Genomic DNA, 144,179 nt, shown 5'->3' with positions numbered 1-144,179 from the left:
TCCTAACATATGATGGGCAATTTAAACTCAGTGAAGAAGCTTTCGACACCACGTTTGGAAACAATGTTCCAGTGGAGCACCCAATGTATCATGTAGTGACAAATAACTTGCAGTCAGCAACACATTGGGAACCCGTATCTAAGCATATCTGTGAGTGTCAGTCAACAGTGTTTAGAGGAAAGAAGGCAGTGTATCGATGTATGGAGCTTGAAAGTTGTTCCTGCGTGACTGCCTCATTTGCATATTTATCTGATCGTGGTAACAAGTTTATCACTATTGTAACCCTAGCGATTATATAATGAATACAGTTACCAGGAAAGTTCCGTTTGGTTGACTTCCTCTTGCATTGACGTTTCGCCTTCACTTCAAACCCAACATGGCGGCCTCCTGTGGGTTGTGTTGTGCATTACTGGGTGTAGCTTGCTGTGTTTGTCTTGTTCTGAGTGAGTATGTTCAACGATGTAATTGTTTTTGCAGATGATCAATATACCTCGATATACATATCAGACAACAACCCCACTGCAAGTTGCCATCAATAATTTCAATCGTATATGCCATAAACAGGGATTGTTAGTGGCGTGTGATGCCATATCGTAAATATCACATATTTGGAATAATATAATATCCTCAAAGTCTGTAGCGGGCATGATACATATTTGATTTTCCTCGAATAGGATATTTACGATACGGAAACACACGAAAGTAATACACTCCTTATCATAGAGTGCCATTCCACAGGCTACCCTAACGCCCAAGCCGTTATATGAACACTATAACACATTCTAATGGGACCGTTGAGGTACAGAGTAATTTGACAAACAATACCATACAGACATCTGTGATATAGACACCATCGTGATTCTGGGAAGACTAGCTCCTCAGTAACACACGCTTCTACGACTATTGAGGATCGGGTCGTGATGTATGACACCACATGTTTGCCTGTGCCAGACTCGATTATTTACAACCGCCGTGATGTAATTGTGCTAATTTTACTCGAAATATAAAGTAAATAGTTTGGGAATTAGGGATATAATATTCAATTGATATTCTTCAATGTGCACTTTGGCAGGATTGTGAAGGATAGTTCAATGTTGGGATCTGGCTCTCGCGTGTCAAAAGTGTGTTAACGATTCTTGAAACACAATTCCATTTCAATTCATGGTAGGATACATAAAGTATTTATTTTCAGAGCTCTTCACTTAAAAATACTTCTGATATAAAAATCTGCAGGCCAAAAGAAATTTTACCACTAAAAAATAAAATATGCAAAAATGAAAAAAAAACAAACACAAGTGCAAACTAAATCAGTGCAATACCCATCGTCCAAACACAACAATGCTCCATGCAGAAATTGATACACGTCCACGGCACGCTGCAATACACGTGCAATAAGGGTAGATGAATGATATGGAAGGCATGTCAGACACTCACACTGATGAACAAAACACCACAGACATGACACGACAGACACCCGAACAACGCGAGCGTGCCCTGAGTATGATAATATGGTTAGTCGACAGACAGTGGCCAGGCGACTTAGGGATCAAGGCATTTGTGCTTGGAGACCTTAAAAAGCGCAATATCGTTGTCAGAATTTGAGAGGGGGCCCGGACTGTCCTTCGTTGTCATTTGCCTCGTGACTGTCATTCGGCTTCAGCCAAATCTCCTTGCGATGTGGTCACGCGTGACTCCTTAAAGCACCAACGTCTTGTTCACCCTGTGTTGTAGCGGTAATAGCAGCATGTTATTTGTCACCCTCCAGCAGTTTGGGTGTGAATGAACAGTATATCATTTCTTTTATATCCATATCTTTCTGGCGTACTTCATGTGCAGCAACAGTTTCACTTCAAACTTAAGTTCTGGCTACTGCAGCACAATATTGAAAACGAAACTTTACTTGTTTGAAAAATACACTAAAATATTGGTGTCACAGGAACTTTTGTTGTTGAGTATACATGCTATGAAGTACCTAAGCTAATAGAGGTACCAATGATCACACCCTACAAACTAGCAAAAGATGCTTGTTGTGAGAGGCGACTGACAGGATCGAGTGGTCGTTTCATTGATCGATGTTCATAATGTCAATCCCGGGATTGTCTGGTCCAGGCTCGATTATTTACAGACCGCCTGCATATAGCTGGAAAATTACTGATTAAAGCGTTAATACAAACATATAAACTGCATTGTGAGTTGACAGTAACATTTGTACAAAACATTTTATCCTCAAGAGTATCACAGTTCAACACTGCCTGACATGAATGTGTTGTTCTTCTCCTTGTATGACAACATTTCATTTTTACAATTATTCTTCAAAAACAGTATTATTATTGCTACATGAAATAATACGGCAAATGAGTCTTTGGAACTGACAAAGAATTTCATAATATGGCATAACTGAACATTGAAACATATCCAAATAAGCAGATAAGTTTTAATAGCAAGTATGATGAAATGAGACGTGTGAAAATATATCTTGTGAAAATAGTTGGCGCGAAGGAGGTGGACACGATACTTCAAAAACACATATCTCTGAATCCTCTTATAACATGTTAAATGATATCGTTGTAATCGATCCCTGCCTTTTTGAAGCCTTCTCTTCTTGACGTTTATTTTCTCACCAGGTACCTGCCCCCCAGGACAGTTCGGAGACTCCTGTAGCTATTCCTGTCACTGTGAAGGAGGGGCCGTGTGTAACTCCGCCACAGGAGAATGTCCTGGGGCCTGTGCACTACAGTGGAGGGGTGGGAGGAACGGCATTTGCCAAAGAGGCAAGTAATCGTATTTCGTTCCCTTTATGTCAAGCAATATTCCTGCAGTTTCAGTCCTTGGTGTCTACATATCACAACTTTTGATTTAAAATCGAGCATGCGCTTTTAACCAAGATTTCAAAGATCGTAATACGACTCTTGCTCAGAAGTTGTTTTATAAACGTTACAACATTCAAGCCTCGGTAAAGCGTTCAAAGAACTTTTATGGTAGACATGTAGAGAACATATCGAAATATGACGCATCAGTGACAAAAATCATGTCCGATGCAATTCCCTATTTTGATTTGTCCTGTGTTTTTTCAGGTGAAAAATATACTTGCTCTTGCATGTGTTTGTGACGATGCCACCGGTGGGGCACGATGTCCTCACCTTTTTGCGAACACCTGGTATCATTACTATTCGATAGTAATATTTATGAACACATGCTCGCGATATAGCCGGAATCGTACAATCGACTGTTCTTGGCAGAGATTTCATATGTAAAATGAAAAGGGTTGTGTCACTTTTATTTGCTGGACTTTGTTGATTTCCCCATCGCAAGGGATAAAGACATCTTTATCACTATGAATGTGCTTTTAATTGTTAGTATTTATAGGAATTTGCAGATACATGTTTATTAAAGTATTTATGCAAACATATATATACTGAACGGACTTTTGTTATTCAAAATTATATATTGTCAAAATGATGTCAGCTGTGATATAATACTCCATGACATACACTGCCTTGTGAGTAGACATCAACATAAATCAGTGACTGAAACATCCGTAGAACGATGTGGCTGGCGTTACTGTGGAAGTGGTATCACAACTGAAAGTCAAATTATCAAAACTGTATCTAGCCACCGTCTGCATCAATCAGAGCTCTGCATCGGCATCACATTGGCGTCACCAATGCCTGGATTTCTTTTTGTGGAATGTTATTCCATTCTGCAAGCAAGGCAGTTTCAAGTTCTGACGTCTGGTTAGACTGGGCGGTGTGACTTGTGGTATTGTCATGCTGAAACGTCATGTTGGTGTTGGCGTTGAGGTAAGGGACAACATGCTTAGCAAGAATCTCGTCCCTGTAGCGCATCGCATTCAGATTTCTACGAATAGGAACAAGAGCTGTGCGATGACCGTGTGCAATTCCAGCCCAAACCATTACAGATCCTGCTCCTCCAAAACGATCTCTCTCAAGAACACCAGGGTCGGCATATCGCTCATTCCTCCGTCTGTACACCCGATGTCGATCGTCACCTCTAGAGAGTGAAAAACAGGATTCGTCACTACAGAGGACTACCTGCCATTCACGTCGAGTACAACGCAGACGTGTACGAGCCCACTCTCAACGTTGACGTCGATGACGTTGATGTAAGAACTTGCCCAACGTATGGCCTCCTGGCTCTCAGGCCATATTATCGCAGCCGATTGTGAACATTTTGAGCACTGATTCTGTTGTTATGAGTTCCTTGAGTGATCTGCGCAGTGACAGTTGCTGGGAGAAAACGATTGCGTAAATGTAACGTCACAATATAGCGGTCTTGAGCTGGTGTTGTTACAGGTGGACGTCCATTTCTCGGGCGATCATTGGTTACTCCAGTTGCATTGTAACGCTCCCTCAGACGTTGCACTGACCTCACATACTCACCACCTTGTAATGCAACGTCTGCAGTACACATGCCTGCGTGCAACATTCCGATGGCTCTGTCACATTATTGGGGATTCTTAGCATTTGTTTTAAAGGCAATCGTGGGAAAAAGAATGTGTTTACGGTGTTTTCTCGCATCTTCTAACAATTGCCGTCAATGACAACCAGTCAGCCTAACATTCATGCATACGACATGTTTCTTGTGCGATGCACGTGCGTTTTGCATGTTTTTAGGATTTGAACGTTTGATAATGTTCAGTTTACTGTGCGGGTTTGATATCCGAACGCGCTTGTTTTATCTATCAACTAAGTTATTGCAGACAAATTTAAGAAATATAGTTGAGTTATTTTAAAAATCAGACGTTTCGTTTTCGGTCCAGTATATAATTAGTAGATTGGAGTTATTAACATTAACATTTTCAGTGGATGTAACCTCAAAAAGTGTGGTCGAAGTAGCGTAAATACTTGTGACCCGGCAGGAAACATCAATCAAAGTAATTCTTATTTTCGCCATAGTTTAAATCGTAGTATATTTTTTTATTATAAATTCATAAAAGGCAAACTAGTGGAGCAAATCATATGCATGGTGATGCAGATAGTATGAATGAATCACTGAAAATAACCCCAGGTCGTCGTGAAAAGCTCATAAAAGCAACATGCTCTTGCCAGTCCATTCTTGGACCGAGTTTCCTGTAAAGACTTATGATCGGACCTGTAAATTAATAATTATTTTACTTATGACATAGACGAATCTAGGAATATTCATTTCTTGAGTTAGTGGGTGTATTGACTTCTAATGAATAAGTAGATAGAAGGGAGCGACGTAGTTAATTCACAGCCTAGGTAATAACCAGTGTTAATATGTGTATTGCAGTAATGTGTATTGCTTTTTAAGCTTGGAGATAATATTTAATTTGTTCATATTTTACGTTCTTGTGTTATTCCAAATTCATATGTTTAGAATTTGGATTCGAACACGATACAATGTATCCAAATCATGTAATCCCAATCGTAGAAATGGGTCAGACATGAATGCATCTGAAAATCTGAATCCATAGTAAGACCACACGAAACACGTATCGTCCACCAACGTCTTCCATTGGCCAGCTTGCTCTATTGCCATCTCGTCAATCGAACATCAAACCCTCCAGCAAATAGACGTGGCATCGTACATGCGTTCAGGTGAGAGTAAAGCCGAATACCGAATGGCGTAATCTGACGTCTAACCAACTCCGCAAGACGACGTATTCTGGCGTGTCTTTACGTACGCAGATTTGACTGATTATTTCAATTCCATCCAGTTCAGAGTGGCTTTACTCCAAACCACAGTGTGTTTACAGTGACTGCAGTCTGACAACATACCCCTATGCCCTTGTTGTCATCTTGGGCCCTATATCTTCTCCACCATTACAACTCTATCACTACTGTCTGTGTTCATATTTCCTCATTACAAACGCTACATTTGGAAAATCGTCTTGGACTCTGTCAATGCATTTGTCTGTAGTTTGGTATTTTGTCTGTTGCGACTCAGTGTACACAAAAACAAATGTGTGGTAACTGACATAAAGTCGAGTGTTTACTGGTTATATTCTATCATCCTAAAAACCTCTTACACTCGAATAAGTGCGTTTCAAGATAAAATGAAAGTGTTTAAATCATTAAGCCAGTGTTTGAACTTGATAATTGGTGCAGTTTGGACAGGTGTTTGGAGACTTCAAAATGGCTGAATGTAAGAATCTTCCTTAGGTTGGACTGTACGATAGCTGCCTAATTTCAACAAAGAGCATTTAGGGTTTTAATATTTCCCATATTTTCTTCCCATACAAGTAATAAGTGTTGAAGATACGTTCTACGAGTAATGTAACCTATCTGTATCCATGGGAGTCTAAGTTACGTTACGCAACCCATACTACGGAATAATAACTGTTCACAAGCGATGAGTGAGTGAGTGTGTTTGGTTTTACGCTTCTTTTAGCAATATCCCAGAAATGTTATGGGGCTTCACACATTGTACGAATGTAGGGAATCGAACACGGAATTTCGGCGTGACGAGCAAAAGCTTTAGTCACTAGACTTCCACATCGACCTTGTTCACAAGTGAGTGAGAGAGTTGGGTTTAACGCCGCTTTTAACAGTATTCCAGTTATATCACGGCGTGTCAGCTTAATGTGGGAGGAAAGCCCGAAGTGATGCAGGTCTCTGCCGTTTACCACTCCGGTGAAACACACGAGCACGGGTATGGTGCTGACAAACCTAGAAACATAATCGGGACAAGTAGGTTTGCTATCATATCAAGTTCCACCGTAACAGTGAGTGAGTGAGTGAGTGAGTGGGGTTTTACGCCTCTATTAGCAATATTCCAGTTATATCACGGCGGGGGACACCAGAAATGGGCTTCACATCCACCGTAACAGCGATAATACAATACCCACCTAAATTATATGCAGACTAAGGGCATCAATTATGGAAGAATCAAAGTATCACGTATTAAGACTAATAGACAGGTATATTAATAGATAGTATTTAACATAAGTATGACTTTGTTGCTATTGCATTTTATATATATTTCAATTTGACAAATATTTTCTTGAAATATTATGTGAAAACGAAAACAATGAACTGACATGAGTCTTTGACACAATGTTGAAAGGATTGTATCTAATCTACACAGCAAAAAAAGTGTAGGTTTCCGTCTTCCGGAAACCTTCCGGAAACCTTCCGGATACCTTCCCATTTTGGATCCGGCCCGGGTACCTTCCGGAAACCTTCCGGAAACCTTCCAAAAAAAATGTCAAAATTTGGGGGGTGCATTTTGTTCACTTAAGTGTGAAACACATAAAAAAATTAACTTGAAAATACCAAGCAATTTGAAGGTTGTTGAAGGCATCTGGAAGGTTTCCGGAAGGTTTCCGGAAGGTATCCGGATGCAAATTTTCTTCATGACTTGCTTCTGGTAAATAATGTTAGCCTGTGCATTACAGATACCTGTTGTAATATTCTGTGTTATTTTAATGGTAAATATCCTCCTAAAACATTTTTGGAGAAGAAAATTGTTCAATTTCATATTTTGTCCTTTTCGGATGTTAATGGTATTTAATGAACAAACATCAGTTCTTGTATAATGATATCCTTAAATTTCATGTCCAAACTTCCAGTTTGTACTGAGAAAAAGAAAAAGTCATTGACAATGTGCTCACTTGGGCCTTTGGTCCTAGTGAGATGATAATAAGACTATTTGTAACGGTACATGTACTTGTTATATTCAAAATACTAACTTCATTGAAATTTGCCTCACCCTAGTTTTATGGTACTACAGTAAGCTCTTCCTCAGTTACTGTGAATTATTTTATTAAAAGGGATTGACAGTTAATTTGACACTGGAGTTGTAACCACTGCACATATATGTGTATTCAAATAATATAACAACGATGTGCTTAATACTTCACAAATATCTCCAGAAATAGGCATTTTAGTTATAATTGCAGAAATACTTTATGAATGACCCCTTCACTGTTGCCTTGATCTTACACTTCAACCCCTCATGAATTATCACTTTTGAGTGTGAATTTGACCTTCAATATCAGTGATAAATATTTCAAAAACATTTCAAAGAGCTATCCAGCACATAAACCAAATATGCAGTCCTTTGGTAGAATTCAACATATCATTGACCAAAATATGGAAGTAATGTAACCAGTATATGTATAAGAGTTACTAAGACTTCTGTGGAAAAGGCAATTTAAGGGAAAATGTAGTATATATAGATCACACACGACCTTTTTCCAACTTCGACCCCTGCCCAAAGGAAGAGTTAGACCACAAACAAACTTTTTGTCTGGTTGTGACTTTAACCTTTGACATAACAGATCAATGTGTCATCAGACGTTTTCAGAGCAAAGGAAACATGTGTTATTTATCTTGAGATGCCCAAGCAATGCATGGTTTCATAAGATAAGTGTGGCTATTAAACTGAGGCAAAATCATGAAACATTCCCATTTACACAGCTGGCAAATGAAACATAAGCAACAATCAAATTATCAATTTCTTTTATTCATATGCCTATAGTATATCGCACATGTGTCCACATGATGGTTCCTGATGCAGAATGCAATTTCATCCTATTCTTCAATACTCATAACAGAGTGTGATAACTGTTCGCTTGACAGTACCTACGGATTATGTTCACCAGTTCAGATAACTTACTTTCCCTCAATCCTCCTTTTCTTTCTATATTGCCATGGATGAACAGGAACCAGGATGAGGGGATACCAGTTAGACTCTATCTCTGCTGCATTGTGTTAGTAGAATTGTGAACTTTCCATTTGGTGTTTGGGTCCACATTTAAAGACAATAAGTCCCATTTATCATTCCTTTCAAGTGTTTACAAGAATTTCCTGAATGTCCTGGAAGAATTCCACTCCAGCTTGGCATTGGTTGGTCTTCTCACATTAGCCAGACCAGCCTTTGTGTGTCCCAGTACCATTTGGCATACAATTTCTCGGTCGGCCTCCATTGAAATAACAGGACCCTCATCATCGCTGTCTGCAAATCACCTCTGATATCTGAAGGGGTGCAGCCTCTGTTTAGGACTCCCTTGTCTGGTCCTTCCAGACTGTCAACCTGGAGTACTCATCCAGGGATCTCAAGCAGGACTTCAGTTTCTGCAGCATTATGTAAAAAGATTTTAGCAATCAAAAATAATTGTTGCCACATGTACTTACAGATAGAAGGCAGCAAAATCACTTGAGTTGTCATATGTGAGTCTTGTTATATGCTAAACATTTAAGATAATCACATCTCAAATCTCAACCAGACAAACCAGTGACTAATGTTATGAACTCGGTCCAGACAAACCGATGATAACTATTATGGACAATATCCCACATCACTGTGGTATGATTACATGTGATCAATGAGCCTACTCAATCACAACCTTATCTATTAATTAGGCTTGGAATGCTGGGAATCTTTTTAAGAGATGTCATTTAGTGATTGTTTCAACTCATCAACATGGAAAAATATATATTCACAATCCTTGTCATATAGCCAAACTTTTGCTTGATGCAGTGTTAAATAAATGATTTGGCTTTAACACTGCTTTGAACAGTATTCCAGATATATCACCGCATGTTAGTTTGATGTGGGAAGAAAGTCTTAAGTGATGCAGGTCTTTGATGAATCCCACGAGTATGTGTATAATGCTGACAAACCTAGCAACATAATCGGGGAGAACCACTGACTGACTGAGTATGGTTTTACGCCGCTTTTAGCAATATTCCAGCAATATCACGGCGGGGGACACCAGAAATGGGCTTCACACATTGTACCCATGTCGGGAATCGAACCCGGGTCTTCGGCGTGACGAGCGAACGCTTTAACCCGGGGAGAACCAGGATTTGAACCCATGACTATAGGTTTCTGCTAAGCCCAAGAGATGCAACTCTGCACAGAAAATTGTAGTGCCTTAGATAATAGGACATCCGTGCCTACAGCAATAAGGAACAAACTGAAGACATATTTGCAAAATAACCATATGAACCAAACAGAATAATTTCAAAATATTTACCACTCACTGTTGCTCTTCTATGGTCTTTCTTTGCATTGATGCTGCACGGATGACTGTCTCTTTTATTCATCCGGACATTCTACAAACATAAGTAGCATTCACATCACAGAAATGTCCAAACTGTACATGTTGTACATTTGATTCAAATGAAAAGACCCCGGGTGTGATTCCAACTTAGAACTACCCTAATCATAATAATTCATGTCAAACATTAAGAGATGACATTTATCCCCATATTTAACAAATGTTAAAACAATATTTTGACAACAAAGTCAGGGTCATTCAACACATACATTACATAGGAAATAACTTGTTCGACAATGCAGAGAGATCCTCACCGAGGTGAATATCATTCCATGAATTATTGCCACATTTTCTTGAAATGCAGATTAATGCAATGCAGTATTTACTTTTATTTCTAGGCTATTTGTTTGGCTTTTCCATGGCACTGTTTTGACAGAGATCTAACCTTGATATGACACTTTGTTCAGAAATGATATAAATAAGAGAATACTTTATTATTCCAGAGAAAATTTGGGTTACATTGTAAAAGCACAGAGAAACAAGTATAAGATTCATGATTTAAGTTAAATACACTCGACCCGTGAAGATTCCGGGGTAGACTAGGTCTTCAGCAACCCGTGCTTGCCGTAAAAGGCCATTATGCTTGTCGTAAAAGGCGACTAACGGGATTGGGTGGTCAGACTCTCTGACTTGGTTGATGCATGTCATTGATCTAAATTCCGTGGCTCGATGCTCATGATATGAATCACTGGGTTTTCTGGTCCAGACTCGATTATTTACAGACCATCGTCATATAGCTGAGTGCGGCGTTAAACAACAAACCAACCTAAATACACTCATACATACACACACAAACACAACATCCAAACACCAGGGTTAGAAATTGGCACTAGTCATTTTGACATTTTAAAGGTTTTGCTATATGCTATCATTTTAGGACTAGTGGACTGAAAGTGTTAGTTTCTACCGCTGCAAACACTAATCAACTAATGAATTGAGTGGTCAGACTAGGTTGTCATCATACTCTGAGGGCATGGATCTTGGCTGAAAATAACAATCACTAGATTGCCTGGTCCATGTTCAATTATTTACAGGCTGCCATCACAGAGCTGGACTATTGTGAGTGTGATGTTTCACATTACATTGAAATATACCATGATGAATACATGTAGTTTGTATTTATCACAAACAAAAATACTCACTCAATACTTGGTATCCTCCCTGAGGATGTCTGTGAACCTGAACCAGAAACCCTGAACATGCTGAAACAGAAAACAACTAACTTGTCTTTATCCTTTCAATGTTTCAGTGTGAATTTGTTAAAGATTGATAAGCTGTCATTATTCATTGTAATCCATATCTCACTTTCAGGTGGTTCAGGTGGCAACACATGATTGGAATTGAATGCCACGTTTTGTTTGACATGCACTTTGCCAGATTTATACCCTTGGTAACTAACCCTCATCATCAAATCCCAGCGTTATGTTGAGAATAAGGACACGACCCTTAAAAGTCCTGCACCTGTAGCTCTTATGCAATCCCAAATAGAAATACCATGTCACAACAAACACTTGATCATAATAACAAAGGGTTTCCGAAAACAACAAAACTAAAAGGCCCTTGACGTTTACAGTAGTAACATGGAGATCAGGAAAATATCTAAATCAATCCATTTCATAAGATCTTTGTATAGAAATCATGGAACATTATGTCTCGAAGCCCTGCTACGTACCTGGCATCTGCAAGCTGCTCTTCCTTCCTTCGGCTGTCAATCGAGTTTTCGAAATACTTGACGTCCTCGTTGTGGATGGCTCAGGTGGATTTCGACCGGGATTTCCGAGTTAGAGGTGATTGAGAACAATGTATCGATACACGAGGTAAGCATATCGCAATCAAGCATCACGGTGTACATCGATTACACGAGGTTTGAGTGTTTGTTTACATTTGTGTTCCAAAATGGCGCCCTCGGCCATACAGGGAATTATGGGTAGACTTGCTTGTCCCGGAATAACACGAGTTGGTCACGAATGACGAGCGGTCATTTCTGCAGCAGTTACGGAAAGAGACGAGGTTGGCCGATTACAGTTCATACAGGCCATATTGGGAGCCGCGGGGATTTCGACAGTGTGTATTAGGAAGTATACCTATGTGGTGTATGGAATATGCGTTTGCCTACCATGCCAGGCAGTGTGACAAGGGATATCCCAGCGGATGTAATATTCCTACAGCAGAAATGTTTCACAACCTCGATTGCAGGGAGCTGAAGATGTGACATATTCAGACAGAGACCATAATACATAGACTGTTATATGGTCTCTGATTCAGGTAAGGAATATGTTAATAATATTGATCACGTATTAAAGTTCTTTATCTTCTGTAAGCCACTTATTCTGTTTTACATATGTTAGTAAATGTGTGATTTAATTTTTGTAGGATAAGCAATCTACCTAACTTATGTTAATCCTTGCTAATGTATATGATGTAGAAATATGTTTGCTTATTTATATTCCTTTATCTAGATACTCTATAGTGACTCATTTTTTTAGTTCATACCGTACCGACTAAACTTACTTTTGCAGGTGTGAATAATCAAGAACAAATTAAATGACAGGAGTTTTGCAACAGTGAACATTGTGAAGTGGAAGATAAGACATTTGAAAGGTATGGATATTTTCACTTGAACTTGTTGAAGAATACCGTGATGACAAGTTTATTATGTTGGGAATTTTGGCGGTGGGGTAGCCTAGTGGTTGAAGTGCTGAAGACCAAGGTTCGATTCTTGTCATGGGTACAATGTGTGAAGTCTATGTCAGGTGTCCCTTGCCGTCGTATTGCTAAAAACAGCATAAAACCATACCCACTCATTTGGGGATTCCGGGTTGGAATTGGTCCCCATCAACCTATGCTAGTTGTAAGAGAGGGTTATACTATAAAGGGAAATAGTACCTCGCCTACTATTGCCTGGTGAAAACAGCACCTTGTTATTTTTTTTACCTTGGGTCTGAATATGCCCGAATACATGAAATTAAACTTGCATGGTCACTTGTAAACACAAATAACTGAGAAATGTTCAAAAAGGTTTACATTAAAAAATAGCATCTACTTGCCGACTCTGATTTGGAGATGCAACTAAACTTATTGTGAAAATATAATATGCTTTGATTTCTTTGAAGTAAAATAAATGCAATTAAACTTGCAAACACAAATAATTGTTAAATGTTAGTCACCTAATAATAGTTTACATTAGAAATTAGCCTCTGCTCAAATTTACTCATGATTCTGATTGGGAGGTGCAACTAAACTTATCATTGAAAGATCACATGCTTTGAAGTTTTAAGTAGCTTTACTCAGATTAGCTCAATGTCAAGCTGAACCTGAGTCTGGCGAAAATGTCAAGAAACTGGACAACAGGTATACTATATATGTCATATTTATTTTAGTAAGTAGGAAATAAATAGTTATTTTATAGAAATTTCATTTATATATATTTCGGCCAGGAATCAACATGTCTCTCCAGATAACAGACAACAATTAGTAGCCCTTTTTGCCAAATCAAGGTGCTGTTTTCGTTGGAGAAATCAGTGACATTTTGCTGAGGTGCCGTTTTAGCCTCACCCATAAGAGATAACCTAATAGATCAGGTGATAGGCTCGGTGACCTGGTTCATGGCATCTGACAGTGACCATCTAACAGTGTGGATTGATGTTCACAATATCAATCACTGGATTGTCTAGAATTTTGGGCCTACCTTTAGAATACAGTACCTAACTTTTCAAACAGGTCACAGTACCCTGTGATGTAATTCGTAGTATTCTGTTGCCTGACACACTGGCAAAACAATGCCTTGTGATGTCAGGGGTCATTGGATGTGCATATATATGCTCTTTTCAGTGGTCTATCGTCTCCACACACTATGTTGTTGCATGAGTTTAAATTATTTGTTTACTAAATATTGTTTTAAACATTTATATGTGAACTGGATGGGTAAACAAGCAAAAACTTATTTGAATACCGCTCCAGAATTAGAATACAATATGATATGACAAAAGTAAAGTCAAGGAATACAATTATATACATGTTCTTATTATAGAAACTACGTTGTCGGCGCTGTCAGGTCGCATTTTTAGTAGTAATAGTGTACTGCAATATACGGCAAGGAATAGTATTATAAATTTAAGATGCTATGTACAATCACAAAACCTATTGGATAGCTGAATGTAGTCTTCTACTGATTTAAGAATTTCTAAGTTTATTTTTGACGTCCTTTCAGGATTACCTAATAGAATTGAATTTAGATCATATCCCTTAACATAATAGTACATATTCTGTCTTAAATCATTGTAATTTGGACATATGAGAAAGAAGTGAAGTGCATCTTCAGTGTGATGGCCACAGCTACATGCAGGATTATCTTATAAATATTGCCTGCGGATGCACATTTTATAACAAGTGCTTGTTTATTTTCTATATACTTTTATTTCATTTTTTACTTATTACAGTGGTTAAAATGATTATAAATATAAATTGAAACTAATAATGTGCAATAAGCGGGTTATAGCTGAAATGACACCTTAGCAAAACAGCACTGACTGGCGAAATACTCGCCAAAGCGAAAACGGCGATTATTACTTGACGAAAATGACACCTTATTTTTTTTTTACCTTGGTAAAATGAATGAAATTAAACTAGGATTGATAACTTGCAAAGACCAATAATTGTGAAATGTTAAAACAAGTTTACAATAGAAATTAGCCTCTACTCCAACTTATCCTATACCCGACTCAATTTATTGTGATAACATGCTTTGAAGTGAAATATATGGAATTAAACACACGTCGTCTCATACAAACACAAATGCATGTAGTTGTTAAACGTTGAAACAAGTTTACCTTCGAAATTAGTCCCCTACTCCAATTTACTCACCGACTCTGATTGGCAGACACAGCTCACTTGTTGTGAATGTATTTTTCACTTTAAAGTTTAAAGTACTCAATGTCAAGCTGAAACTGTATTTAAGAATCCTAACATGGTGCAATTTTTCACAATGGCCTTTTGATGTGTCATTTGAACATGTTGAAAGGTTTTACAAGGGATATTTGTAACCCAATACTTTCCGTTACGGGCGACAATGCTCGTCTAAAGAGTTGACTAACGCCATCAGGTGGCGATCAGACTCGGTGACTTGGTTGATGCATGTCATTGATTCCAATTGTGTGGGTCGATACTCATGATGTCAATCACTGGACTGTCTGGTCCAGACTCGATTATTTACATATAGCCGGAATATTGCTTGAGTGCGGCATAAAACAGAAAACCAAATCATAAGTGTGGGATGAATGATTTGAAATTAGCAAGTTTAATGTGACCTTCAATCACTACAACCTGATCTGAGTCTTGAAAAGATATGACTTTGATTCATTGAAAATTTGCATCATGATAGTTTCAACTGTAGATACAGTTAATCTGTTTGTTGTACAGTTTCTGTATATCAATATATATGTTGTTCAAATAAGCTTTGCCTCTTCACCAACCCTATTCCTCTTTTGGAATAAATAGTGTCTAATAATTGAAACACCATCACCATCATCCCAGTGAACACAACAAAGAAATGCACATCAAAAACGTCATTATTATTATTTCTGATCTCTGATAAATTAGAAAAAAACTGTTATCCAGCAAGATACATTTCCTTGGTCCCAAGAAGCATGTTACATAGTAAACTGACTCGATAAGCTGTATAGCAGTTGTAAAGGCACAACTGACTAAGCCGTCACTACTCAATTAAGTAATTAACAGACAATTGCAAGTACAAATACCCACCCGACACTAATTTGCCCTGTTAATCCCTAGTCCACAATGAGTTGACATTGAGTTCATTTTGCTAATTAGCTGTTTTTAGAGTAGCAAGGTAATAAACATCAAAGGTGGGGCAGGCTTTGATCATGTGTTCTGTAGAAGAGATGGTGTCACTTGTTTTATGTTTATTTAGGATTAGCTACATCCCTTGATGCTACCAAGGCAGCCCTTGAGATTATCAGACAGTTTGGCTAGACACAAACTGATGTCTCCCTTGTAGCACACTATGTGTCAGACACAGACATTGACCACTCTGTGCAGATGCATATCAATGCATAAAGAACATTAGGTAGATGATTCAACAATGCCACACAAGTCAAAGTTGGGTTTCACTGTATTTAGAAACAGACGATGGATCCAAAACTTTATAACAGAAATTATGATTAATTTAAACTTTGCCAGGCCAATATTTTGGCAGATTTGCATGTTATTGTTAATCTTCATTTAGTTAATTTTCAAAAAAGATAGGATGAATGATAAAATATGATAATGAGTCATGAATATTTGAATTCAGATCAGAACAAACAGGGAGGGTCACCCCAAAATGTGAGAGTCTCTAGGGGAGACTTTTGACAAAATGGACAATAAAATATAAAGTGCTTTGCATTTTCTTTCAGGGAGGGTTGTGTCAAAAATGAATGAGAACATACCGGTAATACATGACCGGCCCCTTTAATGTAATATACATAGTTTTTAGTTGATGGTTCAGGTTGTACTTTTCAGTTGAATTTCTTATCACTGTCTATGATGGACTACCAATTAACGGTAGATATTTAATATCCATAATAACTTAGATAAATGCTTCTACAGTCTCATCCTAATTTGTCAAAATTTGAATTTCAATATAGCTTCCATTAATGAATTAATGAATTTGGTGAGAATATCTATTGTCTGAATTCCTAATATACTTTCTTTTGTATTTGGTGTGCAAGGGTAGCCTAGTGGGTGAAACAGTCTCTGAAACCCGGGTTCAATTCACCACATGGGTACAATGTGTGAAGCCCATAGCTGGAATATTGCTAACAAGCTGCATGAAACTATACCAACTCACTCGCTCATTATGTTGTATTTTGAGATCACTTACATGACATGTGTTTTGATAATTATGAATAGTTGCATTTATGTATTTATGTATAAGAACCTATGTAACTTAGTTTTGCATAGTCTTGTTTACCCTTCGTTACATTTTGATGTAATGCAAACATTCAAGCAAAATTCAGGTGAACCTTGTGGTATTGTTTTAGAAGACCGGATACATTTTTGTATTTTCTGAACACTTTTCTGTTTGCATTGGCTTATTTACATGTTCAAAGATTGGTTAAATATCAGTTGCAAGATAAATTGTCAATACCTCACTGTTTGAGAAAACAACTTTAAACATTTGTAAATATGTGTGTGTTTCATAACTTTTGACTAACAAGTTTCTAAAGATGTTATGAAATGTTTCAGGTACCTGGATTTCACAATCTGACACCAGCTACGTTTAAGAAGATCTTGCTCACACAATTCAGACAAGGGACTCGCCGGAAGATGAACAGTACTCCTGACAACAAGCAACAGATTCACCTCAGAAAGTGATGATTCTGAATGAATAATGCCACATCAGCGTGACTGTAGGTGGTTTTATTATGACACTAATGAAGTCTGAATGAATTTATGCCAAAGCACTGTGACTATGTCCAGGTTGTGTACACCGATGCTGACCATACAAATCTGAATGACTTTTGTGGTTTACTGCAGAAACATAATTGACTTTAGATATTCTTCTTCAATAAAATTCTTCTGAGATTTGACTAATTTGTTTATTTAGAAAATGGCATTGAAGCGTCTGTTCTGTAAGGCCTTGCAAACACCACTGGTTACTTTATGCTAGTTCCTCTTCTTGCTTGATCAAATTTCAATTTGTGATATGTACCAATGAAATGCCATATAATCAATAAATAAGATTTTTTTCCAAAAACATGATTTGTTTTGCTTCATTAGCATAAAGATATATAATACTGATCAGCCATAACATAGGTGCTGAACAAATATGAAATGTACTAATGCCCTGAATGTTTTCCTACTATAAATACTTAAGAAAAGTTGTAGTTCCACCTTAGTAGACAAATGACATTGATATTTTTTCTGTACTTTATTTAGGTGTTTTCTATGGATGCCATTAGTCTTATGCACCAATTTGGGACAATTGTATTCTGTTTTATATTCCCATGAAACTACACTGTCCCAAACTAATCTGTTAATCTCACCAGGGCCAAATGCCAAAGCACATAGCCAATGACTTTCCATTTTTTTCTGAGTGAGAATGCTGTTTTGCCACTTTTAGCAATATTGCAACAATATCATGGTGGCGGACACCAGCAATAAGCTTCACACATTGGACCCATGTCGCAAAACAACTTGTGAACAATGCATGCCCACATATCTCAGTTTGAGGAGGATATTTACCATTAAAATAACACAGAATATTACAACAGGTACCTGTAACTTTTTCTTTTTCTCAGTACAAACTGGAAGTCTGGACATGAAATTTAAGGATATCATTATACAAGAACTGATGTTTGTTCATTAAATACCATTAACATCCGAAAAGGACAAAATATGAAATTGAACAATTTTCTTCTCCAAAAATGTTTTAGGAGGATATTTACCATTAAAATAACACAGAATATTACAACAGGTATCTGTAATGCACAGGCTAACATTATTTACCAGAAGCAAGTCATGAAGAAAATTTGCATCCGGATACCTTCCGGAAACCTTCCGGAAACCTTCCGGAAACCTTCCAGATGCCTTCAACAACCTTCAAATTGCTTGGTATTTTCAAGTTAATTTTTTTATGTGTTTCACACTTAAGTGAACAAAATGCACCCCCCAAATTTTGACATTTTTTTTGGAAGGTTTCCGGAAGGTTTCCGGAAGGTATCCGGGCCGGATCCAAAATGGGAAGGTATCCGGAAGGTTTCCGGAAGACGGAAACCTACACTTTTTTTGCTGTGCTACCAGCACATCTCTTAATTCACGTGCTCGACTGAGTTTGAGTAACATATATCAACATGTCCTTCCTACAGAGAACGTGGCCTTCAACGAGACAGCCACCTCTACATCTGGAACACATGGTGACAGCTGGACTCCAGACAAGGCTGTGGACGGCAACAGGACCCAGGTCATGGAGTCCGGCTCCTGCTTCCACTCTGCTGCCAACTCCTCGAGTATGTGGAGGGTGGACCTGGGACGGCAGTACAGGATACATCATGTTACAGTCTACCACAGGGATCATCGTATGTTGCATGTTTATGTTAGATTTGAATCTGCTGATGTATTTTTATACATCAAATAGATCAGTGTCTATATTCTTAGTCAAAGTGATATCCTTATATTATTCTTTTATTCATTGACCTGACATGTTTTTATTACTTCTTGGAACTGTTTAATTAACTTAAGCTCTCAAGCTTTGATGTGGTAGATCCTCTATACCAAGAAGTGACAAAACTGTGTCAAACCCAACCTCGTACTTGAATATTTATGAACTTTATAACAAAATCTCAAATGTCCCATTTCGAGTTTCACATTGGTTGTTATCTGTCACTCGTCAATACCTTATTTTGAAACATATACCGCAGTGGGGCTCGAACTTTGGGTATGACGTGGCGGCGTGTGTCAGTTGACCGGGCTACACTGACACAACATTGTGTGAATTCAACTAGTTTCTCTGTGAACCAAGGTACTTACGGAGACTGGTCAAACGGTTCTAAGCCTAACAAACAAAACCTACTATTGTGAAAGTATTTTTTATTTGATTTTTCAACATAATCTTCCTGCTTTTGAATACACTGTATCGATAGTGAAGCTTTTCAATTCCTGTCAGGAAGAAGTTTTCTGAAGCCAACCAGAAAAACCCATTCACGGCAGCTTTGAGGTCATTGTTGTCGTCATAGCGCTTTCCACGAAGGTGTTGTTGCAGTTAAGGAAACAGGTGAAAATTACTTGGTGCAAGGTCTGGCGGGTTTTGAGGACGAGGAAGCTCTTCGAGCCCACATTGTCGCACAGCAGCCTTTGCAAGTAGAGGGGTGTGAGAGTGAGTGAGTGAGTTAAAATTTAACGTCACATCGGCAGTATTTCAGCCATATCGTCACGAGAAGTACATTAATAATACATATATTTAGACTAAATAAAAACCTGTCAACGATGGACAGTACAGTATCTAGAATATCACATATTTGATTTAGAACTAGTTGAGAATATTTAAAAGCAGAAAGTATCAGTTTACAACACAATATAAAAATGGGATTGAGATCGTCAGTCACTGAAGGGTGATCACCATAATAGGGACCATGGGGACTTAAAGTACCTGTGCTTTCTTGGACCCCGGTAGGATGTATATCACCCTACAGTCACTGGCAATAGTTTACCAGTTAAGCCTAAGATTAAAATGACGAAAATGCTACGTTTAAAAGTCTGGCATGCATAAAAATACTTCGAATGATTTGGGACTTACATACCCTGTTAGGGGGACAATAATTTTACGCTACTTCAACCCCCCTCGAGGGTACAGCCACTCACAATCTAAGTTGATAATTAGCACTACCAATTAATAAAATAATACATTAAGTACATCAAATTTTATGGACAAGTTCGATTTCTTTTAAAAAGCATAATATTAAATGAGAATTACATCATTAAATAGGTCCCTAACTATTTTAACACTGAAATATTTATCCCTTGTGATGGAAAAACCAATACAGTCAAGCTGGACATGTTTGAGCATGATTCTTTCATCACAAGGGATACAAAACGGAGGATCTTCACCTTTTAATAAGAACTCACTTGTGTATCTGCTGTGGCCAATACGACATCATCACATCATGACCTCTTCAAATCTGGATTGACAGCCCGAGTAGGTGTAACCGATATTTGGTTTAATTTCATGTAATTTATTTATACCTATTTGGGTGTCCTACTTCTTTTTCTTATATCACGGATGTAAGATCTAATAACGCGTTTATAATCACTGTATGGGATAAAAAGTGGTATCAGAGATTTGCTGAGTGCTGCTTTTGCAGCAGCATCGGCCATTGTGTTACCAATGATACCAACATGGCTTGGTAACCAACAAAAGACGATGTCATATTGGCCATATGTTTCGTTTGGTTGTCGATATATTTTAGTGCTGTTAAAATAGCAGGCTTCTGCTGTGACAATAGAGTGAGTGAGTGAGTAAAATTTAAAGTCACATCGGCAATATCTCAGCCATATCGTGACTTTCAAAGGTTATATATAATGAATACATGTAAACTATAAAAACCTGTCAACAACGGACAGTTAAATAACTAGACTTATCACAGATTATGATTTAAAACTAGCATGGAACCATAAAAATACATCACTAGACAGGACAATACCTTATATAAAACAGCTATAGATCGCCAGCAACTGAAGGTAGATCCCCATACTAGGGTCCATGGGGACTTTCAGTACTTTAGCTTCCTCCATGAACCCCAGCAGGATTTACATCATCCCTTCAGGAGTTGGCGATTATTGTCAATTTAGCCAAATTAAAAGAACACATATTCTGCGATTAAAACCGTGGCAGTAATAAATAAACTGTGAATGGACTTACGTACTATCTCCGGAGGACAATATATTTGTGCTACGTCAACCCCCTTCGAGGTACAGTCACTAACAATCTTAGTTATCCAATTTATTCTACCAATTTTAAAAGATCATTTATTAGTTACAAAACACAAGGGATACAGAATGGAGGATCCTCACCTTTCAATATATATCCATTTGTATATCTGATATGGCCAATACGACATCGTCGTATTATGACCTCTTCAAATCTGGACTAACAACCCAAGTAGGTTTAGCCAATAGTTGGTTTTATCTCATGTAATTTATATATACCTACTTGGGTGTCCCACTTCTTTTGCATCAGATCTCGGATGTAACATCTAATTACAGGTTTGATATCACTCTATGGGATAAGAAGTGGTGTCACAGATTTGTTTAGTGCTGCTTTTGCAGCAGCATCGGCCATTGTGACCCCAGTGATTTCAACATGGCTGGCTAACCAACAGAAAACGATGTTGTATTTGCCAGTAGCAAGATCATTAAACAATTCAATAATTTCTATTAAAAGTGGATGTGTGGAAGACATGTTTTTAATAGCCTGAAGGCAAGAAAGAGAGTCTGAAAAAATGATAATCTCTATATGTTTAGATTGGTTGTCGATATATTTTAGTCCTGTTAAAATAGCATTTGCTTCTGCTGTGAAAATAGAACAGTTATCTGGTAACAGGGATGAGATAGTCCTGGATCCAATGATGGTTGCGCTAGCAACAGCATCACCATCCTTGGATCCATCTGTAAATATAGATCTGTAAGTGTCATACGTGCTTCGTAATTCATTATATTGCTGTTGATAAATTGTTGATTTGTGTCGGATTTCTTGAGTTTAGTTAATGTTAGGTCCGCCTCTGGCTTCACTAACTGTCATAGTGGTGAAGTGAAAAGCCGAGTGGGGGCTATGTTTTCAAGATTGATTTGAGCAGCAGAAACATCTGATTGTATTTTTATTCCAAGTGGTTCTTTTATTATAGAGATTTTTGTAAAGAGGATTAAAAACACAGTCATATGCTGGTTTGGATTTAGTAGAACGTAATTTAGAGTTCTCCCACAACAGGGCTTGATCTTCACTCACCAGCAGTGGTTGATTTTGTTTCACCCAATCTGATTGGCTGGCTGAGAGTGGAGAGTTGTGTCATCGCGTTTTGATTGTCTGTCTAAAAATAATTGACGGCACTATTTTCGGATCGGGGATACCCGAGGTCGTCTAGTACAGGAAAACCCAAGCTGGCAAAACATTACCGTAGTGACAATGTTTCCATTGCCGAAAGTTGGTGACCGAGAGAAAATTTGTGGGGGAAGAAGGGGTGTGATATGTGGAGATATATCAGAGAATTTCGGCCTCCCAATGTACCAGATTCAGTTGCAGAATGAGGTAACCGAAGCGAGATACCGCATCGATATTACGGGACCAGGTGAGCAACTCCGGTACATTCTTTACTGGGCGTTTTCAAGGCAAATAACAAAGCTAATGAAACAGTTAATTAATTCATGTAAAAATACTGATGAAATAGTGAAACAAACCATATTGTTTGGTATCTTTAAAAAAAATAACTATCAACCACATAAGAAATGTCACGTTAGAACGAAGTTTTGATCTAGAGCCGATCGATCAAAAACATATTTCATAGTTATATTAAAATAATTGAGACTTATATTTCATATATTAAGAAAATAAACACTCAGATAATTTGGATCTAAAGCGAATTTTTTAATGAAGGAACCGATCGATCTTTGCCGGACGGACCGTACATCTAACGACCAAGCTGTTTTGCAACCACAGCTGTTGTTTCCCCTTTCAAAAGGAGGAGTTCATCCAGATCAATATAATTAATGTATATTGGCCTATAATTATTTGGTATTTTTTAAACATGAAGACTTCAATTATTTAAACATACTTTCTCAGGACAATTAAGAAACTCATTATGTAAAAAAACCAATACCCCGTTTAAACTTGAATGTATTAAGTCATACCTAAATGTAAATAAACTCCGGAAAGTAATATATGTATTTATATTTTTTCTTAACTATTTTGATTTATTGTAGGGAACAGACAAAATGATGAAGACAAAGATGGTGGGCACCAATCAACCTTATTAGGTATTTTTTTCAAAAAAAATAAAAATCAATAATGATGAACATTTATGCATCTTAAAATATATTTTGTATTTTAGATAGGATGAAATAATCTCAAAATTAATTTCATATTATTAGTTATAGGTAGAAACTCAATATCACAGTTAATTATTTTCAGAATTAACAGACAATACATAGAGGATTCATCACGAGTGTTTTTTAATATGGGAAATATCAACCGAGTCTTAGTTAATCGGTATTTGCCGAGCCTTTGGCGAGTCAAATACCGATTAAACTGACGTCCAAAAGAAACTTTACCAGAGTTTGAAATCACTCTTGCTCAAAAACAACAAAACATACATGCATGAAGTAAAGTGTATTGAGAAGATCAATATATCAACATCATCAACACTGAAAATGACAATCATACCGCAACCGAGAATGACGTAAGAGCCCCCCAAAGTTGGGTGTGGTACAAAACTCGAGCTTTCAGAATCATGGACAGGAGGCAGAGTACATAAACAATCGCTCACGTTCAATAACAAGTCATTAGTAGCGTGTGTGACCACCAACTGCCTCAATACACGCAAAAACTCTTCGACGCACAGAAAAAGTCAGTCGTTTGATGAGGTCACATGGGATTTGACGCCATTCTTCTTGGAGGGCCAAGATCAGTTCTTGCCGGTTGGCTGGAGAGTGTGGTCGTTGTCGAACACGACGATCCATCAAGTCCCAGAGGTGTTCTATGGGGGACATGTCGGGTGAGCGTGCAGGCCACGGCAGGACGTTGAAGTTGTTAGCTGCGAGGAAGTTAGTGACAATTCTGGCTGTATGGGCTCTAGCGTTGTCATGCTGATAAATGACACCACTTGGCTGCTGTTGGAGAAATGGTAGGACAACTGGACGAAGAATGTTATCCATGTAACGCTGAGCTGTCAAGTTTCCGTCAACGATGACCAGCGGTGTCCTCTCCTGCCCACAGATCCCTCCCAACACCATGACACTCCCTCCACCATATGGTACGACCTCCTGCACGCAACACGCCGCCGTTCGTTCACCCCTTCGGCGGTAAACACGTTGTCTTCCATCAGCCCTAAACATACAGAATCGACTTTCGTCAGTGAAGACTACCCTCTGCCAGTCACGTCGTTGCCAACGTCGTACAGTCCGGGCCCATCTCAATCGCAGACGATGTTGCGCTGTCAATAGCTATCCTCTGTATGGTCTAAAAGCCGTGATTCCATGAGCCCTGAGTCTCCTGGCCACTGTCTGTCGACTAACCCTGTGACCTAAGGCATTTGTCGCCGATGACGTCACTGTCAGGAAGCGATTTCGGAGGTGCAAGGTACGCTAGTACCGGTCATCATGGGGCGTGGTCACTTGGTCTGATAGTTCTTGGCTTGTCAGCGGTCGGCCCTGTCTGTCTGTAACATTGCATCAAGTTTGTAACCGCAACACGGGAGCAACCGAAGGTTTCGTGCGATATGGACGTGGGTGGCTCCCATCTGTACCATACCCAAGGCTCGTTCACGTTGTTCGACTGTGAGTCGTGGCATTTCTTTTGTGTATTTTTATCACTACGGATGTCTGACTTGCCGTTGCAATCGTTTTATACCCTTATCCGCACGTGCATTTGCAGTTGTCCGTGGTGCACGTGTCTTTCACTTTTTCGCAAACATGTAACAAACGATTAACATTTTCTGCATACACTATTGTTGTATTCAAGTTATGTGTTTTAGGTAGACTTCGTCGAAAAATTTTTTATACTTTGTCTGAAATTTATATTTTCAGTTTGTAAAGTTTCTTTTGGACGTCAGTTTATTTTTATTTATTATTCTCCCATTACAAGGATTACAGTGGTTTATTTTTTTCACATAATCTAATTGGCTGCCTGGGAGTGGAAAGCTGTGTCGCTGTTTTAATCAGAGACCTTAAAGTATTCTAATGTGTAAATTTTCAGAACATGGTAAGTAAAGAAAAACTCGAATTGATGGGTGATGAACAAATGACCAACAAGAGGTCCTCTTATAACATTTTACCATAAACCTCATTTCTTTACATTAGCAATGTCTAATTTTAGTTTTAATACTCTTTACCAAAAAAATCACATATGAACAGGTCACTAAAATACATATTTATAATTATGTCTTGTTTTCATGAAGATAAAAAGAAGAAAATGTTAATTTTAAATTACCTATTATCAGTAAGTCTTAACTTCTAATCTGATAAAATAACAAAAGAATAAAGTTTGGAGGTAACTGTTGCAGTAAAATAACAATGTAAAATTACAAGGGTATTAAAATGCAAATATTTGTAGAACTACTGAAATGATAATTTATTGTTTACATATATCCTATGTATTTATGTTTCACACACAATCAATTATTTTGCTTGTCAGATTGACATTGTTTCTTGTCATTCACAAATATTGGGAAATTTGATGACTCATTTAGTAACATTTTTGGTGTCATGATGTTAAATATTATGTTCAAAAGAAAAATTGTCCACTGAATAAGTTTTTTTTATATATATAATACAAACACATGTGCTCACCATGTTCAGGAACAAAACAAAAACCAAAAAAAGATGACAGGAAATAATCATCATTTTACATATTAAATTATTCACTGTAAAATTAGTTTTAAAGAGGAAAATTCGTCCAAAATATTACAATCCATTGATGGATTTGAGAAGATGTAATCAGCTGAGTTGGTGTTTATAGAATCTTGCCTGATCAATCCTCCTGACAGTTCCTTTCACAATATATAAGACAATATTTAATTTCCTCTTAATTGGTTTTATAACATTTGTTTCTAGCGAACAAATAAACGAATAACGTATATACATACACTAAAAAGGTGGGCCTATTTAGTGTTGCGCATTGAGAATGATAGTCACGGGGAGACGAATGCAAATAAAGTTATTGGCCGAGTAATACAAAACCATTAACAAATATCAAATCACATTACTCATTCTCAAAACGTTACTCCCATCAGCTTTTAAAAAAACGTAACATGAATGCTAACAAATGGCTTGCCTGTCACGGAAAACTCGTGAGAGTTGTCTTCGCTAGATCCTTTTTACCTGTTTATGATGCAGTTGTCTTACGGAGCATATTCGAAAACGAGGCTGGGGGGGAATCCCGAGTGGTTACTCAACACGGGAAATCTTCAACTACGAGCTCGACTTTTTATGGCGTATTGTTATGGGAGAAAAAGGATTAACGATTAGAACAAGGCTTTGCCGAGTTCTAATTGTGGCAGATTAATCACGAGTGTGTAGATTTTTCGGTAACAACCGAACACAGTGGCTAATCCTCTATATATACTGCAAAGATAATTTGATGCGGCGTTGTTGAAAGGATGGCTCATCACATATAAACTGTGAATAGGTGAAGTTCGGAAGGCTCCAAGACAAAGCCTCAGGCCTTCATGATGAACGGTATCTAATAATGTATCTAAATCTACAAGCCCTACCGTAGATGATGCAGACGTTATCAAGTTTAGAACGGATAAGAACTCTGTATAGTTGGAGGTGGGTTTTCTGATCCCCTCCCCACTTAGAATTAGAGACAACTTTTAACAAATCTAGGGCCTTCAGACATTTGTTCTTTAAGTATGTAATGTGGGGCAGAAAGGTCAAATGATGAGCAAACAAATTTGGCTCCTTGTACAACTTAAATAGGAGTTTTATCTAATATTAGTTCTCGGTCTTTGTGATTTTTATATTTTCTACCATAATGAATGGAGTTTCTTTTAGATTTTGAGAACTTAAATCCATTTATGAATTTTATTTAAAGAAAGCTGCAGTTGCCTTTCAATAGTATCAATGCTTTTGCCACGACAAGAAATGTTAAAATCATCCACAAACAGTGATCTATCAATAGAATCATTTAAATCTTAAGATAACCTGTTTATCTTAATACTAAACAAAGTGACAGACAAGATACTGCCTTTTGGGACACCCTGATACTGATTATAATGATCAGGCAGGGTAAAAACCCACGTGGACTTGAAATTGCCTGTCAGAAAAAAACAACTCGGATATGAATTGAGGCAAACGGCCTCGCAATCCAAAATCATGTAAATCTTTCAAAATACCTTGTTTCATTGAAGTGTCATATGCTTTTTCGAGATCCAAAAAGATAGACACTGCATGCTGTTTATTTATTATTGCATTTTTAACAAATGATTCTAAGCGAACCAAATGATCTATGGTACTTCTGTTTTTCCGGAAGCTGTTTCAGGAGTTGATAATGAATGTTATCAGCTCCTGTAGCAGTGTCATGAGCTTCTTCAAGGGCTTATGGAGTTCATGAATAGGGAAAAGTTCCTTATCTTCCCCGTTATCTGATTTTAAATTAATAGTTTTCTTTTCTTGCTGTTTTTCATTGTTTTGGAATTAAGGGTCATAGTTAGTTGAGGAAGAATGTTAAGCCAAAGTTTCAACGAGTTTGTTTGCAACATCAGATGTTTCAGTTTGTAGTACATCCCCATTTTGGAGATGGCGGATGCTGGATTTTATTTAATTTTCTGAATCGTGTTCCAAACTTTAGACATGGGCGTACGTGAATTGACTTTTGAGACATAAGTTTGCCATGACTGGCGCTTATTTTGCTCAACAATTATGTCATGCTTTAGCTATTAAAATTATAAATTTATTCAAATTAGGTACCATAGGATGGCAACGGAAATAGTTTTCGGCCTTTTCCTGTGCCTTACTTGCCTGCTTGCAGTCATTGTTTAACCATGGTTTACGGATGTGTGGATTTGCAGCGAACTTCGGAATACATTAATCAGAAATTTTGTGAAATTCATAAGAGAAGATTTGGATAGGATCAGGAGCGTTGATAAACAAATCAGGAGTTAATTTGTTGGAGGACAGTAATTCAAACAAAGGCCAGTTTGCTTTCGTAAAGTTCCATGGTGATGATGGCGAAACATCAGAAGGGGTAACCGTTTTCAGAATGGTTGGAAAGTGGTCACTTCCACAGAGGTCATCGTAAACTGACCACTCAAATTCATTCAACAGATCAGAGTCTGTAATGTACAAATCAAGGGAAGAGTATGTATTGGGATGTAAATATGTGTGGGAGTTATCATTAAAGACATAAAGCATTGTTGGAAATAAAATATTCCTGACTCTTCCCCTTAGTGCTGGTATAATCACTACCCCATAGTGGATTATGCCCATTCAAATCACCCATTATGATACAGGGCTTAGGAAGCTGGTCATATAGCGCTTGAAGAACATTTTGCTGAACAGATGAGTGAGTGAGTGAGTGAGTTTGATTTTACGCCGCTTTTTGCAATATTCCAGCAATATCACGGCGGGGAGTGAGTGAGTGAGTGAGTAAGGTGGGTTTAACGCCACTTTTTACATTATTCCAGTTATATCACGGCGTGTCAGCTTAATGTGGGAGAAAAGCCCGAAGTGATGCAGAGCTCAGACGTTTACTACTTCGGTGAAACCCATGAGCACGGGTATGGTGGCAACAGCAAGGGTAGTAGTGAGAGGTACAGGACTGTGGATGATACCTTGCCTCACTTACACTGAAGAACCTCCCGTGGCCTTAACCCATAGAGGTGAAAAGAAGTGATAGGAATTACACTGTCTGGAGTAGGTTTCTTGAAGACATAAAGCTGATGGTTTAAAATCTTGTAATTAGAGTTGGAGATCATTATAATTATGTATGTCAGAGTCCTCTGCAATTCTATTGAATGAGTTGACCTGAGCAGCTCATGGCTGCTCCACTGGGGATCTTGAGCGGGAGGGACGTCCAGTCCCATGGACTGGCTGTGTGGGAGTGACGTCCATCTCCAGAGGCTCAAACGGATTATAAACCTCAACAGAAGTTGTAACAGGAGAAGGTACCTCTATGTGTTGGAGTGTTCTGGCTTTTCTCCTCATTTGCTTGTTAGCTGATTTCGATAAATGGGCTTCGCCTTGAAATGTTTCTTTTTCGTTTATAGGGTCTGGTTCTGGCTCTGAGTGATGAATTTGATCAGAAGGTGGTGATTGAATGTTTTCAGTTTGGGTGGCAGATGTTGATATCGTTGGAAAACTTTGAGATGCCTCAATGGTGTCATCAATGGTAATTTGGTCATCCTTCAACCACGAGATAGAAGTCTAGCATTGTATGGAGACTGTAGTTACTTTGGTACATGGAACTGGATAAGAAGAGATGGCAGCTGAATAGCTTTTAGAAGAAGGTGTTTGTTGAGGAATTACTAACTTTTTAGCTTCAGTGTATGAAATGTTATTAGTATGCTTGAGTTTCAATATTTTGGTTTCAAGACCAAAAGCAGGACATACTTATGATGAGGACAAGTGCTCCCCGTTGCAGTTGGCACACCGGATCTCTTTTGTACAGTCTGAACTCTCATGAGTTTCACTGCAACGGGAGCACCTTGCCTTGTCAGTGCATGTTTTGGCACCATGACCAAATTTTTGACACTTGTAGCATCGGAGTGGAGTTGGAACACTGACCTCAACTCCGATGTTAAAGTAACCTGACTTTATGGACTTTGGAAGGGTTGTGAGAGCCAAAGTGAAAAGGTAGGTTTGGGTATTGATAAATAAATCTTCTGCTTTTCTGGTAAACCGCTTTACTGCGGTGACACCTTGAGGTTTTAATTCAGTTGCAATCTATTCTTCTGTCATGTCTGACAGACGGCGAGCTCGATCTCTAACGATGCTGCTACTAGAGTTCAGTGTCTTGAGTTTTAAAGGACTATTATCTATAGTTAAAATGACTAAGAATCTTGGCCAAGATTCTTTCATTATTGGAGATAAATCCTCATCAGATGACGAAGAAAGGTGCCTTCCTTTATTAGCTTTCGATGAACCAGTGGGTGTGTTGTTAGCCATGATATGAGAGTATCATTATACCCCCGTTTACGAAGTAAATTGGGGGTATATCGCGTTCCGTTCGTCAGTCCTTCCGTCCTTCCGTCCGTCCTTCCGTCCGAGCTTTTGTACGGCCCATAACTTTTTAACCATGCACCCTAGCTTCACCAAACTTGCTACACACATTTACCACAATGAGTACTTGTGCCTTTTTCTAGTTTGAAGATTATGTTTTTTTTAATTTTTGCCGTTTCCATGGAAACATTAAGGAACTTAAACTTTTTGGGTGGGTGTTTTGTACGGCCTATATCTTTTTAAATATGCACCCTAGCTTCACCAAACTCTATACACACATTAACCACAATGAGTACTTGTGCCTTTTGCTAGTTTGAAGATTCTGAATATTTTTGCCGTTTCCATGGAATCATTGTGAAACATTAATTTTGGGTAGAGTTTTTGTAGGATCCATGTTTACAATATAATGTATCCTAGCTTCAGCAAACTTGCTACATTAACCACTATGATTGTTTTTTTTAATCTTTTATAAGATTCTGAAAGTTTTCTCTTTTGCTGTTTTCATGGAAACATGATGGAATTTAGAAATTTTGATGACTGGTTTTGTATAGCTAATATATTTTCCAAAATTGTTTCCACACATGTAGATCATCATCAGTATCTGTGCTTTGTGTTAGTTTGAATTTATGAATTCTTTATCATATCTGTTAAGGCTAGATGCAAATTATTAATTTATTGATTTTCTTATATGATATTGTTCCATTTTTTATGTGTTTTATATCAACAATTTTTGGTCCTTTTGATAATTCTTCTTATGTAACTCACTTAAACTCAATCTTCGTTTTTAAAACATTGAGGTTTAAATCAGTTAGAAATATGTAATATTTCATTAATTAACAAACTATTTACTATTTGTTGTTGACCAGCGGGGATAACGGGGTATGTGAGCTTTGCTCACTTCTTTCTTGTTCAGGGGGCACGGGTGGCCTAGTCGTCTAAGGCGCCGCGATTCGCTGTGCAGAGTTGCGTTCCTTGGGCACGCCAGAAACCTATGATTGTGGGTTCGAATCCCGGTTCGCCCCGATTATGTTTCTAGGTTTGTCAGCACCATACCCATGCTCGTGTGTTTCACCGAAGTGGTAAATGTCTGAGACCTGCATCACTTCGGGCTTTCCACCCACATTAAGCTGACACGCCGTGATATAACTGGAATACTGTTAAAAGCGGCGTTAAACCCAACTCACTCACTCACTCACTTTCTTGTTCAGCAGTCCTGCTCCCCACCCACCATCGAGCGTCAAGAAGGACGATGTTGCAGTAGAAGAAGCCAGTCTGCAGCATCAGGGTTGCAGGAATGTTATACTCCAGAAATAAAGACGTGAATAGCTGATGTTAACAAAGAGGAATGTCAGGCTGTTTCGGCACATGGCATTTTCCTATAAAAACACAGAATTCAGCGGTCCGTACAACCAGATTGGCCCACGAGCCACCGCCTTCTGGCATAGGACTCTAGGCAAAATTGAAATTTACATTGTCAAGGTTTTCATATATCCTGATCAGAAATAGTTTGATATATTTCGTTATTATTGCATTCAAGTAATTCATGCACAGGGCATTGCGTGACCAGCTGACTGATAGAATTGGGTCAATTCTACCACCCGTCTAGGTGAAGTAAGGGTCTAAGTGGTGTGTTTGGCAAAAGGAACACCTGTTCCTGGCTCCAGTGCCCTCAACCACCAGAATCCCGTCCTCCACCGATACAGGGGCGCAACCCACGGCAAACGGGTTGCCCAATTTGTCGCCTTTTACAACCAGCAAAGGGGTGCTGAGGACACATTCTTGTATATCGTCCCTGGGTCCCCACGGGGAGAGGGGTGTGAGAAGAGGCATTGCCATGAAATGATATAACTCCAGCAATCATCATTCCTCGCCGATTTTCTTTGATAGAATATCTCAGTCGATGAAGCAAATCAACATTATAGGCACTGGTAATTGTCCTTTGATTTTCGAAGTATTCAACAAGGACCACACCCTTTGCATCCAAGAAAAGAGCGGCCATAACTTTCTTCGCTGAACTCGGAGACGTCGAATGGTGTCATTCCATGGATTGACGTTTCGACTCGGGATCGTAGTGGTAGAGCCATATTTCATCCCCCGTTACTAATCTCTATTTGAATTTGACGAAATCCTCGTCAATTAGCTCTATATTTTCTCTTGCAGCGTCAGTTCTTTTTTTCCTTAAGATCGAAATTTAGAAACTTTGGCACCAAACAATTAGATATTCATCTGTAAATGTTCATGAATAATAGTTTCAATGGATCCATGGCAACACTGGTAATACATCTATCTGACAGTATATCTTTTTTTCTCTTTGATTAAATCTTCATTGATGGAAGTTGAGGGACGTCCAGACCTCAGGTCGTCATCAAGACTTGTTCTCCCACCCTTAAACAAAGCTGCCAACACTTGTGACATGAGGTCATGAATTATTTAGGGAGTACTTTTCTCTAAAATAAAAACCTTGATGACTGCTCGGTACTCGTTCTGTTCAATGTCTGTGTCCAGTTGGACCACTCTCACGTTCAGCTGGCTGTCACTAGTTTTCACACGGCCTCAACAGACTAAATACACTTAATGTAATACTCACACAATGTAGTATATTTACTAGTTCACCAGCCCTCGTCATTATTAATGGTTTTGGCTGACATTTTACCTTACAGTGTATTAACTATAAAACTGTATACGTTGAAGGTATTTTGAGAGACTTTTAGACAACAAAATATCGTTATTATACTTAGCCAGTTTGTACGCTTTTCAATGAGATCTGAGGTAAATGTTATTTTGGCATCAATGTTCATTCATACAGTCAGTTAACAAATCGTTACTTTTATTTGGAGACATGTGTAACATTGCTTTACACTTGTAGAGAAAATCATTGTAAAAAGTGAGGTCACGCATTTCATTCATTTCATGTTGTTTATCAAATTTGAAAGAGGCAGTTGATTGCCTTGCTGAGGCGTAATCCCGAGTTCCCCTTATCGCGGACACCTGGAGTCATCACTGATTTTCATATAATTTGCACCGTGACTTTTACGCTCAGTGGAATCTGTTTCGGCGGATAATGGAGACTGGGTCTTCCCTAGCGTGGACGTTTTACACTTACCTGGCCACTGTCAGTTGTAGTTATTGCTCATTTTATTATTCATGTGTTTATGTTATAATAAGACTGAATACATTATGAGGATAGTCTACACTTCTGTTTTTTATGGTATTAACTTCGTAAATGAATACGTCAACTGATCGTTTCTCCACATACAAATTGCGATATTTCCCCGTTTAGAAATTAAACTGTCAATTTCGAAAGGCTCTTTCACAACTAATCTCTGAAAAGAACCAGAAGTAGTAAAATGAGGTGTGTTTTGTGGTACAAATGGGAATAATACCTGTTTTGGTGATAATTTGTCTAAGTCAGTGACCTTCATATCGATAATTGAACTCTAGGTATAGTGTGTCAACATAGCAATACCGGCAAATATCACAATACTTACATCTCTTTGGTAATTATTTACCAACATTACATACTGTCTTTATCATCAAGCTTGATGACGTATACACGGTTGTGAAATAGATAACAAGGGTAAGGGCAGAAGTGAAATAAATCAAACGATTATTATAACAGGCGTGATCGGTTAATGCAGAGCAGTCAGCTTCAGAGAAATGCCACTTCTGAGCTGTTTCCTTTAGTTCAGCTATTGCGAAAAGTTCAAGGTTGGTAAATCCAGGGCCGAAATGGAACAAGTCATATCATGTCATAAAACAAACATTAAGAAGGAAAAGATTCTTTTCATCAAAATGGGTCTTAAAAGCTTAACCCCCAGCATCCAACCTAACAGCTCCCCACAATGGACATTAACTATTACAATCAGAGAAATAAAGTCATCATGGGAAGTACGATCATTTTTGAAGACATTAAAAATCGAGACTGATCTTTTAACCTTTAAATGAATAGTAACCACATTCGCTTCTAATTCAGATTGTGGCAGAATATTGACTGGTGCCATATGTTCCTGTGTTTTCTTCAGGGGAACAATTGACATGCCTTCGTATGTGTGTGTGCCGGTTGCCACCGGTTGGGCAGGTTACGATCACCTTTTCGCGAACATTTGGTATCATCACTATTTAATAGTGATTCACAAACAGATGCTCATGATATAGTCGATTCAAACAATCGACTCTTCTTACGGCAGAGATTTCTTATGAATATGGAAAGAGTTTTGTTGCTTTTATTGTCAAGCAACTAAATGCTGTCCCTCCTCCTGCGTGGTCAGATATTGCTTTTGGTTTTGATGAGCCAGTTCAGTTCAAGTCAACCACTGTTATCATTAGGACCGGTATTGATGATGATGACGATAGTTCAACAACCCTTTGTCAACAGATGACACGGCGTCCTTTGGCGAGAGTATTGACTAAGGTTAGTACTGAAATGACCAGTGTTAACCGGATGTCCAGGGATGATGTTAGTGTAACAGCAAAAACAGTTTAGGCTGGCAAAAACTTATGCAAGTCACAGAACTTGATGAACATAATATCGGAACCTCACAACCACACTCACAAATTAGATCCCGCGGAGTTATCAGTGGTATTGGTCTCGATGCTGAGATGAGTGAAGTTGAGGAAGAAGTATAATATAAATTGTCAATGCAAGAGAATAATCAGCCTAGATTCCATTTGTCATAAATTTGGAAATCATATGTGTGGACCACTGAAATTCAGTGATGACACCAGGTGTTCGTGAAAAGGGGGGGGGGGGGGGGGGGGCATGTCCTGCCCTACCGATAGCACCACCATTCATACAATTTGCATAAAAGAAGGACAAATGTATTGCCTGGCCACATAGCAGTACTCCTGTTCATGTGACGTCAGCCAGTAAACAAACCAGACAACCCAATGACACGATAATAGCATTAGTAATATTACTGAAAATATGGCTCCTAATATGACATCAAGAAAAGCTGTAATGCAAAACTGGATGTATAAGCAAGGTATCGTGTATCCAACCAAGGTTCAAAACCAGTTTTGTATGAGAAGATCACATTTTACAACACGCAGGCTGTTTAATGAAATATTGTGCAACATTGTACTTCAGTGCAACATTGCGAACTCAATCCAAAAGAACTGATCCGGACAAATTGTTAAAAAACTTTTGGCAGAAACAACACTTCACTTAAATGTCAGAAGTTAAATTATTTGTACAAGCCTCATTTGGTCGAATAGACCATAATGTATGGCAAAATGCTAAAAGACGCGTAATTGAAATTGATCAACAGTATCGCCAATCAGATAGTTTAAACATCAGCAACAACGATCCAGTAATTGTGTATCTTTCAGACAGTGCACACTCTGATTCAGAAAATGTTTCATAATGTGTCACAGGAAGTCTGGAGAGAATTTTGTTATTGTGCTTACAACTCGCACGTGCTGCGAGTGTCGTCAAATCTACGGTTCTTCTCGGCATTGTTCCTCGTTACTTGAACATTGTCAAAAAAGACCGAATTTATCATTTTGGTCCTGTATATAATCATTTTGGTAAAAGTTAAGACTCTATTTTGATAACCCCTATGTAAGATATACTTGTTATAACTTGATACTTATTTTTGTTGTACATGATTTATATGCTATCTTTGTGTTATCTCGAAGAAGCCAATTTATAACGTTTCAAGTAATTTTTAGTAGTTATTGAAAATCCATGCCTCACAAACTGCGGAACAGATTAAGGTATATTCTCTACATCTGTTAAATGCGTCATTACCATCTCTCCTCTATATAAAGTATGAGTGAATCGTGAAGATTTAACTTTCAGTTTTACACAGGATAGCTAACTGCAGCATACACCTGAGTAATGACACCTCCTCTGACGGGACACTGTGCTACACATTCCCTGACACTGTCAACAACTCAGTGATCGACCTGGTGTGTGACGGCAGGGGCAGATACCTCACCATCAGGAACCCGGGGACAGCGGCTGCAGAGGATGACACGCTCAACATCTGTGAAGTGGAAATATACGGTATGTTGAATACAGGGAATATCCGGTCTGGAGAAATAAACATTGATTTTAATATAACATCACATATTATCTGATGTTAAGCCTTTCTGACCAACTGAATTTGGACGGCCAGGGCGATGTGTTGGTACTATCATATTTTACATAATCTACCAATTGATAACGTGCCAAAATATATCTACATATAATATATTTTCTTATCGTGACGAAATAGGACTTATTTGAATTTTTGCTAAAACTTGGCTTCCCACTTACCACCCGTATGTTAATTGCCCGTGATGCACTCATCTATGGTGTTTCATTTAGTTCGTGCAAAAGTTAAACATAGTATATGCACTATATGTGACCTTTACTGTAGAAAAGGCTGGATATTATTTGGAAGATGTCTAGCTCAAACGAAGCTTTAGATAAAGTATTAAATGGAATTATCCAAAGAATCATTACACTTTATTTAAGTTGAATATTGAATATCATTGTATATTTCTATTTAGATTATGACGCCTTTCGTAACTCAATAAACCTTAATTACTTTGAGGACTTTCCATATATTCTTTTTTATTGTTTCAGTTTTAGTTAGAAGAAATATGATGTAAAATATGATCATCCTACTGTTGATTCGGTTTTGCAAATCCATGGAGAGGACCGGTGTGTTAAATGGCCACTGTAAACATATGAATAAAATGCCACTAAAATTTAGTCTTATTACTATGAGTTCAGTAAATACGCTTTCATGCTGCTGGATTTTCTGAGCGATCACTTTATTGTCTGATTTGTTTACATGCCGCCGTCCCGTGAAGATCCGGGGTAGAATAGGCCTTCAGCAACCCATGCTTGCCGTAAAAGGCATCTATGTTTGTCGTAAAAGGCGCCTAACGGGATCGGGTGGTCAGGCTCGCTGACTTGGTTGATGCATGTCATCAATTCCAAAGGCGTGGATTGATCCTCATGATATCTATCACTGGATTATCTGGTCCAGACTCGATTATTTACAGACCGACGTCATACAGCAGGAATATTGCTGAATGTGGCGTTAAACAACAAACAAACAAACAAACAAACAAACAACGTGCCGCCGTCCTAGGCAAAACACAAATACTTGATCCGTTCATATCATTTTCACTGATAATTTTGTCTTTTCTGCCCACTGCAATTTGTTTCTGCGGATAATCAAGATTGGTTAGTATTATCATTGGTTATTGTTTGGCGTTCCTTTTTTAACATTATTAATGTTCAAAACAGTATAGTGACTGGAGATGTCTTGGTGTGATTAAGGCAGTTGATGAGGGATTTTACCTTATTACTGAATCGCACAATCAATTAGAATAGGTTAACTTAAAAACGACATGTCTTGTAATATTATTACTCATACTGTCTCAATGATCCACATTTGAATTAACGAGGTTCGACTTGAATATGACATATGTGATTCCCCCTCCTTGCATGTGCAGTGTGCAGTCTTGGGACATACGGCAATTTCTGCGACAACTTCTGCCACTGTCTGAACAGCTCCTGTGACCCAGACAGCGGTGTGTGTCCTGGAGACTGTAGACCAGGGTGGCAGGAAGACAGGTGTGATACAGGTGAGGAGGTATTACTGTCAGGTGTAGTGTGATCCAGTCAGTGGTGTGTGTCCTGGAGACTGTAGACCAGGGTGGCAGGGAGACAGGTGTGATACAGGTGAGGAGATCTTACTGTCAGGTGTAGTGTAATCCAGTCAGTGGTGTGTGTCCTGGAAACTGGAGACCAGGGTGGCAGGGAGACAGGTGTGATACAGGTGAGGAGGTCTTACTGTCAAGTGAAGTGTTGTCCAGTCAGTGGTGTGTGTCCTGGAGACTGTAGACCCGGGTGGCAGAGAGACAGGTGTGATACAGGTGAGGAGGTCTTACTGTCAAGTGAAGTGTTGTCCAGTCAGTGGTGTGTGTCCTGGAGACTGTAGACCCGGGTGGCAGAGAGACAGGTGTGATACAGGTGAGGAGGTCTTACTGTCAGGTGTAGTGTTGTCCAGTTAGTGGTGTATGTCCTGGAGACTGTAGACCAGGGTGGCAGGGAGACAGGTGTGATACAGCTGAGGAGGTCTTTTGGATTTTTTTGCAAAAAATACCAAATACACACCATGGTGATAATGTTCAAAGATTATATTTTGACATTTTACAACCATTATTTTGATAGTACAATGACAATATTGACAGTCATGATTTATTACTGTAGATTTTGAATGTTTGTTTTGCTCCAATACCACTGATATATTGGAGACGTGGACATGAAATCGTTGGAATAACACAATAGACCACACAGGTATGACTAAATGTGCGTTCACTGCAGACTTAAGTAAGAACGTTAACTGTAAGGACGAATGTGGCCCAATTACAAATGGAATATTTGATAAATAGTTGTGTTATTAGCACATCATTAAACAGCACTTTATGTTTCATGAATTGCCTTTAGTGTTATTCACATGATAAAAAGACGTTATTCAGTGTACTTCATGATTTCTTTTAGCCAACATTCTGGAACATTTCCAGTCCTCATTCTGGAACATTCTGGTATCTAAGTCCAAATGTTTTGAAACAAATACTTTTTTCGAACTATATCTTTCTAACGTATCTAACCTAATGATCTAAAATGCATCACAATATGCTTCATTGTCCATATCACGTCTACTACGTATTTACAGAATGTAACCAAGGTACTTACGGAGACGCATGCGCGAACAAATGTCAGGAAAGAAACTGTCAGGGAACTTCGCCATGTCATCACGTGACTGGGAAGTGTGAACCCGGATGTAAGGCCGGATGGAATGGGGAAGACTGCAGCAGAGGTAAATCTACATACATTGTACCTTGTGTCCACGGTGAACAGCATCTGTCTTTCGTCTTCACCTCAATGTAATGGATGCCTTTTTATCACGTCGGTTAAAAATGTCGTTTTATACTGTTCAGCTGATCTGGAAACAAATGTCAGTATCCCCCCTTTTGGAGAACTTGTCATGTTTGATTTATAATGAAAGTAAGAAAATATGTATCGGGAGGAAGTGTGCTGGCACCAACTCATCATGTGACCGCTACAGCGGGTCATGTGACGGTGGATGTCTCGTGGGTTGGACGGGTGATGACTGCACACAAGGTATGTTTTGTATGTACATTGTTTTTCAGATGAAACGATGGAATACATTCCATCAATCACACAGTTCAGCCCAGAATAAAATACCACACACTTACGATGCAGTAGAAAACAGACAGGAACTCAAATCAGTTGGTGTGCAACAATTTGTGCTTCCTCTTGAAATATCGGAGGCGCAACTTTAAGTACTTAAGATTGATATTCGGTACACGAATCTTAAAGAGAAGAAATTGCGTTTACAGATATCATTCGCGTGGACAGAATCAGACGGAAGCACAAAACTGTGGAGGGGGCTATAGAATCGTGATGGTGTATTTGAAGGGACAGCTTACAAAACTTGATTCTTTCTCGACCCGTTCAGAATTTACTTGACATAAGACATATTATGGTATTATGCATATTTGTTTCTCCTGTGTTAGAAGTTGTAGCAATATCACTAGCATTATAGGGGCGGTCGGGTAGCCTAGTGGTTAAAGCGTTCGCTCGTCACGCCGAAGACCCGGGTTCGATTCCCGATATGGGTACAGTGTATGAAGCCCATTTCTGGTGTCCCCCGCCGTGATATTGCTGGAATATTGCTAAAAGCGGCGTAAAACCATACTCACTGACTCACTCACTAGCGGTATATGATGTGTTATGCGTCCCAAGCTAGGTTGCATTCAACGAGCCGGAGGCGAGTGGTATAAAACCTGTCAATGGACGCATAAAACCACATACATCCCGAGTGATACTGCTACAACGAATTTATCTTGCCGAGATGTTTCAATCTGCCATTGTAAAAAAATTAAAATGAATTGAAAATTGATAGAAAACAGCTTTTCGAGGTGAACTTGTGCTGTTAATTGTGTTATTGTTTGATAAACAAGGACGTTTATTTCATATTATGAGATATCAGTATTATATCCAGCCTCTTTAAGGATGTCGATAAAATATATAATCTTTAAAAATACCTACCCGTAGAATCCGATCTCGGCAATGTCGGGCAAGTCCATTTTATACAGGGGGGTGGGGTGGTGGGGGTGGGGGTCCCGCATATTCTTTGCACGTCGATTATCTGTACCTTTTCTCTTAATATTGATTGTCATATCTCTCCCACTTTTGGATGCAATTGCTCGGCCATTGAATCTATCTACAGCGCTAGTTGTTGCAATTGGACACTCGAGAAGAGACTGTCATTACATTGTCTGTCTGTAAGTACTCATCCTAGACACTCTCTCTATTGATTTATGATGTATGTACCTGCTTTCTTGAAAACAACAAACAAGTTCATCTTTTTTAAATGGGCCCCAAACATCAGATAATCACTAATGGTAAATAATTCCATTGTGTGTTCCAGCTGCCTCGGCCCCTGTGACTGTGATACCTCTAGCAGCAGGTGCAGTTGCCATAGTACTGATAGCCATAGGACTGATAGCCATGCTGATTGTTCTCATCATCGTCCGAATCAGGTCAGTTTTCTAAATATTCGCGAATCCCTCGTATTAATTGTTGTGTCGCTTATAGTTCACCCCCTGTCTATTTCACCTGCCTTGTATTAGATATTGGTGAAAAGACCCGTCTGATAAATTAACTTCAATAATAAATCTGGAAGAACGGTACATGAAATGGTTTGGTTGCTTTTATTTATTCTCCTATATTCAAGTAGTGTCTGACTGTTTTGAAATAATAAATTCCAAAGTAGTTCTCTCTATTTTCAGTCAAACATTTATCAACATCTATACCTAGATTTAATAAATCTCCATTCGTAATTCACGTGTCTTGGCCTGAATATTCACATTGTGCGACGCTGACAACAGGCCATCCTCTCTTGTCCTGTGATTTCTTGTTAGGTCCCGGAAAAATGAAAATCAATCTATTTCAGAAAAAGTAGGAAACGTACAGCAGAGGAGTCTGCGCGTCAAACCGTACACAACTCTGAAGGTAAGTCCACGTGCAACTGGCACAGTGATCTGTAGGTCGGGTTCAGGTCAGTGCTGAGTTTCTTATCAATGTACATATACACCTGTAACTGTCTGTTAAGATAGATAATATGTTTAATTATGAGATATATACTTGTGTTCTGCTATGGTAATATCAAGTATCAGACAGTGACAACGGGTAATATGGTTTGGTTTTTATATCCAACAGTGGTTTTGCTACTGAATAGGCAAAATTCAACTGTCTATACATGTTTTCAAGACAATGTCATAAAGCTAAAAGATAACTTCATCAGTCAATATCTTTTGCGACAATCAATAGGCCAGCTCACTACTGTTAACGTAAAGCTACTTTAGTCTATGATACGTTGCATTTGTAAAGAATCAGCCTGTTCACATGTCATAGCTTTATGAAATTCAGTCAAAACGAAATATTTCGGTCAAATACAACTAATATAAATTCGCGAAATGGTTCACAATGATGAAGTAAATACTCTGAATTCTCTCCTTCAAAAAGTATTTCGATTATGCCACTGCAAAGTCGGTCTCCATAACGTGGCAAGATTTGTTCGGACGACACTTTGCCCAACAGTTAAACACATCTGTAAAGTTTGTCGTCGTACGAGGCGTGATGAAGTTGATGACTATACCTCGTCTTGGTCATCGTGTATTGAATGCCTGCAGGAGTATTGACAAGGAGGTATCCCCTCTATGTGACCTATGTGTCGATAATTCATCTGAAACAGTTCAGCATTATCTGTTGGAATGACATGGGCCTCAACATGCTTTATGGTTCAATCAAAAGAGCACCATCGGAACATGTGACTATTTTGTACAAGTGTGAAACAACATTATAAAATGCTATCTCTGGTAGAAAATGAAATAATCACAATAACAAACATATGAATAACATTTAAATCATCTTCACATTTCTTTCTATGTTTGAGCATCTGTTTTTTAATGAATGAGCATTACGTTTTTTGCAAAACGATTTAAGAAATTGCTAGATGTTTTAATCCATTCCATTAATGGGATGCTTGTGTAAAACTATGCATTCATATCAAATCTTTGAAAGTCGTGGAGAAGTGATACACATAAGGAAGAGAATCTATGGATGTTACGTTTCGGAGTATATACTTACTCCTTTATCAGGTGAATAAATGATATGATGCATAGAACATCACTTTGTACCTGTAAGAACAACCAAAGCAATCAGATAACAAAGGTGGAAACTTAACAAGGGGGAGCCAATAGATAATTCGCGCTTATATGTGATAAGCAATTGACAAAAGGAGCGCCAACACTTGACTGACTGATAATTAGCACTGACTGATAATAGGCAATGGACACTGGGCAAACGGGAGGCCTGGGATGATTAACACTGATAGGTAATAGAATGGAAATGACAATACACAAATGGAAGCCGCTAGATAATTACCATTGGCAAATATCAAAGCAATACGTCCCAGGCACCTGGCAGATAGATTCCCTGTTACGGTTCATGGCTGGCTGGTGTCTCCTGATGTCAATGGCTTCTTGTAGTTTTCTTTGTGGTCAGTTGTTGGCAGACAGGACTTTGGTGGCTTCCCACATGATGTTATGGCCTTGGTGCTTGAGGATGTGCTTGGAAATAGCTGATTTCAGGTCTAGTTGTTGATAGAGGTCTGATATTCTTTGAGTGTGGTGTTGAGCGTTCTGAGGGTTTCTCAAGTGTATGTGATACAAATTATTTCTTTGGATTTATCCAAACGGACAAGATCAGGTTTGTTGGCCTGGATAGGTCTGAGACTGTATACGGGCCTATTCCAAAGAATTTTCCATAACACCCTCTACATATTCTTGGTCGTACCATGGATGGACGTCTGTACCACAAGCATTGAAAAGATGGCAATAAAACGTTCGAGAAACTTTATCATGTCGCTTAAGATACTGTGTTTGTGGCAAAGATGGACATCCACTGACACTGTGTTGTACAGTCTCATTAAATTCATTGCATAACCTACATTTCATATTTACATTTAATACAAAATCACACATTGACGGCATCGTGTGGGAATGACTGGTCCTAAGCAACAAACAGAAAACAAACAGAAAACCATGCCAGCCTACTTCATTCAAGCGAAGGCCTCTCCAAGGTTGCTGATTTTCTCAACACACTGCACATAAACTCGATGCAGTGATCGTTTAGAAAGCCTCTCCTTGAAAAACTGAGTCACTTGATATATGTCACTTCGCTTGGTTGACACTCATTTCTGTACCATCCATGACCAAAATCAACACTGACATTGAGATTATGTCTCAAATCCCTGGCTCTTATAAGAAAACCTTAAAAGTGTATGTCATTTGCGTTTGAATCCACTGCTGCTTCTTTCAATTCCATCTACTACTACTACTACTACTACTACTACTACTACTACTACTACTACTACTACTACTGTAATACGGACCAAAATTTATTGATATGGTTTACATTGTAATCAATGAATACAGTACTTCATACTTTAAAATATGATAAAATATGAAATTGACTTCGGTTTATTTGCAGTGAGACCATCAAGTGGGGCTGACTTGCACTATTCACAACTGTGTCAACCTGAATTCAAACAAGAGTCAACGCAGGGTATACATTTCGAAAATACATTTAGTTCTGTAATGTTGTTAACGTATTCAAATGTGATTTTACTTCATTGCAAATGAAATGTTAGTGGGTGAGTGAGTGAGTTACGGTTAACGCAGCTTTAAGCATTTTTCCAGCGATATCACAGCGTCTCAACTTAATGTGGGAAATAAACCCGTCATGATGCAGGTCTTAGAAGTTTGCCACGAGCACGGATATGATGCTGAGAAACCTGGGAACATATTCGGGATGAACCGGGATTCGAACCCTCAATCATAGGTTTCCGGCGTGTCTAAGGGACGCAACTATGCACGGCGCATTCCTGCGCCTCAGACGACTAGGACACCCGTGCCTTGCAAATGAAGGAAAACACTGTGTCTACAGGTGAAAAATATTCCTTCAGCAATCTGTTTAGATACGACTATATGTTCTTTCAGAGAGTGTTTATGAGCGGCTTGGAGATGAGGGCGAACATGGATCAGTTTCAGGCCTAACATATGTGAATTTGGAAGGAGTAAATCACGAATCGGGTGGACGCACGATTACAGAAACTTCTGTGTATGAGACTATTTCCGAAGAGGAGGGCAACACTGACCCTATTCACGGCGTGTTGAGAGAGAGTGATCATCCACATGAGAACTATCCTACCCGCCATAGCCCCTGCGTCCGTCGAATGATTCAAGTGTCAGATCTGGAGGACTTTGTACGTCAACTGGAGGAACATCCTAGAGAAGCAGAGGAGGAATTTAAGGTCAGTATTCAAGACCAAACAGCTTCTGTTGTTATAATGTGATTATCAGCTTTCTTGTCGAACACTCTACTTTATTTCGTAATGACTCGTAAACACGTGGCAGTGATGTAGTTCGACACACGTGACAGATTCCGGTTTTTGTCTCATTTATTTTCAGAATTTGCCAGATGGCTTCATGCACTGTTACAATGACTCCCAGCTACCACAAAACAAAGGGAACAACAGATTTAAATCCTACTACCCATGTAAGTTTAACTTAAATCTAGACATAAACTTATACACATACACAAACACAAACTGAGACATGAACAGTTGTTCTTTGTCTTAGATGACTACAACCGGGTGGTGTTAAACGATGGCCAGACCAGCAACTACTTCAATGCCAGCTACATGGACGTGAGTGACGATTATTTATCTGCGTTAGTGGCATGACATAATTAAATAGTTGTAAGAAGAGAATATAGAAACTCTTCATTTTGATGGTAATATTTTAGCTGCTGCAATACTTGTATAGTTACTTAACGATTGTTAGGGATTGTCATGATTTAAACACTTTCACCTTTCCTGCTGACATTGTTTAAGGGCTACAAGACTGAGAGGAAATACATCGCTGCACAAGGTATGACATATAGCAATATTGACATTTAATAGAAGAACTATGGTATACCTTGTGAAAGAATTTGACAATAAAACCAAACACTGATAAGGTTATTTGTCGCAGCTTAGAGAACATATTCTTCACATATGACCTTTTGTTAAAACTGCTTTCTTTTCACCAGAGTATTCTAATACATACCAACATTCCTTTTTTCTATATAAGACTCTGCCGCTGGTACAAATTTTAAACAAACTTGTTTACTGATTTGCCGTATCTGTATATGATCGTTACTGACGGGATAACAGCTACTCGTGACACAATGTGTTTTAAGGGCCCTACAAGTCCGATGTTGTTGAGGATTTCTGGAGGATGATCTGGCAGGAAGGATGCACTACAATCGTCATGGTGACAGGACTCGAGGAAGGGGGCAAGGTACGAATAGACGAAGTAGTAGTTAGCCAAACTAATACGTTTGTAATATTAGATAAGTTCATAAAATATATATCGTCAACGCAAAAGAGTAACCATTTTCGTTTATCCGCCAAAACAGATTCCACTGGGCGCAAAATGCAAAGGTTTGAAAATACATTCTCCTTGTCGATTGCTGTGGTGTTTCATGCCCAGAATATTTTGCCACACATATGTTGATTGTTGTCCTAATTCTGTGTTTCATTAAAAATGAAAATATCAATATTTTAAAATGCTTACCAAAGATGAGTTAGTATTCTTTTTGAATAAATATTATCTTTATGGTGATGCGGGCGTCCAATCAGCTGTTTGAGACAGATTTTTAAGTGTGATTTGAAACCTCTCAATTTGTCTGTTTAAAGTCGAGGCGTTTACAAGTTCATGGTAGAATCTGCATACACAGATGTTCACCAGTTTGCCGAAACCCAGGAGAATGGATACAATGCTGATAAACCAATAATCTTTATCAAGGCAAAATCTGAGATTGTAATTCATGATCACAAACCACATCACCCTTAAATGGAGATGCTTTCCCTGCGTAGACGAACACTAAGTTAACATTGTTTCATGTCTTCTTGGTACTGAGTTAATAACAAACACCGGCTGGCTTTACACCTGTTGTGTTGGATGGCCAACGCTCCATGTGCACATTTACCCATGACGTCATACACATGGACTACAGCTGATATTGTGACGTTGCAGTAGCTCACGTTACAAACATGGATGCCTGCGCTTATCTGCAAAATATTATCCTTGCGGCTTTTATAGCATTTTACACGTAGAAACATTGGTACTGTTCTATTGCAGATGAATTGTCTTCATTACTGGCCGGAAAAAGACCAGGTCTCATACGGTGACATCACGGTAACCATGGAGACAGAAACATGTCTTGCAAACTACACACTCGCAAAGCTGACTGTGCAACACAAGAAGGTATACATGCCTTTATTTAGAAGCATTGCATTGCCTCAACTCTTATAAGTTAAGAGTACTACACTGTGTAGAGTTGCGTCCCTTAGGCACGAAAGAAACCTGTGGTTGTGGGTTCGAATCCCGGTTCGCCCCGATTATGTTTCTAGGTTTGTCAGCACCATACCCGTGCTCGTAGGTTTCACCGAAGTGGTAAACGTCTGAGACCTGCATCACTTCGGACTTTCTTCCCACATTAAGCTGACACGCCGTGATATAACTGGACTATTGTTAAAGGCGGCGTTAAACCCACTCACTCACTAAATGTACTAAGATTCGAATCAGGCACATCAGCCTTATGCCACCTGACAACATTGTTGAACGTCTAACGCAAAGTATATCAATATTGTATTATTTAGAAGACAACGAAGCGGCACGTGCGTCATTTCCATTTTACAACCTGGCTGGATCGGAGTGTTCCAGATATGTATGCATTCTTGGAGTTCAGGTGGAAGATCAAGGAACTAGCTGGAAAACAAAAGCATCCAATCACCGTTCACTGCAGGTGCGTGTTGACGAATGGTAGTCCTTATTCGAAGCAATCAATGGGTATTTCTGAACACATTTCATTTTGAGAGATTTGTTTTGATAAGCAACGTGTCAATTTTCAGTGAATATTACTTTTTTGACATGTCGTGTTCACACAGCATGTGTATGTATACTGTCTGTGTCATCCACAATCAGCGCCGGCATAGGCCAGACAGGCACGTACATCGCTATTGATAGTCTCGTGGAGCAGGCTACAACAGAGGGCGCTGTGGACGTTGTCAGCTTCGTCTCCAACTCGAGAAGTCAGAGGAAAGGCATGATCCAATCAAAAGTTAGTGTTGAGTGCACATGTGTGATAGGTTAAACGGATGAACAGAAATATCTTTGTATCACCTGATAATGTTGTAAATATTTACAAGAATGAATAATATAATATCATATAATAATTTGCTGGTCTCATCAGTGACGCATTCATTTAAATTTCACCTCTATGTTATCCTAAACGCCCAACGGAAACAGTTTCGTGAGATAATCGTTATATTTATGTTCAGGCTGAGAGCATCACATACATCTTTAGTCAATGTTAATACACATTACGCGACGCCGAGTAGCTGAGGAGCTTGAAGACCATTATGTATATCTTGTTTCAATTGTACACTGATGTAGCGGATAATGGAAAATTTATGAAACTGTATTTGTATTGGCAGAGTCAAAAATAGGTAATTTTACCAAAATGTTTAACTTTAGCTTGTCCTACAAGGTAAGATGGGATGTGATCAGGCATGTGGCTTAACTAATGAACATACGAATTGTTTGATTACTTAGAAGTTGACGGATGACAAAGTAGACACAATTTATGGATAACAACTTCTTTAATACTGTAAAGACGACGTTTCGGTAAAGATCCTTATACCGTCAGTCTTGCTTGACAATCTGTACCGAACGTCGCCTTTACGGTATTAAAGAAGTTGTTATCCGTAAATTGTGTTTACTCTGTATTGAACATACGTCAACAAAAATGTCAAAAAGTGTCCCCTGCCTGCACCCGCAATCCCCCGATGAGATATAAACACCATATTTATTTGACAAGTTCACATTCAGTCTAGCGCTGATGAATCTTACCCACAGGATCAGTACCTGTTCGTGTACCAGGCGGTGGCGAGGGCGGCGGCAGACGGAGACATGACTCTGGACTCCCGTACGCTGAAGGGAGTGGATCTTGGCCCCCTTGCTAACCTCACGATGGGAATCAAGACTGTGAAACAACATCTTGAGGTAATAAAGACAAGAAATAGTATTAGGGCAAGATTGACAAAAAATTGTCTGAAGACAGATTAATGGATTAAAAGGCAGATGACATAATTGGTTTTTTTCAAATGTTAAGGGCTTACACAGTTTCGGGTCAATACCAAAAATGTCAGTCAATACCTGATGTGACCACCATTAGCATTGATCACTGCCACACATCTTCTGTACATTGAGTAGATCAGACGATTTGTGAAGGCCCTAGGGATCCTCCTGCACACATCGGCAGTTGTAGGGACTGGGCGCACATTGTGCAGACGCCTTTGAACCTCATCCCACAAGTGTTCGATGGGGTTCACATCAGGGCTGAGGGCTGGCCACGGTAGAACACGGATGTTGTGTTGTTGCAGAAAGGCCATGGTAGCTCTGGCAACATGGGGACGAGCGTTGTCCTGCTGGAAAATGTGTTGTTGATGTTGTGCAAAAAATGGAACAATGTGGGGTCTGATCACTTGGTCGATATACCGCTGAGCAGTGACGCCATGACCCCGACCTTGACCAACATTCAGAAAGCACATGGGTTCAAGTCTCGAAATATGTCCAATCCCTGCCCATATCATGACGCTAGGTCCACTCACGATGACGCCCATTGTGATGACCCTGTGCCCACTGAAGTCGTGCTTGTCGATGCCGTTGTTGGAGAACAGGACGACGTGCTGGTCGGTGACATCTGAGGTTGTTGGAGACGTCGGATCACAGCGTCCCGGCTAATGTGTTGATTATGTGTTCCTATGGTCTGTCGAGCACTTGCACTTACAGTTAGGAACGGATGTCGCTGGTGTTGACGGGAAATCTGCCGATCTTGTCGAGGTGTGGTGACCCTTGGACGACCGCTCCGAAGAAGGTCATCTGTGGTCTGTGTAGCATTGTATCGATGCAGGAGACGGTAAATTGTGGTAATGTTAACTTTGAAATGACGGGCAACATCTTGGACAGACTCTACAGCTTCCAAACGTCCGATAGCCTGGTTTCTCTGAATTTGAGTGAGGCGTGGCCTTGTTGACCAAGGAGTGGTAGGTCCAAGAATCGGCCACAGTTTTATACTCACGACAGTTCGTGACAGTTCGTGCATTTTAGATTTCGCGAGAAATGGGTGCATGATACCCACATATTCATTGAAATGGTGCGTTTTGGCGATTCGTTTTTTATGGTGCGTTTTTACTCGGGGCTTCCAAAATGCAACCAAAAATATTGATAACACCAACAGGCTTCACTACATGCTAAAACTCGAATCAATTTATGATTCCGTATTTGTTACCATTTGCTTAAAACCACTTACGTTTCATTTGCGTGTGAGTATATATAAGTATGTTGTTTGTTAATAATGTACAAGAGTTGGTATTCATGAGACATTTCAATCGTCAGGGGTTGAAAAGAAACCTCTCTTCAATATGTAATGCAGCCGTTTTGAACATTTGCCAGGAAAGAAAAGTATATTTCCTCATGCCCAGATTGTGTCTGTTCCAGGTGCTTCAGTGTACTCCTGCCCGTGAGTTGATGATAATATAACAAGGAGACGATGTCCTGTGTTTCCTGAAAAAACATATACTCCCACCCGCGACCATAGGACAATTTTAAATAAGCACAGTGTTTTGGTATCTTTTCTAAATAACGGAAGATACTTTGTAATGGATGACATTATTTGTTAAAACGTTACCCTTATAACTGTTATGGTTTGTAAAGTGTTCGAAGACAAGGTTCCGCACTAATATTAATTATTCACTGTTAGATCTTCTAATTTCTGCTCATCAAATAATTGTTGATCATTTATAACAAGAGTAATATTTAAGGCACAATTGCGAATATGAAATATTGTCTATTCCAGAAAATACTGAGATTGACATCGTTGTTTCAATGCCTGTAAGTAAATACTAGTAAAACAAAATGTTTTTTTTCTTTTTCTGTGTCTGAACTCGGTTCTGTCTGTTGGTTTATGACGGTTATGTTTTTATAGGGTGGGGGATTATTAGACAAACGAACGCATTGGTTATGCTTACTCCATTCAATGCAGATGTCGTGCAGGCAGTGACTACAGTTATGGATTCAATGTGAAATGGCAATATTGTAATTAACCAAAGATGATTTATCGTATTATGTTTGTGTTGTCAGTCACATGTATCCACAAATGGGTTCTACGTCTTGACGTCACTTCCGGACAAAGAGGAAGTTTGGAATCAAATTTACAAGACTAGGTCTCGCAGTCTGGTCACGTGGGCACAAGACAATCAGGTACAAAAGGAAGATTGTAGTTCTTGTTTCGCGTTCCAAACAAACAAAGATGAACACAAAGATAACAATACGCATTCATGAACTGTTTCTGTTGCAGACATATCTTCCATCAGCAGAATCCTCTGTCACAACATCAAGACTCACAGCAAGCATGCGCAGTCGCACTCTCATAATGGATGACGTAAACGTTGACACCATTGATCTCGTTTCAAAAGTAATCATTTTCTTGAGCAAAGTAGAAGTTACACCAAGACACAGTTGATCATAAGTTTTATTTTAAAGTCTTATGATTTTTTTTGTATACCTACGTTGATATTGATTTCTATATACTACCGAACAAACAAAACTATACATTATTCTGCATCAATTCCTTAAGCATGTATGTATGTTCTTTCTGTGTGTGTAGTTGATCTGTACACTGTTGTCACTACAGGAGGACAATGCAACATTTACTGTTCAGCATCACCACTTGACAGGAAGTGTTCGAGATCACAGTGGGATGGCTTTGATCGACACCTTGCTTGCACTACATCGACATCCTTGTACAATCGTTTCACGGTATGTCATCTTTTCATGTTTCAGAAAAGCCACAATAGCCTTTTCCTTGTTATGAAAATGAGTCGATTGTACGATTCAGGGTACAAGTATATCATAAGCATATGGCTACAAGTCACGATCAAATAGCTGGTTACCATGTGTTCGACATGAAGGAAAAATTGACGATTGGAAAGTTGAAGTCATCTTTTTATCATACAGTCTTGTGGACAGGTTTTTGTCACTCTGGATATTCATGTAAATATGAAAAGAGATGAGGCAGTTTCACTGTGTCTTTTATTTCTAGTTTTTCTAGAGAATCGCTTCTTTGACTTAAACATCTTGGCGAAATTCCCATGTCTTTTAATTTTTCCCATCCCATCAGATATTCCAATTCATATTCATAACGACACGGATCAGCAAGGATTGGAGCACACCTGGTGCCCATGGGGACGCCTACTTTTTGCCTAAACGTTCGTGTCTGCTTTCGCTTTTGACAAATTGTCCTGAACCTTTGAAAATGGAGATGCAACTACATCTATTGTCACCGCGTTTAGAAACAATGGCCTATGGTTCAAAGAAGGATTTTTTCCGTAAATGTGTCATGTGGGATAGAAACAGTGATGTAAGCCTGTCAGCATAGATACAGCAAACACAACGACATAATGTTAACCTGCGTTTATACTAGACACATTAGTTATGCAATTTGAACCAACCTATCATTGTCTCCAATTTAAGCTGCATGACCGAGACAAGGCTTCTGGTGCTGCTTCTCAACATCGCCAGCAGAATTCAGGACGACGGGAAGGTAGACATCATCACCAATATGCGACGTCTTTACACGCGTCTCGGGGGACGTCCCTTCACTCTGGTATGGCACTCTGACGCTACATAATTAAAAAAACGGCTTAAAAAAACCCTTCATTATTCAAAAAAAATATCTATCTGAAAGCAAGGCAGTTGTTAACTTGAGAGAAGGTAAAGCATCTATTTTCCCGGAAATAGTCAGGCGATACATTACATTACCGACACTGTAACATTTAATGTTCATATAAATACATATATGATATGTATGACACAGTTTTTACTTTCATTTCAGACTGATGTCTGTTTCTGCCTTGAATTTTCAAAACAACGCCTTGGGTCTCTTTGAATCCAGACGCTTCCATACGCAGCTGTAACCGGAACTTTTTCTGAAAACTTGTTTATTTTTTTATCAGTTACTTTAACTACATTTACTTTCTAACATGGTAGGAAAGAGAAACAGCCCATGCCCTAGCTGTACATGCACACACAATAGGTCAGATAAAATAGCTCCATTTTACTGAGACCTATTCACATTTAGCTATGTTTCCTATTGCGCCCACTCATTTAAATATAGTCAACACAAATACGTACCATGCATGCGTGTATATAGAAGGTTGTAATACTCTCAATCCTATTCTAATCTCAGTTTTACGACTTGTTGGTTTCCTTATCTTTGCATACTATTTTATTTTTTGAAAAAGAAAGTTCATTGCAAACTCATTCGCAAAATGATATACATAAATTGTAATAATACCTGGCACGTGACATATAGGCAGGAGTTGAAATAACCACTAGAGTCCATTGTACGAGTCCCATTGTACATTGTATCATGAGCATGTGGGTATGAAAGTATCAAAGAGAGATCATAGCAGGTGTTCGCAGAAATATATCCCGTCACAAACACAAATTCCTGTCAACTGACTACTACTCTCTGTTGATCGCGTATTCGGGTATAACCTGCCTAAGTTCCAGACACTTTTATGAGTAAACTCACTTTTGTGGATTAGCCTGAATATTCACTGAGTATAAGAATGATTTTGTGTTGACATCCATGTTTCTTGTACTGCTCGTGCTTATATTGATGCATCGTTTTGTGCTACTATGTTCGTTCATATCTTTACACCATATACGTTTCTAGGTGATTCAGAGTTTTACTGAGAGTAAATGTGTCCTGAGTTCAAGAAACATTCCAGCATGGCATATGGTCGGTTAAAAAGAGGTTTCCTTTGAGCTTATGAATGCATCGATAACCTACAATCATATCGAGTCATACAAAAATGGCTGTCGATCACCGATACGAACTGTATACTGATATTTTCTCTGATAGACGCTGGGTCTCTAATACAATCAACGCGAAATGAAAAGGCGGCCCACCGTTTAATAGAGGAAATACGGGAAGTGTGGCATCGAACGATTTTGACGTTCTAGGTGGTAGCGGTAGCCCCGACCTCGATGTTGAGATTGAGATATAGCTACTAAAACTTTATCTTTTGCATACAAATAATGATGTTTATGAAACTGTTAGGGATATGTTTGGTGGCGAACAGGTAATTTCCCCAATTGAAACAGACGATAATGAAAGTAAAATAAAACATTATAATTTTTATATATTCATGACAACATGTTTACAAACCATTTTTGTGATCGATATTTATTGCCATCACCATCAACCACCAACGTTAGGAACTGGCATGAGGGAGTTTGAAAGTCCTTCAGAAGACACTCCTCCCTTCGAAAGCCACGAAAACTGACTTGTAAACAAATAACAAATGTCCCGACATCACTGTCATCAAATCACAGCACAGGGACTTGATCAGCACCTTGTCAAACATGATGAAATTCATTTCTGAACATGCACAATAAGCGAAACATACACGAAACACTGTCTCGGGGCCTTTGACATGCTGGCGTTAAATTACCGTGAATTCTTGAAACTGACAGGTCACAAAACATGCAATCCCTCGTATCGTACAATGCCGGCTCGTCAGCAGCCTCAAAAGCGGCTGTTCAGTCATACTTCAGTTCAATTGGCAATCGTATTGTACCAGCAGGCTCAATCCCAGTAAATCTACAGGTTAATGTTGAACCACATCATAGGTCGGGGTTGTCATCCTGCTTCTTGTAATTTGTCTGAAGCACGGAAAATATAAGCAACAACATTGGCAGCCATTGACAGTTGTGAGGTGTGAGTAACCATAATGTAATAAGTCAAGTTCTGGAACATTCAAATTCGTGGTGGAGAGGCATGTATTTTGTTTATTTATTTACTGGGGATAACTGTTAATTAACTTACACATGTAGATATATAGCAGAATGTTAATTCATAAAGTTTGTTGGAGAAATATCATCGTTCAGCATTTGTAAAACTATTTCTACATCCTGTAACCCAAAGAATGGGAAATTCCATATTCGATTTCCAAGAAATGACATTTGAGAGTCCAAACAGTGCACAGCAGATTGTGATGAAACTAAAACATCTATCTTCGGACTATGTTTGGGAGGTTATTTGTCAACATCCTTTCAAAAAACACTTATTTGAACTACTCGTGACAATGGGTCTTTTAATGTTGAACTTAACAAATATTTGTTACATATGTAACTACCTGGGAACCCTTTTCAGAATGTTCTACGACAGCAGACTTTTGTATCCTGTGTAGTTTTTCAATGCAAGAGCGAACCGTTTTCAAAGCGCTGTTGCCGTCATGGTAGAATGGAGATAAGCCTTGGTTGCAAATTAGTAAGAGGTATCTACTTTACACTGGGACGACATCAAATTTCAACAAACAGTAGGTTTATCTCCTTAATGCACAAAAGGACAATCATTTGCATTACTCGTTTGGAAGTTTTACAAGAAACATCGTAAATGTTGTTCAAGATTAGCAATGTTAGTATACTATTGTCTGCATTAATTATTTACACATAATTGTACAATTATATAGCATGCTTCATTATGCTTCGTGAATAAAAACCTTTAAGTGCAAATTGCTTTAGTTGTGATGTGATATACAGTAAACTACGGTTATAACGAACACACTTATAACGAACTAACGGATATAACAAACGAACTTTTTAGTCCCGACTATATGCTGTAGTTATGTTGTATATATGCTTATAACGAATTACGGTTATAACGAACTAAAATTAGTAGTCCGTTTGAGTTCGTTATAACCGTAGTTTACTGTAAAATGGAAGTATGTGTCAGTCTGTCGTGACTGAAAAGTCTATCTTGAAAAGAGTAACAATGACATCATAACAGCCAAAAATGTGTACAGCTTTTTTTCATAGCGGCTTCCTCGTATTGTTTACTGTAATAGCGTGTACACACTGTTGATGGATTTGGGATGAAAGGAAGTTTTTTTTGCATTCCAGTGTAGCTGAAACAAGGATGTGGGTTTTATAAGATTTGATAATTCAAATTATCCATATTCTAAAAGCTGAGTCGATTGTACCATGTGTTTATGAATCACTAATAAATGGTAATGATACCAGGTGTGTTCGCGAAAAGGTGAGCGTACCCTGCACCATCAGTGGCACTTGCCACACACAGAGGCAAGTCAATAGTTCATTGATATACATCGGTATACGAGAAGTTTACGTAAAACTTCTTGGCCAACTTCCCGTGTTTTGATTTTCGATTCCGTAAACATAAACAGATCAGCAAGTGGGTTGGGAGAGCGGCACAGTTGATGGATGCCCTCGGACATGCGTACGTCTTGCATGTGTTCACAAATGGTAAAGTAAAGCCAAAAACGGTCAAAGTTCGTCAGACATTGGAATGCTATACTGTGACATATTCGACCCTATACATGACATCTTGATGTACATCTATCATTGTATTTTATGTTGTACAATTCATGTTCCACCGAGTAATAAAAGAAGAAGAAAAAGAAAAAAAAACTCCTTGGGGAAAACATTTAACCCCAAAACGGGTAGCGGACCCTAAAAAGGGCCTCGCCGGCTCGGCCTGGGGCAGGCAAAAAATGAGTGATTGAGTTACAATTTAACGGCGGGTCGGCATTATTAGGCAAAAATATGACTCTTTGGGTTACAGTGTTCAATATAAAATATTATACTGGAAACGCACCGGAAGAATGTTTAAATGGGTTGACAGTTTATGTAGTATTCATTAACACCTCCAGTGAGTAAGGTTTAAAGTGAATTACAGCTGAATTAATAGTGGAACTCGTCACCAATTACTTTGGAGTCACACAATGTACATATCCTTTGTTCTCCAGGGAGAATTTCCTGTTGGTCTGTTTTTATTCAACATATACGTATTCATAAATAACTAGTTGGCATTTAACAGCCATTACATATCCATATGTGCACAGTCTGGCCCTAAAGTTTAAAAAAACCCCACAAAGTTCCTTTTACGAGTACAGGAAGTTAAACACACCAACCCCAGTCCCGGCCAAATGTCACCTGCTCGAAAACATCCGTGCATGGCCGTGGTCACAATCAGGATGAGTCATCGACAACACTAAATATTGGAAAAACTTTTAACTACTCAATAGATGTACATTTGAAAACATCAACAAATCTCACAAAAGGTCATCCAATCACAACTGCCAGATCTCGCAATCTACATTCAATCTTTCTCCAAGACAGCTGCTGTCCGAACGACTGATTTGATGTGGTAGTAGTAGTCATCCTGTAGGCTGGCGCCAGAACCCTCAGAGTTGCAGAGTAGTTCTTTCTGAAAACAGTTCAGACATCAGATAATATAATATCCATTTACTTCAATGAAAGTAGTGATTATATTGTCAACAAGAGAAGTAAAAACGTTAACCAAGCGTCCTACAAGTGTTCATGGTAGTAGATTGTAGTTGTGTGGTAACTACGGTTTACCCCTCTTATGAATTTGCTTAATTACATCCCATCTAACCTTTCTTCTGGTGTCGTACCAGTATGAAATATCATATTGAACAATATAAGCTAAACAGTCATCTTTCCGCCTGATAATGCCCACGCGCCGTCAGATTTTGCCTGACCCAAGTCGAACCATCTAGGCCCGTCTTTGTCCGACAAGCGTTCTCCAGTATGGTCTGCCCCTAGCCAAGTCGACGAGGCACCTCTCTTCGCCCCAACCTGCACCGGCGCTCCCGTCTGCCCCTAGCCAAGTCGAGCCGGCGAAACCCGTCTTCGTCCGTGGTTTGGGGTTACGCGAAAACCAACTGTTGATATCCAGTGATCCATTCCTATAATTCTCACCGATATTTTGCCTCTTAAGCCTCAGTAGTTAAGTACCTCGGTGTAGAACCACCTCAGGATTATGGAACCACTCAGGATTATGGAACCAAGATGGCGGCACATCCTCTGTGACGTCACTTCCGGTCACGTGACCTGCGCAGTGCATGATGGGACTCTGCGCGTGTGCCTCCAAGATGGCGTCGCTTCCGTTTCCGGTGGCGTGCGCCTCCAAGAGGGCGTCGCTTCCGTGTCCGGTGGCGTGCGCCTCCAAGAGGGCGTCGCTTCCGTGTCCGGAGGCGCGCGCCTCCAAGAGGGCGTCGCTTCCGTGTCCGGAGGCGCGCGCCTCCAAGAGGGTGGCGCTTCCGTGTCCGGTGGCGCGCGCCTCCAGGGGGTGGCGGTGGTGGAGGGAGGGAGGGAGGGAGGGAGGGTGGTGGTGGTGAAGGGAGGGAGGGAGGAAGGAAAGGAGGAGGAGACGGGTTCATGGTGTGGGTGGGTGGGTGGGAGGGTCGTCAAAGCAAAGGAGGAAAGTTGTCTTTCGGGAGAGATGGGTGGCCCTGAAAAGGGCCGTTGGAAAACAAACTGGAAACTGGAAACTGGAAACGACAGGAAACGTCAGGAACACTGGAACACTGGAATACTGGAAAAACTGCAAACGATGGGACACTGGTAAAAAACAGTGGGGTAGCATGACCCCATGCGTTAGTCACTTTGTTCAGATGATCTCTCTTCTTCATCCTCTACTTCCATCTCATCCTCGGACTGAAGGTGTCGTCGGCGCTTTGAAGCGTGCTTTCTTGAGAGGCTTCTGGCCCGTTTTCTTTTCTCTACAAGAGGTGTGATGTCCGCCCGGAGTTGTGCGAGGCATTCTTTTAGGTCGAGGACATCGACGTGCACGTCTTCGATGAGATGAACCACTTGTGTCACGGGTGTCACGGGTGTCACGGGTGTCACGGGTGCCGCGGGTGTCGACGTGGACGGTGTTGCTGACGTTTTCTTTCGACTGGGTTCTGGGCAATCTGCAGCGAAATGACCCAGGGCTTGACAGTTGTAACAGTGGTCCAGGCGATGGGGAGTCTTCTTTCGACTGGGTTCTGGGCAATCTGCAGCGAAATGACCCATGGCTTCACAGTTGTAACAGGGACCCAGGTTCCGATTCTCCTGCTTCTCTTGACTGTTCATCTTCAGACAGACATAGTGACGGTGACCTTGAGTGCCACACTCGAGGCATGTCACTTCAGGGCAGTACAGGTAACTGTGACTGTCGGTCTGGCACTTCATACAACTGTATCGAGCTGGCATGATGGGTTTCATAGAATGCAGTGTGTGTGTGTGTGTGTGAGTGGCTTCGCTCTTGTTTTGTTTTTTTATAGGAGAGGTACTGACACCCTGCTTCCTGATTGGTTCCCCAGGCCGCGCCCCCGATTGGTTCGTTTCGGGGCCTGGTCTGCACCTCGGTTTTCCAAAACGGACCGACCCCTGTGTTTCTTTTCCATAGGAAATGGATTTTACCATGGGAGAGAAAGCACAACCCCGGTTCGGCCAATCAGAGTCCCGCATGACCCGAGCACGGTCTCTGATTGGTCGACAACCCAGGCTTCGGATTGGTCCAATTTCGATCCGTTTTTTTTTATCGGGGTGTGCATTTCGATCCTGTTTTGTTTTTCTTCATCCTACAGACCACAGAACACGACTATGAGTTTTTAAAAAAAATTTAATCCCCTCGCTCACATGAACCAACACCACAAAACAAAAAGTCACAGGATGAGGGGGCCGTCCCTGTGACTTTTGTGAACACTGGGGGTATGAACGTCTGTACACTTTGAAAAAAGAAACGTTGTCACTTGGGGTGAACAAGACACTCGACTCTTCTCTTCCGTGCTTCTTGGGACACCAAACGTCTGTATTTTTCGTTCACTTCTCCATCAGGACAAAACACACACAAGTATTCGCAGGGCACTTTGGCGTGCTTCAGATGTTCTTTCCAGGGTTGGTCTGTGGCTTCCCATTGGCGGAGTGCCACACCGCAGCAATAACAGGTCACACAGTCACCTTGTCCTGGATAGAAATAGCCAGCCATGGCCATGTCATACGGGGTCTGGGTCATCTGTTTAGGCCACGTTTTAAAAGATCTCAGACGTTCTTGAAATGAATCATAGTGAGGATGAGAAGGATGACACAGGGTGTAAGAAGGAAAAGGTCCCTCCAGAATGTCACTGAGTCGCCACGTGTCGTCCCTAAAGAGGGAATGTTTTCTCGCTTCTTGTTCTCTCGCCTTTTCAGACACCCACTCGGAATCGGTGACGACATCTCGGGAGGATGACATGGCATTCATAGAACGTCTTTGCTCCATGATGACGGTGACTTCACTGAAAGAAGGTCTGAGGGTTCGCTTGCTTTTATGAAACTCTCCACCCTACTCCCTTCCACGGAAGGTCATGACCTTAGCTTCCACCTCCTCCACCTCCTTCACCTCATCACGTGACGTCATCCTGTGTTTGGGTTGACGGACACACGGCATGATTCGTGACACGATCCATGACATGACATGGTACACGGGGAGGGGGTGTGGGGATCGATGCGTACTGGAATGACCGACACCAGGCAGCTGATCTTTCAAGCATGGCCTTTCTCTTTTATCTATTTTTTATTTTAATTTTACACTTGGGTGTGCACTGACATGACAGATGCACAGACAGACGGACAGACAACGTCAACGACATCTCAACTCAACCTCTACCCTCGGTTCGGCACTCTATTGGAGTTGAGATCAATCAAGACACAAAGAGTCAGTTCAATCAATCACTGTTTAATCATGAAAAAACCCAATCACAACCAGATACAATGGAAATACGAAAAGTCAATGGAGGAGGGAGTGCTTTGCATGTCCCTACAACAACCACAACAACAACAACAATAACGCGACAACGTTTTCCTCTTCCATCTTCAAGCCCATAAGAGGTGGTCCTCCCTCAACCCTGTGAGAGGTCCATCCGTTCAACACGTACAGTCTATGGTCTCCCTGAAACAGACATGACACATCACTTGATCACGGTTGCAGCTTACGTGTTGACAAGTTCTTCGAGTGAAGAGGAGGATCACCATAAGATGTGATCCTCAGCAGATGTGATAGGCATGTCATCATGTGTCATTATGCGGTCATAGGTCAACATACTACAAGTACAGTCTATGAGCTCCAGACCACAGGTATGACACATCACTTGCCCGCTGTTGCAACTGATGTATCTTAACATGTTGTTGTGTCGGCAAATATGACATCCGCGTTGTAGGGGAGTGAGTTGAGCTTCTCCATAAGGATCCAGGTCAACGTCGTTGTCATCTTCATTATCATCGCAAACCAGGGGCGTACCTGAGGAGTAGACATGAACATCTTCCGGGGATGTTGGTGACCAAGAAGCCTCAAGCAGGGGGAGCGTGTCCAGATCCATGGAAGGGAGAGTGGCCAGCTTGAGCGCTTCATGATCCTCACGGTCACCCGTCGCCATCGTCACAGCAGGGGCATTCGGTGAATAGGTGGGCTCCCGAGGGGTTTGTTCCCACCACTGTTCTAGCACGCCCTGGACTGAACTGACATCAGGGATCCTGTCAATCATAGGACAGAGTCCATTTATCATAGGAATAGGTCATGAATATGAATCACATCAAGAATGACTGAGACAAAGAAGAGCAAGGGTACTTACAGCTGTTCTTGAGGAGAGATCTTCAGAGATAATTTCTTCCGTGATCGTCTTTTTGCAGGCGTTGCAGGTTTCAAAAAGGATGTCCCCATCGTTTCGATGTCTGTGGTCGCTGCAGCCGTTGTTGCTGTTGCTGCTGTGGTGGTGGTGGTGGTGGTGGTGGTGGGTGTTGCTGCTGCTGTGGGGACCACAACGACTGTGGGCTTGCTTGTCTTTTTCTTCTGGATCTTCTTTATCGTCTTCTTCGATGTGCCTTTCTCGGGTTCAGTCAGCTTCCTCATCTTTGAACGTATCTGTTCGCACATCAGGTTGTCGCCCTTCGCACGTAACTTGGCGTACGCGTCGTCGGTCTTCATCTTTAAACACAGCAAGTCGTACACTTCACCCCACAGTTCAGCAGTCATGTCACCGTTCCCATCTCCACTGCTTCCTTGGCCACTCATGTCGCTTCGTGTCTTGTCATTCAATCGTTTCGACATGATGTTGTCCGGATGTTCTGTTCGTTGTTGTTTCTTTCCAAGTCTTCACGGAGGTGTGTCAACACTTGATGGTACTCTCTCCAAACACGTGTTTCTTCCAGATAAAACGCCAACAACCAACACAACGTGAGGAACATCAATCAGAGGGGGGGGGGGGGGCGATGTGGTTGCTTGGTCCGTTCAGTGAAAAGTGATGACCGGAGAGCATCGGGCGTATTAAAAGCCACGGAGGTCCTGCTTTCTGATTGGTCCGTTCCGGTGTCTGGTCTGAGTCTCCATTTTTCCAAACTGGACCGACCCTTGTGTTTCTTTTCCATAGGGTTAGGCTTGTAGCGTGAGAGAGAAAGCACAACCTCGGTTCGACCAATCAGAGCCCACCATGGCTCGAGCACGGTCTCTGATTGGTCGACAACCCAGGCTTCGGATTGGTCCGATTTCGATCCGTTTTTTTTTTCTGTAAGGGGTTCATGTCGATTCAGTTTCGATCCCCTTGTCATGAAAAAATTATAGAAAGTCGTCTCTGTACCCAAAGGGGAGCGTGTCTACAGGTAGGCCTGTGGTTTCGTCGTAGACGACACGTCGCTTGTCGTACACGGTACGATAGTCTTTTCGGGTGGGGCGGGTCACGAGTGCGTTTTCGTGCCGAGGTCCTTTTCGAATGATCTGATGAGGGTAATCCAAACTGATTTTCTCTTCCTCCTCTTTCCCAGACCGTTGTCCCAGTATCAGTCCTTTCATGGTGTCAAAGTTGAGATGGCGTTGGTTTCGGTAATTCAAAGTGAACCCTCGCACTTTGCAGGTCGTGCGCGTTCCATCGGGTCTGGGGTTCATTAACTCATAGCCATAGTTTTTGGGACCTCCTGACACAAACGTCTTGATGGTGTTTCCGTCCAGTTCATCCGTAAACTCACCCAACGAATGACCCAGCTCTGGATTCGCGTCGTGGGGTCGATGAATGTAAATGACGCTGTCCGTGTCAAAGTACAAGACCCTGCGGCCCACCAGGGCAAGGGTCTCGTACAGCTTGAGACGTGCTTGGGCGGTGACCCAAGCAGCGATGGCGACATTGAAATGAGAATGAGGGGTTTGGAATTCTTTCCGCTGGGTATAGGTCACATCCACCATGTGTTCGTTGACAACGGTCACATCCTCGATGGTATTGCGGTCATCCCTCCACAAGGCAAAGTACTGTGCAGGATCGTTCATATAGACGTTCTGACTGTAGTCTACCCGTTGCCCAAACTTGCCCCAGAGCGAATTCAGTTGCATCTTGGCAATCGTGCGGCGTCCTGGATTTTTTTCGATGCGGTCCTTGTCCAACCGAATGCCTTCTTTGTCGTAGATCTCCTGGATGTAAGCATCGTGATCCGTACATCCTTCGGGGTATCCGCTGGCTTCGAGCTTCTCCTTGAAATGTCGATCGATGTAAGTGTCAAAGAGTCCCACTTGCTGGGTGTCGGGGTCATGCTGTGCAAAGGTGTCAAAATGCCAAACGTCGTAGATCTGAAGCACCCGGTAGTCATACTTCTTCACGGCTTCCTGGAGTTCTACGGTGGCGTACGTCCCCACCCATGACCTCTCTTCGTCCGTGTGCTCGCAGGGGGAGTCTGACCGGGTATCGGCACACGTACGGCACAAAGGACAGAGCAGTTTGCCGCCCGATCTGTAAGGCAGTAGCGGATGGTAGAGTCGTTTCGGGGGTAGGACACGGCATTGGATCAGGCCTTTCAGTTCAAACAACGTGTCCACAGGGGGTTGATGGAGAAGGGTCGGGTGTCCCGTGGGAAACGCTCCGGTCTTACAAATGTAGGGATAAAGGGAACAAATATCAATGTACTTGATGGTTTCACCTTCTTGGGCTTCGTAGCATAATCGCGTGGCATTGGTGCGTCCTCCATAGAAGGCGTCGCGAGGGTTGAGCGGCCCGGGGACGTGACGACAGTGGGGTCCCTGCAAGAAAGCACGTAGAGCGGAGTCCTCCCGTTGCATTTTCGTAAATTCGTGCTCCCACAGGGCGACGACCCGTTTCACCTCAGGGTGTTGACTCAAGAGACTCAAGCGGTAGTGGGTGTCGGTGTAACGGGCTCCCAACGACGTGCCCAGGACGGGATGCGGTTCTCCACGTCGGGTCTTGTGACAGGTGTTGCACCCATGCCAGAAACAGCCCAGGAATTCGTAGACGGTGCCTGTCGCTGGATCGTACCCATCCACGCTGTACCGATGTTGGCCCTCTCCACAGGTGAACTCTTTTTCACCGCCATTCCTGGCGTGCTGGAGGTGCAGATGGGGGTCCCTTTCCATCAGAGAGTGGAGCCAGTGCATACAGGCCTGGGAATAGTTTCTCTTGGGTTGGTAGCCTTGAGGTGGAAGAATGGCGATGGTATTGGGTTTCAGGTCGTGTTTTCGGAAGGATTTCATGGTGAACGCAGCAGCTGTCATCACTTCCACAAAGGGATCCATGCCCACCGAGTGGATGGCGTTCTGTCGGAAGTCAGCGCATCCCCGTCTCAAAATGTCCACATCGCTCTGGCAGTAAGCTAAAAGTTCTTCTTGTAAGTCGAACAAGGCTCCTTCTTGCACTTTTTGGGTATGCCACTGGAGGAAGGCTGAGCGTTCCGCGGGAGACATGCCATCGGGATCGTACGTGACGGCTGGTGGATAGGGACCTCTGTAGGTCTGATTGACTCTCGTATTGAAAAAGTGTGGAAAGTACCCTTTCTTCATTTCTTTCAGCCCAAAGCTCTTGGGAAAGGCTTTCAGGGGGTAAGGGATGAAATTTAAGCTGTCTTCGAAACACAGCCGTCCCAGGGTCATCTGCAAAATTTGTTGGCCATGTCGAATCTTGGTGGGGAGTGTCACCAGGAGGGGGGACAGGCCCTTCAGGATTAAATGTAAATCATAGGATCGTGCATTGTGGGCCATCACATAAATGCGATCCTCCTTCGGGACTGTATGGCAGGAGGTGTTCTTGTTCTTTGGCTTCTTTGTATTCTTCACTTCCATGACCTCTTCCACCTCCTCCACCTCTTCCGTCTCCTCCGCCTCCTGCTGGGGTGATGCATGCCGTTGACGTTTGGCAGCGTCCTTTCTTGAGGGGGTGCCATCCCGTTTTCTTTTTTTCCCCAGGGGGGCTGTTGTCCCCTTGCGTGTGCTGCCCTCCTCTTCCTCCGGGTTGGGCTTCTTCTTGGGTATTTCACACAACGTGGTCAACCACACACACACATCATGTCGCGTGGTGGGCCCTCGAAACACGATCTCACGGCTGGGACCATACCCTTCTTCTCTCCATGGGCAGTGTTCGCACAAGTTCTTGCTCACTTCACTGATGCATCGTCCACATCCTAGTTGCACCACGCACAAATTTGGAATGTGTTCCCCCGTGTCTTGCATGCATTCAAAATCGTAGAAGACGTATTGGACGTCGTCTCGTACGTGATGTTGTTCCTCTTCCCCCTCCTTCTCCGTTTCCTCTCCCCCCTCCCCCTCCTCCCCCTCCTCCTCCCCCTCCTCGTTTTCTTCACGGAGAGGCGTCATGTAACAGCGATGGTCTGGGGTCATGGGTTCTCGGCACACCAAGCAGGGATGTTCTTCGTCGAAGCACTCGTGGTGAACCATGGGGGTCTCCAAGACGCGGACCAGCTGAAAACAGTTCGGGCACCTGTGAATCGATTGACAGGCGCTGGGTTTTCCCTCTGACGGTGACTGGAGATGTCGGGTGTAACACGTTGGATTGGGGAACCAACCTTGACATGTCAAGCAAGGGATCCCGAGTTCTTCCTGGGGTCCGCAATAGCTAGAGTAGAAGCAGCGGTGACAGCGGTATTCCTTGGTGCAGGGATGGGTTTCGGGATGGTCGTAACGTTTGTCGCAGCGTTCGCAGTAATGGTTAGAGCCATAAAAAGCGGACATGGAAGTGATGACATCGTAGTGCTGATCATGATGGTATAAATGCAGCACCGTGGCGTGAGGTGGAGCCTCATCACACTTGTACAACAGTCTCTGACCCACCTCTTGACTGTAGACTTTCAGTTGATAATGCAGGAGGGTCAAGGCCCGTCCCACGCGTGCGAGGTCGTCCAGCCCCCGACAGGGACCTTCAGGCAGGCCAAGGCGTCGAAACAAGGCCCGTGCCCGTAGGCCTTGAACGTCGACGCGATTCGTTCTCGTCAGTCTCACTAACTGGGCTTTCCATGCTGTCGTCAGAGGATGGGGTTTGTAGGCATAATGCTGTGCCACCACCAGGGCCCGTGCCAAACAGGATTGATCTTCGTTCTTGATCCGTACGATGCACCTTTTGCGTGTTAAAAAAGCTTCGAGTCCAATCACGTTTTTCACCCGGGGAGCACCACTGCCCGATCCTAACCTGTCGGGATCTGCGACGTGTACTAAAGTCACATCCATGGTGGCATCGATGTTCAGGTCTTTGTTGGACTGTTGGACTTTTTCCACGGCCTGCAAAATATCTGGCCCATGGAGATCTTCAAAACGTCGAAAGGGAATCCGTATGGGGGTGTTCAAAGCGGGATGATCGATACCTAGACCAATACGATCTCCCTTCTGACCTGACATCTGTTCATAAAAGTCATCGATCACCCTGTCAAATAAAGCTGGCAGTTCCAGGGGGACGCGTTCCGGTGGTACGGTGTCCAAGTAGTCTGGGTTGAAAGTCAAACGATAGGTATGATTAGCAGTTCTTAACCGTCTGGAGCGGGTGGTATCTTTCCTCTCCAAACGATAGGGCGCACTTTGGTTGCTCGTCATGATAGCGATGTGTGTCTGATGAACGCCTGTACTCTAAGAGGGTCTGAACGTCTGATGGATGGACAACCCTTCCCCAAAACAGGATCGAAATCGGACCAATCCGAAGCCTGGATTGTCGACCAATCAGAAGACAGCCTCGACCAATCAGAACACAGCACCCGACCCGAGTTGTGCTTTCTCTCCCATGGTAAAATCCATTTCCTATGGAAAAGAAACACAGGGGTCGGGTCGTTTTGGAAAACCGAGGTGCAGACCAGGCCCCGAAACGAACCAATCGGTGCGTTGCGTTTTGGGCCAACCAGGAAGCAGCCCATTTCGATCCGGTTCTTCCCCCATAAAACAAGAGTGGATTCGAATGGGTCAGTGTCACTTGTAAAATTGATGTGATAAAATCAAGAATGTCTGAAACAAAGAAGAGTGGTACGACGATGACGACGCGTGGCGAAGATGTGGGAATGGATGGTACAGATACTCGTGGATGTTGGAGTAAGAGTCATGCCGAGGAGGCGGTGTCACTGCTCAGTCAAACACCATCGCACTATTATCTGCGCTTTGAAAGAAGGCTCGCTTCGTTTGAGACGTGGCCCACGCAAATGTATCAGACTGCTGAAGAGATGGCTCATGCGGGCTTTGTCTACACTCAGGGTGCCGATGGTGTGTGCTGTTTCCAATGTGGTGTGCGGCTGAGACAATGGGCACCCCACGACAATCCTTGGGTGGCACATCACAAGTGGTCCCCAGACTGCGATTACCTCAAGCTAACCGGGCTGGTGAAACACCAGAAGCAACTACAACTACACTATCTCTGCGAAGAGAAACAGAGGTACACGAATGACGTAGCAGAGCCGGCTGCCTAGGAGGACGACGTTTCCCGTGTCCTGCGTTCCCGTTCAAGTTCCCGTTCAAGTTCCTGTTCATACGGCCCTTTTCAGGGCCACCCATCTCACCCAAAAGACAACTTTCTACCTTTGCTTTGCCAACCCCAACCCCAATTTGAAAACACACACACAGGGCACGACGTTTGCATGGCAACACACAAAGTACATGACGTTCACATCGTGACACGAAGTCCATGACATGTGCAAACTTAACGTCACGTAGGTGTATCGATCTTTCTCTATTCATCTCAATACGACACTACTCAATACACACACACACACACACAGGACACCACGTTTTGCCTGACATTCCGATTGGCATGGGAGTGACACACACGTACATCATGTAGGCATTCCCACGTTCATGTCTACCTATGAAGGTCCACCTTCCTTTAGCATTCAGACGACCGTCTACCTCAAAAAAAAATACCAAGGCTACCCAAGAAGAAAAAAAAACCGGATCGAAATCGGACCAATCCGAAGTCTGGGTTATCGACCAATCAGAAGCGGCGCTCGGGCCATGGCGGGCTCTGATTGGCCGAACCGGGGTTGTGCTTTCTCTCCCATGGTAAAATCCATTTCCTATGGAAAAGAAACACAGGGGTCGGTCCGTTTTGGAAAACCGAGGTGCTGACCAGGCCCCGGAACGAACCAATCGGAGCTGCGGCCTGGCGAACCAACCAGGAGGGAGGATGTCAGTACCTCTCCTATAAAACAACAGTGGATTCGAGTGGGTCAGTGTCACTTGTAAAATTGATTCGAAAAATCAAGAATGGCTGAAAACTGGGATCTGGAGCTAGCCTCAGTGGTGCACCCTTTGCCACTGTGCAAAGGGTGTCGGTCGGAGTTGGAGAAGAAAGAAGCAGTACCACCATTGCCATTGCCTCCACCATGGCAATGCGGTACATGCCAAGGGGGCCTGCCTGTGTACGCCCTTGGCACAAGGGCACGGGATGGAACATTTCAATGTGTGTACTGTAAGACCATCCTCAAGGACATCTACGTGCGTCGGTTAACGCACACCAGTAGGTGTCCTGTCAGACGTCAAATGAAAGTCCACCCGTGCCTTTGCACCATGGCGTGCACATGCATGTAAATATCAAAACGGCCCTTTTCAGGGCCACCCATCTCTCCCGAAAGACAACTTTCCTCCTTTGCTTTGACGACCCTCCCACCCACCCACCCACACCATGAACCCGTCTCCTCCTCCTTTCCTTCCTCCCTCCCTCCCTTCACCACCACCACCCTCCCTCCCTCCCTCCCTCCCTCCCTCCACCACCGCCACCCCCTTGGAGGCGCGCGCCACCGGACACGGAAGCGCCACCCTCTTGGAGGCGCGCGCCTCCGGACACGGAAGCGACGCCCTCTTGGAGGCGCACGCCACCGGACACGGAAGCGACGCCCTCTTGGAGGCGCACGCCACCGGAAACGGAAGCGACGCCATCTTGGAGGCACACGCGCAGAGTCCCATCATGCACTGCGCAGGTCACGTGACCGGAAGTGACGTCACAGAGGATGTGCCGCCATCTTGGTTCCATAATCCTGAGTGGTTCCATAATCCTGAGGTGGTTCTACACCGAGGTACTTAACTACTAGCCTCGACTTTTTCAACATTTTGTAGTAGATAAATATGTTAGATATACTCGTAGATACAGAATGTTATCGCGTTTAGTTTGTATACACCCATGTGTTTAGTTTCATACAGTATGTTTAATTATTTAAATTTCTTTACGTTTTTCTTTACTTATAAGCAGCAAAATCTCTACACTTGTACACAGCAGGCGTGATTCATAATTAACAATTTTGATTAGTTTCAATAATTCAGTAACTCTTGTGTCACTGATCATGAATGTTTTGGTTCATCAGTCACTTGATTGTCTGGTTTGAGTACAGGTTCACGTCCCACGGCAGTACTGTGCTGCGCTAAGCAATAAATACTTATATTTTATGCAAATTGTTTGAATGGCGGGTGCTACCGGTAGGACAGGACATGCTTACCCTTTTCGCAAACACCTGTGTTATCACTGATTTTCAGCGGTCCATTCACATCATTTCCAGAGGTATTTGCCCTTTATGCCAAGTGGCATCTGTTTCCGCAGAAAATCTAGGCTGTATATTCTCTTGCATTGACAACGTATATACGTACAACAATATATATAGTGTAGTACAACAGAAGAAATCTTTTACTTTTACTTTATTCGCAAGAAACCCCACGGAAAGTCCACGGATTATTTGCGATTTTTTGCGAAACTTAATTGTCCCTTTGGGAGTTATTAGATTTATGCCTTGAGGCACATATACGACTTTTGACTGCGTCATTGAACCGTTACCCCATTCCTTGGACAATAGAAAGGGAATGCGTTGTAAATATTATTTAACACAACTCATATTTCTTATTATAATTCTTTTCAATCAAATTCAAAGTTTACGTGTTTGTAAAATGGAGTTTAACTTCCCGCCTGGAGAGACTCGAGATCTGATTATATAGGCTATTCGCTCAAGCAGGAGTATTCATAGTTGAGTAACAATTCCCTATCTAAACTGTATTGTGTATCCTGATGTGAGTGATGTCATTATCTACCACTTATATACCCAGACAGTAAGTCAGACAGACAGATATGACAGAATGACATATGTTATAGATAATCATAATAATGCACTTCATATTGTTATCAACGTAAACTGTGCGTCCACACTAATTAGGATGTCTCTCCATATGTGTAATTTACCATATAGTACACATATCAACTGTGATAACACGGTTGTCACAGTGATGAGAGCCATGGGGTAGCCTAGTGGTTAAAGCGTTACCTCGTCACGCCGAAGACAAGGTTGAATCCCCCACATGGGCACAATGTGTGAAGCCCATTTCTGGTGTCAAGCTTGACATCGGTATAAGGATCTGTACCGAAACGTCGCCTTTACAGTATTAAAGAAGTAGTTATCCATAATTGTGTCCATTTTGTCATTCGTCAACTTCTAAGTAATGCCTATCAAACAATCTATTAGAGTATTTAGTGCATAAACTGTCATATAGAATGTATTCATACATGTACCCACTGGATGTGGTATTTGAATGGAAGCTTTTGTGAGTGCTATTGATACATTTGACTTGTATGTAAAAGGTACTTTCTTCCATGTAAATGTTTATATTGTACTTGTAAGTACTGTGTAAGTCGAAAAGAATTATACTGTATGCATTACACTGACGAATATTAATGTGCGGTAACTGATAATGTCAGACATATATGATATGGAGGTAAGATAGAGAAGTATGACTTGTGAACGCCCCTATATGATGTTACCAAGTATGTTACAAGTTTGTGTTTTATTGTTCAGGTCTACCACCATCAGTATTAATAAAATACAGAGAACGACTTTGTCCTGCTTTTACATGCACATTAAGGAGTGTCAGATCACTCCATATTGTATTGTTTGTATACTTCTAAATTACTGGTACTTGAATTCTCGTCAAATGTCGTATCTCATTACTTTTAACATGAACATCGTTATACGTATTTACGTTACACCCGTACTTTAATTCACGACAAGCATACTTTTTTTAAGACGCCAGCATACAACCTTGTGTGTTCGGGAAACTCCTAAACTAGTTAGAGATAAAACGGAATTTCTTGAAGAAGTTAGTACAAATATAGAATGTATCGGATTACTGCATGTGGCTTCAGTCATTGCGACTCACTGATCTACGCTTGAGTCTGTCCTCTCATGCAGCACTTGGGGTCAGAAACTGAGTACACCGTTAACTGGGTAAACAGCACAGTTTCAGACCTTTGCATGACCCCTATGACTAAGTTGTCAGCCTTGCTTACATTCAAAGTAGATCACACTTCGAAGGGGTAGTGTATACATATAGAACTGTCCTGCTGTGCCCAGGACGGGGTGTGTTCGGGTAGTTTGAGGAAATAAGAAAAAGCTCGCAGGATATTGCTCGTCACATCAACATGGAGATCTTGGGGCTAGTGGACGTCCCGCTGTATCTGCTTCTGGCAGTGGCGGCGGCTGTGTTGCTCTATATGTAAGTAGACAGCTGGTATACATGTATTACGCTTTAGGTGGACCACTTATCCCGTGGTCAATCTGACAGGCTGCACGGTGAGGTCGTCATGTATGCTCCGTGTTGCTCAGTCGCGTCATTGTCGCGTCAGTAACGACCCCATGTTCGCGACTCGAGTTCTCAACACATTAAAGTTAAGAAATGAATTGACTAGTGTTCACGTTGATGGAGGTATAAACATGAAAACCGACGTGGACACTTTGTACATCCGCGTAGAGTTGTATGCTCGTGTCTGAAAGGCAATCACAAAGATTCTTAATATGTATTTGTAGCATGTGAGAAAACGTCGACCAGGTGTAGTATATGTGCGTTTTCTGTTGACTCTGTGTATCATTTATTTTCATGACATTCCTTTTGTTGTATCAAGATTGCTGCCAAGTGTCTGCTCTTTCATACACGGCCTTTCGACATTTGTCTTCCAGTATAATTTAATGTGTTACTGATAGATAATGCTGAATATTTCAAAACTTCAATCACATGATCAGTCCCTAACGCAATAGGGTCGGAAATTACGTTTGAAGCCGGTTAATTTGGACGTGCAGAGGATATGACGGCATACCAGTTTGATGCGGGATAACGACAGAGACTTTGGCCACCTTGATGAAATGCAGGAGCACGCTGTGGTGCTGACGGGTCTAGAAACACAACATGGGCGCCCTGGTGAGCTCCATATGACCTACAATTTCAAACCTTGAAACCCGTTTTGACAACCACGAAGATTATATTCCAGGGTACACGACACTGTCATGCTTTTACCCGAGTAGATAGCACTGCAGACAACGAAAACAAAGTGCAGTGACTGTATACAATGTTTTAAGTTTCCCTGTGTCCATGATAGTGACAAAAGTGTTCCCGGTAGGTCGCCTTAGTTGGTAATGCAGATTTTGAACAATTCATGCCTATGTAAACTTAGAATCGATTAAAAATGTGACACTTAAGTTATTTCATATTTAGCCGGAAAACACGAACCACCAGCGGGACTCGAACCGATTTTGTTTATTTGTTTGTTTGTTGTTTAACTCCGCACTCAGCAATATCCCACCTATATGACAGCGGTCTGTGAATAATCGAGTCTGGACCAGACAATCCAGTGACTGACATCATGAGCATCGATCTACGTAATTGGGATACGATGGCATGCATACAAAAGTCAGCGAGCCTGACCACCCGATCCCGTTAGTCGCCTCTTACGACAAGCATAGTCGCCTGTTACGGGAAGCATGGGTTGCTGAAGACTTATTCTACCCCGGATCTTCACGGGCCGCACTGTTTGATTTATGGATGTGCAACTGAATACAAACTATGTTAGTCTCGCTATTGTTCTGTTCTGGTACCTGTCGGCTCGTGTTTGTGTCTTGTTGTTAAACACAGCACTTACCAACCATATCTCGGCGTCAGTAAATCATCGAGTACAGTCCAGTGATTGATATCATGAGCATCGATCTACGCAATCGGAATACAATGACATGTATCAACAAAGTCAGCGAGCCTGACCACCCTATACCGTTTGTCGCCTCCTGCGACAAGCAGGGGTTGCTGAAGACGGGGGTGTCGTCTTGTGAAAAATGCTGGCATCGCCCCAGTTATTTTCGGTGATTTATACATTCACAAACCGAGGGTCACTCGTATGTTATCGTTAAATATCCTTAAATACACGCAGAAAGATATAGTAAGACTTGCGTGACAAGAGTACAAGGATCTGCACCCGGAACGCTACATAGTATATGAAAGAAGTTGTAACCTTAAAATATATCTACTTTGTCAGTCATAAAGTGCTCTAATACTTAGTAACCTGCGTCATTTTCGCATCAACTCATAACTGAAAAGTGTCACCCTTGTAAATATATCGCAACAAGTATATCGGAATGAAGTGAGTGACCGATGTTGTTTTACGACTGTGCAACTTTCCAGTTAACCTACCGAAGCATGTCTGGACCGAGTCTGGACCTTGCACGCCAGTGACTGAAACCATGACGAAAGATCCACGCCATCAGGGCATGGCGACACAATCAGCAAAGTGTCAGCGTTTGACTACCCACCTCTCCGTCGTCCACCTCTCCGTCGTCCACCTCTCCGTCGTCCACCTTTACGACAAGCACAGGGATACTGGCGACCTGCATGTTTCGCCCTGGATCCCAACACGCATTGTTTATATCTGAACACACATGTCATGGTGTAACACTGCATTATGTTTCAACGCCCTTCTTTGTTCATCTCTCATTGCGGAGAGGTGAGGTGAAATTGGGTTTAACGATGCGTTTAATATTTTGCACTTACATAGTGACATGCTTGCACGTTTGTGTATGGCTGTTTGTACTTTGTTAACATGGCCCCTTAACTCGGCGTCGACAGATATTTTCAACATCTGTTCATGTCTAATCAAGTGATCTGATGCACTTCGAGATGTAAGACCCCTTTTATTACAATAATTATCTTGATTATCGATCAGAACGCCATGGCTGGGCGCCACCTCTTACAGTCAGTTAACTCCCTTGCCTCGAGCCTACAAATGATCTAGTCTGAGCAAGACAGTCGAGTGATTCATATTTTGAACAAGTCCACATCGTCGGGGTACGATGCCACGCTAAAAACCAAGTTATCGAGCCTCACAACCAGATCCATTGGATCCCCTCTTGCTATCAGCGAAGGTTGCATGGGAACTTTTATAACCAGAAATCCCCACGGAGTCTTTTGGTATCGATCCACCTCCTTTCTGTCCTCCGTGAAGCCACTTTATTCACTGAACCACCTCTCTTCTGTCCTCCGTGAAGCCTCTCTATTCCCTGAACCACCTGCCTTCTGTCCTTCGTGAAGCCACTCTATTCCCTGAACCACCTGCCTTCTGTCCTCCATGAAGCCACTCTATTCCCTGAACCACCTGCCTTCTGTCCTCCCTGAAGCAACTCTTTTCCCTGAACCACCTGCCTTCTGTCCTCCGTGAAGCCACTCTATTCCCTGAACCACCTGCCTTCTGTCCTCCGTGAAGTCACTCTATTCCCAGAACCACCTCCCTTCTGTCCTCCGTGAAGTCACTCTATTCCCAGAACCACCTCCCTTCTGTTCTCCGTGAAGTCACTCTTTTTCCTGAACCACCTCCCTTCTGTTCTCCGTGAAGCCACTCTATTCCCTGAACCACCTCCCTTCTGTTCTCCGTGAAGTCAGTCTATTCCCTGAACCACCTCCCTTCTGTCCTCCGTGAAGCCATTCTATTCCCTGAACCACCTGCCTTCTGTCTTCCGTGAAGCCACTCTATTCCCTGAACCACCTGCCTTCTGTCCTCCGTGAAGTCACTCTATTCCCTGAACCACCTGCCTTCTGTCCTCCGTGAAGCCACTCTATTCCCTGAACCACCTGCCTTCTGTCCTCCGTGAAGTCACTCTATTCCCAGAACCACCTCCCTTCTGTCCTCCGTGAAGTCACTCTATTCCCAGAACCACCTCCCTTCTGTTCTCCGTGAAGTCACTCTTTTTCCTGAACCACCTCCCTTCTGTTCTCCGTGAAGCCACTCTATTCCCTGAACCACCTCCCTTCTGTTCTCCGTGAAGTCAGTCTATTCCCTGAACCACCTCCCTTCTGTCCTCCGTGAAGCCATTCTATTCCCTGAACCACCTGCCTTCTGTCTTCCGTGAAGCCACTCTATTCCCTGAACCACCTGCCTTCTGTCCTCCGTGAAGTCACTCTATTCCCAGAACCACCTCCCTTCTGTCCTCCGTGAAGCCATTCTATTCCCTGAACCACCTGCCTTCTGTCCTCCGTGAAGCCATTCTATTCCCTGAACCACCTGCCTTCTGTCCTCCGTGAAGTCACTCTATTCCCAGAACCACCTCCCTTCTGTCCTCCGTGAAGCCATTCTATTCCCTGAACCACCTCCCTTCTGTCCTCCGTGAAGCCATTCTATTCCCTGAACCACCTCCCTTCTGTCCTCCGTGAAGCCTCTCTATTCCCAGAACCACCTGCCTTCTGTCCTCCGTGAAGTCACTCTATTCCCAGAACCACCTCCCTTCTGTCCTCCGTGAAGCCATTCTATTCCCTGAACCACCTCCCTTCTGTCCTCCGTGAAGCCATTCTATTCCCTGAACCACCTGCCTTCTGTCCTCCGTGAAGTCACTCTATTCCCAGAACCACCTCCCTTCTGTCCTCCGTGAAGCCATTCTATTCCCTGAACCACCTCCCTTCTGTCCTCCGTGAAGCCATTCTATTCCCTGAACCACCTGCCTTCTGTCCTCCGTGAAGTCACTCTATTCCCAGAACCACCTCCCTTCTGTCCTCTGTGAAGCCATTCTATTCCCTGAACCACCTCCCTTCTGTCCTCCGTGAAGCCATTCTATTCCCTGAATCACAGAGTCGGTCTAGTGTCTATGAAGACGATTTTGGTCTCTTGTTAGATTGGTTTTCAAGTCACAAAGTATGGAAGCGTATAAGAGCTACATTCTACGAAAATATATCATTTACATAGATGATACTTTTTACCTGCGTAGATGTAAGTAACATCTGCGTACATCATGTTATTGTTTTAGAATGCGGCACTTATACGCTTCCATACAAATATATAGGAAGCATCTGTTTCATCATTGTGTCTTGATTCGAAACCACAAATATTGAGAGTAGTCCTTGAAACCCTAATTCGATGTTTGAATACAATCTTAACTGTTTTTAAATCTTTTTGTCACCCACGTACCCAAGAACTTTAGTGCCTTTGACAGCTGAGTATCGTGCAGTACGATGACATGTGTTACGTTTACAGACATGGAACCTGGAACTTCAATTACTTCAAGAATCGGGGCATCCCTGGACCAACACCGTACCCCCTTCTTGGAAACAGCACATCGTTTGTAGGTTTTATTATAATCAATTGATTATTTACATAACATTGGCGTGAAAAATCGTTATCACATTGAATCATATTTATGATGACGATAAGCAATTCTGCAAAAAGATATATATGAGACATATATGTAAATTGAATGACAACACTGATGTTTTATCAATCGTTTCAGGAAATGACGATCAGGCATTTCATAAAATAACAGAATCAACTTTCCATCCATGTCCCTTCATGCTGTAAAATATAACAACACGCAACGTTCTGGTTCACGTGGGGAAAATCATATTCTCAGTGGCGATCTACTGTGATGTTTGTGAAGGTCATGTTAGAAAGTTGAATCTTTGCGTGCAAGATAATGGATGTGTCTCCATAGTTTAAGTGTTATTAAATCTGCAAAATAAATAAGGTCTTTAACATTGTTGTTGGTAAAACATGTCTTCTTGCAGTTGAGTAACACTGTGGAAATTTAGTTACTTGTTTCTTTGTTATTCATTTATACTCATTATTATGTAGAAGATATACATGTGTTGGGCGACGCTCCTTGTTGACATCTTAACTGTTGATTTCATATCCAGCTAAGCTACAGTTCCGCGGAACTATTTGTATGAAAGATGGGACAAGGCAAAAATATAATTTATCTTTCTATTTTAACAGAGTTTCTTCCACAAATTCAAAGAATGGAACCGACAATATGGAAATATATATGGGTAAGTGCATCTCGTACATTTAATGCTTTGACTTAGCGCGTCTTCCGGACGCTCTGGAAATTAAAATTAGCATCCTTCCCATGATAATCGTATGCGTGGCAATCGGAAGTAGTGACCGCAGCTATTAGTCTAGTTATTTAGAAGAAAACAACGATCATCAAAGAATTGTTAAAGAAGAATACATAATTGACGGCGACTCAATTGGGTTTAATGCTATTTTGGATGTATTTCAGGTAGATCATGATTCGATAGCTGCATGTGGGAGAAAGTCCCGAAGTAATGCAGGCCTAAGAAAAGGGTATCGTGCTGACAAACCATTAACCATAATCGGGGACTCGAACCAACCTTTACAAGATAGTATATCTTTAGTTTAGACGTCTTGGTCTCATCTTCTGTTAGCAGTTAACTGTTCCTGAGAATGATCACAAACCTGTCCACTTCCATTGTCAGAACCCAGTCGGGATTCCGGGGGACAGTTGGTCTCCAGTAACCTGTACATGTCGCAAGAGTCGACTAAAATGTATTGGATGGTCTGGCTGCGTGACTTGGTCGATTGTGTGATATCGTATTCCGGTGTCGTTTCTTGTAAATGGTTTACCAGGTCCAGACACGAATATTTACGGAACGTCAGGAAATATTGCCAACTGCAGCACAACCTTAAATTCACTGAAGCTGAAGCTTTTCCATTATTTGTTGAAAGGCAGAACATCAGTACCCGATTGTTGTGACAAAATTTGTTTTCTTATTCAATGTTTTATCGTGTTTTTGTTGTTTCCTGTCCAAAGGATATTTTTGGGAAGAAAGCCAGCTTTAGTTATATCTGATCTGGACATTCTGAAGGAGGTGTTTGTCAAGAGCTTCAACACTTTCAGGAACCGGATGGTAAACAATACTTTCAAGTAGCTTATCCATGATATTGTTTCAAAGGCAATAACGTTATTATAGTAAAGGATATACGTGGGAGAATATATCATCCTCTGGTGGCACGTAATAAGTAACTGAAATGATGTTAAACGCAACATTCAAAACAAAGAAGAATATTACAAACCAGTGTTATATGTCCAGTGTAACATCTATTTCTAGAAATTCACACTCGTGCCCTTCCCATTCAATTTGGGTGTGTTCTTCTTGGAAGATTCCCACTGGAAGAGAGTGAGAGGTATAATCACCCCCAGCTTCAGCGGCGGCAAACTGAGAAAGGTCGGTCACTCTCGTTGTCTTTGTAGGGCACATACCCCACGCAGAGATTCGGGACTACAATTGGTCCCAAGCAACCTTTGCTTGTTACTAAGATACGTAATGCATCGGGTGGCCTGGCACGGTGATTTGCTTTATTACGTATCAGCGTATGAATTACTGGTTTGTCCGGTCTAGCCCAGATCATGTACAGGTCGTCGCCCTCCTTCTCAGATAAATACCGTTTTCATGCATGTTGTAAGTTCTGCAGCCCCGTGAAGATTCCGGGTTAGAATTGGTCTTCAGCAACCCATTGCTTGCCGTAAGAGGCGACCATGCGACTAACGGGATCAGGTGATGCACGTAATGTCGATCACTGGATTGTCTGGTCCAGACTCGATTATTTATAGACTGCCGTCATATAGCTAGAATATTACTGAGTGCTGCGTTAAACAACAAAAAAACAAACAAACAAACAAAATAAATGTTAGTTTTGTGACGTTCTGTCCCATTTACTGAGTGCTCTGCATGTTATAGTTTTGCAAGATTAAGACCAGTGTGTAGGTATATGTGTTATCGCGTCTGTTCCTAGATGTGTGCTGCCATCAACGACTGCGCAACGACTCTGTCAGCTAACTTCACTAAAGCCGTCGGGAAAAAGGAAGGGGTTATTATGAAAGAGTAAGTATTTTGTTGACATGTCAAACTGAACATTTAATTCGATCATAAGGTTGAAATGAATTTTTTGTATTCCTCAGGTACTACATAATATACAAGATAAGTACACTTGTTTTATTATGTTTCTTTGTTTGTTGTTTAACGCCGCACCCAGCAATATTCCAGCTATATGACGGAGGTCTGTAAATAATCGAGTCTGGAACAGACAATACAGGCATTGACATCATGAGCATGATTCCACGCAATAGGGATCAATGACATGCACCAACCAAGTCAGCGAGCCTGACCACCCGATCCCGTTTGTCGCCTCCTACGACAAGCATAGTCGCTTCTTACAGCAAGCGTGGGTTGCTGAAGATCTATTCTACCCCAGATCTTCACGGGTCGTTTAATTGTGTAAGCTTTAGTACTAGGTATTTTTCTATTTTTCTCTTGGAAGTACGTAAATGTGGCGAGATTGCATTGTATCTACATTTTCATCAAAACGTGAACACACTTGCAAACCAGTACCACATTCCATCTTCATCTTCAAATGTCGCATGCCCTAGAGGACCCTTTGTTGATGGATGATCCTCTTCAACCGAGCATTCAAGGTTAAAAAAAGACTCCCAAGAAGCCATCGGGTTGTGCGTGAGTGAGTAAATTTTACTCCGCGTCTACCACTATAACAGCGATATCACCGCGGGGGATATCAGAAATAGATCGGGTTGTGAGCCTCGGCGACTTGGTTGATTTCGTGTTGATTACATTGCGCTTGAGTGGTCAATATTGTCTCGACGAAACTGCAACAAACGTGTCTCATCGTGGCGGCGCGTGGTCCTGTGCACAGGGCAAGGTCACAAATCAGGTAAAGTTGAGCAACGTTTGTCCATGGATGGGTGACTGTGTCCGGCGTTTGGCTCCTGGGAGATTCTACATTCTTCTCGTAGCCCAGACAGCGAATCCACCAAGAACTTTTCGGAGAATGTGAACTCCCCAGCACTGCAGCCTTCTGCATTACCCAGATTGTCACAAGGCCTATATTCCTGGTAGCAAACCCGGGTACTTTCCCAATGCCAGTCAACAGATTGGGAGTTACCAAACCTAAGGCACCGAGAACAATGGGGAGTCGGACAACTTCGTTCTTGGGATGCAAGCGTGACATTTCGAATGCGAGGTCCACATATTTGTCATGTTTTTCCTCAATCTCGCCAATCACATTGGTGTCAAAGGGGAAGGAAAATTCAATGATATAAATGATTTCATTTGATTTATCAAAAAGGACAAGATCAGGTTTGTTGGCCTGGACACGTCTGTATTCATCAGTTTCCATGACGCCCTCTACATATTCTGGGTCGTACCATGGATGGACCTCAAAAGGCCAAAACCACAAGTATTGCGAAGACGGTAATAAAATGATTGAGTTACACCAATATGTCGTTTAAGACACTGTGTTTGTGCCAAAGCTGGGCATCCACTGGCAGTGTGTTGGACAGTCTCATTAAATGCATTTATTAATCTACATTTCATATTTACATTTTGATGCAAAATCACACATCGAGTGGGAAGTGAGCAGCAAACAGAAAGCCTTCAGTTTCACTTTTCAGGCCACCCGACTTTATCCAAGGACTCTTCTCAACACACTGCATATAAACTCGATACAGTGGTCGTTCAGAAAGCCTCTCCTTGAAAAACTGAGTCTGGGCCGACTTGATATGACACTTTGCTTGGTTGACACTCATTTCTGTACCGTCCAGCAGTACAGAACCATCAACATAATCAACACTGACATTGAGATTATGTCCCATATCCTTGGCTCGTTTTAGAAAACTGTGGAGTGCCTTGTTTTCATCATGAGTCTTGACATGTTTCACAAGAGGATCATAAGGCAAATAAATGTGTGCAAAAGAGCACAAAACAATTCTATCATGAAGAGGCCCAACGTTAATTAAACCACGCTCTCCCATAATGACTGGTAAATATATGCGATTGAGGTAAGAGCGAGGGTGGTGGGCTCTTTTGTCTGACATGATTCTTCGTGTGAGGTCGTCAATACCCTGAATGTTTTGTTTCGTCCAATCAACAACACCAAAAGAACGGGTACAGCATAAGTATTTGTGGCTTTAACTTTATTGCAAATGATTAATGTACAATCATTATTTTTCAGATACTTTGGAGCTTACACTATGGATGTGATTTCACGAACTGCCTTTGGTATAAAAGTAGATTCTCAGAACGATTTCAACAACCCATTTGTCGCTCATGCTAAGCTGATGTTTACAAATTCAAAGCCAAGAAGACTACTACCACTGCTGGCACGTACGTTGCATACTTCTTAATAGAAGCGACACAACCATTTCCATATTCATAACAAATCTCTGCCACGAGAAGAGTCGATTGTATATTATGAGCATGTGTTAATGAATCACTATCAAATAGTGATACCAGGTATTCGCGAAAAGGTGAGTGTATTCTTCCGCACCGGTGGCATTCGTAACAAACACATGCAAAGGCAAGTCAATTTTTCACCTAAAACCACAGGAACATAGGGTACAAGTCAAAATAGGGAATTGCATCGGACATCATTTTTGTCAGTGATGCGTCAAATTTAAAAATGAGATGAGGCGGTATTTCTGGCCTCCTTTATTTCTAGTCTATCTGGGTATATCAGTGGATGGCATAGGCGATCAGATGGCATTTGGTTTCAATTTTGACAAATTGATCTGAACCTCTGAAGATGGACATGTAACTGTAGATGAAACTTCTCTTCTTGTTATAAAGTCAACAGTGAAAGGATCTGTTTTCTCTGATGAGCTTTGATTTTATGCAAAGATGATATCGGTTGGTTTGGATATATAAAACACAGCTCCATGTACATTAATAATATTGATTGATCACACTCGGCTTCGACCTGTGCTTTTACTTGGGGGTGGTTGGGGTGCGGAGTGTTTAAGCGTTATCACGTCACACCGAACCATGTTCGTTCCCCCACATGATTACATTGTGTGACGTCTATTGCAGGTATCCCCGCCCTTAGATACCTAGACAATTAAAGTGGTGTAAAACCATATTCATACTCTGAATTTACGCGATACGGTTCTTGAATTGTCATAGTTGACAATGAAATCTATACATAAATGTAACACGACACAGTTTTTTTTGTATTGAAGGTGATGTTTATTTATTATTCTATGACCACAGTGATTTGGTCAGAATATGCATTTATAATTATATGTGCTTATCACGAGGGTAAGGATGGGATTCATGTTTGATATAAGAACGTGGTGTCCTATGTGACATTTGAAACAATGCCACGTATCAGGCCAATATGATAACTGATGAAGAAATCTGTGAAAATCACGTATCAATACTATCAACATTTGACTTGACTCCAAAATCTGAAGACATCTTCATTCCTCTTGTGTGCTTCCTGATCTCCACAAAATCCAACAGAGTGATATTACAACGTCCAACAATGTATCGCCAAATCCCTGTCTCAAAGATTAATCATAGTCCTTAATACAATCAAGGCAGGACTTTCTTAAAATTCACAGAAAATGGAATTAATACCATGTAGATTCTAAAATCACCCAAAGGATGTATTTGATATTTTTGTAATCCTTAAAAAGAAGTTATTTCAATTCCAATCTTTAAAATATCTAATTTGTCTACGCTATCTCACACAAGGAAACACTTCATTCCTTGATCACTCCACCTGGTGACCACAGACATACATCTTTATCTTCAAGGTTCAAGTCAAGTTGTCAGCTGAGTAAACATTTCAAGCTCAGTTTTGAGTAAAACCTTAAGTTTGTTTTGGGAAGTCGGGGCGAGGACAAAAAATTGTCAAAAATGAAAGCAAATAGCATGTGAAATAATGTAAACGCCAGAGTTCATTTATGCCAGACTCGTGAAGATACTCGGGGGCACTAGTTGTGCTGCCCTCCTCACTGATCTGTTTCCGGATGCATGGCCAAACTAGGCCTTAAGATTAACGATGATCTGATACCACTCAATAACGGTCAAACAGTCAATTCCCTCTCCACGATCCAACCTTCCTTTTATGTCGATTAGTAATCCAGCAGGTCAAGCCCTTGGAATATACGTTTCACAACTTTGGAAGATTTCAAAGAGGTCATACGGCATATGCTCACTATTTGATAATGATCCATACGCACATGCTTTCGATATAGAGGGAATAGTCCAATGGGCTCGACTCTTAGCACATATTTCTCACAGAGTTTTGAGTTATTTCCACTGAAGTGTCACTTCGGGCTTTCCTCCAATTGAGTTGTCTCATCGTCATGAATAGTGTTAAAGCCCAGTATCGTTAAAACGCATCTCAGTCGGTATCCTCTTTTGCAGGTTTCTGTCCCCCACTTGTATGGATCATCTTGAAGCTGGGGGGTGCACTCTTTCCAAAAAGTATCATGAACTTTTTTCAAACGAATATTACGGAAATGATAAAACAACGACAGAGCGACACAAAGGAGCGTCGAGAGGTTAGACATCCCTGTTGAATGGCGCCTCTGTTTTAAGGTCGATTTCTTTTAACGCATTTGACAGCAAATCGGTCAGTAGAAATAAATCCCTAACACCCTGAACCCAGACATTTCTGATGAAACTTTTTTTTAATGGACAATGATCTTTCTTTGTCATGTATCGTGTTCTGAGAAGTATACTAAAATCATACTTGGTAAAGAAGTAAAATATTTATTGAAAAATGTTTGCAATCGATGTGAATGTTTTCTCGAAAAAACTATCTATATTATAAGAAAACATGCCAAAGAAATGTGCTTGAAAATATATATTGTGACTTACAGATGATAATGTTACCTACACTGGAGCTACTGAGTTTGCTAAGATAATTTTCATGACGTTCACACATATATCTGAAAGTCATGACAATGTTTCCTGCTTGGAACTTTCTATTTATAGATCATTATTCTCCGGTGATACCATTCCAAAGTCTGCTGTCAAAATCTAGTCAAGGTTATCTCAAATGTTTTCAATATCCATTTATTCAACCTATATTGGATTTACAAACATTAATGCCACCAACATAATGATAGAGAAAATGAAAACACCTTGCCTTAAATGATTTAATGACGTTTGAAGCGAAGACTGACTTTTCAAGACTTCTCCAAGAAAACATCTCATTTCTACAGCAGAGAGTGGACTTCCTGCAACTCTTAGTGGACGCTGAGATAGAGGCAGAGAGAGACGAAAACGGTCACGCAGCCAATGGACAGATCCCAGAGAAACATTCCGTCAGACGTGAGTACAGGCACACTGATGAGTGAGTTGGGTGTTAACGTGGCTTGAACAACATGTCTGGCATAGGGCGGGCAGTGATTTGGTTAATTGCCCTTTTACATTCACCAATGGCGTCGGACGTTGCTCATTATATCAATCACTGGTTTGGTTGATCCAGCCTCGATTGTTCACTGGCTATCGTCAACATTATATCTGGAATGTAGCTGAGCAGGGCGTTAAATACATGACATAACCTCGACTTTTACAGGTCTAACAACAGATGAAATTGTTGGCCAAGGGATTTTGTTTTTCATTGCTGGATACGAAACAACTGCTTCGACTCTGAACTTTGCGTCATACAGTCTCGCCATGAACCCGGGCACACAGGAGAAGGCGTATAATGAAATCACAGAAATGCTTGGAAATGTCAGTATTAACACTTGGGTGCATAGATATTTTCACTTTTAACCTTATTATATAATACGACATCCGCACCTGAGGGATCAACTCAAAACATTATTGTCATTGTGAAATGAGAAGATAATTTTAACTGATATTGCAACCTGACGATTACTCATACTTTATTGTCATGATCGTCTTAAGTGCTTGGGAAAATGAAAATGTTTATATACCTGTCATAAGTCAACGTTAAAGTATGGGGATCAGGATCGTTTTGTCTGAGATTGCTTTGTGGAACCATGAGGCAAGATGAGCGGTATATATATTCAGGAATAGATGTCCGGGTGTTTGAGTGAGTGAGTAGGGTTTTACGCCGCTTTTAGCAATAGCCCAGCAATATCACGACGGGGGCACCAGAAATGGGCTCCACACATTGTACCCATGTGGGGAATCGAACCCGGGTCTTCGGCGTGACTAGCGAACGCTTTAACCCCTAGGCTACCCGGCCGCCCCCCCCCCCCCCCCCCCCCCCGGGTATTAAAAGAGGTTCTGCTGAAAGCACTCGATAAATCTTCTACATCAGACAGTCAGTCAGTGGTAGACACAGTCTTTTCCCTTTTCCCCAGGAGGAACCCAACTATGACAACATAGGGAAACTGAAGTATCTGGACAACATCATCACTGAGACGCTCAGGCTCTACCCACCAGTTATTGCGTAAGTTTACAAAAGTTACACAAATTGTGACAATTTAACCCCCGCCGTCGCAGATGGCATTTTGCTATCTCACTAAGAAGATTGACATTAAAGGTTGGTATCATCCCATTTCTCAGACAGCCAGCTTAAAATAACAACATTATCTGATGGATGGAGCGCAAGGTAGCCAGACACCTGTCACCTTAACTAGGTAATAGAACAACCCAGGTATAGAACAACAAAACACCCTATTAGTCAGTATCTTATTTACTCATCTATCCTGAGTGAGTGAGTGAGTGAGGGAGTGAGTAAGCTTGGTTTTACGCCACTTTTAGCAATATTCCGGAAATGTCAGGGAGGGGGACACCAGAAGTGAGCTTAACACATTGTAACCATGTGGGGGATCGGACCCGGGTCTTCGGTGTGACGAGCGAAAGCTTTAACCACTAGGCTACCCTACCGCCCCCTTTTCTATACTGGGAATGAATGGAGACATTGAAAGTGTCTATCACTAGGAAGTCTGGAGTTCACACGCGGAATGTAAACACAACCTATGCACAGATCACTGTTAATATACAAATGGTGCTAAGAACTCCCAACCATCCAGATGTAATCTGATATGATCCTTAATGCTAATATTAATATCCAAATTTTCAGTTTTGGTTCCTTTTTCAGACATGTAATATCACACGAACTAGGAAGCTCATGAAACTCTTGGTCCTTTAAACTGCTACGAAATCCAAAAACATTCAAGGATAAAGCTTCACATGACTCGACTTCCGGTCAATGGATCTGGGTGCACTCGATATTTGTTGTCAGCTCCCTGGGGATTATACAACCAAAACATTTAGGCGCTAGTAGGGTTAACAGTCACATTACCATCTGATCCTACCGGGTACCCAGTGACTGCTGAGAGAACATTTTCTACGTTCTCTTTGTTGCATCCTATGAAGTAAGGTAAAGGTCACTGTCAAGGTCACATTAAGATTCGTCCAAAATATGTATGTGAGTCTATAGTAGGCTGAAGTTATATTATTTGTTATAAGTGTCCCCCACCTCTATTATAAACACAATGGGAGGAGTGACTACAGGGTAGTTGGCGCAAGTCCAGTATGACAGTTTGAAAGCCAATACATATGAGTCGTAGGTTTGGGGATTGGGGAAAAGTGTCATGCTCAAATGTAACGAATCAGACCTGACAGAATCTAACAGGCAGTGCCCATCTTATGTTTAACTGACACAACAGGATATGCTTGATAAACATATGTCTCCCAAAAATAAGGGACGCATAATGCCTTAAGTTCAACAACATTGAGAATATATTCCACTACCTACCAGAGTCAGAAGTACAAAGAGGCAGTTTGCATCAGTGCACATGCTTATTCAGACTTGATGTTGTATTTCAGGTTACATCGCAGAGCTTCTGAGACGATTGAGATCAAAGGCTTGACAATCCCTGAGGGTCAAACTGTCTTTGTCCCCACATTCGCACTACAAAGAGACCCTCAGCTCTTTAAGGATCCAGAGTCCTTCAAACCAGAAAGGTAATGCTATCCACCAGATGTTCACCCACCCTTGCACTAGCAGTGGGACATGGCATTCACGCACATGCACCCAGGTATATGCATGGACACTATTCAGTTTGTGTCAGCATCCATCATAATGAAAACTCATGCTTGCCGTAAAAAGCGATTATAATTGTCGTAAGAGGCGACTAACGGGATCGGGTGGTCAGGCTCCTTGAATTGGTTGATGATGGTCATCGTATCCTTATTGCGTTGATCGATGCTCATGCTGTCAATCACTGGATTGTTTGGGTCAGACTTGATTATGTACAGAGCGCCGTCATACAGCTGGAATATTGCTGAGTGCGGCGTTAAACAACAAACAAACACACATTATGAAAACAGATCCCCTTTCTGAGCTCAGTCTGCTTTGTTTCTATTCAGGCTGTGTCTGCAAACACCGAATATTAAAGTTCATAATCATATTGTGTCAGCAAAGGGACTGTCATTAACATTAGGATAAAGATTGTGCTCTTTTGTTTCAATATATTAGATTATGTGTAATGGACAATATGTAAAATATGATATTTGTCCAGCATAACCTGCAGTCGGACATTATTTCATTTACTGCAATTTTCAGACATGATGAAAAGTCCAATCCACTGTCCTTCCTGGCTTTCGGATATGGTCCGAGAATCTGTATTGGGATGCGGCTTGCTCTGGTGGAGGTTAAAATAGCCCTGGTTCATGTTCTGAGAACTGTGAAGTTTGAGCGCATGCCTGATACACAGGTACAATTCATCTCTGTATTCATCATTATCATATCATTTGTTTATCATCTCGATGTTCTTCATCTTCATCATCGCCAGCATTGGGAAATAAATCACAAAAGCCAAAGAGATATCAATTCTCTTGTCTATGCCACATGAAACAAAAATGTGAAGACTACCATATTTTTGTGTTTTCAAGTTTTCTCATCAAACGGTTAACCTTCCATATTTGAGAACTGCGGGTTCTGAAAACGAATCCCGCGTTGTAGAAGGTTCTTTGCAATTTAGCGGGGCTTTTATAAATCGATTTCACGTTTTGGGTACATGGCGACAGGAATTATTGGACATGTATGAGCCGTGAAGAAGTTTCCTGTTTTAAAACAGTTTTCTCATCAAACGTTTAGCCTAAGGAGAGAGGGAATTATTCAAGGAGGCAACCATCTCACCCTGTGGTGCCTGCTCAGTTAAAGTGAATCCGATGCTGCTGCAATGTCCTGGTGCCCACTATCTTTGTTGTTCCCCTGTGAAAGAAAGTTTGTGAAAATCACTGCGATTCAATGAATTCCCTGGAATGTAATTTCATGACAACAACTTTAATCTGGGTTTTATTCGCGAGGTATGTGTGAAACATGCCAACTGTGTGAGGGGCGGGTGCCACCGGTAGGGCAGCATTTCCCTTTTTGCGAACACCTGGTGTCATCACTGATTTTCAGTGATCCATTCATATAATTTTCACCCCAGGTTTGCCTTTAATACCAATGGAATCGGGATATTCGAAATTGATTCTTATATGTATGTTTCAGTATCTTATTTTCTGAGTTAGTATTCGCCATTTGTGGAGAGAACTTGTTTTCGTCCTCATGGTGGTGCATGGTAAGATTCGCTGACTTGTCAGGCTATACACACAAGAAGGGATTCTGTATAATATTATATCATATAGGCTTCTTACTGTTCAGGTAAGAAATAGTCACTGAGATGTTCCCCCTCTCAAAAAAATGATTTCTTAGCAAATGCAAAAAATGTCAAAACAATCTGATAATTAATTCACGATGCATACTTGCATGCTTGTAAATATTTTGTCTGAAGCTATTATAAACATGTACAAGTAGAAGTTGTCTTGGTTTAGCTGTACAATTATTCATGGTTGGCATATTTCCAGTTATTAACTTTCTTAAATCCCAGAAATGAGTTTGAGAGAAAAGGGCAAACTATTTTAATAACGTCAAAAATTGGTTGAATTATGTAAATAATTATAAATCATGAAACTGCTATTCACAGCTTTGTGAGTGTGAAAAGAGAAAAGTTTTGAGCAAAGGAAACGTTGGTCCTTGTATAAGATGTTTAAATAGTAGTTGAACAGCTAAAGTAGTTGAATTATATTATAACAATTAGTTGAATTATGTGCCATGATACTTGAAGTTACAACTGTGTTTTCACAAGAACAAGAAAATAAGTTTCGAGCACGAGAAAATGTGTTGGCTCAGGGACCACATGGTTTAAAGCTTGGGATTTAAAAAAAAGCTCTTCCATTTTGTTCCACCCTTAGTATGTGAAGAGAGTTTGTTGGCAATTTTGTTTCAAGAAATAAAAATTTGTGTGTTTGCATCTCAGTTCGATTAACATCAAACTAATCTATCATTTAATGCAGTATTCTAAGACACGTCCTAATTGTTATAAACAATTGTGGACATCGTTCTTACACCTGATTGGTTTGTATGAGAGTTTAACAAATGATCTTGCATAATAATTAGGCATGAAAGGTGTCTCATGAGTATTATCATGAACTTAATGGGGAAATACGTGTTCCTCTTGTATTAGAGTGAGTGAGTGGGAGTTGTTACGCCGCTGTTAACACTAATCCAGCAACATGTATCCATATGGAGAATCGAACCTGGCATTCGGTGTGACGAGAGAACGCTTTACTGGTGGAATATTGCTAAAATCAGCGTAAAACCAAACTTTTAGAAACTGGAGATGTTTGTCTGTCGTGATATGTGGCAGTCTGTTCATCAAGGTGACCATCCCTGCACCGGGATCATACCCTGTTCCTATCATGTTCCTGATCTGCCCCCAGGGCACAGTCATAATATTGGGGATAAATACCTTCTTTTGTCAGTGACTTTAAGAATAATACACTCACAACATAATACTTTCTTTACTAAATATATGGGTCAACAGGCATGTACATATATTTTCGTTTGTTTACAGGAAGTATTGACGTTTAAGTTGTCAAACATTCTTCAGACAGAAAAGGACATTCGACTGAAATTATCTCCCAGATGCTGAGCAAGGCGGAGAGGCACCAGCAGCTCAGGTAATTATTATCATTAATAATAATATTGATACTACTAATAATAATAAACAACGAAGAATCATGTCAGACAATATGTCAATCGCTTATATTTACCAATTATGATGGGAGGGCGTGGTTTGATTAAGGTGGAGGCTCTTCATGATAGAATTGTTTTGTGCACTTTTGCGAACATTTGTATTTGTCTGATGATCCTCTTGTGAAGTATGTCAAGACTCATGATGAAAACAAGGCATTCCACGGACGGTGGACGGTACATAAATGAGTGTCAACCAAGCGAAGTGCCATATCAAGTCGGTTCAGACTTAGCTTTACAAGGAGAGGCTTTCTGAACGACCACTGCATCGAGTTTATGTGCAGTCTGTTGAGAAAATCCAAATCCTTCGCTTGGATAAGGTCGTCTTGACTGAAAAGTGAAACTGAAGGCTTTCTGTTTGCTGCTCAGGGCCAGTAACGCCCCACTCGAAACCGTCGATGTGTGATTTTGCATCAAAATGTAAATATGAAATGTAGATTATGTAATGCATTTAATGAGACTGTCCAACACAATGTGCGTGGATTTCCACCTTTGGCACAAACACAGTATCTTAAGCAACATGATCGAGTGGCTCGATCATTTTATTACCGTCTTAGCCATGCCTGTGGTTTTGACACAGAGGTCCATCCATGGTACGATCCAGAATATGTAGAGGGCGTCTTGGAAAATAATGAATACAAAATTCTTTGGAATAGGCTGATTTACAGCCTCAGACATATCCAGGCCAAGAAACCTAATCTTGTCCTGAAATCATTTATATCACTTAATATTTTCTGTCCCTTTTGACACTAATGTGATTGACAAGATTCAGGAAAAACATTGCAAATATGCGACCTTGCTTTCCAAATGTCACGCTTGCATCTCAAGTACCAAGTTGTCCGACTCCCCATTGTTCTCGTTGTCTTAGGTTTGGTACCTCCCAATCTATTGATTGACATTTCGAGAGTACCCGGGTTTGCTACCAGGAATACAGCCCTTCTGACAATCTGGGCAATGCAGAAGGCTGCAGGGTTGGGGAGTCTTCACATTCGCCGAAAAGTTCAGGGTGGGTTTGACTAGGCAGAGCTTCCTATGAGAAGTCCCTTTCGCTGTCTGGGCTGCGTGTTGAGCTGATGATGAGCCTAACCAGCCTGACTGTGTCAGGATCACCCAAACCCTCTTTGCTTCATTTTTAATTTTAATCTGTAAATAATAATAATCATCATCATCATCATCATCATCATCATCATCATCATCATCATCATAAAGGAGAGAAACCTATTGGATACCTTACAAAACTGTATCACGAAGAGGAGAACTTGTGGCCCAGTCGTCTCACGCGTTGCAATTTGCTGTGAAATGTTGTGTCCCTGAGACACCATTCACGCTTCCTCGATAGATTTGTTATTCAGACAGAACTGTGACACGAGCAGTGTGGAATCAAGACATTCACAAATACCTCAGTGGTTGTCAGTAATTGTCAGTCATTTCTGTCACTTAACAGTTTCGTATATTAATAGTAAATCATTGCGATGTGACTAGGTTCAACACCACGTGATTCATGTTTATAATTAAAATGCTCTGTCAGAGGTATACGCTAATTGACATGGTTCAAAGCCCACTGATGTAGATGGTGACGTCACCTGATGTGTTATTGTTTACTGACCGTTTCGACGACAAGGACCAATTATTTGATCTCAAACATCCAGTGGGGTTCCATGTTCACATAAAAATATTTTATGATGTTTTCGCGTTTCTTTTGATGAGCATGTATGTCATTTTTGTTTCTTTTGATTTTGTACAATCAATGTTTTAAGTTATATGCGTTCTACTTTAGATAATATATTTCCCGCCTTATGGGTTCTAACGGGCAAGTAAAGTTAACATAGCAAGTGTGCAGATTTTAATGCTTTAGGGCATACTTAGATCACAAATGCTTGACCAAAATTAAACTTAAAAATCGTAAGTGTAAAAAAGACGATTAAAAAACGACACGCAAAATCGTCAACAAACCAAAATAAATTACCCTCTGGCTAGGGGCTTCACCTTCCTGGGCGTTAAAGGGGCTTCCCTCTGCTTGACAGGCTGTGCAGTTTCAACGATCGGGTCGGCGGTGGTTTATTAGGGGTCTTCCTTCATGTTCGGCACCTATTGTTATGGGTACAATTGGTGAATATTTCACAGAATATAACGGCACATCACATACACAGTACTAAGCACAGATGACTTTATGACGAAGCACATTATGTCTCCGAGCAGTGGACGACGCAACAGATCACCTCGAGTGGTGGCATCCAACAAATGTACAAGCTCCTTGAGATACTGTAGTTTGAGCAGGATACTACTTCGATCGGAATCCAGGTAGTTTGATGCCACCCAAGAAGACAAAAGTATCGAAACTTGGACTGTGTCTTGAGTGGGAGAAGAGACAACTTCTTGCCAATCCGAATCCAGTGAACAATCAGAATCCAGTGCTTCACGTCTCGACTGTGAATTATGTAAATGTTAAATATGAAATTGGACAGATAAGATTATATTTAATACAGTGCTCATTATTTTTATCAACTGTTTCAACAAACACGCTGGGGAGTATCCCTTGGCCAGCAGCTGGACAAATAGGAAGTCACCGTTTATGGTACCTATACAGGATATTAGTAGTCAAAAGCTTGTTACAGACATTAATCGTTATTTTAAATATTCACAATGTCAAGATGAAAGGTCGTTTTTATATACTCAGCAATGTATGCATTGTTATTTTTGCAGGGTTAGCAGAAACAGCAACACTTTTAGAATGACCGCTTTCTGACGTATCCGTTTGGCTGCCAAGCATCACAAGCCAGCCAACATACCAGCCAATGAAAACACTTGTCACGCTTTGCTGTACTTTGTGCCGGTAGCTTTAGGCCACGCCCCCAAAGTGTTTTGTTTTGACATCTAAAGACTTTCAACGAATATAATGATACTTTTTTCTCTCCGGGAATCGACTTAATATGTCTTTGACAATTGATATTAGCAACAAAATCGCCATTATTTTTTGCCCTTAAGCGCGTCACAATTGTTGGAGCAATTTAGTGTAGAACTCTATTACATGCTTTCAGTAGTACCATTTTATTTTCCGATTTTTAATTTACATTTGTGTGTGTGTTTGTGGCCCTACTTATTCTCCTGACGTGAAATGATTCTGATAAACTATTGAAGAATATTCTTCAGTAGATTTTGGCATAACAACTGATATCACAATTGAAGATGTCACATAACAATACATTGTCCTCTATGTGGATGTCTCTATTTGAAAACATTTGGACTGTTCTATGATACATTATATTGGGCATGCAAGGTACTGACGTACCTGGGGGTGGGGTGGGGGGTGGGGGTGGGGGTGGGGGTGGGGTTTTTAAGTGTTGTTAAAAAGGTAGCTATAGGTTCCAGTTGCACAAGCTCAGGCTTAATATTAAGCACATGTGTCGTCATACCAAATAAATCTAGATGTACATCCAAGCAGGGAATGCAAGTGAATAACAAGTGCTCGGAGGTGACTGTGCCAATGTAATGTGTGCTGATATCACATGTCATTTATCCTTATTCTTTCAATTATTCAGATTTCTGTATTATGAAATAGACGTAGTCATTGTACCTCAACTAACGTAACAAAAAAATAGGAACTGAGTATTTACAAGGAACTGTGTGTCATTCGTCGGCCCTATTACATACCACATCATACCTTGACAGAAAATGAAAGCTTTTTGTACCTTTGACCTTGAGTATATGTAATGTCTAATAAACATGAATGTGTGTACATTACAGTATCACTGTACTGTGTTCTACGGTGTACTTACTGATGTCAATGCTGCATTTCAATAACTGTGATTCTGTGACGTCCTTGTCTATGCCGTATAAATATATGTGCCTAATTTTGAATAAACTAAATTATCTTTATCTTTACCCCGTGTATCTTTTCAGGTGAACAAATGACGTGCCTGTATAAGTGTTTGTGAAGAGTGCCCCCGGTGGGGCAGGATTGGCCCACCTTTTAACGAACACTTGTTATCATCAATATTAGGTAGCAGAACGATTCATTGACACATGCTCTCGATATAGCCGGAATCTTTCAACAGAGATTTCTTATGAATATGAAAGAAGTTTGTCTCCTCTATTTGCTGGTTGGTTTCTACAAAACAACAAATGTGTAAAACCGACACACTTGGAATTCTTATTTGAAGAAATAATTTTGAAATGCTTGTTTATTCACCCTGTTTCTGATACGTAATATTATCTCATAACATATCATACTATCCCCCTGTTAGAGTTCGTAGTTTGAGTGCAGTCATTGTTCGCATGTTTACAGCAGCATCATGCGGCTCTGTAAGTAATCGACCAGGTACCAGTGACTGGGCGAACAATGATCAACATTCATGTAGGCTGCCCACTGAGTATTCAATTAAGTGTATAGAAGGGTATGCATACACTAATGAATTAGACTCCCTACTGAAACCAATGTCAACACAACGTATTAAAAACCCTATCTGTGACCTATGACAGTCTGCTTCACGGACAATAACACTTGCCAACCAGTCTTCAGAGCAAGTGGACGTGCCTTCTATTTCGAATTTTATTGTGCACGAGAAAGGACGTGCATCATTTTAGTCCTCAGATCAACATGGAGATCTTGGGGCTGGTGGACGTCCCGTTGTATCTGCTTCTGGTCGTGGTGGCAGCTGTGTTGATCTATTTGTAAGTAGAAATGCATATATACTCAATTCCAAAAAAACCGCAAATCAAAAGTATGGACGTCGGCACCTGCGATGTGCTGCTGATGCACTGTGTGTACTGACACAGGCCTATAGTGGGTTCCAAATGACTGTCTGGCAGAAGTTAACACTGGTAGGAGTGATGAACGTTTCTTTGGAAACTTAGTATATGTACATGTATTAGTTTAGAGGATAGCCACGTACCGCATACCAACAAGAAGCGTGAGAGATTGCATTTATACACAAGTCACTATCCTTAGCTGCAAAAAGAAAGTTGCGCGTGTCAGGGCCACCGCTGTTCCAGCGTTGAGCGACGCCTCCGTTGAATCACCCCAAATCATGTTTATGTCAGGACACAATACACGAACCAATAGCAGAAGCTGCAACAGACGTTGGACAGCTGAGCAGCAACACAAAGTTAGTTCCGTACATCGGAACAAGAGGGAACCGCCAATCGGCAGCCAGGTTTCAAGACCGGCACGGCGTTCGACGGCTGACTCACTGGGCGATTTAACCATCAAACTGCATGACATCCAATGTTTGTTAAAAGGTGGTCTATAACGTTTTGAGAAATGCAGTTTATGAAATGTTGCGATGTAAACAAACTTTAGCGAAGTGGAAACAGTGTTCTGTTCATTAACTGAATCTTTTTCAATAGAACTACTTTTAAATGAATGTCAAGCGCCTTTGGAACATTTAATCAACTAATTTACAAAGAGTATAACACCCGTGTTCACATCTGAGTTAGGTAATAAATCTCTCGGTTGAAGGTAAGTTTAAGATATCAAGCATACATTCACATATAGCGCTCACAACACAATAACGTAAATCAACATACATGTTACAATCAATTAAAAAATTGACCTCAGTCTCTACTGAGTTAAAACAAAAAGGGCAAGTACTATCATGGAGGGGGTGGGGTTGGGGGGTTGGGCAGGGGTAACTGATCATTGTTTCAATGTTAACGGGAAGGCTGCCACTGCGTAAGAGTGTCAAATATTTTCTTGTGTTTCTATGGACCATATTTGGCACAGGGCTCAGGTGCTTGATCCTTCTTTAGCAATCTATATGTTCTTTATTTATTACCATTAGGATTATTTATAATATTCCTCAGCTCTAAAATCCAGTCAGTTTCATCCAATTAAAATATCTTTTTTGCTTTTGGAGAGTGAACTGACCACGCGTCATCGACTGGTCATCGATCACGTCGGGGACGTTTAAGTTTCCAGCAAGCTTGTAAACTTCCTTTTCCCATGGGCGCCCTATTTTACTTGATCAAACATGAATAATACGGGGCAGTTTTATAATTTCCATACTGTTAAGGCGGAAGAATAAACGAAATACTTCTATGCGTTGCTTCGTGACACATGATGTCCACACATGTCTCCCCTGGCGGCAACATTGAGGCATTACGTCATAGGCCAAGAAAACATTTACATGCTTTGCTTTGCAGTGTGTAACTTTTAATGTTCATACAATCCATAGATGGAAGCACCATGTTGGATAATAGGCTGAACCAAAGATTCACACAATTTAGTATAAATTGCATAATTAAATCACCAGCATTAAAATTTTAGTACAAAAAAACACACCAAAAGCTCGACTTGCCGATTTAGCCAGTTCATTAATTGTGAACTTAAAGTCCATGTGTTGTCGTTGAGCCACAAACCAAGATATTTATAGTTGTTACTGTACTTCAAAAGAGTTTCACCAGAGCAATTTGTGTATGTTGGCCTAAAATGAACAATCTTAGTTTTGTGGGATTAACCGCAAGTCTCCACTTTTGTCACCATTCATTGACATATTTAAACATATTTTGCAGTTTATTCTCCGTGGTAGCAAATAATGAAATAGCATAAGCATATAACATAACACCCATATTTAAATCATTCACATTAACACCACATTTCATGCTCTTATTTTGGCCGCTTTTCAGGTGTTATATGTAATACCTGATTCACTCAGTTATTGTGCAAAATAACTGAAATGTTCAGGTATCATATATAATACCTGAATTGAATGATCGTGCAATATCAATCTACACTATGGGCGATATGTCAAATGACCGTGGCATTTATCTTAGAGTGGCTGTGCAGAGAGAATCCATTTGTGGAGGTCAAGGTTTTAATAAATGCAAGCGTGCTGGCACTAAGAGATACTAAACTAACAGATGCAAATGCTTTAAAGCACGATTGATGTGCAATTCATGATACCACTCAAGCCTCGCCTGCACAAACCAAAACTGTTGCACCTTTGCTAAATGAAAACAAAGACTGTTGATAAATTACTATTTTGCGCTCTTGTGATGACGATGTGACAATATTATGTTGATTTAATTAATAAAGAATCACAATGTTGACATCAAAGTCCTTTTTATTCCTCATATTAACACAGCAATCTACCACAATAGCTTCATAACATATTATACATAATAACTGATTATACGTTTGAACTGTGAGCAATGTTAGAGTACTATTAGTAATTATATATAATACCTGACATTTATCAAGTATTATTTGTAATACCTGAACATTTCAGTTATTATGTCCAATAACTGAGTGAATCAGTTATTACACACAATACCTGAAAATACAAGAATTGTACATAATAACTGATTATACGTTTTAACTGTAACATATACAGGAAGTCGCTAGTTCGTATGTTGCAGTAAGAGGCACATGTACTGTGACACTTCAAACACAACATTGCAACAATTGACCGCTTGTCGCAAGCTCCGACATTCAAGATATTTGGACCTCACTCACTATATAGTTTAATATGAACTCTCACAAAATGAAGGTCAGTTCTTAAATAAGATGTCCATTTTTGTACCTTTACTACGTATAAGCAATACATCTTTCTGCTGTCGTCCTGTGGATTGTGTTTTACCGCCTGAGCTACCTGTCTCAGAGAAGTCCTGCATTTGGACAATGCTATGAAGCTGAATCACCAGTGTGACCGTATGTATGGTATTTATTTTTCAGATATGGAACCTCGAACTATGATTACTTCAAGAAGCTAGGCATCCCTGGACCAACATCCTACCCTTTCATTGGATGCAGCATTGGCTTTGTAGGTTCAGAAAGAGTCACTAAAACCTTTCGATATGTACAACATGAGTCTTGTAAGAACTGACCATTTCCTGAAATAATATGACAGTTTTTTCAAAAATGTCTGTGCATGGCATTTTCGTAAAAAAAATTAAAACAAGCATATGGTCAATAGTTCAGGTTCACAGATGGGCAGACGTAGGTCTCGTCTCTTCTGATGTAATGTGCCTCGCGTTTATATGTGAAAATGTTAAGCGTCCCTTGCTAGTTTTGCCATGAGGTTTCGAAACCTGTGGGCTGGCTCTTACGTATATCGTATAGATACCAACAAATATGCTCTTTTTCTGAAAATAATAATTCTTGTTAGACAAATAAGGACAGAGGGTGGTTTTCAAAATGTGGTACAATGATCGGATCCAGGATTTGACGCCTTGACCTGTCAGATTCCCCTGCATGATGACCATCTCCAGCTTGCAGACAGGTAACCCCGCAGTGGATCTTCATCTATGTCATCGGGTCCCAGACACGTCTGGCCAAACACCTTGCGATGACGTAAGACAGTAAAGGATGCTTGATTACCTTCCTTGACATCAAACCTGCTGATTTGAGTCGATGTCCCACTGCCCGTGATCACAAGTGTCCCTTGCACCCATTTCTTCTTCAGAAAGATGCTTGTGAATAAAAGTGTCACAAATCATCTCCACATTGTACAATGCCAACTAAATCGTTGGTATCACTAAAGGTTGTCGCCTAAACAAGCGAGGCAGCTTGCAATCTTGTCACACGAGACCCCCCAAAAATAAGACGGTCCTTTGCCTCCTTAGTTTGCCGGTGATTCTGTGCCATCCTCATCATGCTTATAACTGAATGGTGGTAACCGAGTAGACGACAACAGCTTTGTAGGACATTTCTGTATTACTCATGCCATTATTTGCCACCTTCGCCGTCAGATCATTTTCTGAGAGGCATGTCGAACAAGAATTGAGACTACAGTTCAGACTAATTTCAAATTGTGCTGCACTTTACGTCGAATGATTCAGAATGCAGATTCACCAAGTCGCGAGTGGTTATCATTATACTTTCAACTGAAAATACCTGAAGACATTACAAATACAATTTTCGATATACTTTATTAATAATGGTCATTTCTTTCATTTATCATTTGAAGAATTGACGAAACCAAAATTAAGTTTCAAAATAATAAAAATACTAATGGTACGTTTTCCTAAATTCATCAAAAGCATACCTTGACAAATTGTCCTGTTTCCTTCATAAACATATGAAATCTGACTTAAGAATACAACGTCCTTAGAACATCTACCGGGTAACATTCTGATATTTTCCCTACACCTGCCACTTTTAAAATACTATTGGTAAATGCGTAAAAAAGTGTCCCCTCCAAAGATTTAAATATACAGAGGATAGTTCACGCTTTCACCAAATGAAATGGAAAATATGATAACTCTATTGTTTATTTTCCTTCAGACTTTCTACCCTAAGTTCCACTCCTGGAGACAGCAGTATGGAAGTGTATTCGGGTAGGTTCATCTCATCATCACATACATCTCATACAAATACAGAGTAACATCTAGAACATGTATATACAGAGTGACATCTAGAAAATGCATATACAGAGTAACATCTAGAACATGCATATCCAGAGTAACATCTAGAACATGCATATACAGAGTAACATCTAGAACATGCATATACAGAGTAACATCTAGAACATGCATATACAGAGTAACATCTAGAACATGCATATACAGAGTAACATCTAGAACATGCATATACAGAGTAACATCTAGAACATGCATATACAGAGTAACATCTAGAACATGCATATACAGAGTAACATCTAGAACATGCATATACAGAGTAACATCTAGAACATGCATATACAGAGTAACATCTAGAAAATGCATATACAGAGTAACACCTAGAACATGCATATACAGAGTAACATCTAGAACATGCATATACAGAGTAACATCTAGAACATGCATATACAGAGTAACATCTAGAACATGCATATACAGAGTAACATCTGGAACATGCATATACAGAGTAACATCTAGAACATGCATATACAGATTAACATCTAGAACATGCATATACAGAGTAACATCTGGAACATGCATATACAGAGTAACATCTAGAACATGCATATACAGAGTAACATCTAGAAAATGCACATACAAAGTAACATCTAGAACATGCATATACAGAGTAACATCTAGAACATGCATATACAGAGTAACATCTAGAACATGCACATACAAAGTAACATCTAGAACATGCATATACAGAGTAACATCTAGAACATGCATATACAGAGTAACATCTAGAACATGCACGTGGCTTCAGGGTGCTCTGGGACGTAATGATAGCACTTTTAACTTCTTTGAGAGGCATTTCGAATTTGGAGTAAGGATAAGATAATCAGATGAACAACTTCCTTATTTCAATTAGGAGGGAAGTTTTTGTATACTAGGTTCTAACACCGTTATCAACTTGCTCGTTCCTATATGTAATAAAGAAGTTCATCCATTATTGTATCTTTACCTGGTAGCACCATGTCTACGATGATAATCGTATGCGCCGGAATTGACATTAGTGACTAATAATCTCAGTTGGCTATTGTTTAATAATGATTATCTGTGGTTTTAGAAGCAAAACCTCGAATAGGAATTTGGCGAAACATAAAATCCCATTCACTTTGTTTCAGTTTATATGGTTCTGATTTTCATGAATTAAGACACATATTTTACAGATACTGGATGGTCATATTGCCAATAGTAAATGTGTTTTGTTTGAACAGTGTGTCCGTCATATCATTGCTGTCAGCGTGATGTGTGAGGAAAGCACGACGTGATGCAGGTTTTAGACGTTTACCACCTTGTTGAAAGCCAAGAGCGCGGGTATTGACGATAATGACAACCCTAGAATCATAATCAGGGCGAATCTGGGATTTGAGCTCATGATTACAGATTTCAGGTCCGGCAAAAGGACGCAATTCTGCACACCGAATTACGGCGTCTTATAGAGCCCTGGGCATCCGTAGAAAAAAGACACAAATCTATCCATTTCCATCATCAGCATCACATTTGTCGGATGCCCAATGACCCTAGTTCATTTGTTTATGTTGTTCTAAAATGCGATAAAGTTGGAATATACGACTGAAGCTTTCATGATTAGATTATTTGTATGAAAATACCGACTAGTCAATAGTGTCCTGTGTTAAAATTGTCATGTTATCATACAATGTGTTGTTTTGTTGCTATAGGATCTTCATGGGGAAAACCCCAGCCTTAGTCATATCCGATCTGGACATTCTGAAGGAGATCTTTGTCAAGAGTTTCAACACTTTCAGAAACCGGATGGTAAGCAGCAATGTCAACTTTTAAGCATTTTGACACTGAAAACATACCATCTTCATACGACATTTATATTACTATCATAAAGAACATGCAATGAAATAATCGTCGACAGTGTAATCATTTCTAGTTATTACACGTGGAGAACGTACTATATAATATAAAGTATGTACTCATTTTTCCAGAAAATCACAATCATACCCTACCCATTCAATTTGGCTGTGTTTTTCCTGGACGGTGCCCACTGGAAGAGAGTGAGAAGCATCATCAGCCCTACCTTCAGCAGCGCCAAACTGAGACTGGTGATTTATTCCCCTTGTCTTTGGATGTTTTCTCTTTTGGGTACCTGTACATAATGTATCAGTTGATGGTATACTTGTGATATCAAAGTACATATCACAACGCAATAAATACCATCAATATGAGCGAGCTATGGTCATCGTAAAATGGAGGGTAGTGTGTGCTTGAATTTGAAAAGTTGTTAAATTGTTATTAATGACAGAAATTTTCACAGAATATGAATACTTTTCTTGAGAAGTATCCGTTTTCTCCGTCCTAATTTGAATACAAATGTACCATTAGACTTGACGAAATCGATACCACGTTTTCAGTTTCGTTCAATACTTATCAGAGCAACTCAGTTCTAAGTTCCTCTTCTGAATTCTACTAACTGGAAGATTCACTTTGCAATGTAGCATGACGTTTTAACATTTTAAACCTCTATTTAAGATCATCAGTTTCAAAGTTGAAGTTACTGAGTTTCTTTTTTACGAAAGTGAAAATTGAAAGAACTGTTGTTTCATTAGATCTGTTAAACTATCACTCATTCCTGAAATTGGGTTTGTAGAATGTATACGTAATCTGTGGGTGGATAAATTTGTTTGAATATTGTAAGTTTGTGCCGTCAAAATTATTGTGTTTCCAAGATAAGATGTCTAAGATACGTAATGCGATTTTGTTTTATTTTTTAAGCGTTTTAGATGAAATTATATTTAGAATATGAAACCACGAAGAAGAATTCTGTGAGTGCTGACTAACCGCAAGTACAGTTCATTTTTCGGGATATATCGCTGACTTTAGATATTTTCCATTGACCATCAGCTTTATTCGAAAATCATTGCACAAATGAGTTACCTCTTCTATTTTCAGATGTGTGCTGCCATCAACGACTGCGCAATGACTCTTTCCAAAAACTTCTCAAAAGTCGTCGGGAAAAACGAAGCGGTGAATATGAAAAAGTAAGTATGGAGGTATCTTGTCAAGTTATGCTGTTAATTCGGTCATATGCGTTGAAGTGATTTGTTTTGTTTTGTTCCTCGGTACTACATATACATGTTTGTTTTTTTTTGTAAAGTTTTACACTGGCGATCGAATACCTTCGTGAAAGGAGAAACACTATAAAAGAATAAATATTGTTGCCTCCTAATGTTAAACACTTGACTTGTTTGGGATGGCTGCCACTTGCTGGGTACGTTACCCTCACCTTTTCGCGAATACCTGGTAACATCACTAGTTGATAGTAATTCCTAAACACATGGTTATGATATAGTCTGAATCGTACAATGGACGATAGTTATTCATATGATCGATCTTGTTTTCTTACTTTGTTGGCTGGAGAGAACTGTACGTCGAGACATTCGCCTATCAGACTTGCTAAAGTCACTCTTATGCACTCCTTGATGAGATAATCTCTTTGCCCCTGATTTAGCACCACTGGTCAATATGGATCAGATCCAATTGTATGTTGCATTAGAACCAGAATCATACAATCCCTGTTTGATACAGTTCTCTGTAAAGTTATCACGCATCCCATGTGGAAGCTTAGTGATCAGAGTTGACACATGTGAAGCACAGAACAGTTCAGCTCCACTCTGCGTGGATTTATAGATCCCAACTAACGACTGTATACGCACGGCAAAGTTCTCAAAGGCATCATAATCTCCAAACCTAATTGGTGGACTGTTATCTCACTCTGAATCAGTTGGCATGCACTACCATTTGTGCGTTGCAACACCTACACAGCTCCTGTATAAGGAGTAGGGTGAAACATGAATGCCTCGACAAGCTGTCTTGGTTTATCACCAAGTTTATCCAATAATAGTTGATACTTGTAAGATTAAGTCAGGCGGGGATGAACATCAAGTGCCATCTTTAGGAAGATAAAGTCTCGTTCCATACCACTTTTGAACACTGGTAGAGTAGGTTCAGGAAAACCATACAGAGATGAAATCAGCATTGCATTCATGGGCAAATCAACACTGGGAATATCTGAAGCATGTATGGGCTGAGGGACAATAGCAGGTGATGGATTGACGTGGGAATCCTTATTCTGTCCAGGTGCAAACACATCAGCACTTGGATTGAGGGTGTGGTTATGGCCTTACACTAGAATATAAATATCAGGCCTGATACGTCTATCAGTGGTTGGTTCACACTGGTGAGTTATTCCCTGGGGTATGTTACCTCAGTGTGACTTTCTCTGGAATATGATGCCTCACAAACACCTGGCTCCTTTATCTGGTGACCAGTGTCAATCAATGATGAAATTAACGCTGCTTCTTATATCTATCCTCAGCTTCTTTCTTCAGCAACCTGTGACATTCTACTTTCCTTTCTATTCTTAATACTCCTCTCAATACTGTCTAGCTCAGGACTAGTTTCAGATGCTTCATCCTCCGTATGCTGAATGTAAACATCTATCTCTCTATCTTACTCTAACTGCTTCTAAAGTTCATCAGGTTCATGTTTTCGTTTTACATTCTCAACTGCAGCAGTTTGCGAATCACTTTGACTAGACAAGACGGGCGAACTAGAAGAAAGTGCACTATCAACATTTACTTTTGATCGTCTGGTCATTATTTCATCAAGTTCATGCCAACTACATAATCTGACAAATAGGCAGATGGTCGTCTGCGCCAGAACAAAAACTATAGAAGGCGTCTGCATGGCGAGCTCGATTGTGTTTCACCTTGCATATCATTGTCATCACTGTCAAAGTTGATAACTTCAAAAAAATACTTACAAGATCCGGCTCGCAGGACCATGAAAAGAAGACGAAGTAATCACCGTAGTTATTTAAGACTATTTACTGGCAGTTTGTTATTTCATATTCATACAGGCAATTAATGGCAGAATGTAAAAACAAAGACAGCACGTGGTTACATTAAAAAAGTACGAACCGGGTGCTGCGAGTTGTTGAGCTAGCAACAAAATGGCAGATAAACGAAAGTACACCCCATGTACACAGCATGTGCAATAGGCGAATAGCCTTACTATTTTTATTATTTTTTAACGTTACCCATTCAAAAGACGTTATGAGAATATGTGTTGAAAGGGAAGTATTTATTTCACATATACTACATATAAAGGAAAGGGTAAACATATCTATGTTATTGTTTAGCACACCCTGGAGACGTGGGTCGTTGCTAAAGTCCGCAAGCACTGATGTGCACACCCTGGAGACGAGGGTCGTTGCTTAAGTCAGCAAGCACTGATGTGACACACTGGAGACGTGGGTCGTTGCGTAAGTCAGCAAGCATTGATGTGCACACCCTGGAGACGTGAGTCGATGCTAAAGTCAGCAAGCACTGATGTGCACACCCTGGAGACGTGGGTCGTTGCTTAAGGCAGCAAGCACTGATGTGACACACTGGAGACGTGAGTCGATGCTTAAGGCAGCAAGCACTGATCTGACACGCTGGAGACGTGGGTCGTTGCTTAACACAGCAAGCACTGATGTGACAGACCCTGGAGACGTGGGTCGTTGCGTAAGTCAGCAAGCACTGATGTGCACACCCTGAAGACGTGAGTCGATGCTAAAGGCAGCAAGCACTGATGTGCACACCCTGGAGACGTGAGTCGATGCTTAAGGCAGCAAGCACTGATGTGCACACGCTGGGGACGTGGGTCGGTGCTTAAGTCAGCAAGCACTGATGTGCACACCCTGGAAACGTGGGTCGTTGCGTAAGTCAGCAAGCACTGATGTGCACACCCTGGAGACGTGAGTCGATGCTAAAGTCAGCAAGCACTGATGTGCACACCCTGGAGACGTGGGTCGTTGCTTAAGTCAGAAAGCACTGATGTGCACACCCTGGAGACGTGGGTCGTTGCTAAAGTCCGCAAGCACTGATGTGACACACCCTGGAGACGTGGGTCGATGCTAAAGTCCGCAAGCACTGATGTTCAAGGTCCAAAGTCGATTGTTACCAGGCCGTTATGATAAAGCTGGATTGATGACGACTGTGACGTAAATAATACTCATTCGCTCATTCATCAGAATATTTCTTCTCTGGTTAACATGAATATGTGTCACAGAAAACGACGGAAATGTTTTACTATGAGTTGTGTAACTAATTAATTGTCTCGAATGTATCTTACATATCTCTTTCAGATACTTTGGGGCTTACACCATTGATGTCATTTCACGAACTGCCTTTGGTATAAAGATTGAATCCCAAAACGACTTCGACAACGCTTTTGTCGCAAATGCTAAAGAAATCTTTCAACATAAAAATATGAGAAGAGTATTACCAATAATAGCAGGTACCGTTGGCCTTATCTTTTATTATGTTTGAGAATACGGAACCATGATCGATATAGTTTGGATACAAGGAGCATGTAGCATACATTAAACACCCAGCAACATCATTTATCTAAAACGTTTCGTGACTCAAGGTCACAATGAGGAGTGAGGAGATACAAATGTCTACCATAAGCACGAACTCCAAATAGGATATGCATCTATATTACAGTACACAAGTCTTTTTGTCTTCAATGTCTTCAATATTGGAGCTGATATTATTCCTGTGCTGCAAGAGTTTGTGAATTTGATCAAAGGACAGTTGTCAGTTCTCACACAAGTTTATACGAATTGATGTACTTTCTCTCCACGGCTGCTTCAGGTGTGATGCCGAGACTTGCGCGGGCCATAAGGAAGCGAGGGTTTGGAATGTATCCACAACGTGTCATGAGCTTTTTCCACAGAAATGTCACGGAAATGATCAAACAGCGACAAAACAAGAAAAAGGAAAAACAAAAGGTTAGGTGGTTGATAGTGTTATGATCACAATCCTAAATCCTGTTTGGGGATATTCTTGATAACATTTGACTATCAAAGCTGGTGTTGATCTACTGTTAGGCACCCAGTATGTATGTTCATATTACTGAGGCATATTCGGTACGATGCTTAAAGGACAACAATAACTTAGCTTTCCTTCAGGCTGATTATTTAAAGAATTATGAAAGAAGACTTGTTGCATTAATAGCAGAGAACCGACTTCCTGCAACTGCTTTTATTTTATTATTTTATTTTTTTAATCTTTATTTTTTAACACTTTAACTTTAATGACGCTTTGGGGCCAAGGCTGTTTTTCAAAGACTTCAACCAGAAAACATCCCGTATTTATAGCACAGAATCGACTTCCTGCAACTCTTGGTGGACGCTGAGATAGATGCAGATTCAGATGACATTGCCCACGCAGCCAAGGGACAGATCTCAGAGAGCGATGCAGTCAGACGTGAGTACAGACATCGTCATGAGTGAGCGAGTGATTGATTTGTAGCAATTGTATACAGACAGATAGCCCTAAACTTTAAAGATTTTAGACGTTTACAGTGTTTGTCAAACCACATCTTCCCGAGGCAAGGGCGTTAACTGACTATAAAAATACAGTTTCCAATCATTACTGAACTAGGCTGGAATTCCGGAGTTGGAGCTGGACTGACGAGTCTATGCCTAGTTCAATCAAAATCAAGTAACGTACTAGACAGCCGGTTTGTAAACAACGTGGATTTCGACAACAGGATTTGTACCGCCAACTGGGCGTCGACAGATATTTTGCAAATCTTCTCGTGTTTTTAATAAAGGTGCGCAAATGATTTGATGCGCTTCGCGAGGTAAGACAATATAGATCTTGACTATCGATCAGGTCGTCTTGACTGGGCGCCGCCATTATGTTTGAATGCAAGTGATATGAGAGGTGGAATCTGATTGGTCAATAGGACGGACATAGAAGGGACATAACTCGTAATAGCCACTGGTGGCAAGGGTGGAAACTAGACTTTTAAAGTCAGTTAACGCCCTTGCCTCGGGAAGATGGTAAAACCAACGATCACGTTGTGACAAATCAAGGATGATAACATGGGCGTATATGCAATTTTCGGATCCACGACACTTGTGACCCCTCACATACTACTTCATGTAAGTGATACGGCTGTCACTGATTATATGGATGTTGTTGTACTTCCAGCGTAGTGCTGCATACTTATGCGCAGTCATTCGCCTTCACCTCAACACTCCACATACGTGTTGTTCCCAAGCGTGTATTACCCAGAAACATAGACCGGAAACCACCAGCCGATAGAAAAAGTAGGACTGCTCAAACAAACGGAGCACTGTTTTAGTCGATATGGCAGATATCAAGATGTAATATTTGATATAAGATTGACAGTGTATATGATATAGTTCGTGCATACAGCTGGTTGGTGCAATCTAACCCGTAATTGACCTTGATAACACTATTTGATACGGCTACTCTGTAGTACAAGGATGACACTACTCTTTTCATTTACAGGTCTATCGACAGATGAAATAGTTGGCCAAAGCATAGTGTTTTTTTCTGCTGGATACGAAGCAACGGCTTCAACACTGACCTTTGCGTCCTACAGCCTTGCCGTGAACCCGGATGTCCAAGAGAAAGCATACAATGAAATCACAGAAATGCTTGGAAATGTCAGTAGGAGTCTCATTACAAGAACTAATCATCTCTCTTGACATAATGAAGACAGTAGGGGGCTGGGAAATACTCTCAAATAAAAGCATTATCATATGAAATCTCGACTAAACGATTTGCACTGAACGATTCCGACTTTTTCATAAGCATGTGTTTATGAATAATTTGTAAACAATTTATTAAACATTAAAGTTTAAACTCAAGTCTTCAGTAAATGATGTTTTTGACAACTTTTCATACTTAATGCATTATCATCAATAATAAGGTATTTGGGAAATTAGACATGGTTATTAAAATTTTCCGAAGCAAATCAATAGGTGAACGTAATCATCAACAGTTTGCCGAGTGTTAAATGCGATTCTGCTTGAATCAGCTTAATCGATTCAGTCAGTCAGGGACAACAGTCTCTCTCTCTTTCTCCAGGAGGAACCTAATTACCACAACATACAGAAACTGAAGTATCTGGACAATATCCTCACGGAGACGCTCAGGCTCTACCCCCCAGTCATTACGTAAGCAACAATCGTAACATAAGGCTGTGGCCTCATCCGATGCCTTCCAGAGTCCCACACACTGAATGAGGGAAGGTTGACACGCTTGTGGGTTTGCTCATAGTTGGATTGTAGCTGTGAGTTGTAATATTGATAAACACCAACTAACTCACTCACCGGTGTTGGCTATAGAGTCACGTGAAATAATACAACCAGTGTCATTTCCAAGATCATTGACATTAATGGCATCTCACAACGGATATATGATACATTCTTCGTAACACATTCTCAAAATATACGGATTACTTTATTTAAGTTGTATGCAACAACCAAGGACTTGTTCACATTGTCCTTGTAAATTAGTACTCAAATAATATATATATGAAATAAAACTATTAAACGTCAATGCCAGAGAATAACCAGTCTCGATTATCCGACGAAACAGTTTCTTTGCGCGTAAAAAGAAAACTGGTGGTGAACATTATATGAATGGATAAGTGATGCCAGCAGGTGTTCCCGAAAAGGGTACGTGTGTCCTGCCCTACCCTGCTGTTACCTTGTCTGTATCAAGACCAGTTCATGTGTACCAATGAAAAAGTGCCGTTTCCGGTTATTTAATATGTCATTGGGGTATGACATGCATGTTTTGATGTCAGGGTTATTTCACAGATAAATGCTATAGTAAAATGATAAAAATATTTTCTATATAAGGAAGTGAAATCATTAACAACTCTTAAAACTGCCCTTACCAGTACCATTGGGGGAAAAGATATGATTCGGATGGATAGACACTGGGTGTGACAGAGTACTACCAGAGTCAAATCCATCGTGCCATGAAATTTCAGAAGCCACTATATTTTAACCTTTGTCTTTTGCTTAGGAAGTTGTGATATTTATTTGATTCTGTATCTAACAATGTACAACGACCAGATCACAGCGTGAGGAGCCGTCGTTTGTGAAACTGATCTTTCCTACCCGATGGAAATAGCTAGAGCACAGGACGTGTGAGTTGCCTTTTTAAACATCACTGTTCCATTTACATCAGTTTATTATGACTATGTTTTAAGGTTACATCGCAGAGCCTCTGAAACTATTCAGATCAAGGGGGTGACAATCCCAAAGGGTCAAACAGTCTTTATCCCCGTGTTCGCTCTGCAAAGAGACCCCCAGCTCTTCAAGGATCCAGAGTCCTTCAAACCAGAAAGGTAATGCTATCCACCAGACGTCTCTAATGTATGATATTGTTATCGGTACCAAACGAACTCTCACACATCGTGGCAATGGGACATGGGCAGACTCTGGCTCATCGTCCCGAGGCAAGACTGTCCACTGGCCTATATCGAAGTCTAGTTTTCACCTTTGACTTTTCAAGCCAACTAAACACACGATACACGATCGGGAGGAGAGTATCGCACATATCGATAGTACAATCAGAGACCGTTTTAAATAAATCAATATCCTGGTTCCGAAAACATGGCCGCTGCGACGGCAACAGCCATCACGTGTGACTTTACATATAGTGACTTTACATATTTGAGTTAAAACTTCATTGTATTTTAACTCGACGACTGAACGCTTATCACAGTGACTAAGATGCAGTGGTTAGTTTTAGACGACCCATTCTGAGCGTTTCATGTTACCACGACATTCTGTGTTACGAGATACCGTGTAGTCCGTGTGCCTATGTTATTGCAACAAGCGAAATCCAGCAGTATAAGGTATGTGTACTGTGGATATATCGTTGTTTGCTCAGTGGGCACAGCTCGGGCTCAACACGCCGTGATCGAGCCACGAAAAGATGGTTGAAAAGGCAAGGGTGAAAAGACTGGTGGCAAGTGGACACTCTTGGTTTAGGAAGATGACTCAGCCACGTTGGCCACGTATTCGAACATCCATCATTATACAAACAAATCATCCAAAAATACCTTCATGATGCTTTGTTTCCATCCAGTCTGCGGCACGATAACGATTGCAAATTTACAGTAAGTTATCATAAAGAGTTGCCTCAACATTTTGAATTAATGTTTTGTCAAGGTTATATAGTTTTGTCAAAGGTTTGTGTCATATAGATCTACAGCCGAACATCGTTATCTCGAACCCCGTTATCTCGAATGTATCAATATATCGAACCTATTCTCCCGTCCCGACCGTCTCACCATATAAATACAAAAAACATTGCCCGCATTTTGACTCGGTCCCAACTTCGACTTAACTTTAGAATTATGTACATTTATCTCGAAGTTGTACAGGTAAGACTGAAATATGATATTTGACTGATGTTATCAATGGTCTCAAAGGTTATTTCTCATTATTTAATTTTCAGACATGATGAAAACTCCAACCCACTTTCCTTCCTGGCTTTCGGATATGGTCCGAGGAAATGTATTGGCATGCGTCTAGCTCTGGTGAAGGCTAAAATAGCCCTGGTTCATGTTCTGAGAACTGTGAAGTTTGAACGTATGCCAGACACGCCGGTACGATTCATTCTGTTTCATGTGTCGTCATGTTCATCACAACCACAATTTCAATCACCAAATCATTCCATTTCGTCGTCTTCATTGTCAGCTCAGGGAATAATCGGTCAAAACATTAGCGACATTCATTCTCGTATCTCGATGAACTGAAGGCCAGGATAGACTTCAAAATACTTTGACACTTCCAACACATACTGATGCTTTTGGAACATTAGGTTTATCTGGTTCTCATTTCAAGTGACGTGTACGTATCTGTCAAGAAGGTATTGGGAAGCGAAACTCCTACCTTTACACATCCCTTCTCTACAATCATGTTGTATGTTTCTGCTCCTGATTTTGATTTCAACAATTGACTGTTGAGTGCCCGCTTCAACATCATACTCGTTCTTATCATCCACTGCCTGGGGTGGCACACATAACTTTCAACAGGCTGTTATGAACACTGACCATATTTATTTAGCGTCCTTCAATGATATCCCTTGCATTTTGTATGAACATATTAACATCAGCCTACCCTAATTTCATAACATTTACTCACGACAGTCTTCTCAGGATTTCAATCACGAATGAGAAACATTAATAAACTATTTCGTCTGGGACAATATGTTCTGTAAGAAATTCTAACTTCCCACGAATACATCGACATATCTGTATAAATCTCAGCTATGCCAACTTGGATTTTAAGGATATCTGCGGGCATGGTGTTGTGTTTACTGGGCAACTCGAACTGTGGTTTATCGGGATCTCATGTCATTCTATCACCGACATACTCAGACTAGAAAAATCCTTCACGACATCATATTCACGACTCTTCATGACACAAAATTCACCACGCCCCTTCATGACACCATATTCACGATGCCCCGTTATGACATCATATACATGACACTCCTTCATGACATCATATTCACCACACCCCTTCATGACATCATATTCACCACGCTCCTTCATGACACCATATTCACGACTTCATATTCAAGACACTCCTTCATGACTTCATATTCACGACGCTCCTTCATGACATCATATTCAAGACACTCCTTCATGACATCATATTCAAGACACTCCTTCATGACTTCATATTCAAGACACTCCTTCATGACTTCATATTCACGACGCTCCTTCATGACATCATATTCAAGACACTCCTTCATGACTTCATATTCACGACGCTCCTTCATGACAGCATATTCACGACACTTCTTAATGACATCATATTCATGACAATTTTTCATGACATCATACTGACGGCACTCCTTCATGACATCATATTCACCACGCCCCTTCATGACATCATATTCACCACGCTCCTTCATGACACCATATTCACGACGCTCCTTCATGACATCATATTCAAGACACTCCTTCATGACATCATATTGACGGCACTCCTTCATGACATCATATTCACGACGCTCCTTCATGAAATCATATTCACGACGCTCCTTCATGACATCATATTCACCACGCCCCTTCATGACATCATATTCACGGCACTCCTTCATGACATCATATACATGACAATCTTTCATGACATCATATTCATTCTGTGATAAAACTGGAATACTGTTACAAACTCCCTCATATTTCCTCATGACATATTAATAACATCGCCATTAAGTGGTGACTAATTTCTTCAGCATAATACACTTATTATTGTCATTCTTTCATAATCTATTGTATAGCCCATACTGTATATATGACTTTGCGTTTTTTTCAGGAGGTATTGACGTTTAAGAAAACCAACTTTCTTCGAACAGAGAAGGACATAACATTGAAATTATCTTCAAGATGCTAAATCTTCAATGAGTGAGTGAGTATGATTCTAAGCCGTTCTTTAGCAATATTCCAGCAATATCACGGCGGGGGACACCAGAAATGGGCCTCACACATTGTACCAATGTCGGGAATCGCGTGACGAGCGAACGTTTTAACCACTAGGCTACACGACCGCCCCAAATCTTCAATGAAATCATCCCGATTTTATAATGGCAGTTATTTTTCTCATTTGAAAATGTGCAACGTCTAATAAAATTTAATGTGTGCATACTCATGTGTCAGTGTATTGTTTGCTAGATATGTCGTAGCTACTAATTAATATCAATGCCTCTTGTACATTTTTCAATTATGTTTATTTCTCTGAATTTCCTTACGTTATTTGATGTATACTTTCTCTTAAAACAGTTATCTTTGAATATTTCTGAGCAGAACTGTTACGGGTCGATTCCCATATTGAAACAGTATGTTAATCCAGAAATCTGTACGTGAACGTACTTAGTGTGAAACCTGCAAACAACCAACAAATGGTATACAATCAACAATACTTTACAAAATTCACTAGGTTGAGAAATCAATAGAAATTACTGCACAGCAATTACAATGGCAGTCCACAATAAAGTGGTAGTACGATATTCAATGACAGTATAGAATATGATGGCAGTGGTCAGTATCAAAAATAAAAATACATTTGTGATAGCAAGGGTCAGTGATAATAATATATATACTCGGACCCCATGGTACCGCGGCATTCATCGTATCGCGGCATTTGTGATTTCACGCGGGACACGCCTCTTAGCAGCTGTCTATTAATGCTAATCAGTAACCACTCAGTGCTCACTTCGTAAACAATTTCAATTTCCTTGGAATGTTCCGTCTGCTGTAAGTAAGGAGTTATTAATGCGTTGATACATATTTCTGGCATCTTTTTTAATATTGCCTTACCCCCATCTATCAATGGCCAACGATATAACCCACAGTTCCCCAAGTAAACTTTCTCTATCGACCTGAACTAGATCGTCTGCATATTCATGGCGACTAATAAGGTAACGGAAGTTACGTAGTCCGCACATTTTTCCCCCCTCTGTGCCCAGAATCTATTGGGAGATCATAAGGGCCATAATGCCAAACTTAGAAATACGTTCTTCACTAGAAGCCTAAAGATAAATACATACTTTGGGCATACTAGGAGTGTTTTTTTTATATATTTATTGTTAACGTTTAACATTTTTCCATTATGTGACAAATTATTGTCATCCAATTTTTTTTTTTATAAACGATCTTAGAATATCATGTCTGATATTTTGTTTTTGATTTTTAAAATACTTTTCTCTTTCTTTTCTGTAAACATGCATTGAATACCTATTACAGATAACACATTTCGAATTTTACTTGTGCTGTCTTTGCACTTGTCTGGACAAATCACTGATATCTGGCATGATCATACTAAGTGGTTGGTAGAATTATGTCCTCTTTTTGTCCAATTCTGACTTCCATACACAACTTTTCTCTGTACCGCGATACGATGGATCTTGCCTTTGTCAAACTGAGCGCGAGGCCCGGCTTTTACTCGGATCTACTAATGAACTTTTATCAGTAAAATATGCATTGTTTGATAAAATAAATGATATCTGATATAGAGAACACGAATAATCATAACGGTTAGTGAGTGCATTTTGTTCCGTTCAGCGTACATGACAAGTACCGCGATACCCCGAGGTTGCAGGCTACCTAGCTTCCGAAGCGGTGAAGCTTCCGAGACGGGCCTAGGGAGGGATTCATGGGTGATGAGTGATCCACACACGAAAGATGGTCTTCATGTCATGAAAAGTGTGAGAGATACCTGAACACGCTCTTGTCCCGCTATAATTTCAGCCTAACCAGCTACTGGATATTTCTACACAGTGCCCTTACCAGTCTAGCGGCGGCACTGGAACATTCCACAAGTTTCGATGACATACTATCACCGTCCGCGGTATAAGTTTACACACCACACTAGCTTCGAAATATAGTAATTTCCTGACTACTGATCACTATGCAAAACACAATGCAATGACGTCTACCAAATCCCAACAGAAACAATGTAACACGGTTACAATCATTGTTAAACAATACAGTACACTGCCATACGTACAAACGATTGCACACAATACACTCGGTAGTTCTAGAGAAGTTGCCGAGGATAATGACAAAGATGGCGGACGATGTCCCATACCATTGCTAGATTACCCTGGGGAGATTCAGGGTCAGGCTGTGTCCTCACTTACCTATGCTGGTCGTAAGAGCCGACAACATGAATCGGTGGTCAGTCTCGGTGTCACTGAACCTTGACGACATGGGTCGTTTGCTGACAATATCACAATATCAATCACTGGATTGTATGGTCCAGAGTAAGTTACTAACATGCCGCCGTTATATAGCTGGAATATTGCTGAATGCAGCGTTGAACAACAAACAAGCAAACCTTTGCAATGAAACAACTCTTAACTGCTGATTGTGACAAGGGAATACACGAGCGGCTAGTGTGATTCAAGTGAATGAATGTTTTACGCTGCAGTCCCACCACAACGACCTCAATTTTAGTCAGTGCCAGGAGAAACCACACACATTATAACAGCCAATTAACGTTGAAGTCAGCATTCGTGACATTCTTTATGTAGTGGGTACTCTTAGTCGACTCTTACGATAAGCATACTCACCTATGGCTTGCTGAAGACTTTTTCTACCCTGGATCTTCAGGAGTCTATACACAAATATACACATGCACAAAAGTAAAGCGCCACCATATTCATAGTCTCTTGATTTCACGTGTGGGAATCAGAAATACGAAATATGATGATGTATGACTGAATTAGGCTTCCATAGTTTCATGAACCCAAATGTGTCCAGATACCACAAGGAAAGCGTGCTTTACGTGTTGCTGCAGTTTCCCTACCCTATAAATAGTGAAATTCAAGTTTCAGACACGTGGTTGCATTTTGCTCCTGTGTGAGATTCCCCTTCCAATAGAGGTAATCTGCCATGGTGAGGAGAAAGTTAACGAACGCTGAAAGATGGCAATTGATAGGCATGAAAAATGCTGGCATGTCATGCAGGGCCATTGCAAGACAAATGGGTCGTCATCACAGTGTTATCACTCGTTTGATTGTCAAACATGGTCAAACCAATGATGTCAATGACAGGCATAGGTCTGGTAGGCGAAGAAAGACCTCTAACAGAGAGGATAGACGCCTTTTCAGGATAGTCAGACGAAATCCATTTGCCACTTCAACAGATTTAACACTGCAGTGGATTACCCATCACAGACTCTCGACGATGACCGTAAGTCGTTGCCTCAGAGCGGCTGGTTATAACGCCAGAAGACCAGTAAAACGTCCTCAACTGACTGAGAGGCACATGCAGAATCGTCTGATATGGTGTTGTGCCCGTAGTCGATGGAACTTGGCCAACTGGAGAAGGATCCATTGGTCTGACGAGTGTCGAATGCTGCTACCAACTGTTGATGGTCGTGTTTGAAGGCAACGTAACACTCGTTTTGCACCAAGGAACATCCAGAAGACCTTAGCATGTGGCGGGGGGTCTGTCATGATATGGGGTTGTGTTTCCTTCGGCTGCAAACTTCCGCTGGTGACAATTCGTGGAAACCTGAATGGCCAATAATACCAAGATGCCGTTCTTCGTCCAGTGGTAGTCCCTCATTTTGACGACCATCCTCTTCAGACAAGACCTGTTTACATGGACGACAATGCTAGACCACACAGATCTCGGTCAGTTTTGGCTTATTTGCGTCAAGAAGCTATTGCCACTCTTCCTTGGCCGGCCTGTAGTCCGGATCTTAATCCGATTGAGCATCTCTGGGACATTCTTGGCCGGAAAATCAGACATTGTGATCCCCCAGTTCAAAATCTCACTGGACTTGAAGCCGCACTTCATGAAGAATGGATCCGTTTGCCTCAGAGAAGCATTCAACGACTTGTAATGAGTATGAGGCGTAGGGTTTGAAGCTGTAGTCAGTGTCCGTGGATCATATACACACGTTACTGACGTTTCTGTCTTGCAATAGAGTCTGCACTCCCTAGGGTGTCTATGTGACACCTGATATGGTCTGCTGATATCATGACAGTTACATGACAAAAACAGTTTTTCAATGTTTTCTAATCCTTCAATTTCTGGTCTTCGGTAAAATTCCTTTCTGCTCATGTTCTTTTGGAACACAAGATAAACTTGCTTTGGGACAACTTTTGCATCACATGAGGTTTACATATACGGCTTATAACAATCGTACATCTCGTTATAATAGTCATCATTAAGTGCCAAAAGTAACAGCTCACAAATATAGTGGGTGGCGCTTAACTTTTGTGCATGTGTATATAACATTGTAATAATCATGGGGCGAGTGGTGTCTCATCCCGTACCGGTAAATTTAATCAATTAACTTTTATTATTTATATTTAGCTCAGCTCACAAAATGTTACATTTGTGAGACGTCTGAAACGTACTTCTAGGACATGGCCTCTATTCAGTAACCGCATGCAATGATGTGAGGTGAAATGGATTAACGTCGCATTTAAGATTATTGCACTGATATAGCGACCTCCTGCACGTCTGTGGGGCCCCATCGGAACTAGTCCAGACTAATACCGATGTAATAGTGCTAGCCCACTGAGATACCATGCCGCATTTTAAAATGAATACCCCACTCAAATTGTATGGACTCCGAGCCGACCAGTCCTTGTTTTACCCCTGAATGCCGAGTGCAAGGAGTACCATCATTAAACGACTTTCCGTATGACACTGCCGGAGATCGAACCCCTGACCTTCAGCTCTCCGGGCAGACACTCCACCACTAGACCACGGAGGCAGTCAGCAAGCAATGAAGCATGTCCAGTGTTGTCTCACGTCGTTGTATTAATGTGTTATGAACATGCTGGGAGGATGCCTGTGTAGAATCTGTTATTTCACCCACTCTCTCACTCTTCTATATCGTTTATACCTTGCTCATCTATATAATTTAGGCAATCTAAAGAGCCTTGATGATGTATCTTAATATGTTTTTTTAATCTATACAGTCGTCAAAAGATGTTAATTAATGGTACAGGTACCTTGTGATGGAATCACAACCTGGCATCGTGGTCTCATGCTCCCAATAAGAATACATGGTTACCAAGGGAAGATTGTTCCACTCTTCTTTACCGAGTTCCTGTTGTTGATGGAAAGATGGGGCGTAGTGAGAGGGTTATCTGCAGCTCATTCAACATATGTTCGATATAGTTGAGGAATGGTGACCGGGCTGGGCATTCAATGCAGACAATGATATGTTGCTCTAAGTAGGCATCAACGATCCTGGCACAATGAGGTCTTGCAATGTTGTCCAGGAGGAGGATGTACAGTCTGATTGCAATGGCATACAGTTTCACATGCACATCCAGAATGTCTCTTCCCTGCAGTACACACCGGGCATCAGGCCCCGCTGAGGGACATCTTCCAGCCCTCCTGGTCCCACCCCATCTCATGATTGAGCTCTCTCTGTAGCGGTCATGTTCAGCTCAGTTAGAATCCTGTAGTCTTACTCCTTGTCTACGCAGACCCGTGAAGAGCCGGGGTAGTGGCTTGCCATAAAAGCTGACTATGCTTGTCGTAAGAGGCGACTAACGGGATTGGGTGGTCAGGATCGCTGACTTGGTTGATGCATGTCCTCGATCCCAATTGCATGGATCGATGCTCATGATATATATAGCTGGAATATTGCTGTGTGCGGCATTAAACAACAAAACAACCTACCAACAACCTTGTCTACGCCACACTTGGGCACGACAATCTGTGAAGTCCAGTCATCAGTGAAAAGTACTGGAGCCCAGTCCTGGTCTGTCCTAATGACGGTATCTTCAGCTCAATCCAAACATGACTGCCCGTGATGTCTCACAGAGACAATTACACACTGTCTGGGTGGAAATGTTGGGTGTGGTGGCAGTCCGCAGTCTGGATGCGATCAGGAGAAACCCCTCCTCCCGCTGTGGTGGAATGCTGTCGACAACCTCCATGTTGCTGGGGAGCTGATCCAGACCTCTGGTATCAATACCTTGACCTGCTGACCCTGAAGAGGTTTGGAACGTGATGTTGTGTTGATCCAGACCTCTGGTATCAAATCCTTGCCCTGCTGACCTTGAAGAGGATTGCAACGTGATGTTGTGCTGATACAGACCTCTGGTATCAATTCCATGCCCTGCTGACCCTGTAGAGGTTTGCAACGTGATGTTGTGTTGATCCAGACCTCTGGTATCAATTCTTTGCCCTGCTGACCTTGAAGAGGATTGCAACGTGATGTTGTGCTGATCCAGACCTCTGGTATCAATACCATGCCCTGCTGACCCTGAAGTGGTTTGCAACGTGATGTTGTGTTGATCCAGACCTCTGGTATCAATTCCTTGCCCTGTGGACCCTGAAGAGGTTTGCAACGTGATGTTGTGTTGATCCAGACCTCTGGTATCAATTCCTTGCCCTGCTGACGTTGAAGAGGTTTGCAACGTGATGTTGTGCTGATACAGACCTCTGGTATCAATTCCTTGCCCTGCTGACCTTGAAGAGGTTTGGAACGTGATGTTGTGTTGATCCAGACCTCTGTTATCAAATCCTTGCCCTGCTGACCTTGAAGAGGATTGCAACGTGATGTTGTGCTGATACAGACCTCTGGTATCAATTCCTTGCCCTGCTGACCTTGAACAGGTTTGCAACGTGATGTTGTGCTGATACAGACCTCTGGTATCAATTCCTTGCCCTGCTGACCCTGAAGAGGTTCGCAACATGATGTTGTGTTGATACAGACCTCTGGTATCAATTCCTTGCCCTGCTGACCCTAAAGAGGTTTGCAACGTGATGTTGTGTTGATCCAGACCTCTGGTATCAATTCCTTGCCCTGCTGACCTTGAAGAGGTTTGCAACGTGATGTGCTGATACAGACCTCTGGTATCAATTCCTTGCCCTGCTGACCCTGAAGAGGTTTGGAACGTGATGTTGTGTTGATCCAGACCTCTGGTATCAAATCCTTGCCCTGCTGACCTTGAAAAGGATTGCAACGTGATGTTGTGCTGATACAGACCTCTGGTATCAATTCCATGCCCTGCTGACCCTGTAGAGGTTTGCAACGTGATGTTGTGTTGATCCAGACCTCTGGTATCAATTCTTTGCCCTGCTGACCTTGAAGAGGTTTGCAACGTGATGTTGTGCTGATACAGACCTCTGGTATCAATACCATGCCCTGCTGACCCTGAAGTGGTTTGCAACGTGATGTTGTGTTGATCCAGACCTCTGGTATCAATTCCTTGCCCTGCTGACCCTGAAGTGGTTTGCAACGTGATGTTGTGTTGATACAGACCTCTGGTATCAATTCCTTGCCCTGCTGACCCTGAAGAGGTTTGCAACGTGATGTTGTGTTGATACAGACCTCTGGTATCAATTCCTTGCCCTGCTGACCTTGGAGAGGTTTGCAACGTGATGTTGTGTTGGTCCAGACCTCTGGAAACATCCCTGACATGGCAGGGGTAGTTGCTGACTAGTTGTAGAGACCAGTTATGTCAGATGCTGCAAGGGATTTTAGCATTTTAGAGATAAAATTCAATGTGGAATATACTTATTTCCAAGCAGCATAAGAAATATAGAACGTGAACATACAAGAATGTAAAAACTCAATGCGGCACATATTATTTTATATAATATCAAAGCAAAAGTAAAAGATATCAAACATGAACATAGAAGAAAGTAAAAGACATAACATTATTGCAGGACAGGGAACATTGAGGAGGTCATATTATGAGTCGATTTCACATTGATCAAAGAATCTTTGCATGCCTTAGAGGCACAACTCTCATACCCACATATGACATACATCAGCTGTAACGCTGAGATTCTTTGGCACTGTAGGTCAGTAAGTAAGTAACATTATAAGTTATACATCTTTGAGTCTGAGACCTGCATCACACGGACTTTCCTCCCTCATTAAGCTGACACGGGAATACTGTTTAACGCGGTGTTAAACCCAACTCACTCACTCAATGAACAAATTTCCAGTTTCATAACTGTGTATGTGATACATATATTTTTGAAAGACAGACTGTAATAATCTCATCGAGTAATATCAGGACATCGAGTGGTCCAACTTGACAACTTAGTGGGTTGTGCACAGCATACCCCAGCAGTGTGGGATGACTCTCAGAATATCAATGCCTGGTTTGACTCGCCCAAACTCTTTCAAAGGCCATGACAATATAGCTTAAATATTGCTGACTGACATGGTAAACAACAAACAAACAATAACAAAGTGACCTTGCATGACACTACTAACTGCTGAACAACAAATACATTTCACCAGACCAGTTTCTGTCCTTGTTGAAAAGGATGCTTCATGTGGACAGTAATAATACAGACTAGTTACCATTCTACTGTCTCATGGGTTTTTCAAATAATCAAGATTATTTATACTCTGACTGCAGTATACACAACAATGCATTACGCAGACAAACAATGAAGCCATTTCAAACAAAGCATCCCTTCATCTGAATAAATATGAATAGAACATATGTTGTGAACAGCGAATGTGAATGGTTTCCAAAATCAAATACCGTATTCTACATAATAAGCGCGGGGCGCGCTCGGAATTAGAAATAGGGGGCTCTTATTAGAATATTATTTTGGTGAAAAAAAAACAGAGTTGAAAGATCGTTAATTTCGTGGTTTATGCTGACAGCTTGAAATGTTTATATACGACAGATATATTTTTCCAGAATTAAATTGCCCATAATTAAGGGTGCATATAACACACGAGTGCGTGTTATACACAAATAAATTTAAGTCTTGTGTACATTGATCTATCGGAAGGGATGCTAATTGGGATTGTTCACTTGCCAATATAGAAGCAAATATCGCTGTGGGCGCTTATTAGAGCGGGGCGCTTATTACGTTGAATACTGTAATGGAAAACAACTTAGTCAGTATCAACATAATATATATATCTTTGTTCGTTATTTACCCATTGCATAAACCAGGTACCTTAGGTTTGATAGCAAGTCAAAGTCGATTGCTGAGCATGGTAGAGATATCAGCTGCTACATATATGATCAAACACTGAAGACATAACAATATCATCTGACAATTAACAAGCCTCCGTATCACAACAATGAAATGTAAAATGTGTTTCTCACATAAACATATAAGCTCATTATAAATACAAACAGGCTTCTCAAGCAAGTATCATGGACAAACATAAAAACACAGATCACATTCTTACATTATCACAGTGAATGTGAAGTAAACATAAGATTAATTTAAATCCTGAGAGAAATAATCACACCGTTACAAGATGTCCTTCCCGCAGCTAAATACCTGGAAAGAAAAAAATGATCCTTATGCATTTATCTGACATAAGAAATTATTTGTCAGATTTACGTCTCCAGAGTTTATCAATCCAATGATTGGCCAACAGCTTCTGCTCTTGTAAGTCTCTCTCTACTTTATTAATCAACATAAAGAAAAAGTGAAACTAAAGGCACAGTTGTATCATCCAAGTTTCTCACTGTGACAGTGCTTCATCCTTTCAGTACAACATAGAGCAAATAAATCATAGTCACAAATCTGTTCTACGAATAATCTGTTTTTGTCACATTCCACAGTATATGTTAATCTACATTTCTAGAGTAAATGATACTTACCACAAGTGCTGCAAGTATGATCATCAATAAACAGATAGCAGTCAACCCAATCCACTGTGTCCATTCTGGATGTGGGGGGCTAAAGTCTGTCGCACTGGTATAGTGAGAAGTACCTGAAATAAAGGAAAATGTAGAACAAAATTGTGTCAACACACACTGATTCATATTTCATTTGCAACTAAAATTCAGACAAAACTTGACAAATATTTGAAATAACATGAACATGAACAGTCAAAGCTATTTTGAAAGCAAAGAATTTTTTGTGGCCGAGTACTAACATTACCAGACTGGATAAGTTTCACACAATCAATTACATGCCACTGTCATGTAGCTGGTATATTGTTTTGTCCAGTGTTAAAGAACAAACAAACAAATCCTTACAGCAATCATCCAAAAAGTAAGATTCCCGCGGTGTCATCTTTCAGGGTGACATCAGTCAACAGAATTCAAACTCTTTCAAAGGAATTAAAACCCTTATAGATCAATTACTTTCTATTGCGTACACAGCAATACTTAGAAATAATTCTTACTTTTGCAAATTGCAAATGAAAGCTTACCTTCCATAGGCTCATCTGTGTCCTTAATATCAGCTTCTTGGGGTAGGAAAGACAAAAGAAACAAATGTTATAGATGTATCATAAACACAAAAGCACAGCCAAGCTGCAGACAGACCAAGTACCCCCAAAGGGGGGGGGGGGGGGGGGGGGTGCGGTGGTGGGATTGAGATGGTAGTGGGTGAAGTTGAAGCCACACAAACAGCAGATGATAATGCATATGCACCAGGATGTGAAGAACTATCAGTGAAAATAAAGGTAAGTGTTATCTATGTGATAAACCAATCTGCAAAATATGCAAAATGAGGTTTAGTGGGAACAATTTTCAATAAAACACAATACATTGATGCAATGCTAACTTACACAAAAGTCCTTGCTTAAGTTTCTACAAAAGCAACTCTTTCTGAAGTGTAATGTTGTGAATGAAATGTTTTTAAAGAGATTATTATGCTTGTGTGTTTCCATGTCATAAAAATCATGTATTAGGAACAAAAAGGTATGTATTATGCTTATGTAAGTGTGCACTAAATACCCCCTTGGCCCCCTGAACAACAACCACCATACAGTAGACCTAGTCATAGTGAAAGAATCAGCAAACATTTACAAGATATTGGACGTAACTTGTTACAAGACACTTACCTTTGTGAGAGAGGTTAACACATATCATCTCTACTGGGTGACCTGCACTGTGATTGCAAGCTGCTTTCTTCTTCTTGCTCGGACAATTCAAGAATATGTCGTTGTAGCAGTTGTACATTAGGGTGTGTGTCTTATTTCTACCCTGAATAGGGCAGAATATAGGATTGTATTGATGATGACTTGTATTTATCCATCCCTCATCCTCCAGGTGTACACAGTCATTCAAAGTAATGGTTACAACCTGAAGTGATAGAACATTAGATGTATACAGTAACAAAACAAATAAAGAAGACTTTTTTATTCATTGGAAATAGCAAATATGGCATTATGCAAAATCAGTATTGTGAACTACTGTGAAAATAACATTTGCTCTACCCCAATGTGTAGAGAAAGAAAATATGATTTGCCCTGAAGTGTAAAAAGTAGCAGATACTGAGAATAAATTTTAGTTTCTAGTAAAAGTTGTTTGATAATAATGAACGAATTGAGACACATTATAACTGGTAGCGAAGTATGACTGTAAATGTTATGACCACTAATGATCTTGAAGGACGATAGGGGAAAGACAGGAAATTTCAAAGCTGATGTTTTGGGATCAGTAGCGTATAGCACCACCACGGTTTGCCAAACGTTCCTGACCTCGACCAGGCATATTGTGTAGGAGTCTCCCAGTGGTGATTTGACGGAGCCTGTTCCACTCCTCTTGCAGCGCCTGGCCAAGTTCAGCTAATGTGGTCGGCGGCCTGGTGTTGATGCTCACGCCTCTCTATCATGTCTCAGACGTTCCATGGAGGCAAAGAGGGACAACACAGGGTGTCAGTATGTACTGCCCAGTGTCACCCTTCTTGGGCTCACTCAGTCATACCCCAAATCACAACCGATCCACTGCCAAATCATGAGGTCTCAGGTTGACATTGGCTTGACATTCATTTAGATGTCGCCAGAATAATGTGCACTGCTAACATTCATATTTCATGACCCCCTACTTTTTTTCAGGAGAATAATCAAAGCAAAAGGAAGTGTCCAAATGCTTTGTTTGTTGTTTTGTTGTTTAACGCCGCACTCAGCAATATTCCAGCTATATGACGGTGGTCTGTAAATAATCGAGTCTGGACCAGACAGTGCAGCGATTGACATCATGAGCATCGATCGTTGGGATACGACGACATGCATCAACTAAGTCAGCGAGTCTGGCCAATGGATCCTGTTGTCGCCTCTTACGACAAGCATGGGTTGCTAAAGACCTATTCTACCCCTGATCTTCACGGTCTGTCGAAATGCTATTCCACATTATTGCCTGCACCCTTATGTTAACATGGTTAAAAGACAAGCAGACATAAACATAAACATAACTAAAACGTTTTTAGTGTAAGGTTAGATACATTTTGTTCCACTGTTATAAGCAACAACAACCACAGGAAACATTAACATGAAGCCACCATTCCGTCACATTAGGAAGTGATACACAACAAAATAACTCCACAGTGGCAACACAACACAGTCACTTGTTCTCGCTCTCATCATTTTCACTGCTTTGGCCAGTTTTTGAGGAAATACCGAAAACATTGTGAAACGGCATGTCACTGTCAAACAGCAAAGTCACTACTCGAAACACGACCAGTATATGAAAACAACACGATAGAGCTTTCAATGCAGTATGTACAGAGTTTACGACACAAGTGCATTTCAATGGATGCAAATCTTATGAAACTGGACTTTAGGTGAAAACATGCTCTTATTAGAAAAACGAAATTAAGGCTGAGCATAGTGTGACATTGCAGTGTTTACATGCCGGAGATGTGCTATGGAATACGGACTTTGTTTTCTCAAGGTCTTGCGATAACTCCCAGCATCACATCAGTTGATACTACAGTAACAATGACAATAATAAGGGGGACAATGTTCAAATTCAGTCTCTAATAGGAGGGCAGAGGAGCCATTAAATGACTAAAATTGAATTTTCTGCCTTTCTTCTTATTTTAACCATGGTTATCACAACAAGTACCAGGTATAAACCTTTCTGTGGCAGTGAATTATTAATTTAGTTTCAGTATTTAAAAATGTGTATCAATATAGTATCAGCATAAAAACAATATGGATACATCTATATTGTGATATACAATGACATCCGTGACGTTAGAACACATCACAACACTGCATAGTCCATGAAGCAGTCTCAGGACATAAACTGTTGGAAAACACAAAACTGTATCACTATGGTTACTAAAAACACAAAAACAGTTAACATGTTTACCAAAACACAAGATGAAATCCTTGCAAGCAAGCTATGGCTTAAATGATTCACTGCTCGACCAAAACAATTGCTTTATCAACACATTAGTCAGAATTGGTGCTGTCTCAAATAACATTTTAAAAAATCAACTAAAAATCAATTTTTAACTGTTGTCATAAAAAAATAACAATTTGGAAAGAGATAGAGGATCATGCTATTATTGTGCAATGGATCATGATACATGCCATACCAAGATTTTAGTGTATCATTCCTGCCTCGACCATGACAACTCACCTACTCCAAGTTCCCTATCATTGATGAGCAAAAGTAAAAAATAATGTGACAGATCATCGACTTTCACCATTATGGCAAAATAATCACGCAAACTTGACCCACATACCTAAGCAGTTGTGTAGCTCACCTAATACATTCTCAACATCACTGAAAGTCATGCCTAATATTGGTGAAGAATGTTTTGTGCAATTTAGATCATACCCACACCCACACACTGAAACTAAGCATGAACCAGGGGTTCTCTCATGATAAAAGTAGCTCACCTGACTGTAGCTCACCTGACGTATCAGCTTAGTTAAAAAGTTTGTGAAAAGGATTCTGGGGAAATAGAAAATAAGTACCCGGTAGTTTTGCACAAACCAAGAGCAAATAGTGTTGCCATGAACCAAGTGTTTGACCTTAAGAGTGACTTTGACCTTCACAGACAAGTATTTTAAGAATATTCCATGGGATTTGCAGCAAATAAACTGAATATGATGTCCCTAAGTGAATGTATAACACATCAAACAAATAGTAGCTCACCTAGATATATGTGGTCCAGTAACAAAAGTTGCTGTCAGCATTGATAGTCAAACATTTTCTGAATAAATGTTCCAATACAATCATAAGGAGAAACATACATGCTCAGCTTACCTCCCTCAGTCGGGATATTTCACCATGTTCAGGACAGAAGAAATTTCAAGTTTGCATTTTCAGAAAATATTAGGATGTTAAAAGTATTGACAATTTCAAATATCTTAACATGTGTTGAATCTCACAACTGACTAAATATATACGAAAGTTACTTACATTTTACTTACAAATGGCTGTCATGGTGGCCATATTGAAAATCAGAAATCAAACAATAGTTATTATTGATTATGATTCTAGGAGTACTACCTCTATTACATCATAGCCATAAATTCCTGTTTTGGCTCTGAAAACTCTTTAGATTTTCTAAAGACGTCCTCTTCTATGCCAACATATCTAATAGTTGTGAGAAAAACTCTATCATCCACACAAAATGTGCGAGATGGACAAAACCTCATTTCTTTCAACCCATAACCATCATAAACTAGATACAGATTGTTCGGGAGGTCGGTGGGATTAATTTCTGATTTGATGCAGGCAGTATTCTAAGAATTATACACAATGATAATGATTGTTTGATAATTCCTTCGAATACCCTACCTCTATACACTAGAGTGACCTTTGGGATCTAGCATCTAGTATCCTAGATAGTTGGCAGCTGTGACATAGGAATACATATTTACATGTGTACATTTTAAGAAAATGAAAGTATTTTGCCTGATTTAGTTCTGATCTTCTAGTTTAGGCATTTCATGACATGACTTCCCTTTCAATGACATCTGTTAGAGCCCTTTGTTGCATTCATTTCTGGTTCTGCGGTCACTTTCTGACATAACTTCCAGTGCTAATGTCCTCTTGGACGTCAATTCTAGTTATATTACCACTACAAATCTTGATCATATGAAGTCACCTCTGTTTTCCTGACAGTGACATTAACATATGTTGGGCGTTACTCCAGCCCTGAGGTCTCCTATGACGTCACTTCTGGTTTCCTGACAGTGACATTAACATATGTTGGGCGTTACTCCAGCCCTGAGGTCTCCTATGACGTCACTTCTGGTTTCCTGACAGTGACATTAACATATATTGGGCGTTACTCCAGCACTGAGGTCTCTTATGACGTCACCTCTGTTTTCCTGACAGTGACATTAACATATATTGGGCATTACTCCAGCACTGAGGTCTCCTATGACGTCACCTGTTTTCCTGACAGTGACATTAACATATATTGGGCATTACTCCAGCACTGAGGTCTCCTATGACGTCACCTGTTTTCCTGACAGTGACATTAACATATATTGGGCATTACTCCAGCACTGAGGTCTCCTATGACGTCACCTGTTTTCCTGACAGTGACATTAACATATATTGGGCATTACTCCAGCACTAGGGTCTCCTATGACGTCACCTGTTTTCCTGACAGTGACATTAACATATATTGGGCATTACTCCAGCACTGAGGTCTCCTATGACGTCACTTCTGTTTTCCTGACAGTGACATTAACATATATTGGGCGTTACTCCAGCACTAGGGTCTCCTATGACGTCACCTGTTTTCCTGACAGTGACATTAACATATATTGGGCATTACTCCAGCACTGAGGTCTCCTATGACGTCACCTCTGTTTTCCTGACAGTGACATTAACATATATTGGGCATTACTCCAGCACTGAGGTCTCCTATGATGTCACTTCTGTTTTCCTGACAGTGACATTAACATATATTGGGCATTACTCCAGCCCTGAGGTCTCCTATGACGTCACCTCTGTTTTCCTGACAGTGACATTAACATATATTGGGCATTACTCCAGCACTGAGGTCTCCTATGACGTCACTTCTGTTTTCCTGACAGTGACATTAACATATATTTGGCGTTATTCCAGCCCTGAGGTCTCCTATGACGTCACTTCTGGCGGAAGTACAACGATACATCCTAGACTATCTTATAGACAACTTATAATCCTTTGATATCTGATTCCGGTGTTAGCCCACTTACTTAGTAGTGGACTTGGGTAATTGTAAGAAAAACAATATGGAAAGAGCATCAAAAGGCTTGCATTTGTTCCATCTGTTCTTATTTCAGAATTAGTTTACAAAGAAGAGAAAGGTCCAGTCACATGATGAGACAATGCCCGCGGTGTGGTCACTGGAGCACAACAATCTGCTCCATCCGTGCAATGATTTCTGAGGAGATGTTTAAAATGAATGATGCATGATTTTTAGTATCTGCTGGCAGCCATATTTGATTTCTGATCAAAATGCCTCGAACAAACTTGGAACTCTATCTGGTAGGGATGTCACGATTCACCGACTGTACCGATGCATCAGTAGCTAATTCTCACAATACGATATGAGATACATGTAAATTTATATCGATACAAAATTTTGTTGAAATCGGTATCCACTTATTCGCGTATCAATTTATTTTTTTATTCAAATCGAAATGTCTTCATATTTTCTGAATTTGATATATACGAGTGAGTGAGTATGGTTTTATGCCGCTTTTAGCAATATTCCAGCAATATCACGGCAGGGAACACCAGAAATGGGCTTCAGACATTGTACCCATGTCGGGAATTGAACCCAGGCCTTCAGCGTGACGAGTGAACGCTTTAACCACTAGGCTACCCAACCGCCCTTGATACATACGAAAACTTGTTAGTTTCTGCCACTTGTTTGAATAAACAGAATCAACCTTTTCTAAGTATTATTATTTTACAAAATAATCTACTTATAGTGATCTGAACACATAATTGTGAAAGTGACATGCAATTGAAAGGTTTGCTTCTAAATTTACGCATAAAAGTATCGTATCTTGACCTCAAAATCGATATACGTATTGTATCGTGAGGTACCTGTATCGTGAACACCCCTAATATCTGGTGACCATCTCACCAAACAAGTTCCCTGCCTTGTTTTGGAGAATAATTTGTTTCAACTCAAAAATGAAATTTCAGTTTTGATGCTTTAAACAAACTTCAGCTGAATAAATCAAGCCATTTTGGCAAAGGAAGTTGAAAATGTAACATGCTTAAGGGCGATGATGGATGACTTTTGACAACATAAGCTCACCTGACCAGGTGAGTTGACAGCTCACACAACCAGATGAGCTAACAAGTCTGCAGAAAAAGGCATTTCATGGCAAAGTACATCACTCACAACCTTTTCAGATTGTAGCTCCACCCTAAAGGTGACATGTATCACGCTTCAGTAACATACAGTAAATGCTTCTTCAGCAGTTTAAGTCATTGTTTACACAGGCTTTGACCTTGAGGATGACCTTAGCTCTTACTGTGAATAGTCAATTTGGAAAGGCTGTAAAAGAGATTTACCAGTACATGAGATGGTATCCCTGAGACATAAATACATACTGAATATATTTCTAAAACATCCTTAGCATCTTAATTACTTACATGTACAATGTTGGTGAACAGGACAACTAATGATAATATCTGAAAGAAAATATGACAAAAAACATTATACAATAACAGAAGTAAAAGCAAATAGAAAATAGAAAGGTGTCTAGATACAACAACCGAGGCAGCCCCTCCCCACCAATTCTAGAATGGCCCAAACCTTCCCGTGAGAAACATGTATCATGACACATTAGGTGATAGTCAGGGACAGTCAGCCTCAACCTTTAAAATACTCTTTCTCTGCTCTTTCAGATAATCTCAAATTAGCATAAGTTTGTGAGTGAGTTAAAGTTTAACGTCACATCGACAATATTTCAGCCATATCATGACAAGACAAAATTTGACCTTAACCTTGAGTTTGTGTGTCACATGTGGCACAGCCTCATACCAGTGACGTATGTCTATGTAGTACACAAAGCATGACGTTGCACATGTGTGCGTTATTCCATGCAGTAGAGCTGATGTATGTGTGAAGCCTGTGTGAATAGGAAAAGATGTATAAAGACATAAGTTCATGCAAGGCGAAAAAGCTACATTAGGTAATTATATTCAGTGTTGGAATACTATTGGATTACTGAATTTGTTCATGCCTATATGGACATGAGTGAGTGAGTGAGTGAGTGAGTGAGTGAGTGAGTGAGTGAGTGAGTGAGTGAGAGTTTACAGTCACACTGGCAGTATTTCTGCCATATATCATGCATTTATAATAATATATTAAAACCTGTCAACAGTGGATAGTACAATAACTAGCATTTATAACAAACTTCCCTGATTATGCCTACAGCTACCTTTATAACAAACTTCCCTGATAATGCCTACAGCTACCTTTATAACAAACTTCCCTGATAATGCCTATAGCTACCTTTATAACAAACTTCCCTGATAATGCCTATAGCCACTTTATAAAAAACTTCCCTGATAATGCCTACAGCTACCTTTATAACAAACTTCCCTGATAATGCCTATAGCTACCTTTACAACAAACTTCCTTGATAATGCCTATAGCTAGTTACCTTTATAACAAACTTCCCTGATAATGCCTATAGCTACCTTTATAACAAACTTCCCTGATAATGCCTATAGCCACTTTATAAAAAAACTTCCCTGAAAATGCCTACAGCTACCTTTATAAAAAACTTCCCTGATAATGCCTACAGCTACCTTTATAACAAACTTCCCTGATAATGCCTATAGCTACCTTTACAACAAACTTCCTTGATAATGCCTATAGCTAGTTACCTTTATAACAAACTTCCCTGATAATGCCTATAGCTACCTTTATAACAAACTTCCTTGATAATGCCTATAGCTACCTTTATAACAAACTCTAATTGGTATCATACCTTACCTTGAGGCCCTGCATCATGTCTTTTGATAAGCTCTTGTTGTGGACTGCCAACTGCATCGTGTTCTTGTCACTGAAAACTAATACTATAAGTTGTAGCAGTATCACGAGGGGTACACATGGCTTAATGCGTCCTGAGGTGTTATTCCACGAGGCGGGTGCAGGGGGGGGGGTTGTATAAAACCTACTGAGGGATGCATAAAACCACATGTACCCCGACTGATACTGAGACATCAAATTTATCTTACCGACATTGTACAATGACATTGTAAAAGAAATTCAACATTGATAGAAAACAGCTGTTCGATAGAGCTGTGGTTAAGTTGTGCTATGTCATTTGGAAAAAGCATACTTTTTTTGCTTTGGAGTGGGGTACAAGGGATTTATTCTCCCTCTCGGAAATCCATGTGCAGCCGGTCTTGTTTGTGGCAGGTTATATGGGATATATTCTCCCCCTGAGATATTTAGTTCTCTCCAAGGTGAGATACATAGTATTTTACCAAGATCACATGGACCAATCAGATCTCATCATTCTGACATGGAGGTAAGATAATGATTCTCGGGGTGTGGCAGAAGAGATTGTTGCATCTCATTTGTAGAGACTGTCAGATCAGTAAATGATGGAATCATTGGTAAAATGTCAACGCAATCATGGCAAGAATTTAGCAGCAGACAATAGCAGGGAGTTACGGCCTTGAGAGTTGTTGTTGACAAACGGGACAATGTTAGCAGGGAGTTCCGGCCTTGAGAGTTGTTGTTGACAAACGGGACAAACAAGACAGGCTTGATTGTTTGAGAAGTTTCCGGATAGCGCAGTTTCCACAAGTTTGGCTATGCCTATACAAGTTTGGCTATGTCTATCACAAGTTTGGCTATGCCTATACAAGTTTGGCTATGCCTATACAAGTTTGGCTATGCCTATACAAGTTTGGCTATGCCTATACAAGTTTGGCTATGCCTATACAAGTTTGGCTATGCCTATCACAAGTTTGGCTATGCCTATACAAGTTTGGCTATGCCTATCACAAGTTTGGCTATGCCTATCACAAGTTTGGCTATGCCTATCACAAGTTTGGCTATGCCTATACAAGTTTGGCTATGTCTATCACAAGTTTGGCTATGTCTATCACAAGTTTGGCTATGCCTATACAAGTTTGGATATGCCTATACAAGTTTGGCTATGCCTATCACAAGTTTGGCTATGCCTATACAAGTTTGGCTATGCCTATCACAAGTTTGGCTATGCCTATACAAGTTTAGCTATGCCTATCACAAGTTTGGCTATGTCTATCACAAGTTTGGCTATGCCTATACAAGTTTGGCTATGCCTATACAAGTTTGGCTATGCCTATACAAGTTTAACTATGCCTATCACAAGTTTGGCTATGCCTATCACAAGTTTGGCTATGCCTATACAAGTTTGGCTATGCCTATCACAAGTTTGGTGATTGCCTACACAATCATAGGTTTCTGGCGTGCCCAAGGGACGCAACTCTGCACAGCGAATCGCGGCGCCTTAGATGACTGGGCCACCCGTGCCCCCTCAACTGGTTGGAAACACATGCTCACAGGAATGCAACTACCTGCACAAACATAACATGTGTTTGGGATGCTCCTCGCAGGGATTTATCTAAACTCAGTGCCCATGGCAGGCAAATTGGAAAAAAGATCATTATTTTGTTCAAAAAGGGGATTTAATAAATAGTTCTTTCCCCCCTAAATTTGGAGTTATTTATATTGCATTTGGTGCTATAATGTAAAACTAAGTATTAATGCCTCCATCACTTTATAGGCCCTGTCGTCAGTGATATAGAAGTTATTTCTACAAAGCCATCATCCTCTATATCTCCAGGGCTCGCACTTTGGGAAACCTACACAAGCCCCTGGAGCAATTCCCATGGTTCTCGCAATCTCAAATTAATAAATTATTTAGAGCTAATCAATGTCAGTTATTCCATCTTGTTTATTTCAACATAGCTAATTTGACATGACATATTCATTTGAAGAGTATAAATTTATTTTTCGTTACTGAGTATAAGGTATGCTACCAACACATTACAGATGAAAATATCATACTTCACAACATACTTCGACCCGCAGTTATTCTTACTGTAATATCGCAGACATACTTGAAAAACTACTTTTGGCTAGTACTCAGTTATCATTATCAAAATGGAATGGTACATGTGTAGTTACTTTTTTGTTTGTTGTTTAACGCCGCACTCAGCAATATTCAAGCTATACGACAGCAGGCTGTAAATATTTAAGTCTGGACCAGACAATCCAGTGACTGAATGGGGCTCAACATATATGTTTCATTTTTTTCATATTTTAAAAAGTTAAAATACACATTATGTTATGATGGACTCTCTCTCCCTCACGTTATCTTCCTGTCAGGTCTATTGATGAATACACATTAGGGGTGTTTAATGATTGGAAGGGGGTGCTTGATTGCAAAGGAAATCCATGGGCTAAGGATATAGTTTGGGGTAACTTACCCTACACCTTACACAACTAATCCAAGGAATCAATGAGGCACATGAGATAAGTGAATCAAGAGCCACAGTTCAGCTGTCAGCCAGAGCCACGTGGCAGTCTTGTTGAATGTATCATTCCTTCACTGACCCGCTAGGTGTTCCCACCCTACAGCAGCATGTGGTTCCCACCCTACAGCAGCATGTGGTTCCCACCCTACAGCAGCGTGTGGTTCCCACCCTACAGCAGCATGTGGTTCCCACCCTACAGCAGCATGTGGTTCCCACCCTACAGCAGCATGTGGTTCCCACCCTACAGCAGCGTGTGGTTCCCACCCTACAGCAGCGTGTGGTTCCCACCCTACAGCAGCGTGTGGTTCCCACCCTACAGCAGCGTGTGGTTCCCACCCAACAGCAGCGTGTGGTCCCCACCCTACAGCAGCGTGTGGTTCCCACCCTACAGCAGCGTGTGGTTCCCACCCTACAGCAGCATGTGGTTCCCACCCTACAGCAGCATGTGGTTCCCACCCTACAGCAGCGTGTGGTTCCCACCCTACAGCAGCGTGTGGTTCCCACCCTACAGCAGCGTGTGGTTCCCACCCTACAGCAGCATGTGGTCTGTCTGTACACGCTGCTGAGAACCAGTACAACCTTCACCTTTATTGCCTGCGTGTGGCCGGTATACCTCATCTCCTTCACAAGGAAATACTGTAGTTATTGTCATATATCCTGATATATACTCTAAAAAAAGTTATGGGATCATGAAATATACATGTTATGATTTGTCATCAGTAGAAATGACTGCCAGAGACAGAACTGTCTCAGAAGCAAAACCTAACCAACCCCTCAACACACCTAAAACATTGCATGTGGACTATACACGCAGTAATCTTGATTTTGACACTTTATTGGTTGTAATTGGAAGTATTCATAAGCATATGTTACCCCTGGCACCTAACTAAGTCATCGGCCAAATGGAACTTTTGTGATGGGTAATTTGATATAAACTTGCTTAAAATTAATGGACATACAATTAAGACTGATTGCAGCCCTAAAAACTGTTCTCCGGCAAGATTATTTGGTTGGTGGGGGTGATGGCCAGACCATTTTGCATGTTGTAATACCCTATCTAGTCATGACCCAAGCCTGAACAAACAGGGTGAACACATCAATTTTATAGCTTGTTTAACTAAATAGATAATGCATAATCACAACCGTCAACATCATGAACAAGGTGTCTTTGTTTGTGCATGCTCAAAATTATTTTTAAAATCGACTTTCAAATTTCCCTAACACATAACTCTGTGGTCTTGTGGTAGAACGTCCACTCCGGCAGGGGTTCCATCCCAAAACGTGATAAGATGGTACTTGTTGTTACCCTGTCTGGCACTTGTCATTAACGGACTAAAACAAGGACTGATCGCCTCGGAGTCAGTATACTGTGTCTGAGTGGGGTATTCATGTTAACTGCAACATGGTATCTCAGTGGGCTGTCAAAGCATACACACGCACGCACACAAATGTATATGTATAGAGGTGCATGTGAACAAGGTAATAGTTTTGCTACTATTCCAATATGTAACCAATAAGTTGTTTTGACACTCTCTTGTGAATGTAGTAGGGCGTGGAGTCATCCCACAGATGACATCCTTACATGGTCAGCTTGCTGACGGGGTTGACCTTGGTCAGAAGGTCCATGGTTTGAATCCCAGCATGGGACTCGGAAATTTTATGGCCGCTACATTGGTGCCTAAGGTGGGGCTGAGCACGTTCATATTAAAATAAGCCACAGTACCCTACTATGCGGCCCGGGACGAGGCTTCTGTTGACCGGGGAGTATGTGGTAGGTCATGATGTCATCCCACAGATGACATCCTTACCTTGTCAGACACGGGACTCGGAAATTTTATGACCGCTACATGAAGTTTACTCATAATATTTGTCTAGACTAAGTTCAAAAGTTGTTGTTTTTAAATTTATTTTGTTTTGTAACTTGATGCATACATGCTGTGACGGGAAGAGATCATTTTTCTTGCAAACTATTGAAGCCACAAAAATGTAAATTTTGCATGCTGATATGAGGGATATATATGGCTGACTACAAAAACTGGTTTTTAGAAAGTTTGTTTCATTGAGTTAAGCCTTGTGGCAGGTATTAACACTGTTTTCTTGTAAATAATATAATAAAGTTAATGGTTCTTTTCTGCTCTCTGTGTTGAATTAAGAGTATTAACAACACATGATTAGGAAATTGAAGTCACTGTTGTTGAATTGGATTATGTCTATTTAACCATCACTCATTCCTGCAACTGTTTGTAAAACGTAATCTGTGGCTAGGTAATTTTGTGTAGAGTGAGTGAGTATGGTTTTACACAGTTTTTAGCAATATTCCAGCAATATCACAGCGGGCGACATCAGAAATGGGCTTCACACATTGTACCCATGGCAGGAAACGAACCTGGGTGAACGCTTTAACCACTAGGCTACCTGACCGCCGGAAACATGAAAAGAGTACAGTAAGCATTTCAATTGTTTTGTACAGGGAGACATTCATATTAAATAAGGTGGCATTTTAAGGTCTTGTGTAAGTATTAGCCTTGTTCAAAACTGATTATCTTTCTAAAAAGTCATTAATATCTAAATGTTTCTTTTATTCTTCGTAACTATAATGTCAGAGCTGTAGCTTTGGAAATGATTAGACTTTAATAGTTTTATGTGTCCCAACACTACACCAGGAAAAGTTCTCTTGTGGCACCATGTGCATGAAATATAAAATGACATGTTGTCAGTAATGACCTCCTCCTGAGGCATGTGTTAACTGACATGACCAGTTTCCAACCTCGCCGGATTAGGCTGGAAATCCGGAGTTTGGGCTGCTCTAACGAGTCTATGCATAGTCCAATCAAAATCTCGTAATGAACTAGACATTCGGTTTGTAAACAATATGGATTTCAACATGCAGATTTTTGTCAACTCCAGGAAAGCATGTGTATCGCCAACTCGGCGTTGACAGACATTTGGCAAATCTTTTCATGTTTTTAATCAAGGTGCTCAAGTAATTTGATGCACTTCGCGGGTTAAGATCCGTTTTATTACAATAAAGTGCTTGATTATCGTTCAGATCGTCTTCACTGGGCGCCACGATTTTATTTAAGGCAAATGCAAGTGATATGAGATTTCGAATCTGATAGAATAGAAGGGAATAGAAGGGACATAACTCATAATAGCCACTGGTGGCACGATGATCGAGTCTCTGGTACCAGCTTTGAAACTTACAGGAGGCTACACAATGATTTAACAAAGCCATTTTTCAGGAAAAAGAAGGTTGGGGGGGGGGGGGGGGGGGGGGGCAACAAAGAACTGTGTTAATAAATTCAAGAGAGGATCCCAGGTGTTTTTGGCAAATACTTAAAAGAGAGAGAAGCAGTCGTACAATCCCCATGAACTATAACAGTTGATAAGTGGTGTAACCATTTTAACAATCTTGTGTACGTCAGTGACACTTTATTTGATTATTCAACTGTGAGTATGATTGACATAAAATGGATCTCCATCCGACAGAATATTGTAAATGATCTTAACAGACCATTTATAAAAGAAGAAATATATTCTTGTGTAAAAGTGTTGAAATCAAATAAGACCCCTGGACCTGATGGTCTTCCCGGTGAATCACTGCAAGCAACAAGAACTACCGCATATAACACCAACCCTAACAAACCTGTTTAATAAACTGTTTGACCGTGGTACGCTCTCTCCCTAGTGGGGAAACAGTATTATTTGTCCACTGTACATGGCAGGAAATATCCAAAAGCCTAATAATTATAGAGGAATATCCCTTATTGACTCATTTTGTAAAATATTCTGTGTTGCATTGAAGAAAAGACGGGAATTGTGGTATGATAGAAATAACATGTTATCTGAAATGCAAGCCGGTTTTAGGCCAAATTATTCAACTGTTGACCAGATTTTCTGCTTGCAGGCTATGATAAAAAAATATTTATCTGAACGAGGGGGAAGATTTTATTGCATATTATCGATTTTACAGAAGCATTTGATCTATAGTCAATCATAAAGTTCTATTCCAAAGTTTAATAAATATGGGTATCTGGGGGAAATTTCTAAATTTTGTGTCAATGTACACTAATCTATCCTCTTGAGTTAGAACAGGCAATGGATTAACAGATCACTTTACCCGTCAGGCTTGCACATTAAGCCCACCAATATTTATTATTTTCATAAATCAGTCAGTTAATATGATGGATATAAATAATGGAAATGGTATCTTCGTCTCCTCCGACTACCCCCGTGTTGCAGCTCTTTTATTTGCAGGTGTGTATCTGGAGTATCTGACACTGCCATTCAATTACAAAGGAAAATTAATGTACTTGAAGATATCTGTGTTAGTACTGGTATAAGAATAAATCTGAGTAAGACAAAAATATCTGTATTTCATACAGTTGGTCAACTCTATATGAAAGATGTTTTTTTAAGGACAAAACTTTGAAGTTGTAAATCTCTACAGACATCTTGGAGCTGGTTGTGTTTACTCCTGTACTCTCAGTGCCTAAGGCACAAAGCTGTTTTACTGCACAGACCTAACAAGGCTTAATGTCCTCATACCATTATCAACATAAATTGGGAAAGATTTCATATATTGATGTATTGAAGTGTTTGATGCTATGATTGCACCAATACTCTGTTAAGGTTCAGAAATTTGGGGCATCTATGCATAAAAACTATGCATATCAACTTCTGTAAAAGATTTCTCAAGTTAAATAAGTACACCAATACTGCTATGGCACTTGGTGAATGTGGAGGAGTACCCCTACAATATATCTTTGACGTAATAAGCGCCCAGGGCGCTCTCAAAATTGGAAATAGGGGGCTATTTATTAGAATATTATTTAGGTGTAAAAAAGAGAGTTGAAAGATAAATTTCGTGGTTTATGCTGACACAATGAAATGTTTATATGCGACAGATACATTTTTCCAGAATCTAATTGCCCATAATTAAGAATGCATATAACACACGAGTGCGTATTATACGTGAATAAATAAGTCTTGTGTACACAGATCAATCGGAAGGAGTGCTAATTGGGACTGTTCACTAGCCAACATATTAGCAAATATCGCCATGGGCGCTTATTACGTCGAATATGATATTGGTGATGTAAAATGTTTATCATATAATGGGTAAGTTTCTCAGCTGAATAAAGCCAACAGATAAATACTTTATAACTGTTGGGGTCATATTTCGTACACATTGTTCTTTCTTTTCTTATGACGTCTCTTCGTAACATTTGACTATTAATATTGTATTTTGACATTTATTAGTAACATTTAGTTCTTTATTAGTAATATTTGACCTTAATTGCGTATTTTCGCCCTTTTTTTTAAACTTTGTATTTTTTGACCGAATGGCCGCCCATACATCACCCTTGTCATACGGTGATCGAGTCAGAATTAACCACAACCAGCCGACTGTCAACAACGTCTGACCCAAGCTCCTCACAGCGACAGCCCGTTCGCGGTGCTCTCTAAACTATACGGAGAGTGTAACGAAGGTAGGTGTCACGCGCTGGGAAGGAGCTAGCGTCTGAATGTGGCCATGATGTCTCATAGACTAGGGTAAGAGTAGCTTCCCTTTGACAGTTACTCTAGCCGTCAGACCAATTGATTGCTGTGAAAGGCTAGTAAAAACAATTTGTGTAGGTTGTTTTGCATATATGTAGTTTCGCCACTGTATAAGAAACAGGTTTCAGTTGGAATTATATATGCTTCTGTCACTGTCTGATTGACACATCACTTGCCCTGTGACGTAATATATATTACTGTGCACATTCCAGGAAAACTCGCGATATTTCGGTAATGTTTGTGGGCGATGGAAAGCGATTTTCACGCACAGAATTAAAGAATAAACACTGTGTATTTGTCTCACCAAGACTGGCTAAACACATCCCCAAACACTCTCGCGTGATAACCTCTATTTATCTGCCTATTTAAACATTATTGTAGCGTTATTACTGTTCAGGGTAAAAACCCAGTCTAGGTTAGTTAGAGCTAACTCCCCTATGTTTGTGTATTACGTCAGGAGGTGACGTCATGACTGCGGTCGGGACTCGAGTGGACGCCATGCTGGCTGTCGCATGTAACTCCGGTCAATAAATCGTACTCAAACAAACCCTAGTCTTAGTGTCAACGTAACACAACAATTATAGGACCGTCTTTGCCATGATCAGCATACCTTATTCAACGTAATAAGCGCCCCGCTCTAATAACCGCCCACGGCGATATTTGCTGACATGTTGGCAAGTAAACAATCCTAATTAGCACCCCTTCCGATTGATCAATGTACACAAGACTTATCTATTCGCGTATATGCACACTCTTGTGTTATATGCACCCTTAATTATGGGCAATTAAATTCTGGAAAAATATATCTGTCGTACATAAACATTTTAGACTGTCACCATAAACCACGAACACTTTCAACTCTGTTTTTTTTCACCAAAATAATATGCTAATAAGAGCCCCCCATTTCTAATTTTGAGAGCGCCCTGGGCGCTTATTACGTCGAATATGGTAATGCTATTGAAGTATCGAGTTCCATGTTATACCTGTCTGTAAATGCTAGGAATCGGTATGGCAAGAACGTCTTGCATCACATATTACATCAAACCGTTCACCAGGCCCACTTGCACAAAGTGATCTTAGCACTACGACTATTGTAAGCCTATGTTAAAGTATGGGAGTTACGATCATCTTAGCGCTAAGATTGCTTTGTGCAAGTGGTCCCTGGAGCTTTTATTAGATTAATGGCTTGTGAAGACACAAATATGCTACTATGCCTTTATTTGTGTAACTAACATTCTATTGACCTCATGTATTATAAATTTAATACTGAATTATTGTGAACAGTATTACTAAACTTCTGAAACATACTGTTCCAACTGCTAGTGTACAGTAGAGTACAAAATGGTCTGTAAATCTAAAATGTGCTACCGCTAAAATGTGTTCCATCTATATTACATCAAACCGTTCTCACAGCTGCCTTTACATGTGTTAAGTGGATAGTAAGAAATTCATCACTACTTTTGTAACTACCGTTCTGTTGATCCTCTGTATTATTGATTTAATACTGTATTAATGTGAACAGTATTGCTGAACTTTTGAAACATATTGTACCAACTAGTAATATACCAGCATGCTTGGAAATATAACATTATTGAAATGTATTATGGGCCTATGGACTTACAGTACTGACATAGATGTAAGTCTGTGTCTATATAGTGATGTGAACATTTGGGATGGTGTCCACCTCTCTAAAATAGGTCGGCGACTCTTTGTCCACAGCCTGTGTCAGCTGTCAAGTTATCTCTTGAATAACTTCTACTTTCTGCAGGGTAGGGTGCTTACAGTGGTTTTGTTTCAGGTCTCCGATGGCTGAGCACACTCGTAAATCAGAGAGTACTTGTGGGCTCACTTGATGTATGTTTTATTTTACATTTCATTTACATCACCAAATTTATAGACTCCTGGTCTTCCATCCCTTTGCTCATCAGCGTTGGGAGTCCCCCTTTATGCTTATTCCATGTCTGCCAGCTTTACAGCTGAAAAAACTATTTTCTTATCACTATAGCTGCTGGCGAAACTCATCGCCCATCGCTGCTGCTAGCAACTCCAGTCGCCCAATGACTACCTCTGCTTAACTACCCACAAGTCCTGCCTCACCTAGACCTTTACCCAAACACTGATCCTTCACTAATGTAATTGTCCTGTCTGGTCAACATGTTATCCCTTCAGACCAGTTCAAGGAGGGCGTGCTTCAATAATACTAAATTAATTTGATATGATGTGTTTGTATTGTTTGTTTGTTTGTTGTTTAACGCTGCACTCAGCAATATACCAGCTATATGACGGCAGTCTGTAAATAATCGAGTCTGGACCAGACAATCCAGTGATTGACATGAGCATTGATCCACGCAATTGGGATACTATGACATGCATCAAGCAAGTCAGCGAACCTGACCACCCGATCCCGATAGTTGCTTCTGTGTTTGTACTTAACTCGTGCATGCATATTGATTTACATGTACATGAATTCGGAGCAGTCATCCGTATTTACTGTCAGAATACAAAAATAACATGTAAATAAATATGGCAATAGACATATCTGCATTGAATGCTTTTATAGTGTTACATGTTCACGAGATGTCAGTATGATTTGTTGTTTGTTCGAACAAATCTCTGTTTTTTTAGAAGATCTACTACTATTTTTTTAAGAATGTCACAGAATGTTGTATAAATATGGATCAATTAATTAACACCTGAGGTGACACATAGATATAGCAATATATAGTAAGTGAGTGAGTGTGGTTTTATGCCGCTTTTAGCAATATTCCATTAATATCATGTCGAGGGACACCAGAAATGAGCTTCACACATCGTACCCATGTGGGGAATCGAACCCTGGACTTCAGTGTGACAAGCGAACGTTTTAACCACTAGGCTACCCCAACGCCCCCAATTGCATATGAAACAGCAAGGACACATTTTATAGATGAGAATATCTACGTGTATTTACTTGCAATTGAATAACCTGCTGGTAACTGTACTTAGTCAAAACAGCCTCATGTCAGAACGGCCACAAAAAATGTCAAAATGGCAACAAACCCATAAATGTCTAGTCAAAACGGATACAAAAAAAAAATAAAAAAATTCATTGTCATTGTAATACCTATAAAACATGCAGGATTGTGTAGTTGCAACCAACACTGTTACAATGCCTAACATTTATAAATAAAGATTTTATAATTGAAATAACACCTATATGCTTAATTTTAAGTAATATATCATTCGGCACATTCTCAATATTTTTTTTTCATATCATAGGTCAGTTATCACTAGATCTATACTTGAGATTGTCTTCTTTATTTTATTTTATGTGTGGCATTTAGAGGCCCAAATCATTCGATGAAAATCATCATTATCCTCGAAAGAATGCCTCCTTGATTTTAATTGCGTTTCTCGTTACTCCGTGAGGCTAAATATAACCTTCCATCATGTTGACTAGTTCGTGTTTTAGTTTCAGACAGAACAAGTGTTGCTCTTCTAAACTAGCAGTCACTACAAAACAATTTGCTCATTTAAGGTATTAGGCAGTAAACGACTGTTTTAAAAGAAAGTGAAACAGAAGCGATGAACCTTCTCGATCGATTCCACACTACATACTCATGTCATAACAAAACGACAGTTATCTCCCTTTGGAAAACATCCGCATTGCTCCTAGATCTATACGGTTATATCAGAGACCATATAATAATCTATTATATGGTCTCTGGTTATATGGATACTGCTGTACTGCCCAACTTGTGTATCATATATACTGTAGCTTGCAAACGTCGCTATCAGAAGTATCAAAGTAAACTCACCGTCTTCGATGTCTTCAGCGTGTTTACAATAGCGGCAATGTACACCTTTCAAAAACAGGCGCACGTGTTGGAACAGGCTGAAACGGCATCAGAGCAAAACGGAACTATTTTCGATTGGAGCGGAACAACATTTACTATGTGTCGGGCGAAAACGGCTACTATGTGTGGGGCGAAAACGGCTACTATGTGTCGGGCGAAAACGGCTACTATGTGTGGGGCGAAAACGGCTACTATGTGTCGGGCGAAAACGGCTACTATGTCTCGGGCGAAAACGGCTACTATGTGTCGGGCGAAACGGCTACTATGTGTCGGGCGAAAACGGCTACTATGTGTCGGGCGAAAACGACTATGTAGAGGGCGAAAGCGTCTACTTTGTGTGGGGCGAAAGCGACTACTTTGTGTGGGGCGAAAAAAAGGCTACTATGTGTCGGGCGAAAGCGACTACTATGTGTCGAGCGAAAGCGGCTACTATAAGGGGGACGAAAGCGGCTACTATGTGTGGGGCGAAAACGGCTACTATAAGGGGGGCGAAAACGGCTACTATGTGGGGGGCAAAAACGGCTACTATGTGTCGGGCGAAAACGGCTACTATGTGTCGGGCGAAAACGGCTTCTATATGTGTCGGGCGAAAACGGCTACTGTGTGTGGGGCGAAAACGGCAACTATGTGTCGGGCGAAAACGACTATGTAGAGGGCGAAAGCGGCTACTATGTGTGGGGCGAAAGCGGCTACTTTGTGTTGGGCGAAAAAAAGGCTACTATGTGTCGGGCGAAAGCAGCTACTATGTGTCGGGCGAAAGCGGCTACTATAAGGGGGACGAAAGCGGCTACTATGTGTGGGGCGAAAACGGCTACTATAAGGGGGGCGAAAACGGCTACTATGTGGGGGGCAAAAACGGCTACTATCTGTCGGGCGAAAACGGCTACTATGTGTCGGGCGAAAACGGCTTCTATATGTGTCGGGCGAAAACGGCTACTGTGTGTGGGGCGAAAACGGCAACTATGTAGAGGGCGAAAACGACTATGTAGAGGGCGAAAGCGGCTACTATGTGTGGGGCGAAAGCGGCTACTTTGTGTTGGGCGAAAAAAAGGCTACTATGTGTCGGGCGAAAGCGGCTACTATGTGTCGGGCGAAAGCGGCTACTATAAGGGGGACGAAAGCGGCTTCTATAAGGGGGGCGAAAACGGCTACTATGTAG

The 144,179-nt window shown here is 40.7% G+C and overlaps 7 protein-coding genes across 7 annotated transcripts; 4 read left to right on the top strand and 3 right to left on the bottom strand.

The window, feature by feature from the left end:
- The first annotated feature begins 376 nt into the window (after nucleotides 1-376).
- LOC139463706 (receptor-type tyrosine-protein phosphatase T-like) lies at nucleotides 377-48,801 on the top strand. Its single transcript, XM_071244960.1, has 17 exons — nucleotides 377-443; nucleotides 2,625-2,771; nucleotides 18,919-19,128; nucleotides 36,276-36,482; nucleotides 37,928-38,059; nucleotides 40,936-41,047; nucleotides 41,461-41,519; nucleotides 44,061-44,135; nucleotides 44,570-44,883; nucleotides 45,041-45,128; nucleotides 45,212-45,279; nucleotides 45,466-45,502; nucleotides 45,813-45,913; nucleotides 46,757-46,882; nucleotides 47,278-47,423; nucleotides 47,603-47,738; nucleotides 48,536-48,801. The coding sequence occupies exons 1-17, from the start codon at nucleotides 377-379 to the stop codon at nucleotides 48,743-48,745; spliced, it is 2,235 nt and encodes a 744-aa protein (XP_071101061.1). The 3' UTR covers nucleotides 48,746-48,801.
- Nucleotides 48,802-50,519: 1,718 nt separating this feature from the next.
- LOC139464078 (uncharacterized) lies at nucleotides 50,520-52,934 on the top strand. Its single transcript, XM_071245632.1, has 6 exons — nucleotides 50,520-50,572; nucleotides 50,822-50,941; nucleotides 51,039-51,155; nucleotides 51,378-51,499; nucleotides 52,214-52,346; nucleotides 52,575-52,934. Exons 1-6 carry the CDS (start codon nucleotides 50,567-50,569, stop codon nucleotides 52,626-52,628), a joined length of 552 nt encoding a protein of 183 aa, XP_071101733.1. The 5' UTR covers nucleotides 50,520-50,566; the 3' UTR covers nucleotides 52,629-52,934.
- Nucleotides 52,935-58,171: 5,237 nt separating this feature from the next.
- Nucleotides 58,172-58,783, bottom strand: LOC139463579 (uncharacterized). The gene has a single exon (XM_071244851.1). The coding sequence runs from the start codon at nucleotides 58,781-58,783 to the stop codon at nucleotides 58,172-58,174; it is 612 nt and encodes a 203-aa protein (XP_071100952.1).
- Nucleotides 58,784-60,343: 1,560 nt separating this feature from the next.
- LOC139463578 (uncharacterized) lies at nucleotides 60,344-61,755 on the bottom strand. Its single transcript, XM_071244850.1, has 2 exons — nucleotides 61,171-61,755; nucleotides 60,344-61,072 (listed from the first exon to the last, which is right to left on the bottom strand). Exons 1-2 carry the CDS (start codon nucleotides 61,644-61,646, stop codon nucleotides 60,568-60,570), a joined length of 981 nt encoding a protein of 326 aa, XP_071100951.1. The 5' UTR covers nucleotides 61,647-61,755; the 3' UTR covers nucleotides 60,344-60,567.
- A 9,355-nt stretch (nucleotides 61,756-71,110) lies between these two features.
- Nucleotides 71,111-93,029, top strand: LOC139464075 (cytochrome P450 3A29-like). Its single transcript, XM_071245628.1, has 15 exons — nucleotides 71,111-71,321; nucleotides 76,105-76,192; nucleotides 76,840-76,892; nucleotides 77,678-77,774; nucleotides 77,976-78,092; nucleotides 78,661-78,749; nucleotides 80,893-81,044; nucleotides 83,091-83,227; nucleotides 83,894-84,002; nucleotides 84,250-84,407; nucleotides 85,007-85,095; nucleotides 86,481-86,618; nucleotides 87,220-87,370; nucleotides 89,558-89,663; nucleotides 92,440-93,029. The coding sequence occupies exons 1-14, from the start codon at nucleotides 71,248-71,250 to the stop codon at nucleotides 89,633-89,635; spliced, it is 1,530 nt and encodes a 509-aa protein (XP_071101729.1). The 5' UTR covers nucleotides 71,111-71,247; the 3' UTR covers nucleotides 89,636-89,663; nucleotides 92,440-93,029.
- A 1,304-nt stretch (nucleotides 93,030-94,333) lies between these two features.
- On the top strand, nucleotides 94,334-112,345 carry LOC139463577 (cytochrome P450 3A12-like). Its single transcript, XM_071244849.1, has 14 exons — nucleotides 94,334-94,407; nucleotides 97,409-97,496; nucleotides 98,960-99,012; nucleotides 100,761-100,857; nucleotides 101,037-101,153; nucleotides 102,001-102,089; nucleotides 105,242-105,393; nucleotides 105,753-105,889; nucleotides 106,259-106,367; nucleotides 107,424-107,581; nucleotides 108,006-108,094; nucleotides 109,141-109,278; nucleotides 110,397-110,547; nucleotides 112,268-112,345. The coding sequence occupies exons 1-14, from the start codon at nucleotides 94,334-94,336 to the stop codon at nucleotides 112,343-112,345; spliced, it is 1,530 nt and encodes a 509-aa protein (XP_071100950.1).
- Nucleotides 112,346-121,668: 9,323 nt separating this feature from the next.
- LOC139463576 (uncharacterized) lies at nucleotides 121,669-143,049 on the bottom strand. Its single transcript, XM_071244848.1, has 8 exons — nucleotides 142,982-143,049; nucleotides 131,080-131,156; nucleotides 129,705-129,715; nucleotides 125,086-125,131; nucleotides 123,218-123,458; nucleotides 122,582-122,617; nucleotides 122,025-122,137; nucleotides 121,669-121,698 (listed from the first exon to the last, which is right to left on the bottom strand). Exons 2-8 carry the CDS (start codon nucleotides 131,134-131,136, stop codon nucleotides 121,669-121,671), a joined length of 534 nt encoding a protein of 177 aa, XP_071100949.1. The 5' UTR covers nucleotides 131,137-131,156; nucleotides 142,982-143,049.
- Between the last annotated feature and the right edge of the window lie 1,130 nt (nucleotides 143,050-144,179).

Source organism: Haliotis cracherodii, unplaced genomic scaffold, assembly GCF_022045235.1.
Source record: "Haliotis cracherodii isolate W230 unplaced genomic scaffold, xgHalCrac1.p SCAF_16, whole genome shotgun sequence".
Classification (NCBI taxonomy): domain Eukaryota; kingdom Metazoa; phylum Mollusca; class Gastropoda; order Lepetellida; family Haliotidae; genus Haliotis; species Haliotis cracherodii.
Note: the sequence above shows the minus strand (reverse complement) of the source record. Positions and strands in the feature narration are given on the sequence as shown.

Coding starts and splice junctions, on each gene's coding strand:
- LOC139463706 (XM_071244960.1), top strand. CDS start 377: ATGGCGGCCTCCTGTGGGTTGTGTTGTGCATTACTGGGTGTAGCTTGC. Junction 41,520..44,060: donor AACCGTACACAACTCTGAAG/GTAAGTCCACGT, acceptor GTTTATTTGCAG/TGAGACCATCAAGTGGGGCT. Junction 45,503..45,812: donor GAAATACATCGCTGCACAAG/GTATGACATATA, acceptor ATGTGTTTTAAG/GGCCCTACAAGTCCGATGTT.
- LOC139464078 (XM_071245632.1), top strand. Junction 50,942..51,038: donor CGTGGGCACAAGACAATCAG/GTACAAAAGGAA, acceptor TTTCTGTTGCAG/ACATATCTTCCATCAGCAGA. Junction 51,156..51,377: donor CCATTGATCTCGTTTCAAAA/GTAATCATTTTC, acceptor TCACTACAGGAG/GACAATGCAACATTTACTGT.
- LOC139463579 (XM_071244851.1), bottom strand. CDS start 58,783: ATGAAACCCATCATGCCAGCTCGATACAGTTGTATGAAGTGCCAGACC.
- LOC139463578 (XM_071244850.1), bottom strand. CDS start 61,646: ATGTCGAAACGATTGAATGACAAGACACGAAGCGACATGAGTGGCCAA. Junction 61,073..61,170: donor ATCTCTCCTCAAGAACAGCT/GTAAGTACCCTT, acceptor TATGATTGACAG/GATCCCTGATGTCAGTTCAG.
- LOC139464075 (XM_071245628.1), top strand. CDS start 71,248: ATGGAGATCTTGGGGCTAGTGGACGTCCCGCTGTATCTGCTTCTGGCA. Junction 76,193..76,839: donor TTGGAAACAGCACATCGTTT/GTAGGTTTTATT, acceptor CTATTTTAACAG/AGTTTCTTCCACAAATTCAA. Junction 85,096..86,480: donor CTCTACCCACCAGTTATTGC/GTAAGTTTACAA, acceptor GTTGTATTTCAG/GTTACATCGCAGAGCTTCTG.
- LOC139463577 (XM_071244849.1), top strand. CDS start 94,334: ATGGAGATCTTGGGGCTGGTGGACGTCCCGTTGTATCTGCTTCTGGTC. Junction 100,858..101,036: donor ACACTTTCAGAAACCGGATG/GTAAGCAGCAAT, acceptor TCATTTTTCCAG/AAAATCACAATCATACCCTA. Junction 105,890..106,258: donor AGAAAAAGGAAAAACAAAAG/GTTAGGTGGTTG, acceptor CCGTATTTATAG/CACAGAATCGACTTCCTGCA.
- LOC139463576 (XM_071244848.1), bottom strand. CDS start 131,136: ATGCAGTTGGCAGTCCACAACAAGAGCTTATCAAAAGACATGATGCAG. Junction 122,138..122,581: donor CACAGATGAGCCTATGGAAG/GTAAGCTTTCAT, acceptor CCTTTATTTCAG/GTACTTCTCACTATACCAGT. Junction 121,699..122,024: donor TCATACTTGCAGCACTTGTG/GTAAGTATCATT, acceptor TTTTCTTTCCAG/GTATTTAGCTGCGGGAAGGA.